The sequence below is a fragment of the Astatotilapia calliptera genome, chromosome 16 (assembly GCF_964374335.1).
Source record: "Astatotilapia calliptera chromosome 16, fAstCal68.1, whole genome shotgun sequence".
In the NCBI taxonomy this organism is placed as follows: domain Eukaryota; kingdom Metazoa; phylum Chordata; class Actinopteri; order Cichliformes; family Cichlidae; genus Astatotilapia; species Astatotilapia calliptera.
This window is the reverse complement of record NC_137437.1, coordinates 10,050,820-10,172,715: the sequence shown is the minus strand read 5'-3', so window position 1 is coordinate 10,172,715 and position 121,896 is coordinate 10,050,820. Positions and strand designations below refer to the sequence as shown.

General features: G+C 41.2%; 4 protein-coding genes across 8 annotated transcripts; 1 reads left to right on the top strand and 3 right to left on the bottom strand.

Annotated features, from left to right (window-relative positions):
• Positions 1–1,712: 1,712 nt before the first annotated feature.
• Positions 1,713–7,204, bottom strand: rgcc (regulator of cell cycle). The gene is made up of 5 exons (XM_026145655.2): positions 7,037–7,204; positions 6,670–6,843; positions 4,102–4,212; positions 3,903–3,965; positions 1,713–2,425 (listed from the first exon to the last, which is right to left on the bottom strand). Exons 1-5 carry the CDS (start codon positions 7,062–7,064, stop codon positions 2,418–2,420), a joined length of 384 nt encoding a protein of 127 aa, XP_026001440.2. The 5' UTR covers positions 7,065–7,204; the 3' UTR covers positions 1,713–2,417.
• A 2,644-nt stretch (positions 7,205–9,848) lies between these two features.
• On the bottom strand, positions 9,849–30,366 carry f5 (coagulation factor V). Its single transcript, XM_026144666.2, has 25 exons — positions 30,147–30,366; positions 29,828–29,910; positions 29,033–29,155; positions 27,426–27,638; positions 27,173–27,334; positions 23,507–23,728; positions 23,254–23,419; positions 22,960–23,140; positions 22,341–22,437; positions 22,019–22,224; positions 21,275–21,422; positions 20,967–21,179; positions 18,341–20,393; positions 18,065–18,233; positions 17,564–17,800; positions 17,204–17,420; positions 16,938–17,117; positions 16,676–16,792; positions 16,490–16,561; positions 15,763–15,848; positions 11,454–11,609; positions 11,197–11,341; positions 10,862–11,013; positions 10,508–10,690; positions 9,849–10,404 (listed from the first exon to the last, which is right to left on the bottom strand). The coding sequence occupies exons 1-25, from the start codon at positions 30,305–30,307 to the stop codon at positions 10,258–10,260; spliced, it is 5,889 nt and encodes a 1,962-aa protein (XP_026000451.2). The 5' UTR covers positions 30,308–30,366; the 3' UTR covers positions 9,849–10,257.
• Positions 30,367–32,665: 2,299 nt separating this feature from the next.
• On the top strand, positions 32,666–41,619 carry slc35a5 (solute carrier family 35 member A5). 5 transcript variants are annotated; one of them, XM_026144281.2, is made up of 10 exons: positions 32,666–32,795; positions 34,575–34,734; positions 34,869–34,967; positions 36,291–36,424; positions 36,645–36,712; positions 37,054–37,242; positions 37,941–38,135; positions 38,228–38,355; positions 39,400–39,668; positions 40,285–41,619. In XM_026144281.2, the coding sequence occupies exons 2-10, from the start codon at positions 34,608–34,610 to the stop codon at positions 40,351–40,353; spliced, it is 1,278 nt and encodes a 425-aa protein (XP_026000066.2). In that variant the 5' UTR covers positions 32,666–32,795; positions 34,575–34,607; the 3' UTR covers positions 40,354–41,619. The 5 variants fall into 5 exon arrangements, with proteins under 5 accessions (XP_026000066.2, XP_080147251.1, XP_080147252.1 ...); XM_080291125.1 differs by having other exon boundaries at positions 32,681–32,791; positions 34,578–34,734; XM_080291126.1 differs by having other exon boundaries at positions 32,691–32,795; positions 34,578–34,734.
• Positions 41,620–42,251: 632 nt separating this feature from the next.
• Positions 42,252–61,398, bottom strand: ccdc80 (coiled-coil domain containing 80). The gene is made up of 10 exons (XM_026144280.2): positions 59,830–61,398; positions 59,516–59,713; positions 57,916–58,382; positions 57,206–57,544; positions 55,860–56,016; positions 52,481–52,617; positions 46,966–47,117; positions 45,418–45,521; positions 43,334–43,417; positions 42,252–43,150 (listed from the first exon to the last, which is right to left on the bottom strand). Exons 1-10 carry the CDS (start codon positions 60,458–60,460, stop codon positions 42,828–42,830), a joined length of 2,592 nt encoding a protein of 863 aa, XP_026000065.2. The 5' UTR covers positions 60,461–61,398; the 3' UTR covers positions 42,252–42,827.
• Positions 61,399–121,896: the final 60,498 nt, after the last annotated feature.

Below are 121,896 nucleotides of genomic sequence, written 5' to 3'. Positions count from 1 at the left end.
TGGCATGGACTGACAGTAGTCTGGTCACATCCGCACACTTATTTGAAGGTGGGAGTGGGGGCATAGGCGTATCTCTTTACATTTAGCTACAGCCTGCGTGTGTGCGCGTGGACTTCTGTGCTGAACTTTTAGCTACTTAAGATGTTTAGATTCTTATCATGATAACATACCATGAGTGAAAGATAGTCCTAGTCAGACTGATAAGTGGATTTGATAACCAAGACTGATAACCCAGAGTTCAGAAGAACTCTGTTGTCTTACACTAAATGCTGACTTTCTGAGAATTTTTCTCTTTACTTCACTTTGTATTAGAAAAATAAATGAAATCTTTTAATGACTTTACTTTGAAAAGTCTTTTTAATTTAGACTTTGTAGCTGTGCAACATGTTCCAGATGGGTCATTAGAGGTAAAGTTAAGCCTCATATTGTTGTGTAATCCTGTTCTCAAGTCACAGAAAGGATCTTGATGTTGCAGTAATGCAAGCAGGATTTCCTTGGCTCAGGAGGTAACAATTTATAACAGAAACCTTGTATCAAAAACCCGCTAGCAATAAAGACTAGTTAGATTATAGGAAATGTGAGATCAGAATAGAAAAAAATAATATCATCTCAATGGCAAAGACAGAGAGGGGGAAAGGCTGGACTCGAGGAATCCTGAATAGACATCTTTTGGTGAATTCTGTTATCCTCCCCGTCCCCTTAAAGAGCCAATAACTGTGTAGTAGCAGCCATATTATAGAAAGAACATGAAGTGCTTTAGTCTTGGTTTTCTCTATTCATACCATGAATTAGCACAGCATTTGTTCAGTGCTCTGGTGGTCTGTTGATTATGGCGCTCTGAACGGACCCATAAATAACGCCATAATGTGTAACCTAATCATATAATCTGTGAACGTGTTTTTTATGCCTGTTTGACCACTGAAGTCATTTAGTTGGGGACTCCAATTTTAAACAAAAAACCTGCCCAGTTAACTGCCCAGAGATGCCTAGTAAGTGTAAAGACTTGCTTCTGTGTACACCTGCGGCACTATCAGTAAGGAGGCATATCTACTCGTAGTTATTGACCTTTGACCTCTACTGGTCAGCAGACATCAGATTCCTTTAGTCACAGCTGCCACTGAGCCAGAAAGGGGTCACGCCCTCCCATCTCCTTCCACCTCTGGAAATAGACACAGTGTTGCTTAAGAAGTTATCAACCACTCAGCTTTGCCGAGTGGTTGATTCATGCGCACAGAAGTCAAGAGACTTGTAACACATCTTTCACTGTGCCTGCAGTTTTGCATGTAGGTATTACATTCTTAGAAGGAAGTGAAGGCTCTTCCTGCCCTTCTTTATGTAGTCTATGTTTGTGATTCACTTTGATGGATCACATTAAGAGAACTATGTCGATGTTCCAAGAAACATTTGACACTCAGTGTAGATCTTGTTTGTTTTGCCTACAATGGCTTTCATTTCAGAGATAAACAGTGAGTGATCAGGTCACTGAAACACACAGGGCCATTTGTGCATGTGGTGTTGGTGGTCTTCCATTGACAGATCGACACTGCTTTACCAGTAGAGTTTGCAAGACAGCAGGTACACCTAGTGTGGTTGCCTACCTCTGGAAACACCTCCCTGCAGGGGAGTTTCCAGGATTTTTTAAATCCAAAAGCAGATTAATTTCAGATGTGAACTGAAGCTCAGAATAAAAAAAAAAAAGACAAGACACGTGCTAATAAAAGAACAATTTTTAATCGTTTTATGTTATCGCAGGCAGGTAGTAGCTGTATAAATACACACAGTATTTTCCAGTTTTTTTCAGAGTGGGTTACGGCTTTAGTTCACATTTGATCAACTTTATTCCAGTCAACTTGTCAAATCTTAATCTGACTGTCCTGTCAAAACAAAGGTAAATAGAATTTGAAGCAGTTATTATTTACATATGATACAAAAATAGATTTCACAATAAAAGAGAGATATATTTACAATAAGAAGCTCTATAAAATACAAATATCTTTCTGTTATAAAAAGCCATTTTTAAAATAACTCTTCCAGCTCAAGTTTTGCACGAGGGAGTGTAATCTGGTCTGTGGCAGGATGAATTGTAATTCAAACAACGAATGCACCTTTAATGGGAGTCCATTACTTCATGGCTGCGCAGTATTCTTGTCCTACAAAGCTAATCTTAACCCTGACTGCAGTCTTTACAGCCATGTGGTCTGAAGTTAGTGCTGGGTTAACTTTGGGAGCGCTGAGCGGCTGGAACTGATGCTGTGGTCGAGCTACTTGGCAGCTGCTCCGCCATCCAGCTGCATCCTGTTGGGTGGTTTTCTGTGAGGGGTGGGCAGGTGCATGTTAACTGTTCAAGGGGGGTCCTCCAGACTTACACTCCCTCCTTCCCTCATGGCCAGGCTCCAAGCTGACTGTGGGCCTCTGTGTCACATGCCTAGACCAGACAGAGACGGACACGGTTAGAGCAGGACTCCCTGGCTCCTGGTTCTATTCTCAGAATGGTGGACGCTCAACTTTACAGGCTGCTCATCGTAAACACTGGTGGCCCCAATAAACACACCACACTCCGTTGCTAACAGAGGAGCTGGCTGACTGCCTGAACGGCTAATTGAATGTCCAACTTTACAGACAGACGGGATGTCTGCGAAAGACGGATGTGCAGTGGCTAAAACAGAGTAGGGAGCCCAAGGAACAGACATGGAAATAAGAAAAGTTCCTCACTCCCACCCCTGTCTCTTTCCAATACTGACATTTAAAGTTGAAATTTCCGACAGGGTTTACCCGGCACACATTCCTTATTCTCTGATGCAAGTTCCAACTCTGACAAGGCCTGAGCAAAGAGGAGGCACAGCACAAACCAGCCGTCTATTAGCCTAACATAGTGTAAGCTACCAAATTGCCTTCTCAGGTTACAGATTTGTGCATTCCAAGTCAACTCAGGTCAAATATTATTATTAAAGCCCAGTAGGCTAGAGATGACAAATTTGCATACACCACGGAACATTCCCTACCTCTGGGTTGCCAAATATACAGCAGAGGTTCCAGATTCAGCCCACTGAATGGCTTTGCAGAGTGCAAAGACTGCAACAAGGAGGGCATAAATTTTGGAATTTTCACTGCTTTTTACATTTGGAAGAACTGCGCTGCTAGTTGATAAGAATGAATGGTGTGATGACAGCTGTTATTTAGGTCACTGCTGGGTTTGCAGTTTATCCTGACATCACTCAAGGCTACACGAGAGTAAGGTGGGGGTTTCTTTGCTTCACTACCACCACATATTGTTCAAACTGACTTGTTTTTCTAAAGACATCTCATCATTATCATTACAAATAGATGTTTTATTACCTGTAGATATTTTCACATTGGAGTTACACTTTACATGAAAAGAAAAGAAAGTAATAGGAATGATTTGGAGGGTTGAACTGGGCTGTATGTGACCCACAAACTAAAATAAGTTTGACACCCCTGCTCTACACTAAGAGGATCAATTTGGATAAAGAACAAAAGCCCAGAGGAAAATGCCTCCGTACAGGGTATATGTACCATGCACTGTATACACGGAAAGAGATAGGGGAAGAATAGACCAGGATGAAATTTATAAAGCAGCGTTCCACTGTGTATGATCTGCACTTCAAAGCTGAGTGACAGGTGAAAAGGGATACGCAGCCTTTCTCTCCAGTGTGGCCCTGGAGGCCTGGAGGTCCATATAGCAAGCCTCAGCCACTTCATAATCCTGACACATCATTGTTTCATAGAAACCTGCGGGGTGGCTCTCATGGCATTTTATGAGCAGTTGTTAACACAGCCGACACAGGGAACAAACGCTCCGGTTAATCCCGAGTAGCGGGTGGCGCCAGCATGCAGGCTAATTTATCATGGGGCTCTGACAGCCAGATTGCATTAGTGCTTACTCTCTAGTGTCTTGTCCAGGTCAGCGATGAAGTCCTCCAGCTCTTTAGTGTCGCCCAGTTTGGCTGCAATGGAGACACGCAGAAAGAATCACGATTTTGAAGCAGTTTAAATATAAGCTTCTTCAATCACTCATTACCACATATACAGTACAATACATAGCTTGTTTATGTCCATGAGTTTTCAAGGGCTTTTACTCACGTTTTGGTGACATTAGGGGAGGTGAGGTGGTGGTGATGGGGGAGAGCATGGTGGGCGAGTTCAGTCTCTCGTCGCTGAAGCTGAAGCTGTTTCTGTTGAGAGACTCGGCACCTGTCAGAAAGAGACAGAAGAGAAAATGCAGGCACATAAGATCAAGCGAGTACTCACTTTTCTCTACATCTGTGTCAGTGGAACAAGCTTCAGTGTGTAATCATCGCATTCTCCTCTAATGACACCCTTTCTCTATGGGCTGTCGCGTGCATGCCTCACAAACACGTGCGGGTACAGCACAAAAACTAAAGTGTTAAAATGAATCTCTACGGAAGTCTTTGTTTTTCTAGCAGCAAAAGTTTCTGGATGACTTTCAAAGCTAAAAAAGAAAAAGTCTCGATGACCATAAATCATGGATTAAAGCACCACTGAGGCTGTTAGTGACAGTAATATCAAAAGTTTTTCTGGGCAAAGAGGTCTCTAAAGGCAGCCAACTCTTCTCCTGCTCTTTAGTAAGATTTATCTTTGACATGTTCAAAACAGCAGAGCACGCTCTTATTTGGGATACTGTTTGTGTTTTTTATGCACCACCCAAATCTCTACACAGAGTCTTACATAAATGACCTAATAGTCACCTTTATTTTGCCGCACAGTACTTCAAACCACCACTCTTGCTTCACAGCAAGGAAGGTTCTGGGTTTGAATCCACCATCTGTGTGGCTGCTCCGGCTTCCTCGCACAGCCCAAAGACTTGCAGTTAGTGGGGTTAGATTAACTAGTGATTCTAAATTGTGTGAATGTGAGTGAGAATCTTTGCTTGTGGCAGACAAGTGACCTGTCGGGGTGTAGCTTGGATAGGGATAAATGTTTATCCGACAGCATGAGAGACTTTTTAAATCATTCTTTGTAGAAGTGCAAACCACACTGATAATAATGAATGTGTAGCTGTGAAGTGTGTGTGCTCAAACTAAGATTAGGCTACACTTAAAGATGCCGATGTGTATCTTGCACCATGTCTGAGATGTCAAGCACCCACTTGTTCCCGCCTCTCTGACCAATGCCTCTCCCGCCTCTCTCACTCACACTGACACTCCAGGGTGCAGCTCCAAGACTTTTTTGTCATCTATCTACGCCTTCAACAGTCAATACATCCATCAGACTTTGAGACAATAGATGACCCCTGTGGGAGACAGCTCGTTCGTCATTACTTCACTACCATGGAGAGGACAGGGTTCAAGCAGGAATCCGATCCACTGATCAAATCAGCAAGCTCATTAGTGCCATAGACATGTGTTCAAACACCTTCCCTGTGTTTGTATCACTGATGTTGCTCCCTGCGAGATCATTAGTGATAATGGCCCCTGTTATTGTGCAATTATCTGGTTTTAAACATCTGATTCTCTTTCTAGTATATATCATACATTCGACTGTTTGGCCATCAAACCTGTACACCCTCTTTCCTCCCTTAGACGGCCCAACCCACTGGCATGTGTTTGGAAAAGTATATTTGCGCATGGGGACATGAAGCATATTTTTCTCTGTGTGTCAGCATATCCCACTTGCCCGCCTGAAGTCGGCTCTACAGCTGGGGGAAGCTAGACTTTTAAGACACTGTATGGTAGAGTGATATGGTAACATATGACAGTAAACCCTTAGAGACGCAGCCACAAAATAGGGGCAGGTGTGCCAAAATATGCAGCTCAACGTGACGCCAACATCTCTGAAGCATGAGAAAGGGATTTTCTCTCACTGCTACTCTCCCTGCGTGCGAGCATACATGAAGGCGTATGCAACAGTTTGACGCTCGACTCGGGTGCCCTCTGGATGCGACACTGTAAATGCAAACAATACCCTAATCAATTCAAAATAGTCTGTATGCTTATCTGTACCTCATACACCTGTGAGAATGTTAATGTTTAACTTTCAGTAAGTTTAGCAGTGTGGTGATCCCGATTCCAGTTATGTCGTGTTTGCACTTCTTGTGGATGTGGAATGTGGTCTCTAGCATTTCCTCCTGTTGAGAATAATGATTCCTGCTCAGTTTTCTTGTTTAGTTGATGGTCAAATGTTTGCTAGCGTTTATGTAACTGGGCCACTGTGACATTAATCAGCAATACTAAATTAAAATTAAATAACACTCTCTTATGTTTATGTGTACTATATTACATTGATGTGACATATCCTCCTCAAGCCAAGTACACTCAAAATAAACAAGCTTGTGAACCTGGCTTTTTTTAAAAGGTTTCCTTACTTAGAGAGTTTGCATGTTTTTTACATAAAGCCTACTTTACAGTGTACCTGATAAGACACTACACACCCAAGGCATACAGTGCGCTATAGGAGGAGTGGTACTGTAGAGATAACAAACCCTGTGTCTTCAGTCTGCAGAGAAGTACAACGTGTCATTATTTTGTGACACTCTGTAACTCTTGCCTGACTGTCTGGGGTCCAATTTAATTGCTCCATGTTAAGGATGACAACAAAGTCGCGCCACTGAACCTTTCCACTGGTTAGATAACCATGGTAATACTGAGGAGCAGGTGAGCCGAGAGTAAATCACAATCCTTGCCCACTTACTTTCTGTGTCGCTGATGCCGCTGTCGCTGACGCTGGCGCTGCTCCTCCTCTTCATGGTCTTCAGGTGTTCGTCGTACCTGAAGTGTCGCCTCTCCACCGGCGATGTGAAGTCTTCGATCACCGCGTCGAACTCGCACAGCACATCGTTCAGATCCTCCTCATTGACGAACTTGGCTGCAAAGGGGGGGAATAATTCACAAAATTGAAATAAAATGTTACGCAAACTGTTGATGTTATGATTCAGGTCTGAAAATCATTCACGTAGCACATTATTCTATTCTTATATAAACACAACTGCAATTCAGTTATCGTACTCATATATAAGATAATATTTATATACATATATATTTAAAACAAACGACATTACCTTGAGGCTTCAGCTTTGGGGACTTCATGATTCCACTAGTTCGCTTAGAAATGATCCAGAAACGTCGTGAAAACTTCTAAATAAATAAATGTGGCCCTCAGCGTAAAGTCCCACTTCGTCGTAGGGTGCTTCAGGTCTTTATCTAACCTCCAGGTCCAGGACTGGCGCTTTTTAACGAGCCCTGAGGAGTGGGGGCGGAGACGCAGGGAAGGGAGGGGAAGCGTATGTGTGTGCGCGATCTCTTACGCGCTCGCCATTACCAATAAAGCTTCCCCCGGTTAAAGTTACGGTCCCCTGACGTCTCCTTCTTAAAAGTATGTTTGTAAACAACTTCTGTGTCACTTGCCAGGCAGAAGTGTAATGCAGGGATATTTATAATCACGAGTCAGGGCTTTTCATATTTTATCACCGGGCAGATCATCACAGTAGGGTGAGTAAGTATAAGTATACTTACTCACCCTACTGTGATGATCTATAGCCTCATCTTTGATGAATGACCAAGTTTCTATAATCAAACTGCGTTTCCTCTCTTTGCATTTAGAAGAAATGAAATGAGAGTATGATCAGTGTGGGGCATCTTTAGATCAATGATTAACTCGGTACATCTCAGCCTTACTGTGAGTGATTGATTTTCATTCACACAGTGGGAAACTGCGTGTTTGCTCCTAGAGTTATTCACAAAGAGACAAAACACTGACAGATCCCATAAAAAAATCAAGCTATTGAATAATTTCTCTAAAAAATGGGAATTTATTCTGGTTTTATAGATAGAACACTATTCAGGTTACATAATCTGCACTGTACTCAGATAGGAGTAGTGATGTATCGGTCGCGAACGAAACAGCTCTTAGAGCCGGGTCTTTGAGTGAACGACGCGCGCCGGCTCCTTATCGCAGGCCATGGTTTTTTCCCCTTTCTCTCACCCTCTCTCTCGCACTATTTTCCGCTTCACTCCGCATGCGAGCCTTGTGCTTTGCGTTGGGACTCGCAGTAGCACAGGAACAGAGCTGAGGGAGAGACAGAGAAAGAGAGCCAGGGACAACAACGTCACATTAGAAAGGTATAGTAATCATCCACAACTATTTTCAGTTGCAGATGATAAAGGATTCAGAAAGTTTATTCATGCAGGCCCATATGACAGAGAATATGCATGTTCTTTTTGTTTTTATATTTTAATTTATATTTAATTGTGTTGTGGTTTGCAGTGTTTTGTGTTGTTTCACTTTAAATTTGTTTAAAAGGAAAAAGCTGAAAATTTAAATAGTTAAAAGTTGAAATGTGAATAGTTGGTTTTTGTATTATATGATTTATTTATTACATTTTATGTGGAGTGAATAAATAAAAGTATATTTACAGTGGCCCCTAGAGACAAAGCACATACAAACTTCAAAACACGTACAAACCCTGAAGCACGTAAAAACTCCATAGCACGTACAAAAGACAACAGAAGTGCTCCAGGATGCTACGTGCAGTGTTGAGCTTTTGTTATTTAGTGGCTACACAAGCCAGCAAGTACCAACGACCGGATTTGGTGTGTGGTAGTAACAGGTAAATGAACTTTTTAAAAAAAAATTATTTGAATATATATGTGTGCTTGTGTTTTTCTGGGCAAAGAGGTCTCTAAAGGCAGCCAACTCTTCCCCTGCTCTTTAGTAAAATTTATCTTTGACATTTTCAAAACTTGTGTCCTTTTGTGCATAATTTTATATTATTGTTAATAATAAATTAATTAAAGCAACAAAACAGCCTGAAGAGCCAGTTCGGAGCCGACTCTTTTTAGTGAGCCGAGCTGAAAGAGCCGGTTCTCTAAAAAGAGACGGAAATCCCATCACTAGATAGGACCTCCATAATCCAACGAGACAGCTCGTTTTGCACTGTATGATCTCCGGGGCTCTTATTTTGTCTAGGTCTGATTTTCAGCCATCGTGAAACTGCAGTGACATCTGGTGGTGGAATCTCACAGTTGCGGCTGATCTTTGCTCAGCAATACAACAGTCCCAAAACAAAATCTCACCTCAGTTGTATTTTGAACTGAACTGTAATCTACATCAGCAAGTACAATTTAAGGAGGGCGCTCTCAATATATCGCCTTTGCTTTCATTTCCAGAGTACCCAGAGGGAACCCACGCAAAGACGGGGAGAACATACAAACTCCACACAAAAAGACCCCGGCCGGGTGGTGGAATTGAACTCAGGACCTTATTGCTGCATCATCATCATCATCATCATCATCATCATCATCATCATCAGTAGTAGTAGTATTAGTAGGTTCAAGGTTCTTTATTTGTCACATGCATAGTTATACAAGTATAACACACAGTGTAACCTGACACGCTCGACTTGTGCAAAAAGGGGGGGGGAATAGAGGAAGAACATTATATATATAATATATACATTAGTTGAATGTGCGGTAGTAGCATACATGCAGTATTATTATTTCCAAATCACACAGTTAAGCAGCTGCTCCCAGGCAGACCGCAGGTGTCCAATAAGGCTATCTGTGAGTTGATTTGCCTCCATAGATCAGTAGCAAAGTAATCCAAACATGCTGAGACGTTCACACCTCTGGTGCCCCGTTTAACATGATCAGCAAATGGATAAACATAACGTGTGTGCAGCTGCATGTGTCTGTTGACTCTTGTGCTGCTAACCAAGGCTTGGCCCCAGCAGAGGTGTTAAAAGTGAGACCTTCAGGACATGAGAAGATGTCAGCGTTCCCACACTCATGCTTGGGATACCAAGGCTCTCCATTTGTACAGCGTATTCAGTCATGCAAACCGTCCATCCATCACTGAACATGACACCGAATAAAAACAATGCATATTGTATTTATTAGAAATAAATTACATATTCGTTCTCTGCTTACATATTTACATGAATCAATATTTGTTCCTGATAAAATACTGCATATAAACTTGAAAATACAACTAGTATTTCATAAAACACACAAATCCGACTTACTCATTACATTTTTACTACTTTTTACTACTTTGATTGCAACTTCCAAAAAATAAAAAATCATAGTGACAAGTGACAATTCACTGAGTTACTCAAGCTACAAGATAAATCTGGCAAATAGTCTGAAACAAACATGTGTGAGTTTTTTTCATGTTAGCTGTGATTTGGTATTTCTATGTTATGTTACCTTTTTAGCTTCATGTCCATTTATTTGCATATTCATGAGCATGGTTGAGCTGACCTGTATGATCTATTATCTATTATCACTCAAAGTCACATCCAAGTAGCTCAATTCTCATGGTGATGGAGGTCATCCAGCTTTTGGGGATGACTCGGATAAAGCGGGAGAAAATGGGAGGGTAGATGTAGTTCCTGGCGTGGCCGTTGTTATTTGTATTTCCCACAAAAACCTGGATTTGATGTGAGCAGAGAGACAGGAATTGTTTACAATCACTTCTTTACTTCACTCAGTGAAAACACAAGTTTACTTGCTCAACATGTTGGACGGCTCACCTTGGCAGGCTCATCCTCACTATCCGTGTACTCTTTCCACTCTATCCCATTGTCACTGTACTGCAAAATGTAGGACATGACATACATCTCCTTCCCCAGAGACTTGGCTCCCTGGGTTATGACACCTGTGATCTTTTTAATCTGAGGCAGTTCTACCTGAAGCCACTGGTCCATGTTGTTATACTGAGAAGGAGAAGAAACAAGAGAGGCAATCAGGAAAAATCTGAATGCTAATGAACTGGCAAATTCTCAAGGGTTTTTAAGTGTTGTAGGTGTACTGGCTTTTACGCGATGCTCACATTAAATCTGAATGCACTTCTGTTTTATCTATCACGGCAATATTAGGACATTTACCATAGCCCGCCATGCGTTGACGGCACCTTGTCTGTTGAGGCGTGCGAGTGATGGTTTCCAGGGTCCATTGTACCAGCTAGTGGCTGTAGAGCTGGCTGTGATGTAAATGTCCCCTATAGCTTCACTTTCCATCCCAAGAGGCACTGAGCAGCCTGAGGCAGGAGATCAGAAATGTTCAGGACCTTTCACTTGATCATAACATACACTTTTAAAATTTTCACAGCATCCCTTAGTTTAAAGTCTTATGCATTTAGTCTGGGGTTTGAAATGCACAGTGTCCAAACCTTTTTTTAATTTTTTTTTTTACTAAAATCGTTGTTACTGTACCGGCTTACCATCAAGCTCACAGCCAAAGTACTCCATGCGGACTGTTGCCATGTTGTACCATTCAATGGGGTGAAGCCTAATGAATCGTCCAATCACGGGAGGGAAGAAAATATTTGTCTTTGTCCCATAGGCTTCCTGGTTACCAGTGAATACCTGGTAAGAGAGGATAAGACACAAAGTGAGAGAATTAGATAGCTGCTCCCAAGCTTGTCCAGTTTGTAGGTCTCTGCATTAAAGAAAGGAAGTGATCAAACTTCCCCCCCACCTTTCTAAAGCCTTCGCTGTCGCCTTTATAAAAGATCCACTTCCGGCGGTCGTTGCTGTAGGAGATCAAATATTTGACCACATACTGGGAATAGAACATTTGCTTGGCTCCCTGAGTTGCCACCTGGCTGATCACAACTGGCCGCTGGAAGTCTACCTGTGTAGGGGAAAGTAGATATTAAGGCACAGTGTCAAACATAAGGCCCGCTAAAGCCTCCAGTCCGTCCCACTGGATGTCTTCAGAGAAGAAATTTTGCACTTTTAATTGTATTTTCAGAAGTTTCACAGCTTTTCCTGCTGATAAAGATGTCCCCCATGGTCATCCCTACTTAAACAAAGTTATTCAGTTATAGATTTCTGTAATTTTACACATTTACTCTTTAAAATTTAAGACTTGTGATGACAGATTTCTTTCTGTTAAAATAGTTTGTATATGAGATATACAGTGGGGCAAAAAAGTATTTAGTCAGCCACCGATTGTGCAAGTTCCCCCACTTAAAATGATGACAGAGGTCAGTAATTTGCACCAGAGGTACACTTCAACTGTGAGAGACAGAATGTGAAAAAAAAAATCCATGAATCCACATGGTAGGATTTGTAAAGAATTTATTCGTAAATCAGGGTGGAAAATAAGTATTTGGTCACCTCAAACAAGGAAAATCTCTGGCTCTCACAGACCTGTAACGTCTTCTGTAAGAAGCTTTTCTGTCCCCCACTCGTTACCTGTATGAATGGCACCTGTTTGAACTCATCATCTGTATAAAAGACACCTGTCCACAGCCTCAAACAGTCAGACTCCAAACTCCGCCATGGCCAAGACCAAAGAGCTTTCGAAGGACACCAGGAAAAGTATTGTAGACCTGCACCAGACTGGGAAGAGTGAATCTACAATAGGCAAGCAGCTTGGTGTGAAAAAATCAACTGTGGGAGCAATCATCAGGAAATGGAAGACATACAAGACCACTGATAATCTCCCTCGATCTGGGGCTCCACGCAAGATCTCATCCCGTGGGGTCAAAATGATCATGAGAACGGTGAGCAAAGATCCCAGAACCACACGGGGGGACCTGGTGAATGACCTGCAGAGAGCTGGGACCAAAGTAACAAAGGTCACCATCAGTAACACACTACAACGGCAGGGAATCAAATCCCGCAGTGCCAGACGTGTTCCGCTGCTGAAGCCAGTGCATGTCCAGGCCCGTCTGAAGTTTGCCAGAGAGCACATGGATGATACAGCAGAGGATTGGGAGAATGTCATGTGGTCAGATGAAACCAAAGTAGAACTTTTTGGTATAAACTCAACTCGTCGTGTTTGGAGGAAGAAGAATACTGAGTTGCATCCCAAGAACACCATACCTACTGTGAAGCATGGGGGTGGAAACATCATGCTATGGGGCTGTTTTTCTGCCAAGGGGACAGGACGACTGATCCGTGTTAAGGACAGAATGAATGGGGCCATGTATCGTGAGATTTTGAGCCAAAACCTCCTTCCATCAGTGAGAACTTTGAAGATGAAACGAGGCTGGGTCTTCCAACATGACAATGATCCAAAACACACCGCCCGGGCAACAAAGGAGTGGCTCCGTAAGAAGCATTTGAAAGTCCTGGAGTGGCCTAGCCAGTCTCCAGACCTCAACCCCATAGAAAATCTGTGGCGGGAGTTGAAAGTCCGTGTTGCTCGGCGACAGCCCCAAAACATCACTGCTCTCGAGAAGATCTGCATGGAGGAATGGGCCAAAATACCAGCTACTGTGTGTGCAAACCTGGTAAAGACCTATAGTAAACGTTTGACCTCTGTTATTGCCAACAAAGGTATGTTACAAAGTATTGAGTTGTATTTTTGTTATTGACCAAATACTTATTTTCCACCCTGATTTACGAATAAATTCTTTACAAATCCTACCATGTGGATTCATGGATTTTTTTTTCACATTCTGTCTCTCACAGTTGAAGTGTACCTCTGGTGCAACTTACTGACCTCTGTCATCATTTTAAGTGGGGGAACTTGCACAATCGGTGGCTGACTAAATACTTTTTTGCCCCACTGTATAAGGAATTAAATGTGCAGTTAAACTTCTGTTCAATGGCAGAAAGGGCAGTTTTGCTGGTCTGCCCCACATAAGATCAAAGTGGATCAAAAAGGAGTTTTGATCCACGTATTTGGCCTTTGACACTTCTACACACTGGACAGGTAAAATTTGTGCAAATATTTTGTGCGGTAAAAATATTTTTAAGACCCACATTTTCTTAATGCAGTTGTTCACACCAACTGAGTCATTTCGCCTGATGAAACTTGCAGCATTTATTTTTCAGATAAAGATAGATTTTTAAATTTTTTCCATATGAACAATAAATGTGACAAATCAAACTGCTGCATTTGGTGACAGGTGCGCTCATAGCGCACCGAAATCGAGTATACAGTGATAATAGTTAAATAATAGCAGAGGTGCCAAAAGTACAGACTTTACTTAAGTAGAGGTATGGATAGCTGGGTTAAAAATACTCCAGTAGAAGTACTGAAGCAACTTCTTTACTCAAGTAAAAGTGAAAATATGCACTCAAAGTAAGAAAACAAACTGTAGGTCTTTGATTCTACTAACCATTTTTGTCCAAAGGTAACTGAGGCTTGTGCTATATTAATATAATAATAAAATAATGTTAGTACATGAGAATTTAATTTTAAATGCTAATTCTAATGAATATACTTAGCTTGAACATGTTATGTAGGACACATGAAGTGAAAGAGAATTAAAAACAAACAAACACACTATTTTCTGTTGCCTACATTGTCGAGGGTGCCTCCACAGATAAACAATAAAATGAGTGCAGTCAAGGGTTACAGTCGGATTCAGTGGGATACATCAAGGAAACTCTAAGATCTGTGCAGAGTCTAAGCGTTGGGAAAAGAATCACAACTTACATTAATTTCTAACGTGAGCTCCAGTAGGTTTTCTTTGTGTACATGCTGTAATCAGCTGACCAGCTGCTCTTTGTGGATTCACACAACTGAACATGATGTAAGCAGTTTCACAAGCTATCTTGGCTGATGTCTATCCCCTACACTGACACTACACTTTTTATACGGTGTTTATAATAGATAGTATAAAGCTGGAATTCAGTTAATTAATATAAGCATCATTGACTTAAATGCAAATTCATCTCTGCTGCACTTGTAACCTAACACTGACCATGAGCAGCACAGCCACTATGCACCAGATGCACACAGTGTTTTAATAAAGAATTCGCCGCAGTACTAAAACTAACCTGTTTACCCAGTATTTTCATGCAACATTTGAAGAACATAAAGTTTGTGTAGGTTTGTTTGTTTTGCAAGACATTTCACAATATGATAATACATAATTTATCAAAACACACCATATACAAATCAAATATGTGATTAGAATTATGACATTGAATACAAGCTTTAAAGTTGCAGTTTATCAAGCGTCACTGAGCAGTCTTTATCTTTAAATCTAACCTCTCTTTTTCTTACCCACTCCTGTTTGTGTTCCTACATCTTTCTCCATCTCTGAGTGAACTCATGTCACACAATTTTCTCTCCCTGTAAAATACAGCAGCTGGACCTTTAGCTAGCAGGAGCACTGTTGTGCCAAGGTAGTTATACTTGGCGTTGGGAGTGCACAACACCATTCCACTTTAACCCCAGATGATAAACGCTACAGATGACACAGCTGAACCTAATGTAACCTATCCCAAACCTAAGCTGTTTTGAAAATGGAAGTACAGCTAGTCATTTAAAGATCTAGGGAGTAAAAGTAAAAAGTTGTCAGAAAAAGAAATTCTCAAGTACAGATACCTGAAAATTGTAGTTAAGTACAGTAACAAAGTATTTGTACTTCATTACTTCCAACCTCTGACTATTTTACCTAAGACATAATTTCTCTGCCTCTTCAGATGTGGTCCCAACTTTGCCAACAAGAGCTCAAACTGCCCCGCTCACATCCTGAAACATGTACAAGCAGTCGTAAAACAGCTTCAATTCCTGGATTTCAAACCATGGAGTTCTCCCTGCTGCTGCCTTCTTGTGAGAAGTGGATGAACCCAGAATCTCTCTGTCTTCCCTTTCTGGTTTAGAAACATCAGGACCAGCTACTTTTTTCAGTCCAGTGTTGGAGGAAAATTATTTTTTGTGAGGACAAACGCTTTCAGTGTGTATATGTTAAACAACAAGTTTGCATCTGAAAAATGTGGAATTTCGTGTCTTTTTTTTGCATCGCATCTGGTATGTAAACAACTGTATTTGCATGGTAAGCATGGGAGTGTAGGTTATCACATCTACACCACATTACCTGAATAAAGCTGTTGTTCTTGTCTGTGCTCCATGCATTGTATTTACCCTGATTGTTCAATCTGGCAAGATGGGGCTCCCAGTATCCTTAAAAGACAGAAAAAATTACAGACCTTTACCATGCAATAATTTCCCAGGTCCTCTGACAAGATACCGAACTGCCGATTGCCTCCGATGTATCCATCAGAGTGTGATTGGTCAAAGTGCAGAAAATAACGCGGGACAGGGGTGAATGCAGCTTGTGGTATAAGAAGTGCATTGAGTCCACAGGATATGGTGGTGGATTTGGAGACACAACTGGTGAAAAGAAAGATTTCTGTGATAGTTGGTGCTAGAGCATCTGTTCAAGACTGTTCCACCTGTAGATATAATGTAGAAGTTGGACTTCTAGCTTGGCTTTAGTTTTTATTAATATTTTTAAATGCCCTGGGCTTGTTTTATTGTAAATAAATCATGTTATTTGCTACTCTTGAGTTTTGTACTCCTTGGCTATCACTGCCCTTTTAGTGTTTTAGTTGATCTCCACCCAATGGAAAAGGACCTCCCTCTTCCTTCTCCTTTTCCTGCATTACATAAAGGCAATGACCTTGATTACCCTTCTAGTTTTAGTCCAGGTAACAACAACATCAGTAGATCAGTAGTGATTCGTGATGTACTGTGAGTTAAGTAGTACCGAAGTGTATTTGTTGCTAAAATAAATTATTGCAGACAAGAGGTAGTATAGCTACCTCTAGTTTTGATTGCTGTGATCTCTCCATCCTTCACACTGCCCGATTCTAGACCCAGTGGACGATAGCAGTCTTGGGGACACACGAGAAATATTTCAGTATTAAAATGTAAGACATATAAAACATGTCAAAATGGGTAGAAAATCATGTTGTAAATGCAGCAGAGTGATAGTTTTATATTTGCACCATTATCCAGAACCAAAAAGAGTGTCTGCATGCCCTTCTGTTGGCTAAGGCCAACTTCTGTCTCCAGCTGCCAGAGGCCAGGTTTGGATGGATACATCTCCAGGGTAGCAAAACCCCCTGCGAACACAGTTCATCACACGGACTCACTTGAAACTTTTCTCTCTGCTGCTACAGCTGACAATCCAAATCCTGCAGACTGTGAATTCTAATGTTTAAAATGTGGTGAAGAAGGTGTTACTCTAAGTTTACATATCATTCTCACCAGGCAGCAGTGGGTAGACAGCCTGTCTGTAGCTGGTGCTCTTCTTGTGTATAAATGTCTGCCCATGAAAGTGGACACTATGAAAATCATTGGGAGAACCCAAGTTGATGAGATGCCAGGTCACAAGCTGGTTGGTGTACATCCTCAGGCCCTTCAGGCTGTGTATAATTCCATTGATTGCTAAAAAAACCAAGACATTTTTATATAATTCTGTTTTTGTCTCTAATAGGTGCATGGTATAGAAGGCACTAAAAGTAATGCATTACAATGGAACTTTAGGTTCTCCTTGAACGTGTGATCCATGATTCTCCTTCGCCTTTTTCTTTGCATTATCTCAGAGTTCTTCTCATAGTACCAGCTCCGTGACTCATCAAAAGTCATGAAAAGTAGTGTGAATTCTCTCCTATCTGTTAATTTCGTGTCCAAGGTTCCCTCTCGACACACCAGCAAAGGCCCAATCAAGCCTGAGTGGATATCCCTTTCCTAAGAGAAAGCGCACATGTGAGGTTCAATATTATTTTAAATAAATCATTACTTTGTTTTTGTTTTATTGAAGATATAACTTAAACCACAGAAAATTCTCTGCATCTCTCTTTTTTATAACAAGTATTAATTATTATACTCACAGGATTTACGCCTGAATAGTAGGCCCAGGTTCGGCAGACAGACTCTTCTGGTTTTGGCCCAACTGTATGCCCGACTTGCCACAAATAAGTAAAGGTGCTATTGGGTTTAACCTCATTGTCATATTGGAACCAGTAATGGGATTCATCCTCATAGGAGAGGCCTTCTGTCCGCTTGGTATAGGACACCCCATTGGGGTGTATTGAATATGGACGGTTGGCATTGTTCCTGAACACCACCTACGAGACAGTGACACACATTCTGCATTTTGGAAAGATGGAGTGTTAGGGTTGGGGTAATAAACTTTTTTTGGAAAACGCTCTTTTTGATTATCTTGCTGAGAGTTAGATTAGGAGCTCTGACCTTTAAACCAGGATAAAGGACGCATAGTGAGTCTATTAGCTTAGTGAAGGTAATTGGTTAGATGGATCTTGGTTGCTTTAGACAGAATATATAAATATTGAGAAAGTAAAGGCAGCTGGCTTATGTCGGGTTAGTCTTACCATGATGCTTTGTCCAACCTCCGCTTTGATGACCGGCCCCAGGATGCCGAGATGCTCGTCTATCTCCCCACGGATGTCGGGTGTGGTGAAGCTACTATCCAAGTAACCTCGAAAGACTACCTTGGTGAACTTAGTTTCTTGGCTGAGTAGTTCATGCTTTTCTTGCCTCCTGTTTAAATAACAGGATGATGCTTTAGCTGACATGTTCTTGATTTCCTGTAAATCAGCATTCAGGTGTTATATTAGTCTTTTAAATTTTCACAACTCTGAGCTTACCTGTGTCCATACCCTGCATAATCCCATTCGACCTCCTCTGCAGCAATGAAATAAGTCTTGACATTGGGGCCTGACATTTTTAAGTAATATTTTGTGGTCTCGTCAAGGTCAAGGTTCTTGATATCATCAGCGACGCTGTAAGGGTCTTTGTACATCACGTACTCGTATTCATCCTGTTCTTCTAGCGCTAGGTGATCTGGTTCTCCCCCAGGAATATAAAGCTCATAGTCGCTGAAATCAGGCCGAGGCACACCAATAACAACGGGCATGTCAATGACGTGGTCCTCAGTCAAGACGGGCTTTGGTGAGTGAGGCCGTGACCCACGAGGAGTCATTCCTGGATTAAATCCACGAGGAGAGAATGGTAAACCACTCCGGGCCTGAGGCTTGTATTCCTTTCTTTTCCTTGTTTTCATGCCATGTCCCTTCTCTGGTCTCTGTCGACGGTTCACAACCCTGACTTTCTTTTTTGGAGGCAGTGTTGTTTGAGGGGTTTCCTTCTCAAAGTGTTTCTTCAACTGGTCTGGAAGTTCCTCAGGTATCATTTGGTAAGTTCCTTCGTAGGTCCAGTTGTGACCTTGTATTTTGACCAAACTGGTTTTAATAGCCTCTGTATTGTTTTCCTTAAGGAAGATGATCACTTCTTCACTGCTCTCTGAGAAACCTAGCTCTTCAGAACTGAGGGACTGGTTACCTGAAACTGTAGTCTGATTAGAAAGACTTTCCAAAGATGTGTTGGTCAACTTGTCAAAGAGACTTGAGATATTCTCCTCACGCCCCATACTGCTCATCACTGATAGAGCTGATCTGGATGCATCCCCTGTGACATTTTGCTCATTCTCAAGCAAAATCTGGGTTACATTTTTATAGCTGGAATTAGTTGGAGTAGTCACAACTTCAAGGTTAATTTGAAGTCCATACTCTAGCTCTCCTGAGCTCAAAAAAGTGTTATTGTCACTGGTTTTATTTTCTGTCCTTTTAGTCAACTCCAAGATGGTTAAGTTGTTCCTTTTAATGTTGCTGCTGACTTCTTCAGCATCTACCTCTAGAACTGACAATGAATGGTTTGTTCTCTCTGCTGACGTGTTGCCATACTTTACTGCAGTGTTAGTCTCGTCTTCCCGTTTTGTATTTTCCAGCAGAGTGTCAGCTGATAAATTGCTGTTTAGGCTACTGTTGAAATTGTTAATGCTCGGCTTTGACAGAGGCACAGAGTAAGAGAACACATCCCCTCTAGTGTATTTCTCCTCAGAGTCCTGTACAACCTCTTCAATAGAAGTGTGGTTATCAGTGGTCAGTGTTACATTTATTCTTTCCCTTTCTAAACTGTTACTTGAATTTCCTGATAGTACTGCAGTGAGATTGGTCGGCTCTTGCAATGCTACGTTAGGTCTGGTAGTCTCTGATGACAAACTGCCATTTCTAGTTGTACTGGAATCCTTTTGTGACACATTGTGGCTATTCAAACCAGTTAGGTTCTCTGTTTGATACAGAGTGGAACTCTCTAAAACTGACTGTGTCAATGGTGTACTGCTGTTCAGTATATGTGTTGTATTCTCACTTGTGCTTTGTTTCTGCAAATTACCTATTGTAATATTCAGGACTTTCAAAATAAGAAACCACACTTCAGTTAATGCATCTGAGTTTATAGTGGAGGTCTCGGGTTTACTCTTTATCTCTGTGAAATTAAGGGTGCTGTTCATATCTTTTTCAAGGACATCAACAACATCGTAATCCAGGAAAGAGAGGTCCAAGTTCTCCATATCTGAGTCACCAGACTGGTTCTTGAGAGACCTGAGATTCAATTCTTCTGCAAACATTTGTGTGTAGATATCTGGCTCCAGTGATGGGTTTTTATCTGGATCTACCTTCTCTTTCTCTTCTTTTTCTTTGATTTCCTCCAAGCTAGGGGGCTTCCACACAGTAAACTCACTTTTTGTCAATGAATCTTCGTACTCATACTGGTAGTCACGGAAGCACTCAACATCCCGAAACTTAACACGCATTCCGTTAGTTGTCTCGTGGGAATTCAGGGAAGCAAGAAGCCAGACACCTGGTTTAAAAGAGACACAAAAAACATCAGTGATAAAACTATGGAGTGTGCATCTGTTTCGGATGGTGGCAGTGACTGGTTAATTACATGGACTATATAGGATGGATATGGGAAATGTTACGTTACACTTATGAAGTTTTGTGAAGTCATGAAACATTTTTGTTCTCACCATCAACCCACCAGCCTGGGGTGCCTCTAAACATGAAACCAAAGGACACTATCTTTGATAAATCGTGAGCATATCCTCACCTTTACAACTTTGTACAAAATGAACTTCTTGTATATTAACTATGATCTGTAATGTAACAATTAGGGCCATAAACTCATCAGAAAAGCATTTATTTAGGGCACAAAAAAGAGCGCTGAGGGTTCTGTTTCCATAGACTTCTGTGCAACTGCACTGGTTTTAATTTTAACACCAGAGCTATTGCATCTATGAATCTACACTTAATATCATGCAGTTCAATAAAGTGTTACTTTCAATGTCTTTCTGAAGGTAAAAAATATCCTGGCAAATAATTATCTGGATGTTAAGAATCTGACATAATATGAGCACTGTCAGTCCTTACTGACCAGTGTTGAGCATGTTCATAGTGATGGTCTCTCCAGTCATGGGGTAGAGGCTTAGGAAGTCCTCTGTTCTTTCATTCAGCTCAAATGTGTGGCCGTAGAAAGTAGCTGTCTGGATGTAGTCCTGTGCGCCAATGCTGGACACGTGCCATGTTGCAACCTCACCACTGCAGAAGCCCAAGGGTGGGTCGTCCTTAAAGATGTAACCGTTGACAGCTGTAAGGTAATTCATGACAGTTAGTTGACTGCAGCCAGGTAAATGCAAGGCCAATATGTTATATGAACCTTAATTAGCTCAAGGAAAAACTCACTGTGCTTGATATTGGACTTATAAAATTCTGGGTCTTCCCTGTTGACTTTAGATTGATTACAATATTGGCGAATGTTATCCTCTAGATACCAACTCTTGTTCTCATCAAAGACCGCAAACATCGCATGCTGCTCTTTGTCTGCTTTCAGCTGTAGACAAAAAGAAAGACATGTACTCCTCTTCACACCATCAGCTTCTATATCAACAGCAAATACATCTCAGTCTTATAGTTTTTGGGCTTGCAGGTATTTTGGTCATCATCAAATTATTCGACAAATTAAAACAACATTCATTAAAATCTTTTTCAATAGTTGTTAACTAAACATAAACTAAAAAATGATAACTAACTGAACAAGATTGTGTGCTCACAAACTAAGTTTAGTTTTACTCTTTGCCTGGTTCTGGCGGAGGTTTCTTCTTCCTCTGCACTGGCGCCAAAGTGCTTGCTCGGAGGACATCTGATTGTTGGGCCTTTCTCTGTAGGTTCTTACCTTACAATATAACTCGCCTTGAGACAACTGTTGTTGTGATTTGGTGCTATATGAATAAAACTGGACTGAATTCAACTTAAATAAGTGAACTTGAAAAACTATATGAAACCAAACTTAATTCAAAATACCACTTAAATATGAAGACTGAGGCCTTTCTGTGTGGAGTCTGGACGCAAACCAAATAACACTGAAAGCAGCATTTATTATTTATTTTTTATTTTTGCTGCCCAGTGTCTAGCAGCTGTTTTTCTTACCTGCACATTCCTGACATTGAGGGACTGACTCTTGCAGATGAGCATTGGTCCAATCAGTCCAGAGGCGATGTCCCGTGGTGTGTTCACCGCACTGTGATAAAGTCGTGTCAGACATCTGGAATCTCCCTCCAAAGGCTCATCCTCTTCGACCACTTTCCACACATAGGTGTGTGTCTCACCTGGCTGGACACCATGAGAATGGTTTCCTGGAAACCATAATACAAAAACTCCATCAAATATATGTCAACTTTTAAAATAAGCAAACTAAAGTGGGCTGTTCAGCCTTAAAACGTTTGCTTTAAATGGGATGAGAAATGAGTACCTCCTTTTGGGTAGTTGACTCCTTCTTGGGACTTCTCTATTGTCAGTCCATGCGGGTAGATACTGTAGGGTCTGGAGGCCATGTTCTTAAAAACAATCTGTAACAGCAGTAAGGGTACATGAGGACAAACAGTCTGTAATCACTGTGAAATAATTACACAATCCCTGCAGTCCACTTTAGTGAGACACACACAAGATACTTGTCTTAGCTCTGTGTTTATTGATTTGAAATACCACTGACTGTCTGGATAAAGTGTTGACTTTCAACTCAAAAGTACATCTATTTCCTGTCTTTGAGAGATAGGTTTTGAATTTTTGAACGTAGTTAAATAATATTCTGTTTTAAATCATTTAGTGAAGACTGTTGATGCCTAAATAATTGTCATTTTATTGCCTGTCAGTGCACGTTGGTGACCCTCCAAACCAGGTTCCCTCAGCCAGAACTAAGAGTGAGACTGCTTTGAAAGTAAAGCATTTGCAGCATGGTACTTTTAAGCTGTTTTTTCCTAAATATGTTTTGAGTTATGTGGCTCGTGTGATCATGTGGAGTGATATGAATAATAATTGAACTCATAATATGCTAAGTGACTATAATTTGGCTTCAATACATGTTCTCTCACCGTGATAATGTCTCTGATTTGCGCTCTGATCACTGGGCCCAAAATACCCAGCTCATTTTTCCTCTGCTTGTTCTCTGATTTTTCAGTGAACGTCTCATCTTTGTACTGAGTGTACACTGCCTTCTTGTACTTCCCACCTATGCGTGTTGGTGACTGACTCAGGTACTGGCGCTTGAAGTCCCTACACAAAAAAAATGAGAAATTTTCTATATCAGTTCATGTCGGCACATTTGCAGTTTTAATCTTTCATAAACAAAAAAATACCTAAAATGTTTTAAAATATAGTCTGCTTACTCATCAATATGGTCTTGCTTGGTAGGCGCATAGTCCCAGAAAATTTCCTCAGCAGCGATGTAGTATTTCCACTCCCTGCTTTGTCGTTGTTCTGCATAGCTCACCCACCGCTGTGGTTTTTCAAATCCTTTACAATTTATCACATCCACAAAAGCGTGCATGCTAGCTGCAATGATAGGAATGAATTTTTACTGTCAGTTTAACTACACAGGTGAATACTTTTCTACTCTGGTTAATGTAGAGAAACACTTACCTTCTATGTGCTTGACGGTGTGTGAGGAGAGCAGCCAGCGTCCTGTGTGGATAGCCACCATTCTGGCAGTGATGGAGGAACCAGTGATGAGCCCGACTGATGACACTTTATGCCCAGCATGTTCCAGTACTTGCCCATTCATATGCACTGAGAATACCTCTGGCTCTGAGCTCATACCCACCAGATGTACACTCACAGGGGCATAGGTGCACATGCTGACATCTGGAAGGAAAAGAGGAAACTCTGAGTCTCTTTATGGTTTTTACATTGTCAATATTGACAATATTGACATGACAGTCAATATTTTTCCTTTACACCGACATACACACCCTAGCATTTACCACTCAATTCCATCAGCAATGTCACTGTTCCTGAAAATACAGTTGTGGCCAAAAGTTCTGGCAATGGCACAAAGGTCTTTTGGTACACTTTGCAACTTGCAGCTTTTGAATGATTAAATCTTTGTGATTGTTCTTCAGTTTATCATAGAAACCTGTCAATAATAATTTCATTAAAAACAAAAGCAGCATGAAATGAATGAAAAACTTTGTGCCAATGTCAAAACTTTTTGTACAACTCACTGTATAAACCCCAGCTGTCAGAGAAATGGAGTGAACTGTAGCTAAAGATTAATGAATCTCATGGAAATGTGAATCAGAGATGCCAGTGTAAATAATTGTTTAGTATACATCAGAGGAGAACAGAAAAAACAACTGTGAAATTCTGGGCTGCTTCTGGGGTCTGTATTTAACGTAACAATTTAGTCCATAGCTTTTGTTAATACTAATATATGTATATATATATATATATATATATATATATATATATATATATATATATATATATATATATATATATATATATATATATATATATATATATATATATATAAAACACCCAGCACGCCCCTGCGGGCGGTTTATCCTTCAAGCTCGGGTCCTCTACCAGAGGCCTGGGAGCTTGAGGGTCCTGCGCAGTATCTTAGCTGTTCCCAGGACTGCGCTCTTCTGGACAGAGATCTCCGATGTTGTTCCCGGGATCTGCTGGAGCCACTCGCCTAGCTTGGGAGTCACCGCACCTAGTGCTCCGATTACCACGGGGACCACCGTTACCTTCACCCTCCACATCCTCTCGAGCTCTTCTCTGAGCCCTTGGTATTTCTCCAGCTTCTCGTGTTCCTTCTTCCTGATATTGCTGTCATTCGGAACCGCTACATCGATCACTACGGCCGTCTTCTTCTGTTTGTCTACCACCACTATGTCCGGTTGGTTAGCCACCACCATTTTGTCCGTCTGTATCTGGAAGTCCCACAGGATCTTAGCTCGGTCATTCTCCACCACCCTTGGGGGCATCTCCCATTTTGACCTCGGGACTTCCAGGTTATACTCGGCACAGATGTTCCTGTACACTATGCCGGCCACTTGGTTATGGCGTTCCATGTATGCCTTGCCTGCTAGCATCTTGCACCCTGCTGTTATGTGCTGGATTGTCTCTGGGGCATCTTTACACAGCCTGCACCTGGGGTCTTGCCTGGTGTGATAGACCCCAGCCTCTATGGATCTTGTACTCAGAGCTTGTTCTTGTGCTGCCATGATTAGTGCCTCTGTGCTGTCTTTCAGTCCAGCTTTGTCCAGCCACTGGTAGGATTTCTGGATATCAGCCACCTCCTCTATCTGCCGGTGGTACATACCGTGCAGGGGCCTGTCCTTCCATGATGGTTCCTCGTCTCCCTCCTCTTTCTTGGGTTTCTGCTGCCTGAGGTATTCACTGAGCACTCGGTCAGTTGGGGCCATCTTCCCAATGTATTCTTGGATGTTCCTTGTCTCATCCTGGACTGTGGTGCTGACACTCACCAGTCCCCGGCCCCCTTCCTTCCGCTTAGCGTACAGCCTCAGGGTGCTGGACTTGGGGTGAAACCCTCCATGCATGGTAAGGAGCTTTCTTGTCTTTATGTCAGTGGCTTCTATCTCCTGCTTTGGCCAGCCTATTACCCCAGCAGGGTACCTGATCACGGGCAGGGCGTACGTGTTGATGGCCCGGATCTTGTTCTTACCATTCAGCTGACTCCTCAGGACTTGCCTGACCCTCTGCAGGTACTTGGTGGTTGCAGCTTTTCTAGCGGCCTCTTCATGGTTCCCATTCGCCTGCGGGATCCCCAGGTACTTGTAACTGTCCTCTATGTCTGCAATGTTGCCTTCTGGTAGTTCAATCCCCTCAGTTCTGACTACCTTCCCTCTCTTTGTTACCATCCGACTACACTTCTCCAGTCCGAATGACATTCCAATGTCATTGCTGTATAGCCTGGTAGTGTGGATCAGGGAATCGATGTCTCGTTCACTCTTGGCATACAGGTTGATGTCATCCATGTACAGGAGGTGGCTGACAACTGCTCCGTTTCGTAGTCGGTATCCGTAGCCAGTCTTGTCAATTATCTCACTGAGGGGGTTCAGGCCTATGCAGAACAACAGTGGGGACAGAGCATCTCCTTGGTAGATCCCGCACTTGATGGTGACTTGTGCTATGGGCTTGGAGTTGGCCTCTAGTGTTGTACGCCACATCCCCATTGAGTTCCTGATGAAGGCTCTTAGGGTCCCATTGATCTTGTACAATTCTAAGCATTCCAGTATCCAGCTGTGGGGCATTGAGTCATAGGCCTTCTTGTAATCAATCCAGGCAGTGCACAGGTTGGTCAGCCTGGTCTTGCAGTCTCGGCTGACTGTTCTGTCTACCAGTAGCTGTGGTTTTGCGCCTCTGGTATTCTTGCAGTCAGCTTCTTTAGCCAGTAGGCGTGAACCATGTCGGGCCCTGGTGCTGTCCAACTCTTCATACTGGAGACCCTTTCTTGGATATCTGCCACTGTGATGGTTACTGGACCCTGTTCAGGGAGGTCGCTGTGGTCTGCCCTCTGATCCACTAGCCACTGAGCATTGCCGTTATGGGTTGCGTCCTTCTCCCATATGCTCTTCCAGTATTGCTCCGTCTCCAGCCTTGGTGGTGCTGTTCTTTTATTATTATTATTGTTCCCTTGCCACTGAGAGTACACCTTTGCTGGTTCTGTGGAGAACAGCTGGTTTATTCTCCTGCCTTCTATCTCTCTGGTGTACCTCCTCAAGCGGCTGGCCAAGGCTATGAGTCTTTGCTTGGCAGTTTCCAAGGCCTCAGGTATGGACAGCTTGCTGTATTTCTTATGCACCTTCTTTGTCGCACCTTTCTGCAACTCCGTTAGTTGGCTAACCTCCCTCTGTGCTACTTTGATCTTGCCCTCTAGCCTCCTTCTCCATGGAGGGTACTGCCCCTTGTGGCTGTTCAACTTGTAGCCAAGCATCTCACTGATCACTGCTGCTGTATTGTAGATCAGCTTGTTAGTGTCGGTAATCGTGGTTGTAGGTATCGTCCGTAGTGCTGCATTAACATCATCTAGCAGACCTTAACCCGTAGTCGGTTATATATATATATATATATATATATATATATATATATATATATATATATATATATATATATATATATATATATATATATATATATATATATATATATATAGTTTTCATTGTTTTGCTATTGAATACTTCATTATTGTATTGTATTATTGTAGAATCCATATATTAAAAAAGGCTAGCTTTTAGATCCCTTAGTGACAAATAACTGAGTGTTATACAGACTTACCTGGCAGAGATCCGTTTGTATATCCATTGATAGTATATTTCACATGGTTGTCTGAGGTATAGCCGCTAGGCTCGTATTTGCTCCTGCTCTCATCAAAAACCCCGAAAAGAAATACATACTCGTGGTGGATGCCAGCCTGCTGCCCTGATTCATCTAGACTGCCTGCCCAGAGAGAAAGAAAAAAAGAGAGCGTTCAAAATTCTAAAAGCAGTGTAAAAAAACACAAAAAGCACCAACACATTTTCATAGTTACCTTGCTTGCAGATGAGCAAAGTGCCAATGAGGCCAGAGTTGTAGTCTTTGACCACATTTTGATGGGAGATGTAGGTGTAGGTAAGACAGGTGGGGTCATTTTTCTGAGGAGCAACATCTGACGTCACCTCCCAGTAGTAAACGTGCTCACTGTTTGGAAGTACTTTGTCGTCCTCTTTCTCTTTTTGTGACGTGTTGTCAAAGTAGTAGGCTCCTGTGAAGAAAGGAGATAACTACTCCGAATTACAGATAAATAATATCATGATGGCAAAATTAACAAAATGCCACTGGTGTGCAGCAACTACAACTAAAAAATAAACTAAAACTAGATGTGAAAAAAACAACAACATTTTAGTTAACTAAAATAAAATAAAAACCAGCCTTTTGAAAAAGAAATTCAAAATAATTTAAATGATCTTGTAAACTTGGAAAACTAACTAAAATGAAATTAAAATATATAGAGAAAATCTCCTTAGTTGCACTGATGTCATGTTCACAAGACTTTCAAAAGTTTCTGTTTTGTTACTGTCATGGTCCTGGGTCAGTGAACCGGTGTTTTATATTTTGTGTTATCATGATTTACTACAGTTAGCGTTTTGGTTTCTGTTTTGTATTTCTAGCTCCTTAAGTTTTCTAGTAGTTCTTGGGTTTTGTTCCTGTGCCCCTCACGTTTAGTGTGGATTTTGTTCTGTCTTCATGTTTATTTTCTTGTTCCCCAGTCAGTCGTGTCTCATGTCGCTCCTGTCCCGGTGCTCCGTGTTCCCTCTGTTCAGTATCAAATCCATGCCTCTGTGCATCTCGTGTGTTTCCTGTTTTATTTTGATAGTCCCTGTCTTGTGTTCAGTGTTTTGAGTTTTTACATCTGATGAGTTCCAGCTGTGTTTCCACCTTTTCCCCCATCCTCTCGTTTCCTACGTGTGTATTTTAGTTCTCAGTCTTCCCCTGCTTGTTATTGCGTTGTACTCTCACAATACTGTGTTTTCTTCCGTGTTCCTAGCCGTTCCCGAGTTCCTGGTTCGTTTTCTTGTGTTCTAGTTGAAGTTTGTAGTTTCCAGTTTCTAGTTTAGTTTTGTGTTTAATGTTAGTTTTTACACCCTAAATAAAACTGCCTCCTTTAGTTCGCTCTTTCGTTGTCTGCAGTATGTGGAAGTCTGAGAAGATTTAGAGCTTTTTTTATAACCAGCTTTAAACAGTTTACAAAGATAATAGAGACTCTCCTGCATGGTTTTCTTACATTTTTGTGTTTCCTGTGTACTCTGACTTTTGTATTAAGAGCAAATTAAGGAACACTTTGCCTCAATTTCCTAAGTTCACTTTAATTCTCGTAAGTCTCAGAGAGTGATTTCCTAAGGCTTAGCAGTTCTTCCTGTTGGACTTCAGAACTGTCTGCTTTGATAATCTGCCTGCCTGGTTAATATTTTAGAAGAAGTCAAACAGATTTGTTTGTTGTATTGGCTAATGTTGTGTAATTATTACAATAAGGGACATCACAAGCACTCACAGTAACATTATGAGGCAGACTATGTTATGAAGTAGTGGTACTGTTGTTTTAAGGATAGCAGCATCTTTTGCATTCATCTGTTAGCAGCTGGGTTAATACGCACTCACCCTCAGACTGTTTCCCATAAGCCACACCGTGTGGGCTGATGCTATACGGGCTGGTGGCCATGTTTCTGAAAGTTACAACAATCGTCTCCCCTTCTTCTGCCCTCAGCGTGGGACCAAGGAGACCTGCAGAGAAGTTTATTTATGTGGAATCATGTCGTTTCAAAGGCTTTAGTTCATCACAGGGACACACTCGGATAAACACAGACTGACTCATCACTCTTTCTCTTTAACTGTTGACTTGCACAGCAACTTGACCGTAAACATTTGCAATAAAATGAAAGTAACCTTCTTCTTTGTAAATACAGCTTTATATTTTTTTCTTGCTTTCTGGGAAAGGAATTATTCTGTGACTGTTATTTCACTATCCTGCAAATGAATATATGCTTTGGCACCACATAAGAGGTGGAAGGGAGAAAGTCCAACCTTTTAATTCAGTTCCTTCAGAGAAAAATTAGCAAAAGTGGTAGCTGCTTATCCATTAATATGCACTCGGAGTGATACATTAAATGAATAATAATAACCTAATGTGTCCTAAAGTAAAAAGAGTGCATTTGATAGCGACTGTCTGTGTTTTTTTCCCACTGCGTGACACCAGGGCACCTTAAAAGCTCCTCAACACTGGTTCATTAAGTCTCTAATATACATGCATGTACATGGTAACTGCTTTCTGGGACCGTTATTGGTAAATACACCCCTCTATCTCACAGGTTAGTTAATGTGCAGACAGCGCAAGTGTTACTTAAAAATTTAAACCAGACATACGGTGTGTTCATGTAAACCGCATGAAGCATTTACCTAACCACGATGGAGGAGTCTTAGCCTGTCTGAAGCCTTTCTCATATTCCCGAAAGACCACTTTCTTATAGGTGGGTCCAGACCTAAGGAAGGGTGGAAAAACACAAAACATTACTCATTGTGCACACATAAGAAAATCCCCACAATACTTACACAATGGTGCATAGAGTCTAATTTACTGATTTAACATGGTGTGACTACTGATTTCATAATAAAACGGATTTTTAAAAATACAATAATAAAGTTACCAGATGCAAAAAAACAAAAGACAAAAAAGCATTCCAGTTACTCTTTATCAAAGTTTGAAGTGCTGTCCTACCCGTCTGTGTCGTTGCCAGAGTATTTCCAATCTATCTCCACAGCAGCAATGTAGTAATGTCTCTCCTTAGGCTGAGGCTGGTTTGCTTTGACCTGGTGGGCAGTCAGAAGAACCAGGACAGGTAGGAGCCAGCGAGCTCCAGTCCGGACACGGAGCCTCATACTTATGATCAGAGAGTGTGCTCTCTTCTACAACTCAAGAACGTGGGAGCTGACAGTCTGCTGTGTCCTTTATCTGCCACTGACACACGTACACATACCCACACTTGCTAGTTCAAACATTATGTCCCAGGGCAATGAACTGCGCCTCTGCATATTTTTCTTCCCTTTTGCAACCGGAAACATATGTGCGTTGCTGTGAGTCATGCCCGAAGGGTGTTGATGGTGGGAATGAGTGTTGAAATTCTGATCATAAATTTCTCTGGCCTAAGAATGTTCCAGAAAACCACTCTTAAAAACATGCCATAATTTCAGGGAAGCATTACTGTAAGTGTAATAGGTGTGGCCACACGTCATTCTGGTTTACCCCAATTTCACGCAGTTGAAATACTATTAAATGTAGCCTAAACTCATATCTGGACATTCACTTAGTGTTTACCATTTTATTATTATTTTTAAGTAAGATGTGACTTAAAGTATCACATTTACATAAAACAAAGACAAAAAAAATCTATTGAGGCTACGTCCACACATACACGGGTATTTTTGAAAACGGAGATTTTCCGTTTTCGTTTTAAAAAATAATCCCGTCCACACGTAAACGCAGAAATGAAGGAAAACGCTGCTATGAACATGCCAAAGCAACAGGTGGCGATATATTCCTAACCGTGCAGAAATGTTGGCCAATCAGAAGTCTAGAAGCCTCGGTGGGAAAAAGTAAACAAAGCTGGGGCATTGAAGCATAACTGAGTCGTATGTGTGGAGGGACAGTAACTGTGTGTGTATATGTAAGCATTCAAACACTGCAGAGAGTAAAATTAACAGTAACAGTATTGTAGAAATTCATTTCACCGAAACAATAACGTGGCGCACAGTGTGACGTCAAAAAATGCGCACACCTTTGACGCTGGATTTTCTCAGTTTTTCTCATCCATGTGTAAATGCAAAAACGGAGTTTTCGAAAATATCCACCCTGGCAGGCGTTTTTAAAAATCTCGAAAATGCCGTTTGCGTGTGGATGAAAGGTGCAAACGCATAGAAAAATCTGCGTTTTCAAAAATACCTGGGTACGTGGACGTAGCCTCATACTCACGCTTTTATTCGTGTATCGTTTTTCTCTTGTCTCTTATTTCCCCTTGTCTCGATTGTACTTTATTTTCTTGTCCCGTGAACATACTTTTCTATGCTGTGGTGTGCTGGGGGAGCAGCACAGCAAAGAAGGACTCATCCAGGCTGGAGAAACTGATCAGGAGGGCTAGCTCTGTGGTCGGCATGAAGCTGGACACTCTGGTGACAGTGGCAGAGAAAAGGACATTAAAGAAACTGATGGACATTATGGACAATGCTAGGCATCCTCTGCACACGGCCATTAACAACCAGAAGAGTCTGTTCAGTGACAGGTTGCTTCTCCCAAAGACAAGAACTAACAGACTTAAAAACTCCTTTGTCCCACACACCATCAGACTGTTTAACTCCTCTCTGGAGGGGAGAGGGAGGGGAAACAGGAGGACAAAGGAGGGGGGAACAACTAAGTTGTAGTGCCTCTTCACCTCACTGTGCAATACCTTTTGTGCAATACTTTTGTAAATAGTCAACAGTGCAATAGACCTCAATACTTGAAATGTGCAATTCACTTGTATTTTTATTTTTTATTCCTATTTATTCTATTTATCCCCTTCGTATATTTTATTTATATTGTCTCTGTATTTATATATATATGTGTGTGTGTGTGTGTATATATATATATATAATATTCTCTAACTCTGTAACTTCTGTCGGTGCTGTGCTTTTCTGGAAATCGAATTTCCCAGAGGAACCCACCCGAGGGATTAATAAAGTTCTATCTAATCTAATCTAATAGAGTTTCCGCTCCACTGCCTTATTTCATACGGGTCCACATTACCGATGCACACTATTTTTTCCAAGTACGGCCGGTCTTGGCGTCTGGGCGCAATCGGTCGCGATACAGCCCTTTGTCTTTTGCGCTGATTTTAATTTCTCTTTGATATTTGGGCATATTGGGGCCCGATGAATGTAAAAACAAAGAATTACCAGATTTTTTTTAACTTACTTTTGTTTTTAAGAAAAACAAGAGCCACAAATGAGGATATTCATTTAAGATTATGATAGAACGGTAGCAGTATAATGTTCTCGTAAGTGGATATCAGGCCCATGTAGAGCAAAATTGAGTATTTTTGTCTAAATAACCCAAATGTGATGTCCACATATGTGGACGGCAGGTCCTAGGAGGTTAAGCATGGTTCTGATAGTCCTGCTTCCAACACAGTAGTGTGTTTGTTTTGATTTGTGGCCTTCTGTCATGGCGCCGCGATCCCACAATGCAATGCGGCGTGACGTCAACTCCAAAGCCCAAAACGGGATGACGTCGTAACCTGTGTTTTAACGCATGCGCAGATCAACCAGGAAGCGGTAGTGTTGGCGAAATGCAATCCCTCGGTTATGTTTCGTACTAAAGAAGACTAACAGGCAGGTATTTATAACACTGCCCTGTTTTCTCATGTTATGGACAGTAGCCTCAAAAAATAATTTCCGAATATTTAAAAGAACAAGCGTGTTTTATCGGCGTTTATTGGCACAAAGGTGACGATTTAAAGGCTAGTGATGCAAGGCCACCTCTGTGCTAATAGAGCTGTGTGTTGAATTTTGTGTGTTTGAACAGTCTAACTTACCGTCCTGCCAATTTTCGGGTGATTTTTATAAGTTTTATGAGTATTATTGGACATGGCAATGGAGTTTAAATTATCTCAAAAGCTGGAAGTTGATTTAAAAACTGTCGACTAATTTGCCGTAAGTTTGTTTTGTTAGTTCTTAAGTCACTAAGTCTTTGTAAAAGTGAAATATAACTACGTATTTTAGCAAAGTGTCGGTGTTTAAATTCTGTGTATTTAGGTCTGTGTAGGTTCTCAGACGCCAAGATCATGGTAATGTAAGTCGCGTTTTCCCCCAAACGCCTTAGATTGCAAGAGTACAAAACACGTATTTTCTCTTGTGAGTAGGTAAAGGAGAGGAAGCACTGTATCAAATAAGCTTAAATTAAAGCAAGAGTACTTTTAAAACATCATTCAGTAGTTATTATAGCTATCTAGTGTAATCATTATTATTATTTTTTGTTAAATTAGTGAACAGAAACCCCCCCAGCACCAATACTTGTTGTTAAGCAGGGAGTGTTTTTTTGTCTTGGTGAAATTGTGGATATACAGTACTGTGCTAAAATATTGAAGCTAGCCTCATTTGTGGCTATTGGCGGCTTTTTTTTTTTTTTTTTTTTTTAAAAAGAAAAACAAATTTTCAGTCCAGTCATTGTACCTGATTATTTTCAGAGGAACTTTTATTTATTTATTTTTGTTTGTTTGATAAGCCACTTAACACTGACCTGTGAATTATTCAAGAATAGGAGAGCCCAACTCAGTGTTGTGTCTGCACATAACAAACAACTGAGCAAAGAGCCAATTTTAAAATATATTTCTAGCCACTTTATTACTTGCTGCCTCTCACAAAAACACAGAATTTGTGCCCATTTACTTATTTGAATATACAACAAATGCCCAGGATAATGCTGTTTGACAGGGACAAAATTGCATTTTTTGCACCAAAGAAGTGTTAGCTGAAAACTTGGCATATGGTGGTGCCATATGCCACCACGCTGCACACCACATCAGCGTGGTGTGCAGCGTGTCTTTAAAAGCAAAAGGAAGGTAGACAAGTGGAGGACAAAAGAAGAAGTGGCAGGCTTAAAAACCTGCCCACAGCTGATTAACAGTATCTCAAAGTCACGTTCTTTAGAATAAGGGGGGGAAAAAATGCAGCAAAGACCTGACACAGGACCTGAGAGATGCATCTGAGCTTGCAGTTGATCCATATACTGCTTACTGAAGCCGCATCAGAAATGGTGTCAGTGTGAGGGTGGCTGTCAAAAAATTACTCTTAAGGAAGGGAAATTGGAAGAAAATGTTATGGTATGCCAAATGACACAATAACCAGACTGAAAATCCCTGTGAGCCCTGTTGCAACAGTGCTTATTGAGTCATAGTTTGACAGAGAATAAACAAAAACAGCCAACATCCACATAAATCTCTTGGATTACTTAAAGAATTGACCTGAAAGCTGGCCTGATACATAGATTTCTTGGAATATAAAGGTCATCTTACTGAATATTGAAGTTTTAAAAAATTCTTTGGCAGTATAATAATCATAATGTAAAGGGGAAGTCTGATAAACATGTGTGCGTGCATCGTTGTATGTATTCCAGCAGGTTTGGCTGGATCCATTTCCAGTCGCAGCCATGGCATGCTGCCCCTTGTGCCCCAGGCTGTGCTCCCGCTCATCAGCCTACACTCTTGCTCTCGGGCTAGGCTTTGTAACACTGGGGACCAGCCGCATCCTACTTCTGAAAATGTCTGCCAATGCCGGTGATTACCTGACAGTAAACACATGCACACAACTTTTTTTTTTTTTCCACAGCTGGATAAAAAGATTTAAAAAACAGTGTTAATGTGTTGGCAGCTTGCTCAGCACGTGTCTTCACATTTTGTTCTTTTTGCAGAAAACAAGTATGACTTCCTCCCAGCATCTGTAAATCTGCTTGCCGAGGCTCTTAAACTGCTCTTCTGTCTGGTCATGTCAGTCAGGGTCATAGTCCGAGGTAAACTTTGATGCCTGCGTGTGTGTCCTAGTTGGGATCAGCTTATGTTCTGGTTTCATATCACATCTCAAAGTGTTTTCTCACCTGCGGTGTTTTGTCTGTTTAAATCAAACTCTAGTTCGTTTTCCCTCCTTGGTGTAGTTCGTTCGTGCAGGTGTGACTGCACTCAGGAGCGGATGAAAAGAACAGCACCGAGACCCTTTGGAGGAAGTGGTCTCAGTACAGTTCCAAATTGACTCCAGAGCGGTTCGTTTATGGTGTGAAGGTGTAGTTTGAGCTATAAAAAAAACCCCATCCCATAGCAATGTATGCTTTGTAATCTCAGCATCGAAAGGTACTATAGATGTGCAAAGGTCTGTACGAGCTAGCAGCTAACCATGAAATAAATGTAAATTCTCTGTGTTCAGCACCTTCTTCCTGCGTTTACTTTTGTTGCTCCCAGCCCGACAAATCTGGCTGCTGAGCAAACTGAACATTGTCACATTGTTTGTAGTGACGCAGTTTGGTTTGTGTGGAGTTCACTTGATTTCTTCTCTGTGTGGAAACAAACCCAATCACAGCGAAAAGCTAAAAGTTTACAAACTCATCAAGTGGCTAGGACCAGAGTAAATGAACTATAGATGTGAAAACACCCTCAATTTCAGATATCTGGGCAAACTGCTTGAATGTGGAAGAAGTTAAAAAGAAACTAAGATAATGTTGGAAGTGTGATTACAAGTTTGCCTATGAAAATAAAGAAAACATAGCAGTTAAATATGACTGATCTGTTTTTAAGGTTAAAAGCCCCATTTTTGTGGTTTCATTTGTGTAAATTTTCATCTCAAACTTACAAAGAGAGAATCTTTCTGTCAGACTGGCCCAATTTCCTGTAGAGGACCATTATTAATGAATTATTAATTATGTGTTATTTATTATAAAGTCCTGTGTCTCCAGAATTTTGGGATTGTACCTATTAGTTTATCATACATAGGTGTGACTGCCTGTTGAAATTATTTTTAGATTTCAATACATCTGCTAGCTTGGATCGTAGAAGGCACTAAAAATCTAAACTAATGAAGTCTATAGGAGACAGGTTAGTGAATGATGGCCAGTCAAAATAAGGTCAACCCTCCAATTAAAGGTCAGTGGCAACAGGAATGTTGAATTAACCATTACAAAATAGAAGGGATCAATAATCTGGGTATTGGTATTTATCATGTCTCGAATATGACAAAAACCACGACAAGTCTTACAACTAATATTTGTGTTCATAAGTTCATCTGACCTCATTCTGTGTTCCATGAGTGAAGGATGTTCGTTGACTCTTTCTTTCTGTTACTACAGAGGGCCGATCATGCAGAGATTTGGGTTGTGCCTCCAGCTCTTCCTTCCTCAGCTCCCTGAAGTGGGCCGTCCCTGCTTTCCTTTACTTTCTTGACAACCTCATCATCTTCTATGTTATGAGCTACCTGCAGCCCGTCAGTACAGATAAGATATTTAAGATGTTTGCTAAATGATAGCTGCTAGAGGGAAATGTGGTTGCCTGGACTGCAAATTTTTTTAACCCTTTGTTAACATCCAAATCTCATTTTCCAGTTTGTAGATTTGAGCTTTTCATATCAGACTGGCATTAACAAAATGTCCTGCACATTTGATGCTTTAAATGTGCTGAGCTGCTGCTGTTCTTTTTGTTCCCAGGCTATGGCAGTGTTGTTCTCCAACTTTGTCATCCTGACCACAGCTGTGCTCTTTAGAATAGTTTTGAAGTAAGTTTCACTTTTAACTCAACTGTTCTTCAGAAACATGTTGTGTGTGTTTGATTGTGGAATGAGAGGTGATATTTTAAGATTTTATTTGGTTGGTCTCTTGAGGAAAAAAGACATTTTTTTCATGTTTTCCAATTGTAAGCGGACCAAAGTGTGCATGTGAGTGAGAATGGTCTCCTATACCATGGAACACTGTTACTGAATGTGTTTTGCTTGTCCCAGTGCACTAAAGCACTCACAGGTAATTTGATCTTCAGGCTGTTATTTTTATTACTGTATATCATAAGCTAATAGATTAAGCGTCATTTGTTTTTTGTTTTTTACTTGGCCTTTTCCTACAGGAGGCGCCTGTCTTGGGTTCAGTGGGCAGCGTTGGTTATTCTCTTCCTGTCCATCGTTTCCTTGACAACAGGATCAGGAGGCAAGCAAAACTCAATAGCTGTTCCCAGTCTTCACTCAAACCCACTTTCTAGCCCCTCCAACTCTTGCCTACTCTACACCCAGCTTCTGGAGGAGATGAAGAACAGCAGGTAAAAGTGAAGCATGCAGGATTATTTAACCTTTACTTAACTAGGAAGTAGATCTTCGGAGCTTTAAAATATTTTTGCAGCAGAACAATTTTCCAGAACAAGATGAGCAGCAGCACGAAATAGAACAATACACACCCAGTGAGCATATTTATACACATGAGATAAAGAATAAAGTGTAGAAACTTAAGTAAAACATTTCAAAACTATGAAAACATCATGGCAGGTCAAATGTAGTGAGGCTGCAAAACATTTATCACTGTATTCAAATAATTTCTAATCACCTTGAATTCATTTAGTGAGATCAGTCCCCTCAAATGTAGTTGATTTTGCAGCTCATGCTGGGAAGCTGAATATTAAACTGCCCACAGCTGTAGGGAGAGATGGAAAGATTATATGTATCAGTTCCAACTATTTTAGCAGGTCTTTTATGCAAAGGGAGAAGAAAAGGTTTGGTAATCTAATAAATGACACATATCTGTCATATTTGTAATATTAGATTTAAATGATGGTGTTTTTGACTGCTGCATCGAGAAAGTATTCTGTAAGTAAAATGGCGCAGAGAGCTTTGGGAAATTCTGAGCACTTCTTTTGCAACTTGATAACATTTTTGTATTATTTATTAATCTACAGTGAAATACTGTAATGTACACGTTACATTAAATACGCTTTTTCACATCTTTGTTCCTTTACACTGCCAGTATATCATGGGCATCAACCCTGCCCGGCCAGGCCTGGAGGGACAAAGTAGTATCGAAGCTTCAATCTCTGGGTGTGGGTCACATCCTGCTCATCCTCCAGTGCTTCATCTCTGCCATGGCCAACATATACAATGAGAAGATTCTCAAAGAAGGAGAGCAGCTCACTGAAAGCATCTTCATACAGAACAGTAAACTGTGAGAAGCTGCTTGTGAAGAAAATGGGAAAGCAGAGGACACGTGGATGACTTTGGTGCTAACATCAGTCGTTTTTACTGCGTGTTTTTTAGGTATGCCTTTGGTGTGGTGTTTAATGGTCTGACTCTTGGGCTCAACAGCGAGGCACGAGGTCTCACCATGCACTGTGGCCTCCTACATGGACATAACATTTATTCCCTGGGCTTGGTGCTGGTCACTGGTGAGTAATGGTGGATTAATGACTCGCACTGTCATCACAAATTTGTATTTTTTCTTTCCCCATTAGTCAGATTTGTCAGTTTCTTCCAAAATGTCAGTGTTAAACAAAAGTGGACCAAAACAGCTTCAACATTTATTCTACTTTTGGACATCATGCAGTCATTGGGACCACAAAATTACATTTAACATTTTTAACTTTTGGTGTTTCTGCCTATCACAAGATTGATAACTTCAGTCAGCACTGTAGTGCATCATTCTCACATCAGAGGGACATTTGAATACTGTTTTATACAGCATATGACTGGAAGATGAATATCAAGCAGGCATAAGTGTGATGTTTATTGAACTGAGATCTCCTACTGTCATTTCTGTTGCTGGAGATGTCCACTCTAATTTAATTAAATTAGTTTGCTGCTTTGAATTATATGCAAACATGTCCATGTGGATTATAGAAGTTGCTTGAGGAAGAGAAAATATGTTCATCAAAAGAAGACAGTTGAGGTACTCGGGGCATCTAACCAGGATTCCTCCTGGACTCCTAGGTAGGTGAGGTGTTTTTGGCCATGTCCTACTGGGAGGAGGTCTCAGCGGGCTTGGGGAATACTGTGTCCTCCAGGATGAGCTGGAAGGGATGGCTGGGTTGAAGGAAGTCTGTCAAATTGATAAGCAGAGGAAGTGGTGCAGCGCCTGGTTCTGTTTGTAGAAGCTCAGATGTAGGGGCAGCCAATCAGATGAAAGCTGGCGTAAATAGAGGAGGGGTCGGAGTGGGAGCTCCAAAAGACTGTAGCATGCAAAACCACTACTTTGTACAATTTCTGTCGTCTACAGACAAAATCATCTTAACTTGTGATCTTGTAAGCTGCTGGTACTTGAGTTGTTTTATGCCTCTGAACAGAACCTGGTGGGTATTTGGTCCTGCTTCTGGCATCAGTGCTAAGCTACACTAATCCAGCTGCTGGATGTAATTTGTTATTAACTGGACTAGTTCATTTATCTATCTCTAGTATGCATTTGAAGAACTCATAATCTTCTGTGTTCTCCCTAGCTGCCCTGGGCTTATCCGTGGCCTTCATCTTAAAATTCAGAGACAACATGTTCCATGTGCTGACTGGCCAGATCACTACTGTTCTGGTCACAGGCCTCTCCCTCTTCCTCTTTGACTTCCACCCTTCGCTGGACTTCTTCTTCCAGGCACCCACTGTCCTGCTGGCCATCTTTATCTACAATGCCAGCTGGCACAAGGACCTGGAATATAGCCTGCAGCGAGAGAAACTACGGGTCATCAACGGGGAGGTGTTTGAGAGGTCAAGAGGGGTAGGAGACAAACCACATATCCTCAGTAGTCACGCACACAAGCCCACACACTCCTTTTCCTCACACAACTTCGCTCACCTAACCCCGATGTATATCCACTTCCTCTACTCCCGCCCACATACCAAGTGCTCTGCAGGAAACTTGGCTCTTGTTTCTCTGTAATGTCATTTCTTGAGTGCAGGAGGAAACCTGATTCCCAGCTATGAAAATAGCATTCAGGCTCATGCTGGAGCCTTGCTTCATATAATTCCTTTAGTAGTCAAGTGTTTTTTGATGGAAGAAGCTATTTAACAATACAGTAGTCTGTGGGGATACTATCCTGGAATTCTTTTCATCCCCAGCGTCCCCAGGAAGAAACCCTGTAATTCATGTGAAATGCCAGGTTTCAGGTGTTTGTTTCTTTGCTAGAGCACTAACAAAAATACCCTCTCCATTGGCAGCCGTGGCTTTAAAATGCACGGTACTTCCCTGGTGTTTTTCGGGGAGCAAATACTGCCCTCCACTTTCTGAAGACAGAAAAAAGATGTGCACAGTGCCTCATTGTCTGCAGATTTGTCCACTGGATTTGACCACTTGTGCATTCATTCTGATGCCTTGTCTCTTTTTTGTGTTGCAGGACGGTGAGGAGCTCGAGCTCCTGACAAAGGCAAATGCAGACAGTGAATCTGATGAAGAGTCCTTGTAGTAATGATAGCGCTAGTAGTATCCAGAGGATACTCTGCATCTTTCCTGCTGCTGGTGTCGAACTGCACAATTGACTGGATGGAACATGGTCACAGATTGTCTGTGAAAGCATTTATTTGAACAGTGATAAGCAGGTAAACGGTGAAAGATACTGTTGCTAGATTATATGATAGACTCCTAGAATTAAAAACAAACAAGGTGTTTAATAACAGAATTAGCAAAATCTGTATATTTTGGAAACGTGCCTGTCTGTGGATGACTGCTGTCATTCATATGGGGGAAAGTACCAGCAACGCTGTTTGTTGGAAAATAAGTGATAAGTGATACTTTTGGATTCATTATGGATTTCTTTTATGGACAGTGTATTTCTTTACATGATTCCTGTTGTACATGCTGCTATCTGACTGCTTGCTGGTGCTGGACGTCTAAGGACCAGAAACTGCAGTTTCAAGATTGTTTTGATAATAGATGTCCAACGCAAACCCCCCCCCCCCCCCCCCCCCCTTAATCTCAGCCTTCATGAAACTCCACTCTTGTCCATCAGCCTTGTTTCCACTCCGTTCTGCAGTCATGAATGGATGTAGGAGCTCCTTTAACTGTCTGGACATTTGCAGCTCAAATAATTTCACATGGTGATGAATAGAACCACAAAGAAGACGCAGAGTTTTCATCAAGGTGGATAAAAGAAATTGTCTTTTATTTGGTGATCTCAATTCTGGAATCACAAAAGAAGAAACTCAACCAAAAGGAAAAAAGGAACAGAGGCAACTATTAAGTCCAAAGTAAAAGGGGAAAGAAAGAAAATACCACTCACATTACTACGAGAGGCAAAAAAAGGTTGTTTTTCATTGTTGAAAAAAGGAAAGCAGAGCTGCAGCTTTTTATAGGACCTCAAATTTCCCCCAAAACAATAGGAGGCTTGCTAAAATTTAGTACACCCGACATTAGGTGGAAACAAAAAATATAAATGAATGTTTTATACATCTGGCACCTGGACTATTATTTTCATTGGACTATTGGTGTTTATTTTCTGAGCCAGAATAAGTGGTATTGATATAATTGCCACTAATGCCTGACTTTCTGTCAGCACCACAAACTCCCTGCTTCTCTTACTTGGGGCTTGAATATTTTCTTGTTAAACTGTAAAATAACATTGTCTAAAGATTGTTGTTTGTGCCATTAAAATCCTCACGTGTGAATGCATTTTCTTGTAAAATAAATGGCAAGTTGTTTTACTTCTGTGCAAGTAATGCAATTTAATACAATCGCTGATGTCTTGTCATAAATTTATGTGCATTTATTTAAATACTGAGGTTTTCTGGAGGAAGACCTAAAGGGTACTAGCTGCTCTAACTCCATGTTTTTATTCTATTACTTTGCACATACTTGATAGCTGTTTTAGCTCAATATCAGTTCCTCTTAGATATTTTACCCACCTGCTGAATAACAGTGTTCCACACCCACTAACATTATACAGATCCAAGAGAAAAGAGACTGTAACGCAGTCTGATGTCTAAGCTTTAAATGAACAAGACTTACTTGTACATACACTTTGGCCATGTTTAATACAAACTCTGTCTCTTGCTCTATGGCAGCTGAGAGATGCTCCAGCCTCCCCATGCCTTTAATTGGATAAGTGGAAGAAAATGGGTAGGTGGATTCCAGCCCTTCTTACTCACAAAGTGTGTTTGCAAATGTGATTGCATTGAGGGGACAGTAAGTTGAGAAGGTCTGAAACTACTGTAGATATTTCAAGTACGGCAGGTTGTTTCAGTCATTACATGACCACTAAAATATACTTGGAAATATCTTTCCAGTTTTGCCACTAGGGGGAGGTGTTGCTCAAAAGATTATTGCAGTGCATTGGCACTGAAAGTGAGACAAATAATTTAAAGGACCTGGTAGTAAACAAAAGTTTATTTTCATATAGCCATATAGAAACAGAGTATAAATAGAAACAATGTATAGCAACAGAAACTTTACAAAAGAGAAATAATGTGATGCTTTTAATAATATTATTGGTAACTGCACTTCAAATGCAACAGATGTCCAATAAATATGTTCTATTATCCACAAAATCAACGTGTGTGCTGAAACTATGTAAGTCTGACCTAAAAAAGCCAGCTAGAGATGACAGACGATGCAATAATGTTTTAAGTTGAAAGAAACAAAAAAACCCCGGCAAAAACTAAAGTACGCAATCCATCTTTGAACCTTCAGGTTCATCCATAAATTTACTGACTAACCAGATCTGACGCTGCTAAGTATAAAGCAGCGTACTATGCTATATAGGGAATGTTAAAGAACTGGATATGTGAAAGCATTTTTCTTCCCTTCACTAAGTGCTACAAAATACTCGTCTGTGCCAACTGCCCGGTGGGAGATGGGAAAGACACAAAAAGGTTTTGGGCCAAAGGAAGGTAGCACCAAGGACCAGCTGCAGGCCAGTGTGCATCATTGGAAAGCACACACCTGTTAGTAACCATACCCCTGGTGATAGCCATCCTGATAACTGTGTTCGTATCCATGTTGATGGTAACCATAGCCACCATATTCATCTTCAGGGCAGCGCATGCCAAGTGACTGCTGGATGGCCATCTCCTGTCTGCGGAGCTGCATAGAGTCTACCAGGTCATAGATAATGGCCATGGACCACATGGGTGAGGGGTACCAGGACTTGACATTGCCATCCTTCCCCACCAGCAGCATGGAGAAGTATTCTGGGCTGATTTGGAAGTAGTTTCTCATGTCCTTCACGAGGGTAGCTGAGAGCCCTTCACGCTCCACGGTAGCACTCCCTGGATGGACCAGAGGATCAGGTTAGGAACAACGTATTAAAGAGTGAATTTCACAATAGATGTAGCACATCGACATTTTCCTCTTCCTCTAAACTTATCACACAGAACTCAGATACCAAAAAAGTAGAGACCTTAGCTTTCAGAAAATATATCTGTTCACTATTTTGTATTAAATATTCTTACCATTGATAGGATAGAGCTCCAAGACTCCGCCCATATCTGGCGACTCTGTGCCAACCAGCTTCAGAATGGCGATGTGCCTCAGGCCTGTGTAACCATGGCAACCATTTTTTGAAAAGACATCAGAATGAGGCAAACAATTTTTAGACAACAGCATGACTTCAAATGAGAACAGCAGTATGCTGACCAACTGTTCCTTATCAGTCTGCTTATTTAGGCTGATTGTTACTTATTTGTTATTGGAACTGTCCTAAGCACTGGTCTCTAGGTAAAGGGAGGAGAATGTGATGGTGGTCCAGAAAGCCCTGCCAAAAAAGCTGTTTCCTCTGAAGCGAGAAAGCCCACATTAAACACAGGAGAACGCTGGCTTCACTTGGTGAGCGCCAAGTGCTGAATACCAGGATCAAACCTCTCAGGCCTTCAGCCCAGTCAGCAGGACAGGCCTTTGTGTGGGATGAGGGAGCGAGGGGGCAGCCCTGGGTGCTAAACCAGCCAAGAGCAACACACGAAGGGAAAAAAGTCCCAGTAGAACCTAAACTGGATCTAGTGATAAAGCAAGAAAAGCTGATTTTTTCAATCATCTGACTTGACTTAAATAAAAACAGTGTACACTCAAACAGATAAATGGTAGCACTTTCTAGGAAGTTATATTTCATGAGAGCTTTATAAGCTAGGACAAATGATAAATAATCTGTTAATGCTTCACAGATCAACAGTAAGCTAAAAATATTTTTTATCATTGCAAGGTTGTAAAAATTTGCTTTGGCTTAAATATAAACCCCTATTTAATGCCCCTGTGTACACACAGTGTATGTGTGTTTGAAGGTGAAACAGGCATGAAACATTCAAAAAGAGAGGGCAGTGAAAGATTACTTGTCATCTTGTTCACTAGCCCTTAAGGTCAGAAACTGATATAATGTAATTGTAGATTTAATGGCTGATTGTTACAAATAAAACATCTGACTCAAGGTCAAGCTCATACACGTGAAAGACCATTTAGTGTTTTTTACAGCCTATGTTAACCTGTATGAATATGCAGAAGCAACAAAAGTCTGAAGGGAGCCAGGAAGAAATGTCCAAAATCTTCAGCTTGTGCAAACAAAACAAGAGCGTGAGGTTCATCTTGGGCAGAAAGTCCTGCTGACAGCAGTTATTTGGTTTCACAGAGAAGGAAAGTTCACCGTGGGCTATTTAAAGTTTACACGTGTCTTCCACAAACCTGTCAAACGTATCAGGTTGTTGAGATTTGCAAAGTTGAGACAAATGCCTCTTTTTGAGATGTGCCGTAATAACTTTCAAGTTGCTGTGGAAAAATTGACTAACCGGCCGGCTGAAAAGTCTCCTGCCAGGGGAGGAAAAGAAAAACAGTTCAGTTTTTTGCCAGTTCCGTCATCTGGGATCCTTCTCCACATCCACTGGTGAACATGCATTAACACACACATAGTGCTCATGTGCATAAACACAGGCTGATAACGTCTGGAAAGTTGCAGTAAACAAAAAAACATAACTTGTTCATTTGATTTCATTGCTTCTTCATTTGATTAACATATTCATGAATATTCTGACTAACATTTTGGCAAGCAGGGACATGACACAGGCCCGTGTGAAGAGAAGGTCACCTTGGAATAAACATGTCATCAGAGGCAAGTTTCATAAAGAGTTCTGCTCTTTTAGGTATTTCTTCCCTGGAAATGAATCTTTGTACTTTCGGACTTGCAGGAACAGAAGATTGTTATGGGCGGCTGTGCATCTTCCACTAATAGGAAGGTCAGTTGTTCAATCTCTTACAACATTTCTTATAGGGTACAGAGTACAGTGAACAGGCACATCGTGACCGTTTACGATGAATTAGACTAAGGAGTGTTAATCACACTAACAATTGGTTCATTGAGCCTGCAACTGTGTTTCTTATAGATTTGCTTTTTGGTTGCAGCAGGCAGCAGATTTTGGAGAAAAAAACCTACACCACCTAAACAGCACCAAGCAGCAGAGAGACTCAATTAGAGCTTGGGTGGCGAGCATATTTGAGCTTTTAGCAACTGAAGTGACCTCTGAAAAGTTAAACTGGTTGACTTCTGGTGACTCACCCAGATTGCAGGCTTGGCTGTTGAGGGCGTAGAGCTGCTGCTGATAGGCCCACTCCTCGTCGTTGGGAGCGGAGATAATGAACAGGCGACGTCTCCATCGGAACCTGCAATCACAGAAAATTTGAGTCCGGATTTAAGTGGCACTTTGGTCCCGCAGTGAGAGCTCTGTACCAAGACAAGGAGTTTGTGCTTGTGTGCTACATATTCCCCTTATTACTGCCAGAGGGTGACAACCCGGAATTATGGTCAAAAACCTGCCAGATCTCTACACTGTGTTCGGGGGGATTCAGGTCTCTATGGCAACAAAAGACAGCCTGTCTTTAGACATCTCCAGGAGAAAATGTGACTGAAATGATTCAGCTTTGAGGAATGGCAGGGTTTTTGTTACTTTTGATTTTCATGGAACACACACACATGCAGGCTGCTGCAGTCTGCCAAGTGCTGCTCAGAATTATTTAATTGTGGTCCAGCTGACTGCAACAGATATTTGACTGATGTGGACACACCATGATGAGACCACCCAGTAATTCCAACTACACAGACTATATTGATCCTTGGGGGAACAACCTATATATGGCATCAATCTCAATAAAATGTTGTAATAGAAACTGTACTGAATACCTCAATTTGTCATGGAAATCTTGCACCCATGGAATGGTTTGTGCATGTTATTTTTAAGCTACAAGTTAATGCTACATCAGCATGGGTGCTCTTATCCAGTGTTATTTTCACTGACCAATTATTTTTGTCATAATTTTTGTCAGTTACCTTTGTTTTCATGATGAAAGGGAGACAATAACTAACTAAAAACTAGTGCACGAGACAAAAAAGTGCGATGGAATATATTGATACTTTGGTCTAAAAAAAATAAAAAATGTGAGATCCAATCAGAAATATTTAAGCTGTGTACAAAGGCGGGACGAGTTTGGAAGTGACCCAATCAGAGGTAATTGCCCTGTGCATAAAATGTGACCAAATATCGAAACCTGGGAGGAAGAGGAGAGTGAGCATATGCACACATTTCACATTTGATATCAAGGAAAATAAGATGGAAACAAACCTTTACACTTTCAATGATATTTAACAGACTAAAAATAGAAATAGACTGAAACTACAATATTTCAGATGCCTAAATTATGACTAAAACTAAATATTCAAAAGACTATGACTAAAATAATCAAAATTAAAAATGTAAAACAATCACAGCAGTATTCCTGTACACAAATCCATTCTTGTGTGATCCCCGAACAGTTTATGATTGCAGCTTATTAACCAAGCTTGCTAGTGTTAGCTAATAACTTTCTCAACCTCAACCTGAATTGTGTCTCCAAAAACACCACACCATAATGCTAAAATGTAAGGTTTTCAAAGCAAGTGGATCAGTGAATCAGTGGGTCTACAGGCTTTATTTACTGATCTCACTCATGGGCGAATATCAGCAAATCCCTGCTGATAGTTCTTATGATGTTTTTGTCAGAAAAAAAGGTTTTAATGTTTGTACATCCACAGTGTTTTGGTCATGCCCTATATTTCCATAGAAATCCTCACCTGGAGAGAAAGTTTTCCAAAGATCTGGGCTTGTCTTCCTTCTTACAGACCACTCCATCTCTCTTCTGCTGCTCCATCTCTCGCATTCGGGAGGAGAAGGTGTCGATGTAGTTAAATACAGCCTTCATGGCAATGGGAACCTCAAAGGATTGCTGACAAACAAGATTGACAAGAACCAGTCATACTCTCCCAAAGGTCGAGTCCGAGGTGAAACCACAGAATAAATAAATCAAAATCCCTGTCGACAAAAAATAAAACAATAAGTAGCACTACAGTACAGCGGGCATTAAAATAGAAATCCACTGCATGAAAATGGTGAAACTCCTTCCAGTAATGTGATTATATGAAGTTATGCATGTTAGTAAATGTGGTGTGGGCTTTATCACATCCCAGCAAATCTTTGTAACAACTTCTGGGAAGCAGCAAAACCAAGTATCTCATTTCATCCTAACTGGTCATAACACGAACATCTGAAACGCGCACAAAAATGTAACACACTTGCACATCTTCCTCAGGACATGCTGAAGTTGCCATTCTGATTCTTTCACACCTTTCCTTGCACTGCGCTCTCTGTCCTTTTTCTGTCTAATAAACACACCCACATCCGTGTACATTCACAGACTCCTCTGTCTCTGCTGCTGACAGCAGAGGATGTGAACACTGGCCTCTTTGATGAATCTGTCCGAAAAACAGGCTGGTGATTTATCCTGGCACATGCACACACACCCTTATACACAGATGTTGAGCAAATGTCATGTTGTGTAAATTTAAACAGTGTTTTAGTAAAAGCACCATGTTGGCAGTATTAGGGCAGAGAAAAAGAGAAAGATTTAATGGAAGTGTAAGCAGATAAGTTGTGAATCAGTGAACACTGGAAGAGGACCAACTGACCAACAGCAGTGCTGTTAATCAAGGCTGTTTAAAAGTATTAGTCAAGACTATGTGAAAGGGCAAGTAAAAAAGTACGATTAAAATCCTCCCTGCTAAAATATCATAGTATATTTAGAGGTCTTTCACAATTCAGTGACTGAATCCCTTAAGGCTATGTTCCAGGAAGGCAGGACTTTTGACACAGCTGATCATGCAGTCTTGGTGAATATGCTACATGGCAACAGTCTTGTCCAATAACACTGTAACTTAGTTTTGAAATAACCATGACGTGTCTGCTTTCCTGGGTCTTCTTCTGTGTTTTTTCCTGTTTCCAAAGAAATGCCTTTGGATGTGTGTGTGCATCCAAAGGCACTTTGCATTGGTTACATTGTTGCTCTGCTTGGTTCCTTCTTATTTTTTGTATGTACATGTGTAACAGCCATACCCAGCACTGCCTTCACTTTCACAATATTTTACAAATATTTGTTTCCCAGAGTCAGAACAGACATTAAAAAGAAGCATTTACCGATGCTGGCTATGTTACGTGGCCTAATCTACAGGGGGATATCTTTTATGAGTGTTTTCCATTTCCCTGCATTGCTTCTCTTCTCTTCGTGTCATGTCAGCTATTTACAGTGCAGCTGACTGAGAAGAGCTTACACTGCAAATGCTTGTTAAAGGCTCTTTGAGACTGATGGTGGCCTAAAGGTTAGTGTGAGCCTGCTATTATAGTTACTCACAATGGCAACACATCACTATCATGCTAACCGTCTTGTTAGCATGTACTAATTAGTCCTAAACATAACATGGAGCTGAGGCTGTTTGGAATGTCACAGGGTTTTGACATCATATGTTTAGACTGTTTAGCTTACACGTATGTACCTCACTGCATGTTTATTGGGCACCGATGCATTACAAATATATATTTACTCATTTATTTTTTTTAACACCTTGTTTTGTGTTTTCTTAACACTTTACTAAAACAAGACCATTTAATTTTGGTATCTCACCATAGCACTTGCAACAGTTAAAACAAAGTTAATTTGGAGTAGAAACCAAGTGTAGACATATCAAGTGAACACTAGATATATCTGTATGCCCATCCACATTATCTTTGCCTATATTGACAGCTGTTTATCTCTCTGCTTCAAGCTTTACAGGTACATTAATGACAGTTCTCATATTTAGGCTAAAGATTATTCTCTCTCATTATTATTTCCTCTAGATTAGGGTTGTAGTGGAGATATCAAGGATAGGCATGGTTGTGGCACTGATTCAGTCTTTGAGCACTACTGTCACCCCGGTGTGTCAGCCAGAACACAACTTAAGGGCAAATTGTCGCAGAGTAGGGAAAAAGGAGCTTGAGGTTCGGTCTGAGGCACTTTATTGTCACGACTCAATTTCTGGGGCTGTAAAACCGTTGCATGTGTATGTGTGTGGTTTTACATAACATCCCGCAGGAATCAGTGCACCCCACTGGACCAACACTGCTCATCGGACCTTAAACTGCCCACCTTACTAACCGGATGATGTCACCATACGGTGGGCTGGCCCAAACTGACAGAAGATTGAATATTAAATGAACAGTAGATAAACTTATATAAACTTATGAACACCAATAGAATTATCCTATGAACTTTGGGGCCTTTTATACAAGGGTCAGTCAACTCCAGGCCTCAGGGGCTGGTGTCCTGCAGGTTTTTGATCTCACCCTGGGTCAGCACACCTGAATCAAACGATTGGTTCATTACCAGGCCTCTGGAGAACTTCAAGACATGCTGAGGAGGTTATTTAGCCATTTAAATCAGCTGTGCTAGATCAAGGACAAGGGTACACACATGTATATTTATATGGCCCTTTGAGAGGCTATTGATTGACAGCAATGCATTCCCAAGTCCCTCCAACAGGACTTGAAATTGGTGTGAAATAGAAGAGCTGCCCAAAAACATGTAACTTTTAAGAATTTCATCACAGCGTGAAACTACAGTTCTCAAAAAAGCTCACCACACCACCTTCTTCCTCGACACCGTCACATTCAGTGAGTATATGTTTATAACTCTCTTCTTTTCAAAACAAAAAATGTGAGTGTGTGTGAATCTCCAATCAACTCCTGGATGATTGAGAATGCATCAAGACGTGAGTGTGTGTGGTTCATTTAGGGGACATCTTTATATTTTAGAGTGAAAAAACTGCTTGACTTACATGCAGTGCTTTAAGTGGGCCGGTACGCGCCGGTACTCAGTACCGCCACTTCTAAATATAGCTCTTGAGAGTACCGCCACTTCTAAATATAGCTCTTGAGAGTACCGCCACCTCTCCATGCGCCCAGAACGTGCTTTTAGCGTACCGGTACTCTCATTTGCACATCTGTTATAATCGTTTGGCTGCGCTGCCGCTTTTCAGAGCGCCCTTCACAAGCACGCTTCCTAATTCGTCCCACCGAGAGCAGAGACTACATTACCCATACACCAATGTGTTTTACAAGTGAAAAGCGCATGCGTCGCTTTTGCCGTTGTCATGTCAACTCAACGTGGTCCGGAGAGGGTGTGTAAAACGCGCAAACAGCTGCTCGGTTAAAATACAAAAACAATGAACACTTAATATGCTCTCCTGGCTTCAGACTCTGAGTAGTAAAAGAACAAGGTCAGAATCAGAGGACTCGCTGGCTGACACCCCACCAAGCCAGAATGATATCGCTGCAGGTCAGACGCAAGCTAATGAAAGCTGCACTAGTGCCGCAGCCGCGGACGACGGCACTTTTTGCGACGACGAGGACGAGAATGACACCATTTCTACCGATGACAACAGCCGCGTTAGCGAGCATGAGTGGCCAGAATGTTGGTCCCAAGCACAAGTCCGGTATTTCTCCACAAATTACAAGTGGCTGATCAGCAGAAATCAAAAGTTGGGTCGTAGTGTGTGTAGTCAAGTTTGTGCTCGCGTGGACATGCAGCAAGGGCAGAGAGTGTCGCAGGAGTGGAGTGGGTGCTTAATCTCGTCTTTTGGAAGGGACAAGGCTGCACAACAAAACTCACTACGAAAGAAAATAAAAGGGCACAGAGACTCAATTTATCACAAGAAAGCAGTTGAAATAAAAGAGAAGGCAACACAAAATACAATGCAAAAACACAATGAAGATATGAGAAAGGCTGACTACGCTTCAACTTGCAATGTGTTTAGAACAGCTTATAAGATTGGCAAGCATGGGCGTCCCTTTACAGACATGCCAATAGATGTCCAGTTGCAAGTCTTAAATGGTGTCAAGATGGGCAGAGTTTTGCACTCTAATAACTCATGTGCAAATATACTGGATCACATTGCAGCTGAAATGAAAAAGAAGGTAGTCAATGACATAGTGATGAATGAAAGAAAATTGTGTGTGTGCTCATTGATGAATCCACTACAATAAGTGGAAAGTCTGTGCTTGTCGTGTGCCTGCGGTCAGCTATTTCCAGTGAAAATCCAGACACAATATTTTTTGAACTGATTGAGCTGCAGGGGACCACAGCAAAGGACATCACTGAAGCACTGTTAGGATGTCTTCATAATAATGGCTTTGACCCTCACTACCTACAGGAACATTTGTTGGCATTTGCTTGTGATGGCGCCTCAGTGATGCTTGGGAGGAAAGCAGGAGTTGCTGCGCAGCTTTGTTCCAAATTCCCTTACCTGTTTGCCTGGCATTGTTCCAATCACAGACTGGAACTGGCAGTTTGTGATGTTTTGAAGGAGGTAGGAGGAATCAACCACTTTAAAATATTCTTAGATCAGCTTTACTCCCTCTGCCATGCATCACCAAAAAACCAAAGGGAGTTAACCGAGAGTGCTCACAATGTTGGACAACGTCTCCTTGTGATAGGCCGTGTTTATCAGTGCATTGGGTTGCTTCAAGTGAGAGAACAGTGAAAGCAGTATGGGAGAACTACCAAGCTCTGCAGGTACACTTTACAAGTGCTGCTGCTGATACCAGCAGTGACTCAAGAGAGAGAGCAAAATACAAATTATTTTATAATTTATTTTATATACATTTTGTTAAAAATAAATTTCAATACCTTTTTGCACATTTTATTTATGTTCAGTAGCTCTTTCTAGCTCAAGCAAATCCGCAAACTAATAAAATGATTTATTTTGTATAAGGTTGTCTGTTGACTGTTGTATATAAAACCCATTCAATAGATGTTGTTACCTCAGGGGAGGCGGAAAAAAAATAGAGTACCGGCACCTCTTTTGGGCCACTTAAAGCACTGCTTACATGCTTTCCAAATTCACACCGCATTAATTTAAGTATTCAACAAGCTAATTGATCTACACAGCACGGCCATTCTGTTATGGGGCTGCCCATCGCATTCTAGCCCCTTTATTATCAATATAACATGCCTTGATGAGACTGTGGTCTGGCACTATTTACCTAAATCTGAATTAAATTATTCACAAGTCACTACAAAAGGTATACTTGTGTTTAATTTGGCGTATTTGATGCTCTTCCCGACACAGCTGTCAAGGGATTTTTTTTTTTTTTTTTTTCCCTCCTCCTGGTACTTAAATAGGGATCTTTCACTGTTAGGCAAATGTGCAAACCACTACACTATAGAGCCACAGCCTTCACATAATCATCCTATACTGCTTAGAAAGAGTAAGTCTCTACCTTGACTCTCATGTCAGTGTCTGTGAGGACCATGTAGAACTCCTCGTAGGTCATGCCAAACTCTTTCCTCAGCTCTGTGATCAGATCCTGGTTCACCAGGTCTTCCTGACGAAGGCCCTTCATAGGCTTGTCATTCTCTGGAGAAATAAAGGCACATTAGACAGATTCAACATCTACTTTCCTACTTTAAAGAGGGTACTAATTTCCCCTTTAAAGAAAATCAATTAACTGTTAAAATCAAAGGAACATAACATTTATTATATTTGGAATCTTAGTGAAATGGTCCAAAAGTCAAATGTAAATCTAATATATTGCCTGGAATATCAGATTGGAAAAATTGGGGAAAGAAGGAAAACTGCACACTATTGGTTAATCTGTCTTCTGTCATGTCTCCCTCCCCTCACTGCCAGTCGGTTGCAGCAGATGGCTGCCTCTCACTGAACCTGAGGTTTCTTCCTGTTCAAAAGGAGATTTTTTTTTTTTCTTCTTCTCACTGTCACCAAGTGATAGCTCATCTTCTGAATGTTGGTTTTTTTTTTCCCCCTGACAATTATTCAAATGGTTATGGCTTCAAAAGGCTAGAAAAGTACAGGGAAGATACAAAAACAGCTTAAGACATGTTACAGTCGTATTTCTTAACGTAAAATGAAGAGCAATTGTTTCCCAGTTAACATGCTTACTCCTCTTGTAGTTTAGTCATCTATGCTGATTTCAAAAAAACTGCTCCTTTAACAAATTTGTCTGAGAAGTTTAAGAATTAGACTCTTGAGTGAAGAGCAGAACTGAAGCATGCAGAATGAATCGGGGACAAACTGGACAAACAGCAGCTGAGATCTAAAAGGGTTGGATGTCTCAGAAGTCTAATGGAGCTGGTGTTTATGCAGACCAAAGCCTTTAATCATAGCTCCTTCCGTGTGTGTGTATGACATACAGACCACGGAACAGTGTGTTCTTGGTGGCTGGTTTGCCCACTCTCTGCTGTGTAATGTGTATGAGCAATCACGTCAGGAAACCCCCAGTACATGTAGGTGGCAGAGGACAGACTGTACACACAGATATGTACAGCAAACACTCTTTAATATGGTCTATATGCAAAACATACACATGGCCAACCAGGCTACAACCCAAAGATGAAGTCACTGTAAGCAGAGGAGGGGCAATGCTGAAAGGACCAGCTGTTTGTCTGTGCACTGTGATCACACACAGTGAGTTTCGCTCACTTCCAAGGACTCTTATGTTGACTTCCATTTACTTTCTTGAGATTCATTTACATACTGTTGCTTAGCTTAACCTAAACTTAAATCAAGCCTTCATAATTAAAATGAATGAAGACTTACCAACAGAGGTGGGCCACAACAATGTGACTACATAAAAACATTATGTCTGGATAAAACCTCATCTGCACATTGAGTGACACACTTAAAAAGCTTAACAAAGAGCAGTTAACACACATCAACCGCAGCCTCTGGTTTGAGACGGCTATAAAATGTCTCAAAATAGAAGCCAAGCACAAATGACGCAGTGCGTCTCACAAAAACAGCAGCAGTTTTGTTGCATTTGAACAAGTAGGTTTTCAAGCACTGTTATAACTGCTCTCTGTGTGCATGTGGGTGTGATGAATTAAATGTCTCCAGCTTACACATCAACTCCACAGGAGATGATGCACAGGAAAGGTATGCACTCTGGTTTGCTCTCCCGGTACATGTTATACAGACTCCTGTACTTCATAGCTGCTGAACTCATCACATTTTGGATTGGAAGCTGAAGGCATTCCTACCTCTAGCTACAGATAAAGTGTAATTACTAAAATAAGCAACGGTATTATGGTAAATGAGCCGAATCTAACATCACTGAATTCAGAGGTCAACACTGTTTAGTATCACCTGCACAGAGAAGCACAAAACACTGTGGCTTTGGCAGAGTCGGTGCACATTCTGGATGTCACTGTGGGAGCAGAGATCTCTGCTGAACACATTTAGTTTGACATAATGTGAGGAAGGTAAAACAAGGACAGGACAGCAGATGTGGCAGGAGACACTTTTCCTTGCCACAGTCTCAGTATGGACAGCACTCACACAACATTTCCCTGAAAAATGGTATTTTAAGGCAAATCACATCTACTGTATTCCTAAAAACATGCAAACTTACTTACATTTATGACAGAATGCCCGAGTCTGTTTATTTCAGTGCTAAGTAGAGAGAAAATGCTTTCCTTTTTGGTGATAACCACAATTGTTATCAACAACCCTCCGGTGTAAGAGAGTTTCACTGTGAAGGAGATTAGTGGTGAGGTCAGTGAGAACATGTGGCTGGAACTTCATCTAAGATGACATTACCTTTGCCTCTCAAAGCCTTCTACTGATCTGAAATACAGGACTAGAAAGACAGATCCTATTTCTTACATTCTTTCATATTGCTTCCAGTCAGGGCTAGATCGGGAAACCCTGAATCATCCCTCAGTCATGCTGCTGTGGGCTCAGGCTGATGGGGGACTTTGCAAAACACTCTGAGCATCGCACTGAACAACTCTCTGAGCTTCTCTGCTCACTTATTTGTCTTCTCTTTCCAGCAGGTTGCGCCTTGTTCTCCTCTCTTTCTCCTCACTTGCCCAACTGTCTCACCCTGAAGTGGTTCTGTCAGAAATCTCTTCTTGTTAAAAAGTTCTTCCTCCCCACTTTCACCAAATGTTTACTTGCAGTTTACTTGGTATCTGATCATTGGGGTTCTCTCTTGTATTGCAGGGTCTTTAGTATATAAAACAACTTGGGATGGCTGTTGTTGTAGATCGGGGCAATAAAAATAAACCTGGACTAACTGCTTTGTTGTTCTGTATTTCTAGTTAACATGTTTGTTTGTTTGTTTTTGTGTGGTGCACAGAAGTTCCCACTGTTGTGTTACTGGTTTAATATTGTTTTCCTCATACTACACGTGAGTATTCTGTGTCTTCGCAAAGTAGAACAGAAAAGCGGCAGCTCTTAAAATGACAGGAAAAGCATTTAGCTGGATCTATGATGACTCTGTCATCCTAAGGAAGATTTACTGACAGCGGAAACATGACTTTGATTTAGAATTACAGCCTTCTGCTGGTTAACTGCAGTGTTTTGCTGCATGGAAGGGCTGTTTGGGAAATCCATCTTCAGTGCTGGAAACTTCAAAAATGTTTCATTGTTTCAAAATGTTGCAGTTGAGAAATGCTGCACGTCCGGAAAACATCTGCTCCAAATTGAGAGCCACATGAGCTATTCAAAAAAGGTGCCTGGCTGAGCAACTGAAAGACTTGCTACAGTTAATAGCGATTGTGGCATATACCATGTCAAAACAAGGAGCAAAAAAACAAAAACGTATTGAACCCTCTCATACTGCATATGGAACTACTTACCTATCTGATAGTGGTCGATTTTCATGGTGGAGTTGGTCAAAGAGCCAAAAATAGTTATGATAGAAACTTTCCTGATGGCCATCTCACACACAGACTCCAGGTACTCATCCCTCTGCTGAACATACATACTGAGCTCCTCACTGGGGGATGTAATCAGCTGGAGGAAGGGAGGGAGTGGAAACAGGGAGGTTAGAGTATCCTGTGTATGCTGTGACACGCGCGCGTGCAAATACAGTGTGCTGCAGAGGTGATGTTTACATTAACCTGTAGGCGGACGATGGGGCATATTTTCCCAGCCTGTTCACAGCACCACTGTGATAAGAATCTATGCTGGCTGCAAAACAGAGCCGCACAGTCTGTTAGCTCACAGCTGTGCAGTCTTTCAAATACCTGGATGATGGTTGTGTGACCTACCCTACCACTTCACTATACAGAAGTGACACTGTACAATAAATGGTACAGAGGTGCTTACCTGTTTGTTGACTAGTGAAAAATTAATCAACAATAAATGATTTGTCCTGATGTGAGTCTTTAGAACATTTCAGTACTCTGTCTTGGAAAACAAAGTCTTTCCTTATTGGAGCCGCACCAACTGTAGGTCACTTCCTTCTGCTCCACACTGCCAGCTGCTCAGTGACTCAGAATGGTGTAATGCTCAACTTCCCAACTCAAAACCTATCAAGCCAATCAAAATTTGAAGTCCAGAATAAAAGCACTAATTTCATGTTTGACTAATGAGTTTGGCTGATGGCTGTGTCTTTTAATTTCTCTTATAGCTGCATTCATTACTGTAGTGCTGATGTGTTTCTTTAAAGAAACTGTTTGAGATTTTAGGGAATTTTGCTTATTTGCTTCCTTGCTGCAAGTTGGATGAAGAGATTGATCCCATTCTCGAGGTTGTTTGGGAAATATATATATATAGCTAGCTATTGGCCAGTTAGCTTAGCATAAAGCTGGCTGATAGTTGTATTTGACAGAAAACTCAGTTAATTACTGAGGAGATATTTAGATTATTACAGAAAGGAGGCAACATCAATTAATTACTGAGGTAATGCTAAATCAGAAATTAAATCACATATCATGCTTCATCTGTTGGAGCCATTTTTGGCTGGGTGCAGAGAAGTCCATGCCATCTGCTTATCAGAGGCCCATGGTCTGATATTTGTATTCATCTGTATTTTGGCAAGAAATCAAATAAGCACTTTGGCCAAAATGTTAAACCTGTCCTCACACTTAGCGATGGTGCTCTGAGTACTGACATTTCCCTCTGGCCAAAGCTCGAAACCTGGAGTTTTGCCAGGTGAAAGAGCCTCTTGTGAACTGTCAGTATTATGTCATGCTCTCACCAGCAGCCGCCTCCTGTTTTCAAAGTAATCCAGAAAGGAGGCAAGGGCACTCTTTGGTGGTGGCGTTGGCTTTTTAGTGGGCTTTGGATAGTCCACTTTCTCCGGGTACTTTGACGCCTTCTTTCCATTTTTCTTTCCCCCGATCTTTCCCTCCTTCCCTGGCTTTCCTCTTCTGTCGGCTTTCTTGGCACCCTTGTCATTCTTTTTCTTCTTCTTGTCATGCTTATCGTGCTTTCCCTTCCTGGTAGGAGTGATAACAGTGATGACTTCTGGCTCCTCTGGATTGTTTGCTGTTGGCTTGCTAGGCTCATACTTGTCTTCATACTCGTTAGTCAACACCTGCGCACAAAAGCAGATATTATTTTTCATTTTGTTCACTGATTCAAACACTGTGAGAATGATTTGGTCTTGAGCTGGTGTCGTGGTAAACTTTTCTTTGTACACACAAAAAATGATGGTGAAATGAGTTATGTTGGCTGCTAAACAGCTATTTCATTTGAAAAGCTCCAATGAAAATCAATTAAAGTAATCAGCAAGAAGTGTGCTGCATATGTACTCATGGATATTATTTATAAATTTATGTAATGTATGGTTTTAGCACTAATATATACCCAGGTGTTTTGTATTCTATAAATAGCATGAATCTGAAACCCATTAAAATACAAAGTCAATCTATTAAATCTATCTTTAAAATGAATGTTACAGATTACCTTGTCTCCACCGTTCTTCTTCTTGGTGGGTTTGGTCTTTGGGAGTCTATGTGTGATGGGTAGCTTGCGGCTGTGTGGATCTCTGTTGAGTTTGTCAGTGCGGTTATCTCCAGCTGGGGTGGTTTTCGGTGGGTACCGTTCCCTTTCTCTGCGGTTGTAGTAGTATGGATCAGCGGTAGTTCTTGGCAGTGGGAGCCACAGGGCTGTGGTAGGAGCTCTGGTCGTTTTCTGAGTGGTGGTAGTAGTGGGCCTTTTTGTGGTGGTTGGTTTTCTGGTTGTTGTTGTAGTTGTTGTTGCTCTGGTTGTTGTAGTAGTCGTAGTGGTGGTCGTGGGCTGGGTTGTTGTTGTTGTTGTTGTTGTAGTGGTAGTAGTTGTGGTTGGTTGTGTAGTTGTTGTTCTGGTGGTGGTTGTAGTAGGTCGAGTTGTTTTGCTATTTGAGTTTAGTTTTATTGTAGGTGTGTCAGGAACTGGCAAGATGGAGACAGAGATCACAGGTAAACATTTCATTTTGCATACACTCAAAAAAAAAGATTATTCACCCTAATAAACATGAAGCAACAATTTTGAATAAAACACAACTGAAATAAATACAATTTAAGATTAACTTAAATTCAAATTCAAACTTTTAATTGAAATAGTAAATTCCTAAGGAAAATGTGCTTTGTATAAACTGAATGTATACTATTTAAGCAAATTTAATTTGAGCAGATTCCATTAAATGTAACATTACATTGTACTTATGTAACAATTTAATGTTATGCGTCATCAGTGTATACTGTTAAAAAAAACAACCTTTGTAAAACTACAGGAATTTTAGTACAGTAATATACTGTACTCAATTTTGTTTCTGAGTACAGCTGCACACTGTAAACGATATTATAAAAAATATGAACAGCAAGATACAACATAATTTTACAAAGAGGAATTTTTTTTTTCTTTTTTGGTTTAAATCCTGGATTTAACAGTGTTGTGAGAGTTTTTCAGTTATTTGGTGTTTAGAATTTGTTTGTTTCTGTATGAGGTGTTTTTAAGAGACTGCGTGACTAAGAGTAGGGTTAAGGTTCAGCTGGCAATGCATTATAATGGCACAGAATCTTTTAGGCAGTAATCTGAGATAGTAATAAACTATAATGAACTACTGACAGTGTTACTTAGTAAAAGCTATATTCTACATTACCAGTACCATAAAGGTTTTTACAGTGAGGAAGTTGTTGTAGTTTATAGGAGGGCACTGAACACTGTAACAGCTGACAAATCTAGCTGCCAGCCCCCTGAAAACCCTGAGTGCCATTATTCACATTATTCAAACTGGTCTAGAACCTGAGGAAAGGTTGAGTGCCAACTTGATCTCATGGCTGCCCTTCCTGGTGTAACCATCCAGTTTATCCAGGCTGCAGACTGACACTAAGATCGTACAAGTCTGTTTGCAGCTCTCAAACCAAAGATCTTTTGTTTATAGGGCACATGTGGTAATCACTGCACCATGGATATATTCTAGAAAGGTTCAATGTTAATTAAGAAGTTTTAAAACTAAAAAGTGTGGATTTCCCTGCTGTGAAAACAAACATGTTGAAAAAATGTTTATCATGGTCATTCTCACCTGCAAGTGTGCCTTCTTCCACTTGTCCCTCCACACCTGCTCCTTTACACTTCTGGATGAAGCCTTTCTGGCGGAGCTTCTCGAGCTTCCTCATGGGTGACTGGTCAATGACCTCATACATGGCCTCCAGCCTCACAGGGTAGGGATATCTCTCTTCCACCTGCAGGGTTTTCTTCAGAAGCACCATTCCAAACTTGCCTGCAGTTCAACACATTAATAGATTAAGGATATGATATGGTTAATATCAGCACCTGCAATGACGTTTTGACCCATGCACAAGTTGAGACAGAGGCTTATGCTGTCTACCTTCTTACCTTTCTCTAGTTTTAGGAAGTTCATTAGTCTGGGGATGAGTGCAGTATCTAGTGGCTCCTCCATCACTTTCCCCTCTGTTGTGATTCTCCGGACCTTGCCTCCCATCTCTCCTTCTTGGTGAAACATGACTATCTGGTTGACGTGTCTTTCTGCCAGCTCGCAGTAGACATCTGGCTTCAGTAGTGACATCATCAGTCGGTAGTAGCCGTCTGAGTCATGGGGCGCCGAGATAACGAGGACTCGGTTTTTTCCTGCAAAGCTGGCCAGCAGATTTGGTGACCCGGCGCTGCTGGGCATGCGGGTAACTCTGGCTCTGGCTCCTGGAGTACCTTCATCTGTCAGTTGACGGGACAAGCCAATCTGTCCATTCGTCCCTATCCTTCGCAACCGGCCTCCTGCTTTCTTGACTCCCTCCAGGTTCCCCGACCTGGCGGTAAGCGGAATCGCCTCGTCTGCCTGCACATTTTGTGCGTTCTTGTTGCTGTGCACCGAGATTGCCGAAGCATATCCAGGGCGCAAACGTCCCTGAAAGCGTCGGCGCAGTTGCACCCGCTTGAGGTGAGTCTGTTTGTCGGCTTGGGTCCAGGTAAGCAGATATATCAAAGCTAAACTGAGAACAAAACCCCTCATTGTTGTGTGAAATTAAAGTAGGCTAAACACTCACTGCCGTAAATGCAAAGATCCAGTGGTGGATCCTTGAACCTGTGCGTCTTTAGCGCATCTGAGGGTGACAATCAATTAATTCCAGATGAAGAGTGCAGCGCGCGCGGGATCGGCACATAATCTGCCAATGACCACTTTCAGAGCATGACTTCTACTGAGGAAATCCACGTTGCTGTCTGCCTTTAATCTGGCAAACAATACGAACACGAGAAGAGCTCAGAGCACAGATCTACAACTTCATCTCAGCAGCACTTTCGTTTCCAACTCACAGAACAGAAGATCAGAAGCGTCGATCATTGCAGTTATAATCTGCAAACATCCTCAAGTGGCTCAGAAAAAAAAAATCTATCACCGCGGGATACACTCAATAAAATCCTACAGTCCTAGAGTGAAAGGTTAAGGACCACGTCACATCTCCAAAATGCAAAATTTGTTTACGCCCTAATTACGTCTCAACTAGTCAAAGTTCTTTTGGGCTCTGTTTATTTCCCACAACAATAAGTCTTCTGGCTGCAGAAATAGTGAAGATCCCTCAAAATGCAAGACAGTTAGTCTGAGCTGGAAACCTGCGCTTAGACTGTGCAGAGGAAAAGCGAATCTGCCTCTTCTCAGGTCTCCCCTTTGGCAAATCGGAGCTCTAGAGGTTTTCCCAGAAACGTCCACACTAACCTCAGCCTCCGGACTCTTGGCGACGCAATGTCAGGACCTGCCCCGGGACATTCGGTTGCCAGTTCACTCTGCAACACTCCTTTCACTGGAAGGTTCTTTATGGGAAACTGGTCAGAATGAGGTGGGTTGCACTCAAAAACACATTAAGTAGCTGAGGAAGATTTAAGAAAGAAAAAAGTAAAGGAAAAAGTTTACTCCCCTGCTGGCCAGATCTCCGGGAAGAGAAATCCCCATAATCTTACACAGTGTCAAGTTCCCCCTTTTAAGGCGAAAGAGGAACGCCCCCAAATTCGATTTCTTTCTACCAGCATATTCCACCTCCTCATTTTCATTCGATTTAAATTCACAGCATGACCGCCTCTTTCATCTTATTCTAAATGTCACTGCGAAAAAAGGAGAAGAAAACGCCAAAAGATTAATATTTCCAAAATAACGCAACTGCAATGATCGCCCTTGCTCTTTTATGATGTTTCTTGAACCCAAATCAGTGTTTCTCAATTTCCTCTATGAAAGTTTCCTAGGTTGGCTTGTAATTAAGGCCTAAGTAAAGAAAAGAAAGCCACCAAGTCTAAACCACATCCACTCTCACCCCAAAGACAAAATACTACCTCAGCATAAACAAAAAGGAATAGCTGCCACATTTCTATACACACAGAAAATATATCATGCCATGCAACAACCATCTTCATCTTTCTTCGAGTGATGTTAGTGTTTAGATGCAGCTTTAGATTAGATTTCACTTTTGGTCCTTTCCGTCCACAATTACAGCAACGTGGCATTATTGATGTTTCGTAGATGACATTGCCACTTGTAATGACACTTTTCTTGATCCTGCAAATGCTGAAAATCTGATTACAAATACACACAATCAAATCAGCAAAAGACTTTGTGAGCTTATTCCACTTTACTATTCCTCTCACACGTATAAAAATTGAAACAACTTGTGAAGGGAAAGAAATGCAAGCTTTCTGCAGCTTACTGCAAGTAAACTCTAAAACAACAGTTGTTATTAACACTGTATGGCATTTCATAACTTGCAAAAACTCTCTTTATGATCTTTATACAATTCTGTGTATGTGCTACTGCGAATGTATTGGATTGGTGTTATTTTTATTAAAGGATTCCTAGGGCAATTTTAGGATGTTTAGTGAGTTAGGTTGGTAGAATAATGTTTTTAGGGAATTATATCTTATATACCTGTTATTTGGCCCCCTACCCATAAACCTTATGAATAAAGATACATTCTAAGCACAGCACAACTGAAAAGATCATCATAACACTGGTAGTTTCAGGATTTGTGGTTCAGTATGGATGTATCCTATGAGTATTTGTGCTTACCATTACAGAAGTCTTATGTCTTATAAACAAGTAAAAACATTATGTAGGGACATTGTTTGCATTCACAGTGGACAGAATCAAACAGAGCACTGATTACTGCATTCAGTGCACAAACTCCACAGACTTCTCCACGATTTGCTCTGTAATTACACTCAGTATCCGAAATCACCAACGTCCTCTGGCCGCTCCTCTCTGAGTGAGCCAAGGTGAAACTCATTCCCAGGACTGCCGGCCTCAAACCATGTATTTTGCTTCCATCCAGATGGTTCTGTGCAACAGATCTTTAATACATTCAGAGAACCAGAATAGGCAGCAGTGGATGGCCGTATGGAAGGATGCCAACATTGAGGAGGGATTCAGATGCATAAGTCACAGTGGAGGAATCACATTTGGACCTGATACTGAACCAAACATTTATCATCCAGACTATCTGATAAATTATCTGATATTTACAACATGGTTTAGTTAACAAGTCAGAGGGCATGTTGATTGTTGTACACCAGAGCTGTGTTTCTTATACCAGACACCCTTTTTAAAAGTTCTTTAATGCTGTAACAAAGAAAAATATCCAAAATTGTTGGTGTTTGGCTTAACAGAAACTGAAAATATAACATTTCATTTTATGGAAAAGATATGGAGAAAGCCCGTTCTTGGTGACAGCTTGATGTCATTTTTTTGTTTTTGTTTCAATGGTGTGTGCACCAGTGTCCTTTCCTCAATTTTGAACTGTGTTTAAAATATTGTAATTGTGATTGTAATTATATGGCAGTGCTTTAATAAAAGGCATTCTCCATTATTGCAATTGATTAAACCACAAAGGTCAATTCATTTCAGGGTTATGAAGAGACATTCTGATGTTGTGATATGTTGAGAAACAAATTGTACATCCTTGATGAAATACTGCCTTCTATTGTATCTTTTCAAATTTGTTAAATAAATAAAATAAATCTGGACAAGGACACTGCTGAGAGTTACGTAGAAACAGGAAATATCCTGTTTCTACGTAACTCTTGTGCTGCCCATTTAAAAATAAAAGATGTCCAAAATGTAATGTTGCGTTTTCCATTTCTTCCATTTCTGAATGTTTGGTTTCATGAAAGAGTGGAATGTTTTACAGCTGGAAACCAGGCTGGTTATAGCTCTGAACTGACTGAGCTCATGCAAACATAGTATCCTGCCTACCCAGTCAAAAGATAAGAAAAATGATTTTGGATTTTGTTTAGCTAGTAGAAAGAGCAGCACAGAAAACACAAATGCCAGGTCTGATTTCTGATTAAGTGAATAGCCGAGAGTAGACCGCCAAAGCCTTCCACTGGCAAATAATCTTGACATAATCAGAGATTTGATTCAATTCAATTTATATACTGCTAATTCAAATATTGTATGGTAAAGACCCCAACAGGCAGACAACCCCTATAAGCAAGCACTTGGCGACAGCAGGAAGGAAAAAAATCCCTTTTAACAGGAAGGAAGACAGGAAGGAATGACAAGGGAGGGCAGCCATCTGCCATGACTGGTTGGTGGTGAGGGCAAAGAGAAACACCAAGGTCAGAAGAAGCGCACCACTGCCATCTCTCTGAGCTCTGAATATTCTTGATTAGTTTGTTAATTGATTAGCAATTAGTTTAGTAGTTTATTGTTTTTGTTTTTTTTAGAGATCATCTGCAGAGTCATTTCAGATATGCCAGCAGCTGAACAGTGATTCAATAAATCGTAGGTTATTAGCAGTTTTTTTTCTTTTTCTTTTTTTCATCCAAATTACCCACATCTCATTTTCAACTGCCCACACATAAGAGGCTAGATCTGGCCCTGGCTGAAAAAGAAATTACAATTATAATAAGTGTGGGAGACAGGATCAAAAAGAGCAACAAAATAGTAAGTCCACAGAGAGGTACTTCATGTTCCATGTTTATACAGTATAGTATTGAATTTTCTAAGGAAGTATCTATTTGAATGACAATCAAACAATCAGGAAACTGTGTTTAAGAAAGAACATTTTGGCTCCCCTGCACCGCCTTCTGCTAAAATTAACCTCTTCCCACAGTCTGCCATTCCACCCAAAGATTACAGCCATCTGTGTCTCACATGTTCTGTTCAAAGGCTTGCTTGAGGAGTATAACATGTCTGAAACGTCACGGGCATCCTTAGCTCTTCCTGAGATTTAGCTTTAAGGGGTCCTGATAGTTCTCACGTGTCCTATAAAGCGGCCTGTGGTGCGCGGGTGAACGGTGGCCTGCTGCATCTGTAATTTTAAGATGTTCGGGGAAAGGTGGATTTGGTCACTTCATGGTGTTCAGTTCCTCTCTATTCTAAACAGGGGAGGCGGAAACAATTAGACAGACATATTTTAAAATAGGAACAAGATGCCAGCCATCTGTTTACCAGAAACCTGCACATATCTTGAACATCATCTCTGCAGACCAAGCATGGAAATAAACAGTACTGTTTATTTCATCCAGCTGAGCTACACCCATAAACAATAATGACCTTTGACCTTGCTCACTGGCATTTGGTATACTTTTCTTTTTTTGACCTTGCTGGTGGGTTAGTGAGAAGGAAACCTGTTGCACACATCTATATGACACATGATTGGAGACAGAAAAATCAAGCAGCATCTTCACAGGAGGAATTATTTATTGAAGCAAAGTAAAAACAGAAAAAAGTTAAGAAAATAAAATGTTTTTTATTTTCTCTCCCAGCATGCTTTAGAGGCAAATCCTTGACCGACTCCACCCACAAAGTTTCCAGCTCAGGGGAAGAGAGGAACTGTAAAAGAAATGAGAAGCTAGTGTTTACATGTGACTAAAATAACCTAATGTTTCTCATATATTATCATTTAGTGAAGCAGAGCACAAGGGAAGGAAAAACTATGTGAAATAGGACAGTGAATGTAAGAGTGAATGGTTCCTTATCTCATTGTGTTAGCCCTGTGACAGTCACGTGGCTTGTCCAAAGTGTACCCTGCTTCTCACCTGAAGGCAGCTGGGATAGGCTTCCCCTGTGACCCAGATAAGGATAAATGGATAGATGGATGTAGCTGATGCTGATTATCTGACCTGTAGTCCAGTGCACAAAGTTAAAATTGGGACAAAAAGAAGACTTCAACTATTTTATTATATTATATATTAGAGTGATCCTTAAATCCATCTCAGACTCTGCATCACAGCACAGGCATCCTCACCATTCTGAAAAGCCCTTATATTACCACATATCCACTGACTCATGTGAATAGATTCTTCTATCAAGTTTGCTCAGCTACGCTGCTTCTAAGTGTTTTAACCTTCTAAGGCACATGGGTGTATTTCTAAATATACATATGGATGGTTATGTTCAAAAAGCAAGCTCGGGCTGATGACCTCCTGGCCATGACTCAGTTTCCCTCAGTGCCCCAGTATGAGGCTAAGACCATTCATCATGTCAATAGGGAGCCTTTCATAGGGGTGAAAAATCAGAGGCCCTGCGGTGGAGGAGGACAGACTATGAGTCAATTCCCGCTTGGTGCTGCCCAGGCCAGGGCTTTCCAAGTAATGACCCTAACATGTGGGCTTTTCAAAACAAACTTGTTTTAAGTTCTCTTTACGGCATAGCAGACATATTGTAAAATTTTATTTAAAGCTAAATCTGAGACTTAAATGTCAGTGGGGGTGGGGTGGGGGGGGATTTATCTTCATGGATAAGAGCTGTAAACTTGAAACCCAGTTAAGATACAAAAATAAGGACTTGAGACAAGAAAGAAATAAACCTTGAAATGTCAGATTTTGATTTCCACAGAGCCACAGATTTTGAATATTTTGTTGATTTTTGCTTCTTTTCTTGGATGAGTGGACAGATGCACACCAGGACTTAATGCTATAACGGTGTGGTTACTAACAAGTGTCAGTATACATATAAAATAAACCCAAAGGGGCTTCACAAATAATGAAAACTACACTGGAACTTGAGGCATTGAGTTGCTGTTGCTGTATTTTATTGTTGTTCTATTAAAAATTCTTTAGATTGTACAGTCTGAGAAACATCACCAAAAGAAATACAAATCATAAATTGAAATAAACAAATGCACTCATAATCAGGGGCTCTGGCTCAGGAGATGGAGCAGGTCATCTGCCCTGTTGTCTTCACTGCAGTGTAGCTGTTGGAGAAAAATACTTATTTATCATATTTGGCAATAAATGCTGTTAAATTGCAAGCAGCAGGAAACTGGCGCTGATGCCGCTTGCAATGCAGATAAATTAAAGAGCCAGTTGCAATGAGCCCCAAACCCAAACTCAGCGGGTCAAAGCACATTCCTGCACCGCATTCGTTTTATATGAAGACGAGGGAAAGAATGTTGCCTGACTCGTCCTGGGTGCGGGAGCAATACGCTGAGACCACACTGTATCCCAAATTATTTCCATGTGAAGTTTCTGTTATTGCTATGCTAATGGCTTCAGCGCAGTGATACACTGGGAATGTGTGAAGAGAGCTTGGGCTCACTGACAAGGGGATCCCAGAAGAAAGAGGAAGGCATTTGCATCATATTCAGTTGCTTTTGTTCGATCTGCCATTTGTGTTACAAACTGAAATTTCCCTTTGTCATTCACTGCTGAAGTAGTTTTTTATTCCCATGTTGAAATATGTTGGAATTTTAAGCATTTCTGTGTGGAAATTAAATCATCGTGGCCGTGGATAGAACCAGGAAGGAGCAAAGAAAGAAGAATATAAACATGGAACAAACAAACAAAAAATAGAGGTTCATTTACACAAAACAAGCTAAACTGCATCTGTAGGTGATGATGATATTAACTATACTATTGTACTGTATGAATATGTGGAAATGAGCTATTTGAGTTATATCTGCACTCAGGAGTCTTGTTAGTTATATTGCCACACAAACTGGATAATGACTTACAGACCTCACTCTTGGAGGAGTAATGGGGCTGCTAACCTTGAATACAAGCCACTAAGCCATACACATGCATACACACAACATGTCTAAATCCAAACACATATCAAAATAGATGTCCCATGCCTTGTGGAAGGAAATAGCAGCTATAATAGACCACAGATGAGGTTGATTATGAAAATCTGTCTATGTTGCACAGTAAAGCGATCCAGGCTGGACACCGGATGTTTTTCTTGGATTGTAAGGTCAATCACGGTTTATAGGCATCTTTAATAAGACTGCAAATGTGTTAAGCCTCAAAGATTGTTCAGACTTGGATCATTCTTACTCAGGAGGAAATGTCTTTCTCCCCAAGTTTCATCTAATAATTCCACATTGTTTGGATAAATTACAGTATGAGCCTCTTTATTTATTTATTTATTTATTTATTTTGCCTGTCCCGTTTGGCTCTTTTGCCATCAGAATTGTTGTCTAAAGGCAAAGAAAGATGCCCAACGGATTTACTTTACCAAATTGACCATCCCAGCCTTGCCGTAATGGTCCATTTGATTCACCTTTTATTGTTTATTTTATTTTCACTTACTGAATACGGGACAGACTTGACTGGGGGAAAGAAGGGGAGAAAGAAAGAGGGAAAGAGAAACAGCTGAGAAGAGGGACGGGGGAGAAGGGCAAAAAACAAAAACCAACAGAACGGGCAGAGAAAAAAAAATGCATATATCAATCACCTGGATCACCTGCTGAGAAAGAAAAAAGAAAACAAGCAGAAGAGAACAAGAGTAATAGAATAAACAACATCACAATGATATATGGGAATATGACAGTAAATACTAAATATTAAACATTATTGTTCAGCACATAAGATCAACAGAACACAGTGTGCTTTGAGGTAGGAGCCAAAAAGGGTGTAGTTTGTGGGTGTGATCACCCATGTGTACACCTGTGAGCATGGACGCGCTTGTTTTTTTTTAAAAAAAGGTTCCTTCATGTAATGATCTGCTAGAGGGTGTGGGGGGGCCACAGCCCCGTCCTCCAGGGCGTGAAGCAGGTATGGAGGAGATCAAAACTCCAGACATCCAGAGGCCCCCAGAACACAAGAGACCAAGGAAGACCAACAGAGGGGCAGCCGCGCCACTGTCCCAGTTAGAGCTGAGGAGAGTCCCAGTATGAGCCTCTTTAAAACATAAAGAACTTTTTATTGGTTTCCTCATTTAATTGTGTTTACTTTATTCAGTATGGCCAACAATTTTCATTTTCAACATCACTCTTTGTTCCCACTAACTAATATCAGTAAAGGTAACCTGGAATCAGTCACGTGCCTGACTTGTGAGTGCAGAGATTATCATGTTGCTATTTCAAGGTCTAGAAAACGTACGTTAAAACTGTAAGCATTTAAATCTTTACATTTAAATTTTTATTGTTCCATAACAAGGTTACTGCAAGCAGCCTATTACGCTCCATAGTTGTGTGCAACCTTCAGTGGCAACAGAAAGCACACTCAATGGAAAGGATGGAGGATGTCTGGTTATATTGTTATGGACCCATAAAAATCAGTATATAGAGAGGTTGGGGTTCTTGGTTGATGAAATGTTAGAATAATTTCTCCTCATTTTAGACAAATAGTGTCTTTCTGTTTTAGTCATGAACAATATAAAAACCTTAACTTCATGTTTATTATTGTAAATATGACTACAGGGTCACATGTTGTAACACAAAAGACAATCTTTGCAATCGTCAAAGTCACCAAATTAATTCAATTTTACATAGTTGCAAATCACAGCAATAGCTGCATTAAGGCAAACAAAAGACCCTACAGTAATACAGAGACTGGCAACAGTGGGGAGGAAAAACTCTGCTTTAACAGGAAGAAACTTCCATACACTCCTTTCTGACTGTTCACATGTTACACAGCTCCTAATTATGAGAACCAGGGTAAGGGTGGAGCAACCATCTGCTGCTACCAGATGGGGGGTGAGCAGTGGGAGAATCAGAATTAAATCATTGATGTCCACGACAACAACTAGCTAAAAAAAGGAGCATACTTTGTCAGAGAATACAACAGTAGATCACAGATTTACTGTACAATTTATAAGGAGGAAGCTCTCAGCCTCTCTCTCCCTGTCCAAACCAGGACCGAAACCAAGAATGCGTCAATTTGTATATCAGATTTTTTTTCTCTTAGTCAGAGCATTAAAACTACAGGTCATGGTCAGCCTGGCAGGGGAAAAGCCTCTCTGAGCTGACGTGGCTGAGGGCACAGCTATCGGCCTGAGAAACGCCAAGCTAACAGTTTAAGCCGCATGTCAAACGCACTATAAGCTTCTTGTGAGATGAAGAAAAAAATGGAGTAAGCCATGTGTTGGAAGCAGTAACTGGCTTTTACTCTGATAACTTTTTAGCAAGCTCCATGTTGTGGCTGTAAAAGCAGAAAAGAAACCCACGTACTTTAAAAGTCCAATAATACCTCCTTTTTCCTCAACAATGCCCACTATCAGTAAGCATACTTTAATTTCCTCTAACTCCTCCACATACCTCTAAACTCATTGTGGCCTGAGGCTGAAGGATTTTGGATTATATACACTTTTTTTCGTACAATACAATAACACTTCTTTGACATATGCTGTTTGACTGCTCCACTTGTCCTACTCCCTGGACAGAGTAGTTGTACACTACAAATCACAAGTTTATTAGCTCCAGAGCTGAGCAATGCTCGAATTCACAAACAAAAACTTAGCAGAAGCAGCCCTATTCTTCCCTAACAGCAGGGAAAATCCAAACAGATTCTGAATTAAAAACTTGCTACCTACACAGATTTCTAAAGACAATACACAGAGTTAAGCTCAGTCCCACCGGAAGCCAAAGAGGTGATGAGATGGAACATTTCAAAGAATTTTACAACAAATCTCAGCAGCTCCCTTATGTTGAGGTGGATAACTGGTAGACATGTCTTTGGCAGTAATATTACAGTGCACAAAAACGTATGGTCATGCACATTTGTGTTATATAGATAAAATTATTGGGCTACACTTCTTAATCTCTGAATTCAGGGTTTTTTTTTTCAGTCCCTTTGCCACAGATGTATAAAATCAAGCACCTAGTCATGCAGTCTCCCTTTACAAATCTTTGCAAGTGATTTAGAGAAGTTGCTGAATTTCAGTGTGGGGATGTAATGCCACCATTGCAACAAACTGGTTGGTGAGATTTCTTCCCTCCTAGATATTACAAAATGAACTGTAATTAACATGTTAGGGAATCACAGCAACTCAGCCACAAAGTGTCAGACCATGTAAAGTTAGACCAGAATAACCCAGTGCATACAAGTCAACAACACTCTGCTAACTCAATAAGTACAGATTTCCAAACCTCTGCTGGCTTGATCATCAGTAAAAAAACTGTTCACTGAGAGCTTCATGACATGGTTTTACATGGCTGTGAGGCTCCTGTAGTAAACTAGTACTTTTCTCTATAGTGTGCCTGTAGATAAACCCGATCTGGCACTCTTTCTGCTTTAAAATACTGTACAGGGTAGAGCAAGCAATATATTTGAACATGAATAGAGAATATTATGTTTACTACTGAGGTGGCACCTCAATGATTTTAATCTGCATGCGAAGGGAACATAGTCCTCTGTGTGGTTAAGTCTATAATGTTTGAATAGTGCATTCCACAGTCAGGCTTTAGAATAACATTGCCTTCATGCACAGTTACTGCTACAAATATTTCCAAATGCCTCATCAGCTACAGATCCAGAACATTTAAGCTTTCATGCACAAACTGTACCTGTACAATCACATATAGGACATGCAAGAGTTCACAATCATGTACAATCATATTTGCAGCTTATATGGAATACACACACACACACACACACACACACACACACACACACACACACACACACACACACACACACACACACACACACACACACACACTTTATTCATGTTTAAGTAATTTGTATTTTCTCAGATGATCTCTAGATTATTGGTAATAAAGCATATATGGTCATGTTTTAATGATGACAGGACAGGATAGAATGCTAGAGAGTTTATTTCCATAATTCACAGTTTTACAGTAGTCCCTATTTATTTTATTGTGGGCCTTTGTGCAAAACATCAGTTTATCTATTGTCTGAAACAAGCCACTTTCACTCCTCTGCTTTAAGGCCAGGGTTCGTCTGATTGGCTGCCCCTCATAAACAAAACACCTGGACAGCAGATGGGGCTGTGGTGCTCACAACCAGAACTTTGTATCTGAGATGACCATATAAGTATATATTTCTTTTCATATCTTATACCTTGTAATATAAAGTAATATATAATCAAACCCAAAAGCATAAAAAACAGTCTGAAATTAAGCCTTTGTGCTCACAGAGATTATTTGTACATTTTTGCATACTTGTACATCTAATGTAAAAAAAGAGAGAGAAAGAAAACTATGTCTCATTTTCCATTTCTGATCTTCTCTGACAGCTTGGTACAAGACTCACTAACATGAAAAGTCAAATCTCTTCTCTTTATCTCCATCTGCGTTATGTGGAGAACTTGATCCCTGGTTATAGCAATGGTTATAGACCATTCTGCACATCAGAGATCCAGATTGTAAAAACCTGAGCTGAAACAAACTATTGCTATTGTAGGTGAATCTGTTTTCCATCACAAGTACCCCAAGTACCCCACATATCCCTTCAAAGACTGTATAAAACAGTTAGAATGGAAATACCTGCATTCAATACAGGGGGAATTAAGAGCCATCAACTTCTTCTGCTAAAATAAGTTCTAAATTTATTTTGAAAAACATATCCAGTTAGAACTCATTGTCTGAGGAACTAGAGAGAGGTATTAACATCATGTCTGGATGACAGTGTCCTGGGGCCTTGGCAAATCTGGTGGTCAAGTTTACTTTGGGGAGGATTAAGGACGAAAATGTTTGCTCAAGCCAAAATTTCTTTAGCGTCTTCGCCCGCCCCAGTCGGTGTCTCCTTGTGCCAGTTCCCCCTGAGGCTAGCAGCTTAGATGACCACTGGGCACCAAAACATCGCTCATGTCTGGAGTTGGATGAATAGAACCCTAATACTAGGTTGAGGATCCCATAAAAGATCAGATCACAGGCAGACCTAAACTAGCCGGGGCCCTATCATTAGAAATGCAGACCCACCTGTACAAACATGCACACTTTTGAACACACACCCACATCATGGCCTTAAAGAGGTCAACACCCAAAACTAAATGTTTAGCAAGTAGCACAATGTAGCTCCACTGTGGATCCTGGTATTTTTTCTTAACTTTGACACTGGCAGCAATGAGCAAAAGGAACATGGTGTGTATCAGTATGGTTCTATTTTATTTAGTGTGCTCATAATCATTTCAACTATTTTAATGCTGAAGAAAAAAAATGCTATAATAACCTTGCTGGGTAGTAATGTTATACAGCCAGGGCAGGTAAAATAGATTATAAAGGGGACAAATGGCAGATATTTTGTTGGCTTCTTTTTTCTGGGTGTGTTTGATGCTGCTGTACTGAATGTGTGTATGAATGAAACTTGTTATAAAAGTGCCTTGAGTGCTCAGATTGATTAAAAAGCAAGTACGGTTTACTATTTACTTGGAAAGGTGATGAAACCTTCTGAGTAGTGGCCAGCCTATCAAAATTTCTCCAAGACCACATCAAGGACTCATCCAGGAGGTCACCAAAGGTCCCAGAACAACATCTTAAGAACTGCAGGCCTCACTTTCCTCATTTAAGGTCAGTGTTCATGATTCAAGAACACAAAGGCTCATCTCACATTTACCAAAAACATTTTGATGATCCCCAATACTTTTGGGAAAACACTCTGTGGAATGACAAAATAAAAATGTGAACTTTTGAGATGATTTGAGTACTGTTACATTTGGTAAAAACATAACAGAGCTTTTCATAAACATAACAACAACAGTCAAACATGGTGGTGGTAGTGTGATGGTCTGGACATGGAGGATTTGGCGTGATTAATGGAACCATGAATTCTTTTCTCTACCAGAAGATCCTGAAGGAGAATGTCTGACCATCATTTTGCTGCGGATGCAGCGGGTACCCATCGCACCTGGTGCATCCGCAAAGCCACTAGCATTGTCGAGCAGCCCTCACACAGGCTCTTCATCCTGCTGCCTTCTGGCAAGAGGTGCCGAAACATTCGGGCCCTCACTGCCAGACCATAAAACAGTTTTTTTACCCAAGCCGTCAGACTCCTGAACACTCAGTGACTGGACACACACACACACACACACACACACACACACACACACACACACACACACACGTCACTACATCAAGCACTTTTCGCACAGTGTTCAGTCTCTGCACATTTCTCTTGCACTGTTGCGTCTGCACTGTCTCGTGTCTGTATTGTTCTGTTCTGTCTGGTGTTGCACTGTCTTCGTTTTTGTTTGTCTTTTTGCAATTTCTGCACTTTATGTAGTCCTGTGTTGATTATCTGTTATGTTATATGTAGCACCATGGTCTTGGGGGAACGTTGTCTCGCCTCACTGTGTAATTCACCACTGCACATGGTTGGAATGACAATAAAGCCACTTAACTTGATTTGACTTGAAGCACACTTAGTTTATGCAGTTGGACAATGATCTGAAACACACCAGCCAGTCCTCCTATGAATGGCTAAAATAAATAAATAAATGAAAGTTTTGTGGTGGCCTGGTAAAAGTCTGGACTGTCATCTAGTTGAGTTGCTTTGATGAGATCCTAAACAGGCAAGTTTATGCTTGAAAACCCTCCAACATATATCACTCTCCAATTATATCAATTCTGCCAAGAAGAGTGGACCAAATTCCTTCACAACAATGTGAGAGGCTGATAAAGACATATCTATTACTTGGTGCTAAAGCTGGTTCTACCGGCTACTGAATCATGGAGTGTACTTAGTTTTTCACAGGACTTCATAGGATAAATAAAGGATGGATTCTGCCAACAACTCTAACTGGTTGCATGGAAAAAATAAAAAACTAATCTGAAAACATTTTTATCTTGGCCTTTGATCATTTCATTCAAGTCTGTTAAGTGTTAGAGACCACACTAGATGCTTCTGCATGGGTCCATTAACAAGCTTTCAAAGGATAATATTAGATCCTTATGCAAGATCTGAGTATGAGAAAACAAAAAGAGGAGGGACAGATGAAAAGTGTGTATAATAGAATAATCATTGTCAGTTGCATATTTCCAAGCTAAGGGCTTAAAACATTATTTCACACTGGTCTCATGTGTCTCTCTTTGCAAGCACATTTTGAACATGATCACAGACAAACTGGGTGTAATTATAACATGATAAATAAATATGCAGTCTGGTTTATATTAGATGCTGCATTAAGAGTTCAGAACAAAGCTTCAAATAGTCTGCAAAAAACACAAAAATTCCAAAACAGAGCCGAGCTAAGCTTTCCCAAGTGTCCCATACTTTGAACGCTTTGTCATGTATCCAACAGCCCCATTGTGGAGTAGAGAGGCAGACAGTCTGTGCTGTAATAATGTTGACATTTCACAGAGACAACAGGGGTGCAAGTGCTACAGTCACTGTTCCATTGAGCACCAAGTCTCTTCAACACAGACTGCATAACTTTCTCAAACAATTACACAAATGACTGCATGAAGCAGTTTCATTTTCACATCATCTGGGATTGAAACTGAGCAAGACCTGATATAGATGTGCAAGCACTCAAGTATTATGTACCAATCTATGCAATACATTTAATAGTAGGCATAGCCAGCTCTTGTACACCCTTGGGACTGACAATACACGCGATGGGAAAGTAATTTTGTTCCACATTTATCTAAACAGCTCATCATGAAAGCTGAAGTTGCTAAAGAACGATTCTAATTGATGTGTGGTGGATCCAGTTTAGCTGTTCCCACAGGACCTTTGTTTGTGATCAAGCTTAAATGGCAGGATTTTTGAACAATGCTTGGTAGAACACATCACAAAGTAGTGCACTGCTTACTACATCCTGTAATGCAATTCCTCCATTTTCAAGAATTTAGTAAGTTAGTTATTCTTAACAGAATCTGAAGCTAGCGATGCTAGTTCAAAGCAGCAAAACTCAAGATATAATTGCTGATGATAATTACTTCCTTTCATGGAAAGGGACTCAAATCCCATTGAAACACCAGTCACAGGTCACTTCCATGTTCTTCCCCAACTCTCTCCACCTTCCTCTTCCTTTTTATTTCCTTGCATATCTCAGGCGAGCCAATGCTGTCACGGTCTGCGGAGGCAGACCGTGCGGAAATGTGTGTGGTGGACCCAGGAGCGAACACAAGCGAGGATGCAGGAGTGGAGTTAAACAAAAGCGAGCCTTTTATTCTGGCTGATGAAAGGAACAAAACAGAGTGAGGGCAGCATAAGAGTAATAGTTCAAACAGAAACCTAAACTGGACATAAACTAAGAAAAAGCTATGGCTGGAGATACGGAACACAGGGGGTGGTAACACAGACGACGCGACACAGACTACATGAAACACAGAGACTAAATACACAAGAGGGATGATCAGGGGAAGTGGCCACACATGGGAACACAGCTGACACAGATAAACATAACAAGACATGGCAGGAGTAAACAACACTGACGGGAGACTGTCAAAGTAAAACAGGAAGTACACAGGTGCAAACAGGAGGAGAGAGAGAGCGCGCGCCGGCATAGTGGGCTGGGGAAACATGGAATGAAACAAGGAGGGGAGATGAGGGCTCACAGATACATAGAGGGGCACACAGGGGATAAAAGTCACAAGGGGAAGTCAAATAAGGAACAACACAACAGGACAACTTAGGAAATATGGCCTAAATAAGGAACGAAATACAAAAATATAAGAAACTAAGAATACTGGGCCCACATGGCCCAGGACCATGACAAATGCATCTCTTATGGGCTATGTTTTTTTCTTTTTTTTTTTTTTAATGAACTTTATTGGCCAAACAATGAGTATACAACATACAGACAGATGAAGTATACAAAAGAACAGAACATGAACACACAAAACCAGGGGTGAAAAAAATGATTAAATTAATACATGCAAAAATTCACACACACACACACACATATTTATATATATATATATATATATATATATATATATATATATATATATATATATATAAAAACACCCAGCACGCCCCTGCGGGCGGTTTATCCTTCAAGCTCGGGTCCTCTACCAGAGGCCTGGGAGCTTGCCGGTGGTACATACCGTGCAGGGGCCTGTCCTTCCATGATGGTTCCTCGTCTCCCTCCTCTTTCTTGGGTTTCTGCTGCCTGAGGTATTCACTGAGCACTCGGTCAGTTGGGGCCATCTTCCCAATGTATTCTTGGATGTTCCTTGTCTCATCCTGGACTGTGGTGCTGACACTCACCAGTCCCCGGCCCCCTTCCTTCCGCTTAGCGTACAGCCTCAGGGTGCTGGATTTGGGGTGAAACCCTCCATGCATGGTAAGGAGCTTTCTTGTCTTTATGTCAGTGGCTTCTATCTCCTCCTTTGGCCAGCCTATTACCCCAGCAGGGTACCTGATCACGGGCAGGGCGTATGTGTTGATGGCCCGGATCTTGTTCTTACCATTCAGCTGACTCCTCAGGACTTGCCTGACCCTCTGCAGGTACTTGGTGGTTGCAGCTTTTCTAGCGGCCTCTTCATGGTTCCCATTCGCCTGTGGGATCCCCAAGTACTTGTAACTGTCCTCTATGTCTGCAATGTTGCCTTCTGGTAGTTCAATCCCCTCAGTTCTGACTACCTTCCCTCTCTTTGTTACCATCCGACTACACTTCTCCAGTCCGAACGACATTCCAATGTCATTGCTGTATAGCCTGGTAGTGTGGATCAGTGAATCGATGTCTCGTTCACTCTTGGCATACAGCTTGATGTCATCCATGTACAGGAGGTGGCTGACAACTGCTCCGTTCCGTAGTCGGTATCCGTAGCCAGTCTTGTCAATTATCTCACTGAGGGGGTTCAGGCCTATGCAGAACAGCAGTGGGGACAGAGCATCTCCTTGGTAGATCCCGCACTTGATGGTGACTTGTGCTATGGGCTTGGAGTTGGCCTCTAGTGTTGTACGCCACATCCCCATTGAGTTCCTGATGAAGGCTCTTAGGGTCCCATTGATCTTGTACAATTCTAGGCATTCCAGTATCCAGCTGTGGGGCATTGAGTCATAGGCCTTCTTGTAATCAATCCAGGCAGTGCACAGGTTGGTCAGTCTGGTCTTCAGAATCAGAATCAGAATCAGAATACTTTATTGATCCCTGGGGGAAATTATTTTTTGTTACAGTGCTCCATTTTAAACCAACATTAAGACAAGACAGACAATACGCTAACTAAGAATAGTACAATATATACATATATATACATACATACATACATAAGTCACTTATAAATAAATATTTGGAAAAGAAACATGTGTAGTTGTAGCAGCAAACAGTGTGTTAAGTGGATGCGTTGTACAGGGAGATGGCCACAGGCAGGAAAGATTTCCTGTGTCGTTCAGTGGTGCTTTTCGGTAATCTCAGTCTCTCACTGAACGAGCTCCTGTGACTGACCAACATGTCATGGAGTGGGTGGGAGGTGTTATCCAACATTGTCTTTATCTTGGACAGCATCCGCCTCTCCGACACCACCTTGAGGGAGTCCAGCTCCATCCCCACAACATTGCTGGCCTTACGGATCAGTTTATTAAGTCTGTTGGCATCTGCGACCCTCAGCCTGCTCCCCCAGCATGCAACAGCATAGAGGATCGCACTGGCCACCACAGACTCATAGAAAATCCTCAGCATTTTCTGGCAGATGTTGAAGGACCTCAGTCGCCTCAAAAAATAGAGACGACTCTGGCCCTTCCTGTAAAGTGCTGTGGTGTTTTTAGCCCAGTCCAGTTTATTGTCAATGTGTACTCCAAGGTATTTATAGTCCTCCACAATGTCAACACTGACCCCCTGGATTGAAACAGGGGTCAAGTGTTTCCTGGTCTTCCTGAAGTCCACGATCAGTTCCTTGGTCTTTGCCACGTTGAGCTGCAGATGATTCTGCTCACACCACGTGACAAAGGAGTCGACCACAGCCCGGTACTCTGTCTCATCATCCCTGCTGATGCATCCAACCACCGCAGAGTCATCAGAAAACTTCTGAAGATGGCAGGTCTCTGTGCAGTGGCTGAAGTCTGTGGTGTAGAGGGTGAAGAGGAAGGGGGAGAGGACAGTCCCCTGTGGTGCCCCTGTGTTGCTAATCACCTTGTCAGACACACACTGTGGGAGACGTACATATTGTGGTCTTCCTGTCAGGTAATCAACAATCCAGGACACCAGAGAAGCATCCACCTGCATCGCTGCTAACTTATCACCCAGGAGGGTCGGCCTGATGGTGTTGAAAGCACTGGAAAAGTCAAAAAACATGACCCTCACAGTGCTCGCCGGCTGGTCCAGATGGGTGTAGACACGATTGAGCAGGTAGATGATGGCGTCCTCTGTTCCGAGACGAGGCTGATAAGCGAACTGAAGGGGATCCAGATGTGGTCTTACTATGGGTCGCAGCTGGTCCAGGATGAGCCTTTCCAGGGTCTTCATGATGTGGGAGGTCAGTGCCACGGGCCTGTAATCCTGGGGGCCACTGGGACGAGGCGTCTTTGGTACAGGGACGAGGCATGATGTCTTCCACATCACCGGGACCCTCTGCAGACTCAGACTCAGCATAAACAGTTTATGAAAGACTCCACACAGCTGGGGGGCACAGGCCTTGAGGACAAGGGGACTCACTCCGTCTGGTCCAGCAGACTTGCCTGAGTGAAGTCTCCTCATTTGCATCTCAACCTGGTATTGAGTGAAGGTGATGGGTGGGGGAGGGGTGTCAGGAATCTCACAGGAGGCAACATGTGAAGAGAGAGGCTGGCACAGTGGTGTGGCTCTGGATTCCAGGCTGACTGCAGGTGAGGTTGTGGGGGTGGGAGCAGACACTGTGGTGTCGAATCTATTGAAAAACAGATTCAACTCGTCGGCTCTATTCTCACCTCCCTCAGTTCCCCTGCTGTTGGTTGGCCTGAATCCAGTGATGGTCTTCATGCCCCTCCACACCTCTCTCATGCTGTTCTGCTGGAGTTTCCACTCCAGCTTCCTCCTGTAATTGTCCTTAGCCTCTCTGATCTTGTCCTTTAGTAACACCTGGACCTTCCTCACCTCCTCTTTGTTGCCCCCTCTGAAAGCCCTCTTCTTGTTGTTGAGGAGGGCTTTGATGTCCTTAGTCACCCACGGCTTGTTATTTGGGTAACAATGAACAGTCTGAGCTGGAACAATGGAGTCGGTGCAGAAAGTTATGTAGTCTGTGATACACTCAGTAAGCCCATTGATGTCCTCGGCGTGAGGCTCACAGAGTGTTTCCCAGTCGGTCACCTCGAAACAGCCCTGTAGTTCCGCTATTGCCTCCTCTGACCACCTCCTAACAGTCCTGGTGGTCACAGGTTCCCTCCTCACAATTGGCACATAGCGGGGGGTGAGGTGAATCAGGTTATGATCTGACCTACCAAGTGGGGGGAGGGAGGAGGAGCTGTATGCATCCTTGACGTTAGCATACAGTAAGTCTAAAGTTTTCTCTCCCCTGGTGGGACAGTCCACATATTGTTTGAATGTTGGTAGTGTATTGTCCAGTGATACATGGTTGAAGTCACCCGAGATCACAATAAAGGCACTCGGGTGCTGAGTCTGTAGCCGAGCTATGGCAGAGTGGATAGTGTCACATGCAGCTGTGGGGTTAGCAGAGGGGGGAACATAAACAGCCACCAAGATGACGTGAGAGAATTCCCTGGGTAAATAATACGGCCTGAGTCCAACAGCACACAGTTCAGTGTCCGGGCAACAAATCCTTTCTTTGATTGTTATGTTGGCAGGGTTACACCACCGGTTGTTAACTAAAACAGCAAGCCCACCTCCTTTACGCTTACCGCTAGCGATGCTGTCCCTGTCCGCCCGAACAGTGTGGAAGCCTTCCACGGAAGCATTCTCATCGGGAATGACCTGGTGCAGCCATGATTCGGTGAAACACATCAGGCTACACTCTCGGTATTCCCTCTGACTCCGTACCAGTGCTGAGAGCTCGTCGATTTTACTTGCCAACGATCGCACATTTCCCATCACGATAGACGGCAGACACGGTTTAAACCTCCTCCTCGCTTCGAGCCTCCGCTGTCTCACCGTCACCTTTTTTCTTCTCTTCTGTCCTTGACCTCTGCATCCCCGATGTGTTTTCCTCCAAATTTCAGCTGGTACTTCTGCGGGCACTTCTGCGGGCCTGGCCAGCGAGCCGGCCGGCATCAGGGCGATCAGCTGATCTCTGGAGTAAACAGTCCGTGCGTGTAGGAGATGTGCCGCGGTCCCGTTCCATGATAAAAGTAACAGTTCCACGGCCACCAGAAGAACAAAAACTCTCTCAATCCACATGATTGAGTAAGAGATAGACAACGGAGGAAAATACAAGTCAGAAAAAAAAAGAATACGTAAGAAAAAAGAGCTAAACTAAGAGAAAAGCAGGAGCGACTGTAACAGGCTGCACGCTGGTTGGCGCATGCGCACTGAAATGCGCACTTGCAGTCTCGGCTGATTGTTCTGTCTACCAGTAGCTGGTGTTTTGCACCTCTGGTATTCTTGCCAATTCCTTTCTGTGTCCCGCTCATGTATTTACCCATGTGCCTGTTCATCTTAGCCGATATGATGCCTTACAGGAGCTTCCATGTAGTACTGAGGCAGGTTATTGGTCGGTAGTTGGAGGGGACCGGTCCCTTCTTGGGGTCCTTGGGGATCAGGACCGTCCGGCCTTCAGTTAGCCATTCCGGGTGTCTCTCGTTAACTAGCAGCTGGTTCATTTGTGCTGCCAGACGCTCGTGGAGTGCAGTCAGCTTCTTCAGCCAGTAGGCGTGAACCATGTCGGGCCCTGGTGCTGTCCAACTCTTCATACTGGAGACCCTTTCTTGGATATCTGCCACTGTGATGGTTACTGGACCCTGTTCAGGGAGGTCGCTGTGGTCTGCCCTCAGATCCTCTAGCCACTGAGCATTGCCGTTATGGGTTGCGTCCTTCTCCCATATGCTCTTCCAGTATTGCTCCGTCTCCAGCCTTGGTGGTGCTGTTCTCTTATTGTTCCCTTGCCACTGAGAGTACACCTTTGCTGGTTCTGTGGAGAACAGCTGGTTTATTCTCCTGCCTTCTATCTCTCTGGTGTACCTCCTCAAGCGGCTGGCCAAGGCTGTGAGTCTTTGCTTGGCAGTTTCCAAGGCCTCAGGTATGGACAGCTTGCTGTATTTCTTAGGCACCTTATTTGTCGCACCTTTCTGCAACTCCGTTAGTTGGCTAACCTCCCTCCGTGCTACTTTGATCTTGCCCTCTAGCCTCCTTCTCCATGGAGGGTACTGCCCCTTGTCGCTGTTCAACTTGTAGCCAAGCATCTCACTGATCACTGTTGCCGTATTGTAGATGAGCTTGTTAGTGTCGGTAATCGTGGCTGTAGGTATTGCCCGTAGTGCTGCATTAACATCATCTAGCAGACCTTCTGAGGGTACTTCACGTAATCTTGGTAACCGGCTACGGGGGATCCAGGTTTCAAGCTTGGCCATGATCCTATTTTTCAGGTCAGTTCCTCTCGCACTCAACGATCCTTCTCCTATCGCACTTGTTTGCGAGCCTTTTTGTTGGTGGAGTCTGATATTGATTGTATGTACAATTCCACATCCTTAAAAAAATGACAGAAATATGGCGTTTTATTAGTAAATTTACATTTATGGATAAAAAATGTAGCTAAAAGTATTAACAAATTTATTATAAAAACATTTATCATTCTTTTTTGAGAACTTAAAGAAACAAAATAAAACATTTTCCCATTGTAAAGAAAACTACCTTAAAATATGGACAATAACAAAACTGCTAAATTCCTTCCAGAATCTCTGTGTAGAAGAACAGTACCAAAAAAGATGTGTCACAGTTTCTGGATGATCCCCACAGAGAGTGCAATTAGTATTTATGTCTCTTTTAAATTTTACTATGTAGTGACTGGCTGGGTAACATTTATGAAGAATTTTAAATGAAACTTCCTTCACCTTATTTACAATCAGATGTTTATGGGAGACGATCCAGACTGTCTTCCAGTTGATATCTGGAACATAATGGTTCCAGTAAGATGTTATATATGGGAGAGAGATTATATCTTCTTGGAATAAATTACGTATTCTCTTATTGCTGTTACCAAGTTCCTGTGAAAAGCAGATTTTTCCCACTGCTGACTCAGCTGGATCAGAGAGTGACTGAGGTATATATTGAGCTGTCAGTGTTTTTATATAACATTAAAGTACCTGAGGGTATGGCACCAAGCACCATTGAGAATTCCCGAACACTGACAGGAAAATTATATAGTGCAAGAAATTCATTGTAAGTTAGTAGTTGTCCCTCTTTATTAACCAGCTGAGCCACCAATAGGATCCCATTTTGGACCAAGTTTCCAGGAAAAGTGATTTATTTTTAAATAAAATGTCTCTATTGTTCCAGATGAGGCTTATGAGCCATGTTAACGCCTGTAGTTTTCAAATAGGTTTGGATAGCTTTTTGCAGGATAACATGGCTGACATGGTTCTGGTCCCAGGAAACCCAGAACGGGCTGCACAGAGTTTCTGTTCTCTAAGGGCTGCAGAGGAGATTGAGCAAGTTTTTCAGAGGTGCAACCCACATTTTCAACTCTGTTCTTCACCCCATAAATGCATTTTCATTACAAATGTGGTACAATTTAAGGGGAAATGAGCATGCTTTCCAAACGTATGAGATTTATTGCCAAGAAACATTGTTACAACACAGAAATTATTGGCCAAACGAAAATTTCTGTACTTTATACCGGACACACCTTCCCAATTTTGTACTCTATTTGAGCTCCAAAATTTCTCAGTCATATGCCAGTGCTGCCCTGGATCACTGTCATGTTTACAATTGTACTAGAACACAGGAAAGCACAAGGCAAAGGCAGTGAAGGAACCACCGAATACCACATTAAGAGGAAAGAAGTCAGTCTACCCTGGATCAGACAATTACAGCATGCTATAGCCATTCCTCCACCATCCAGGAGATAACAGAAGAACCTTTGTAACGCAAGTAACAACATATTTGTAACTGTAATGTAATTACTGAATATATTATTGAAAATGTAACCGCAATGACAGGAACACGTTACTTTGGAATGTGCTTCACTCAGCAGTGTCGGAGAGTAATCAGGGCAGAGCCTAGACACCAAACCTTAGTTGTACCTGCTGCTGTAAAAACAACAACATTTTTTTAATGTAGTGTGCAGATTTTGATTTTCAGTGTTTCTGCTGCCCTACATATAGTCAAATGCATCCAATTCTACTGTCGACATTGAGCATGCAAGGTCAGCAAGGAAGATGTCAGAGGTGAAGGCTTTTGGATTGGGTAAGTAATTGCATTTTAAAAAATATATTTTCAAAGAAGAATGTGCAAGTCTGATGCCATGGAGTTGGTGAAGCAAGAGAATACTAAGCAGGAGAATGATGCCAGTGCTGCAACAAATAGCTTTGTCCTAAAACTGTGAGAGAAATGAGCCATTGTGTTGTTTCTCCAAAGATTCTAACATTGTAGCTCACTGTGCAGTGAGGTAAAGTCAGCATAGTTAAATGTAAATATACAGTACGCTGCAAATCTGCCTGCAACTCCTAGCTTTTAGCTAAAGCCAAGAAAAATTAACCAGCTTAGTACTGTTTATGTAAGGGAGGATCTGTAATACACTGAAGCATTTTAAAAGTAGTGCATTCAGAGGTAAATGAACAGTATAATGAATAATTGCTGCTCAGTTACAATGGATGTTTATTGTTGGTAATGGAAAAATGCTGCAACAAATCATTTCTTGGTCAGTGATGTTATAACATTAACGAATAATATAATGTTCCCATAAATGTGACTTTTAAAAGAATGTTTCTTTTAAAAAAAAGAAACTCAACAGAGTTCCTGAGGCTGGATTCATGGAGTAACACCAGTGAGTGGGTTATTTCCATTCACTGGCATGTCCACTTTTCAACCCCCTCTCACAGGTATTGTTCACTGAAAGAATGCGGACAGGAATTGTCTCAGTCTTCGTATAAAGCTGGGCATACACTGTGCGATTTTTTCAGTCGCGTTAAGCTGGGCGTACAATGAGAGGCAATCAAGAGCTTTAATATTCTAGACGATCATTGCATCAAGAACATAAGGGCTACGTTCACACTGCAGGCGAAAGCGCATCAAATCCGATTTTTTTTTACCCACATCCGATCATGGTGTGACAGTGTGAACGGCACAAATCCGATATTTTCAAATTCGATCTGTGTCACTTTCGTATGTGGTACTGAATCCGATACATATCCAATGTTTTAGAAAGCAACTGCTGTCATGTAGCATTAAATCCGTCTTTTACGTCACTGACACAAGACAGACGCCAATTATCAGCACCGGAGAAGCGCCCGATAAGACATCGCGAACGCTTCCTGGCCATCCAGCGTAGACAGGCTCTGGCTGAATTTGCTGCTTTTTGCTCCATAAATGGCACAGATGGGCTGGACTACATGCTGAAACTGAAGCAACAAGCGACAAAGATAATCTCAAAATAGCTCTGCAGGAATTTAAGTAATAATGCCTTAATACACATCTGTTTTCCTTTCATCAACCTTTACAAGTGTGATGACATAACTTTTGGACTGTAAAAGCTATTATAGGAAGTTGGGTTTTTTTTTTGTTTGTTTGTTTGTTTTGCCTTGCTAGCCATGCAGTTTGGGGAAATGCCAAAAGTCTCTGTGTCAGCTGGCCCACCACTTTGATACAGATGGAAAAGACTGGAAGGGTCTCCATCAAATTTAGTACAAACACTCATGGTAATTGTTGTATCCAGTGAATAATTAATGTACCCATCACATCGCAAAGGATGAATTTAAAGCAAAACCATGTTCTTTTCCAGTCTTAACCATGTAGTTTCAGTGGTTTACTCTAACCAAACATAAATGTGGCCCCAGAAAATACCTGAAATGCAGTCCATTGCTCAACAGTTACCCACCAATCTGCTTATAGAATAGAACAGAATAATGCTTTAATTGTCCCACAAGGGGACATTTGGTTGTAACAGCAGCAAAAAAACCACATATATAAACAGAACAGGACACAGGACATAGAACAGAAACACACACAATTTTTACATATTTACATCATGGACAATAATTACCAAGACAGAGTACTGTACAGTTATTAAAATTAAAGGACAGATAAGTGGCAAACCCAGTGTGACACGTGTAGACATGTATGTAGACACGTAACTTCCAATAAGTTAGAATATATATAAGCTGAGAAAAGTAATACGCAAGTTATAACATTAGAAGTTGCTCTGTTGATTAGTGTACTTTACACTAGTTTAAAGTCAAAACACTCATAGGTTGCAACAAACAAACACACAACATAATCGTTTAGTTAGAGGAAACCATGAGGTTTCACATTGGTGGTTTTAGTGAAATTTCTCAACTCAACTGACCTCAGCGTTTCATTGTGATGAAATGTGGACAAGTGATAAATGACTTTTTGCCTTCAATCGAACACATTCTTATTCTGGGGATGTTTTGCCAGATGTTCTGCAAAGTGCAGTCTGCTGTAGGAGGTCAGAGTCAAGATCATGATGATGCCGTTCATTGTTTCCGCTGGGGGATGAAAAAAAGGCAAGAATATGAGGAAATGAATTGCTTCGTGAACAGTCTTACCCACTACTTGCAATGCTCGCACTCCTTCTGCTCTACTCGTCAGGTGAGGAAGCAGCGAGGCTCTGGTTGATCACAGAGAGCATTGGTTCACGTCTTGAGAAAGCAAACAGTGTGAGAATTCGTAGCTTCTTCGTTTCAAAGTGATCGCTTTACTTGTAAATATAGTCGAAACTGCATCACAGCCATTATGTTTAACTTCTGTGCACGGTGATAATGTCAGATGACGAATATGGCAAATACTCGAAAAATTGTGAGTCAGCTTCAAGCTGTTCTTTGTGTTGAGAGCTAATTACCAAGCGAAAACACAGTAGCGGGCAAAACTAATAAGGTGAACATCTTAAACATCATGCCTGCAAGACATCCAAATGTTTGCATTGTTCCTGTGAATGTTTAACATTTAAAGCAGTCACTGGCATGGCTGACTGAAAACAGAAGGTTGCACTCTTTACACCATGCAGTTTGTAACAGCTTGTGTTGCTTTTCTATTTGAGTGCAGGTTTTGCAACAGCCAGGTCTATAGAGAGCATGGGCTAAATGTGTCTGTCCAGAATAAACAGAAGCTGGATTCATGTGTCAAACCTGCAAAAACAAACCTATATATTCACACACATACTTTATGTGTTTAAAACAAACTCACAGCTAAATAAAGTGCAAAGCTTTCTCTCCCTATTGTGAGTTCAAGCAGGCCTGTGTCCAAAGACCTCTCAGTAATTTTCCGAAACATCCTCCTCGTTTGTAACGGGGCTGAGTAATACGGGTGTTTTTGTTTATTTACCCTAAACGCAGTTCTGCAGAGTATTCAAATATTTTTACTCTGGAGAAAAATTCGGTGTTAATGAACAAAAAAAGCAAACATGCACAAAAAAAATACACCTAATCATAACCATTCTTCTAAAACATTTCAAGCAAACCGAGCATTCATAGTTTTTCATAGTATTTCTTGCCAAGTGATGTCATTGGGAAGGTTTATGGTTAATATGAGCAACAGGTTTCCTGCTTCCTATGTTAGAGCAGACATCCTGGAACCTGAGGAATCCCAGCCTCAGTCCCATGAGACGAGCCTTTGACCCCTAGCAGAGGTTGAGTCAGTTGGCAGCCACTTCCCACCAAAACTTTCCACTGATGTCATAAACAACCTCTACCCAGATTCGGGGGAGTGAGGTTGACAATCCTAGAGTTGGCTGCCTGCTTATGACAGCAGCCATTTTTTTCTTGAATCCTAACCATCAGGAGTTACAGACCTCATGCTGCTGAAATACTCTTTACTCGAATTGACCTGGCCAGCAGTGTTTAGTTTATAACTCAGAGATTACTGACAATCTCAAAACTCACACAAAATACTTTTTGTGTGAAATCTGACAAAATTGTGCACACATTTACAAATCATTTTAAACATTTAAAAATAAGACACCTTAAAAAAAACATGAAAAAAACATCTTCATCTGTTTCAACAACAACAACAATGAAAAAACATTCTCACGCCCTCAGGCAGTGGAAAAGGCCCCCATACCTGTCCTGCTAGATGTCAGCACAGCATTTGACACGTCTGATAACAATGTGGTTACATTACTGAGATTGGAACATATTATTGTACTAGGGTGGTTAAAGTTATAATCTTACTTGTTCAACCCCCTGAGCCACGGTCGCCCGTGGCTCAGGGGGTTGGAAATCACATCTGTAACTGGAAGGTCGCCGGTTCCATCCCTGGACTCTCTGTCCTGGTCGTTGTGTCCTTGGGCAAGACACTTTACCCTACCGCCTACTGGTGTTGGCCAGAGGGGCCGATGGCGCGATATGGCAGCCTCGCTTCTGTCAGTCTGCCCCAGGGCAGCTGTGGCTACAACTGTAGCTTGCCTCCACCAGTGTGTGAATGTGAGAGTGAATGAATAGTGGTATTGTAAAGTGCTTTGGGTGCCTTGAAAAGCGCTATATAAATCCAATCCATTATTATTATCATCATGTTACTAGTGATTTACCATGTACCAAAAATATCGTCATGGAGTTCCACAGGGTGCTGTGCTTGGACCACTACTCGTACTTTTGTACATTTTTAATACCTTATGATCACTTCTCTTAGGCATTATAAAACATGTTGGTCAGAACCACTATAGTCCAAAGAAGACTGATTTACCCGTCTGTAGTAAATTATATTTGGCTTCCTGCTTTCGTTTTGGGTTCACCATAACCTTCAATGGCCAACAGTGATAACAGTTATGACATCACAAGTCAGATATCCCATGAGATTCGCCAGCTGGATGTTTAGAAAGCATCAGCTCAGCCATCAACTGTCATTTGGGCTGAAATCAGGTGATCTGCTGGAAATATGGCTGAGCCTGATTTTTGTGGCCTTCCTCAACTAATGGCATGATCAGTTTATTTTATAACCATAAAAAATAAAAATGTGCATTTCATGTTAGGGATTGCTTTTTCAATAAGCAGGTAGAAGTTGGTCAGGTTAAAGCACTCTTATTTGTGTCCATTAGGGGAAACTGGTATTGCTAGAGTGGTTCGCTCACACATAAAAAGCATGGAATATGCATAATAAAGGTTATCAATGTTAAAGTAACATGGATGTTAGTTCAACAGTGATTTGAGGTTGCATGAAGGTTGCCTGGATTTCCTTGTTAGATTTTGTAGGAAGAGAAATTTGTGTTGATTGATTGATTAGAAGACGACAAAATAAAACATTATCAATAGAAAGAAAGAAGAAATAAATCAAACACAGTCTTTTTGAATGAATTTTAAACCCACATGTTTTCCAGCTGATTTAACCAATGCAGTATCCAGGTAGCTGCAACCCTGGGTTTATGATGCTAACACTGGAGATAGAGAAAAAATGGCTGTATCAGTCTGAGGCACTACGTTTACCATGCAACAGATGAGACCGATTTTAGATGTAGATAAATTTAACTGTCTTAAAAGGGTCATTGACCAGGCAAACAATGTCAGAGTGTTTTGGAATTTTTACGTGCTTTTTGGAGTTTGTACATGTTTTGTCTCTACGGGCCACCACATATATTTCTATCTAAACATATATAAATAAAACCACTTTTATTTTACATTAGTAATTCCTTTTGTGCAAATTTTTTATATTATTGTTAATAATAAATAAATTAAAGCAACAAAACAACCTGAAGAGCCGGTTCGGAGCCGAAAGAGACGTCTCTTTTTAGTGAGCCGAGCATCACTATTTCCCTGATTACCTTACGTCAACTTAAACCCTTAGTTTTCTTTTGTTCTTTGTCGTGCTGGACTATTTGTTTGCTTGGACAATTTCTCTGTGTATGACCTGCCTTTGCTTAGTTTTGAACCCTGCTTTTTCTTTTTTTCCCCCCTTTTTTTGCTACCTTACCTGAATAAAGGTTCATTTCTATTTATTCAAACCTGTCTTCGAGTCTGCATTTTGGGTTCAAGTTCCCCATAAGCCACAACAGTATCTTAAGTTAATATCCCCATATTTGGGTATATGTCAATGTTCTGGGGGATCTAAGTAACAAACCTGACTTGGATGAAACAAAGAACTGATTTGGAATTTGATGGTTAAAGGTCTCAGTCTATACAGAATGCGTAAGTCTGGATAGACATGTATGTAGACTCTAATCTGACAAGCCACAAAAGGCATAAATCCACATAGTGGCATTCTATGTTTACTGTGGGTTAGACTGGAAACACACTCATGCTAGTTGTTGTGATGTAAACCACTTACACATTGTTTTGTCCATTGTTTCAGGGTCCAAGTCTGCATAATGGATGTGGAGTGCAAAGTTAGCCACAACTTGTGGCTAACTTTGCACTCCACATCACATCACTACACTCAACATCAACATGAGAACCATTCCAGCCTGAACCTTAAATTATCCTTTAAATGTGTCCAAAAACATAAACAGTTGCAGATTGCAAACAGTGTTTGTTTTTCCACTTTTTTGTTGTTGTTGCACTTTTAAAAGTCAAAAATTTTCATTTTGTTTTTTTTGGTAGGATAATTTTATGTATGCGAACTCATCAGTACTGTTGGCTACATTAAGAAAAACACACTGTGAAAATGTGGTACTTTCAAAGCTTAAGTAAATTTTTAAAATCCCTTCATTAACTTCAGGAAACCAGACTGTGCAGTTCAGGGGTTCCATCTCTAAAGAGTACTTGCATACTGGCTTTTTTTCTGGCTAAGTGTTACATTTGTTACAAAGATCAATAGCAGTTTAATTTCTGTACGTTTCAATGTTTGTCCAAAGTGCTTCTGTGTATTATGGACAAACATCTCCACTTTTGTCTCGTCTGTCCAACAGATGTTGTTCCAGAAGTCATGTGGTTTGTTCAGATGCAAACCTAAACCTTACTGCCATTTTCTTTTTAGAGAGAAGACACTTTCTCCTGGCAAACCTCCTAAGCACGCCATACTTGTTCAGTCTTTTTTAATTATTTAATATACTAACTGAGGCCTGAACATTGCACAGTCTAACCTTGGGGTGAATTTGATGGGATGACCACTCCAGGGAAGAGTTTGGCATCAACAGACACCTGAATGCTCCAGTCCATCAAACTACCAAGACTTGTGGTCACACTCTCTGATGATCAGGAGCAACCTGGCTGCCCTTAAACCTCTTTATACATGTGGTGAGGGTCCTTATTTTTTCACACAATGTGTCTACATTTTTACTTTTTTTTTGTTAAATAAATAAAGGCACTGTTTTTTTTGTTTTAGTTCATATGAGATTGCAATTTTGACACCTCTGCTAAGGACCAGGTGTTTTTTATTACATCTTTAATCTTAGAACTGACAGATGATGTGCTTTCTTTTTGCCATGACTGTAAGAGAGAGAAAAAAAGCTTCTCATCAAACTCTTCAGCAGGCACTCCTTCAGCCAGTTTTACATTGCCCTATAACACAGTGCATAATAGAACCCTTTCATGTTTGCCTATCTGCCCAGTTGTTTGTTTTCTCGAAATAGTTAAGCAAGCATAACACCCACACACCTGAACTTCTGCTGAAATGTCAGAGTTTCAGCTCTGGCAAAGACAGGGAGCACCAGGTTTTTGAAGATTGTTTTCTTTTCACAGACACAATCACCACAGGAATGCACTGCTGAGACGCATAGGTCAGAATGTGTTGGAAAAAAAGCTGTGAAGAGCCGCAGAGAAAAGGACTTGCTTCAGTAGTGTGTATGTGTGTGTGTGTATACACAGAAATGCACACATATAAACACATATATATAAAAAAAAACACATATACATGCACGTATACACATGTATATCATATACCTGCTTCTCTTTAAATATTCACTTCAAGGTTACTGTGAATGGGCACAGCACTGCACTTATACTTGTTTGATTTATAAACTGTTTATTTTTTCCAGTCTTAAAAAGAGGCTGGACTCTATGCCGCAGTTTAAAAGCTGTTTCAGTTTGCACAGCTGGTTTAATTAGAACTCACCTGTTTGTAGTTATACAGTGTTTGGAGGCAGAGGTGTGTATTATTGTAAATGATGCAACACTTCCATCTGTGGGTCAAAATTTGCAAGCACATTGTCCAGTGGGGCTCTTAACTTGGCATTACATCGTTATTCTGATTAAAACTTCAGTTTGTTCCAGGCCAGACAAACTCCTCGTGTGCATTTGTAAATGTCCTGTGAGCAGCCTGCCGCCTTTTGGTGATTTCAAAAACAAGTCCTGGGGAAACCTTCAATAACGTGCACACAAGAGGGAGCTATTAGTCCAGTATTTCTCCTTGACCTGGAGTGACCCATTAAGAAGCTGCAAGGTAGGAAGACCTCCCCAAACCCTCACCTGGGTCATTTCTAACACAAACCGTATCTTGTGAAGATTATTTACAGGTTCTCTTTCAGCTTGAAACTCACTCCAATTTGCTTAACTGATGCCGTCTTCTAACTGTTTTTTGACTGATCGCTTTCCACAGATCACCTTTCCTTGTTACGGTGTTCATTGTTGAATGTCTGCTTTAAAAAGAAGTAGGCAGGTTTTAGTGTGCAATCACCTCCCTTTTTTATAAGGTACAGGTCTGTGGGACTATGTGCAGAGGAAAAAAAATTGAACATGCTTCAAAGATCTGTTATTAAGTTGTTCCACAATTCAGCCATGTCTGGTTCAAAATTTTTCATTTCCTTGAAAGAGCAAAAAATAAATATACCTGCAGTAAGAAAATGGATGAGACTTGTTGTAGTCAGGGGCATTTCCAGGAATTTTTTTTCCACAGTGCACGAGTAAAAGTTTGTTCTTAATCCTGCTTATTATACAAATGTTTTTATCATCCAAACATACATATGTAAATGTGGTAATTATGCAGTGGTAATTATTATTGATTCATTAATGTGTGTATCACTGTGATGGTGTACGCTTATATTTTAAAATCTGCAAAATAACGTGTAGCTAAAGCTTCTTTTTTTAAAAAAAAAAAAAAAAATGTATGGAGTGTAAGTACACTGTTCGCATCCATATTGCAGTTGAGTAGAAAGAGAATGCAAAAATGGGGGTCTGATCTATTATATAATTCTGCCCTGCAGTATCATACATAAATAATACAGTATGCATTTAGGGTCTCTGGGTGGTCCCAGTCTATTGATTGAGACCTACTGCCCTCTGACAACCTGTGGCACAGTTCAGGAGTGTTTGGCTTCATCTATAATTACAGATAAAAACACATTCTATTTTATAGAAACGCAATTTCTGGTGTGTTTTGGTTAAAAGACTTGTTTGTGGCGCTTTAAAGAAAATGAAAATCAGTTTTAACTTTAACAAATAAAAGCATACACAGACACAGTGAGTCGGTCGGGTATTTAAATGATGAGTGGCAGTGAAGTCAACACTTTTGTGTCTGTTTAGGATTTCTTTGATTCGGTCAGTGTCTTTGTTCCCCCAGTACCACCGCGTTCCCCCGCTCTCCATTTTCCTGAGGGGCCTGCAGTCAACTTTGACCTCCACGAAGAGTTTGTTAAATGCCTGCGTAATCCCCACGTCTGTGTTTGCGAGTGTTTTTATTCACTGTTTTTGCGCAAACGCCATGTCCATGTGTGCGTGTGCGTAATCCTTTGGTCAGCCACTCAGGAGACATCTTGTCTCTGTCCATCAGATCAACCTGACTGATGACACGGCATAATCCTTTAAATCATTTGCCAACAAGCTTTTCCTAAAGCCCTGGGGCAGCTTCTCCCAGCAAGATCAATACTCCCAACAAATCAACCACTGAGCCAATGTTTTGTTTCTTCTTTTTTTCCTGGTTGAAATACAGCCCCCTGGAGGGTTTACAGGAAGAAGAAAAATTTGGGAAAAACCTGAATCTATTCCAAGCTTCTAGCAGTGCCAACTCTGGCGGCCCCCCTTGAATAAAGACAGATGATCAGAATGGTCTGACAGTGAGTCACCGACATCCACAGACATGCCTGTCTCTTCCTCTCAACCCTGGTTTTCACCTCAGCATGGAATGTGAAGGAATGCTCTTCAATTCTTATGGCGAACAAACCAGGATAGGAATCAACTCGCCTTCCTTATATTTGCACTTACGAGGATGTGTGCAGTCTGGTGAACAGATATGAGAAAATTCTTGGGGTGAGAGTCATGGTTTGAATAAGGACAGTGTTTATAGTATAGCAGAAATATGTGGTGGAACAGTTAAAATAAGCTTGTTTGTGCAGGCAGTGCATGCATACTGTGCACATTAGGCAAATACAACTAGAAGAGGGTTTGAAACTGAGATGCAGCTGCACATCTTGAGAATCAAGAGGATGATGGAGGTGGTGTCACTGATTGCAATTGTAATTCAATTACTGCACCTTGTGTGTGTGTGTGTGTTTTCAAAAATCTCCTGCCAGCCTCATAGTGTTCAACTTGGAAAGTGTCACGAGCAATAATTCAGAATTTTCTGTTTCATTTAATGAGTTCAAAAAATTACGTTTAACACCATCTTAACAACTCTGCCTGGATTTTGACAGAAAACACATTTAAAAGAAGTTTTGGAAACAACAGCATTAAAAAACCCAAAATGAAACAAAAACTGAACAACGTCAGGCGACTCATTCTTTAATTTTATTTTTAATCTTTCGTCAACAAACATTGCAAAAGTGAAGTTGAACCATGGACTCCCCTTGGACAGAATGCTTTGTGACCCACCCAGAGCTGTGTTGATGGGAGTGGGTGGTCCATTTTGATAAGATTCTCATGGTTCCCATAGGATTTAATGGCCTGACAGACAGAAACTGACAACCTCTAGTTAGTTTACAACAAGATCTCTGTGTGTTTTGCACTTACCCTAAGGCCACATACCAAGGTGTGTTGTGTGTATGTGTCTGTGTATATGTGTGTGCCTGTATGCCTGTGAGCTGTGGGGGTTTCTATTAGACTAATGTTATCTAAACTACCCCAAAAGGCATTTTATTTTGAACAGGCAGCTGTTAGATAAGATCGCCTCGGTGAATACATTAGCACCCATCGGCAACCATTCCATCCTTGTAGTCAGTGAATAAGGCAGGAATGCAGGGCGGTGGTGTGGGTCAGCTGTCTCAGAAGCTTCTTCGAGCCAAAGGGGATAATCAGTCATTTCTCTGACACCAGGCTACAGATCTACGTATCTCCTCAGGCAGTTTCCACAGGTTACTGTGGGAGCTTTTATTTTGACAGATACCTGTTATGTGCAGATTGTTTTTTAGGTAGAGTGGGCTGCTTAGCATTAAATCAAAATGGGGCTCAGACATGCACATCTGCATGTATATGCCCTGGCACACATGTAGGGGTGTAAGATGAAGCCTTCATGAACTGTGACCAAGCACCCTGAGTCAAAGGTCAAGCTACTGATTTGCCCCACCCAGCCCCCTCCTCTTGCCATGCTTCAGAGGGAGGGTGCTGAACATATCATGACCTGACAAGGTGCTCGAGACATGACCCCCCCAAATCCTCCCACTCAATATTTCCTACTGCTTCTTTAATGCCCTCATTTCTTTGAACAAGTTTGGCATAAATCTTCCTCACCCTTTGTTCCTTCATTCCCACCCTCATGTTGCTTCTCTTCGCTCCTTCTTCTCCCTTCTCTTTACTCTCTTTTTTGTCCTTCTCGCTCTCTTCCCTCTATAACTGGTGGAATCCCAGCCCATCCACCTAAGTGCCATCGTTTAAACAGGGTAGAATGCTCTGCTAATATATAACCAATTACACTGGTCACATTTCCTGTGTCTCCTTTGAGCTCTCTGCAGGCTCAAAGTGCCAATCAGGCCTGGAATGCCAGAACATGGCTCTTATTTGCCAGGGGTCAGCGCACCAGTAACCTCACATTCTAAAGAGCCATTGTTCCCATGGCTAGAAAACTCGGGAGACACACACACACACACACACACACACACACACACACACACACGCACACACACACGCACAAACCCTGGCCCCTAGAGGCCCCACATCAAGGGCCTGCTCTGTTTAAACAGCATCCGCCTGCATAGCCACCCGCCATGAAAAGGATTAAACAAGGTGTGTGAGTATGTGTGTGTGTGTGTGCATATAGGTTTATACACTGCAAAAACATGTCTGTGATAATGACTGATTTAATACAGTATTTGGTCAAAGTATTCGATCCATGTGTATAAATGTTTATTTTTGTTTTTATTTAATAATAAATTGCACTTTGTATGCATTTGGGCATCTGTGCAAGAGTAGGAGAACATAGCAGATACTCGGCATGTCTTGCTGATCTAAAGTGCCCAAACTGTCCTTGCACAAGGCATGGTGACAGAGCAAGGATGCTTTATAACGCACAGTGCAGAGCTTCGACATTCTGTCGACAGGATATGAAAACACAAACAAGATATGACTCAGTGTGGATGAACACTTGTCACTAAAGTGAGTGTGTTAAAATTGAAAAAGAAAAAGAAAAAACTCTTTGGCTCATTCTTGTCTGCAGTAGAGATATTACTGTTGCTGGTTGTTCAACCATGCCCATATGGACACTGAAGTATTATATCGACAATAATATTCTTCTCTATTCCTTTTGTTACATTATTTTCATACTCATGTAGAAGATGAGGCCTGATTTGCAGTTCGAATACCAGTTCATCGTAAACATGGGGAGGTGATGGGGCTAGGATCAGGGCTCAGTCAAGTTCTTCTTCAAGAAATAACTATTTCTTTGTGAACTTCATTTTGTGCATAATCAGGTTTTTGCACCACAATGAAAGTTTAATACTGTCTTAATTAAATCCATCCTTCTATCGGTCTATATTTCTATTCATTTACTTGCGCTTATTCAATCAAGGGTCTAGTATAGTTAGAGAAACTCTAGTAGACTGCCCTGATAGAGCTCCTTGAATTCTATTAGACTTCAGTGAACAAACCCCTCCATGAATTAACACCTTATGATTGAGATGTAGTTGGGCTTGCCTCAACACACAGATTGGACTCTGGAACCAGTTCCTTGAAAAGGGTTGCCATGGGTGAGAGGCAGCAGGCAGGGGTAAGTACATTTTTACCCCACTGGTCACTTGCACAGTGAGCACTTCAAACCTTATTCAGGCAATGATAGTGTGACCTGGAGGGATGTGACTGGGAGCAATGGCCTACCCAGTCCGAATCCCAGTGACTTATGAGTTAACCACACAACATTAAGGGTGTTTATACACCCTTAATGTTGGGCGACCGTGGCTCAGGGGGCTGGGAATTGCATCTGTAACCGGAAGGTCGCCGGTTTGATCCCTGGGCTCTCTGTCCTGGTCGTTGTGTCCTTGGGCAAGACACTTTGCCCTACTTGCCTACTGGTGTTGGCCAGAGGGGCCGATGGCGCGATATGGCAGCCTCGCTTCTGTCAGTCTGCCCCAGGGCAGCTGTGGCTACAACTGTAGCTTGCCTCCACCAGTGTGTGAATGTGAGAGTGAATGAATAGTGGTATTGTAAAGCGCTTTGGGTGCCTTGAAAAGCGCTATATAAATCCAATCCATTATTATTATTATTATTATAACTGAATGCAGCACCAGAACGTAGCAGGTTGATAATAGATTTTGTAATTATATTATCAGATCTGCGGCCTTAAGTCTTGGACAAGTCTTGGGTGAAGATAAGGGCAGAGTGGTAAACGATCATCACCTAGTGGTGAGCTGGATCAGGTAGTGGTGGGAGATGCTGGACAGGCAAACGACTCGGGAGTGGCGCTTTACTATGTTCAAAGTGTAAATCGTTAATAAATCCGGTGTTAATAAATCTATTAACTCTGGCTGGGTAATGGATGTTTACTGTAGAAACAAAGAAACACAAAACGAAGAATCACAAGTGTCTCAATGTGAACATAGGCAGCATTAACCTAGCATATCTTTGTGTGGCAAACATGCCTGAAGAAAAGTCACACTGCCCTTTTCCACATAGTTTACTTTTGTTTTCTTAATCTAGCTCTTTAATTAGGTTTAGGCACCAAAACCTATTGCTTTAGGACAAGATCATGGTTTTGATTGAAATACAATAGGATAGAGACCGCTCTCGCTCATGCCGTGACAAGTGAGAGTGGGAGTGAGAATGAGCTCCAGCCTAAGACACGATAAGTAACAAAAATGCACAAAAGTATGAGCACTAGTATGTTTGTTACCTCGTTTTTCTGCAACGACAAAGAACTTAGGTTAATTCGTGGTCTGCCAGACACCTGTGGCATCCTATGTGGTTTTAACTCATGTCACTGGAGCAAATCCAGAAATCTGATTGGCTATAATGTTTGCTGTCTTTGGATTTCAAACAATTATTGGATTCCAGACCTTTTTATGTGTTTCAGCAGAAACATGCAAATACATGCACGCACATGCATACGCACACAAACACACAGTTTCACACCGGTATGCAGTTATGTTAAGAGAAACCTGACATACCTGATGGATCGAAACTACTCCTACGCTACTCTGTTAACCCCTCAGTGTTCAGCGTGGGAAACAATGCTTTAGCTATGCCAGCTAATTCCTGCTCAAATACTTAAGATGGATGGATGGATAACGGAAACACTGATAAATGCTGACACGGCCTCGGGATAGAGGCTCCATAATGGGAAGAAAAGGTAGGTGTGGAAAAAAAGGAGAGAGAAGGTTGTCAATGTGCTGTTTCTCATTTGTTCTCTCCTTTTCCCCTTCCCCTGCTTGCCTATAAGAGATATCTGAGGCCAAAGGGCAGACAGCCCTTTCAGAGAAACATGATTGCAGCCTTGTTGCGAAAGGCCTTTCATTTAGAAATATATGACTTCTGTTAAAGGAGAAAGCTGAAGCATTCCCTCTTCCATCACTGCTTTTCTCTACCACACAAAACCCTGGCAGAGAGAGACCTTGTGCCTCTGAAAAAGGCCTTTCAAGACACTTGTGTTTTCAAGGTCCTGCTTTGAAAGGCTGTGGGTTTACAGACATAAAAATCACCACCCAGATCAAGCTGAAGTGACATTTTTTCCTCTCTCTGTAACATACTGTAATTCCTCTTTTCACTGTCTTTATTACACACACATATATCTAAATATCTGATTAATGAATGCAGATGTATACATGGAAGTAAGCTCAAAAAATCATTTCCCTTCTTTAGTTTCACACCAAAATGCCGCGTCATGCAAGCTACTCTGTTATTTTGGCCTGAAGCGCTTGGAGGTTATGTAGCTTAGGTCAATACCATCTGCGTGTTACCGGCATGCCACAGGGTGATGTCACATGTCCTCACTGATGTCAGCAATTAGATGGTTGAACTTTTAGATAGCCTCAAATCCTCAGCCTACTGTTCCCGGCTCATACATTTGATATCTTGATCCTTATCAGTGATAGGGGCGCCATACAGCGAATAGACGCTGCTTGCGTTTATGTCACTTAAAAGTGCCTTGTAACATGATATTCTTCATAAATGCAGAGGCTAGATGTGAGGGATGTGAAAGGTTTTAGATGTGGATGGTATGATGAGTTATATTGAGTGTAAGTGCAGCAGGAGCCACATATTTTATTTTTCAGACCAAAGACTGAGTAGTTCTATTTTTTATAGAGTGATTTTACCAACACATAAACATCAAGTTCAAGGACATTCTACAAAGCTGAGGGCTTTCAAATGGTGTCCTGGGCTTATTCACTCTCTCCCTACAGTAGGCAGATTTTTAAAGCACCCCCCACACGTGGGCTTGTCCACTCAGCACATGAGCTGAATGTTGCGTGATGTAGGCCACACTGATAAGGGGAAGACAAGAAGGAACATTACAGTGCACTTGCTTTATCAGCGGCATGTCCTTTGATATAGTTTCACTACTGGCAGATTAAAGGCGCCTGCCGACTTGCAGGGACTGCACTGCGGCGGCAGTAGGCTGATTGTGGACTTGAGCCGGCAGCTCGCACTTCTGCCCTTTCACAAATTTGGAATGACTTGTTAACGGTTGTGTAATGATGACTGTACAGGGCAAAAACTGGAGGTGGAGAGAGTGGTGTGAATGCTCGGGTAAAATTTTATTATTCACCTTAGCTTCTGAATTTCTTTCTCGCACAGGTGTCCATTTATCATATTTGGGATTTCCCTCACTTTCACCTTGGTTTAAAAAACCAGGTCACAGTCTGTCCTCTGACAGATGAACTCCTCTAAACATTATAGTTGTTGGTTGGGACTAAAGTTCGAAACTGAATCGTTTTCTGTTCTCGTTCAGTGTCCCGTATTTTGGATTTCACTGGAAACCCCCTGCAAACAGAACATAAGCTGTTTTCTTGCAAATTAGTGGATTAGTTTATCCTGTCACAGGTTTAACATTCCTCCTTTTATAAAGGTCCACTTCCCATGCCTGCAAGGCTGGTTTCTATGACAGTTTAAGTTATAGAGATAGAAATAGGTTCCGGTAGGGGATAATCACGGTTTTCTTTCCTTCGACAGCCAGGAAAATCTATCCTACACCTCAGGGTCATTGTTCTTTGTCTGGCAGTAATATCTGCATGCTTTGCACAGCAGGCTCTTAGCAAAATTACGCACACTTGAGTGTCTGCACTCATATATGTATGATTTACAACAGCATATACTATTTGCTTCGTGAGACACAGTTATGAAAACCACAAATTAGGGCTAAAAAAACTAACTTTAATGTTCCTAAACATCAGTACAGTCTATAGGTTTATGTTAAAGAATAAACAATGTTACATTTTAAACAATGAAATTGTTGCTTTTCATCCCTCTGGTGCACATTTCCGACAAGCAAATCCTCAGTATGGCATCAGCTGTGGTGCCATTTGTTTGAACATTTGTTTAGAAAGAATGAAAAAGTTAGAAGTTTTCTGAGCAAAGACAGATAGATGGATGGATGGATGGATGGATAGATCTGCTCAGCCATAATAGAAATAATAATAGAGGAAGACATAGAAAAGCCTGCAATAAGATTCTTTTTTCTTCAGCAATCAGACTTTTTATTTCCAGAATATGACTATAAGTTCACACAGTCGCCAGATCTTTTGTGGTAAATTTAGTTGTTTCTGACATACACGGCAGTGTCTTACTTAGTAGCAGCCAAGTGGCTCCTTCTCTTCTCTGGCGCCAAGGCTGATAAGGAAAGCAAAAGCAGGATGAAGTCACAAGGATTTTCTTTTCCAAATACCTTATTTGAGAGTTATTGTCAAGTTTATAAATGTTGCTGCTAGTTTAGTAAGTATTCAAATGTTGCCTGACCTTGTGTTTCCAAGTGAGAATCAGTAATACAGTTAAGATGATCGTGGTTCTTTAAAATCACAGATATACACAACATGTTCAGAACATGCAGGAAGTTTTGAGCGTGGGCAGAAAATCTTGCTAAAACACATCTGTTTTATTGAAGTCAGCAGGTGGATGATTAAAAATAAACTGATTTATTATTCCTAAAAATAATATATCAGTCAGAAAATGGTACAGTACTGCCTCTGGGTTTGGGGGGGTGGGGTGTTGTCAAGCAAGAGAATTTTAATATTTTTTGGGATCTTTTTTATGAGCGATGGGAAGGTGAGCGTGAGGTGGATCATCAGACTGGTGCAGAGCTAGCAGTGAGTCAAAACGTTCGATTAAGTCTATCTATGTTCAAACAACCACCTGACTGAAAGGCTAAGGCCATGTGAATACAAGTAGGCAAAATAAGTTGCTGCCGTAGGGTGGTTGGGCTCAGCCTTAGAGACAGCTTGAGGAGCACGTAAACCTGGAGGAGGGGTGTTGAAAGGACACATGGGTGGCTCCCCTTGGAGGTTTTCTAGGCACGCCCAACTGGGACCACACCCTGGAGTAGACCCAAAACTGCTGGAGAGATATTTATGTCATCTGACCTGGAAACGCCTCTTCCCCCGGGAAGAATTAAAAAGGATGTCTTGAATATCCTGCTCAGCCTGCTGCCACTGCAACTCGTTTTTAGGCAGAGGATATTGGATAGATCAATGGACTGATAGTTTATTACTGATCGCACATACATCCGGGGTAAGTTCCCAAACAAAATACAGAAAACTAGCGTGATATCTGACCAAATCTTTTAGTCTTTGATATTATATACCAGTAACTGTTGTTATTTAAAGACATTTTAAGCATTTGACACAGAAATTGGTGCATTAAGAGTAATCTAAACAGAAAAATGAATTATCAACGTTTCATGGGTGAAGACTCCCCTGACCATATTGCTTAACAAAACTTAGAGTTACAACAACACATTTTTATTTCATGGCACATCTTTTTGGTAATTTTATTTGTAAAATAAAGCAATCAAGATGTGATTCAAGTGCAGACTTTCAGCTTTAGTTCAAGGGTTTTCCACAAAACTGTTGTACTGTCATACGTTTAGGAAGTGCTGCTGTTTTTATACATAGTCTTATTGGTCTTACTTCACTGGATAAACAGACAGAATTTTAAATATATGGACTCTTGCTCTGCTAGACCTTTATTGCATCCACCTTTGGTTGATGCTTGTTTGTGGATCTCTCTTCCTCCAGGTTGCTCTTCAGTAACTGAAAAGCATGCTCTGCTGGTTAGAGCCCTGGTGACTGAGTTGGCCATTAAACAATATCTCATTTCATTACCTTGAGTAACTCTTGGCATGCCTTTGCAATATGGTTTGGATCAATGTTCCCTCTAATTTTTCATGTGTCTGAGCGAGCACACAAACTCCCTGAGAGATCCCTTGGACCACTGTGAGCCACAGCAGACGTGTGCACCGTGGTCACGCCAGCATCGAATCCATCCAAGTTACATGGTTTATTAAAATAATAAAATTACAGCATTTATGTTAGACTACTTTTAATTAACTGCTTTAGCCCACTTACAATGAAAATTAAAAAGAAAAATCTTGTTAATGACCTGTGTAGTATGTTCACACTATTGGAAGTAAAAATAACTTGAACTCCAATTTTGAAAAAACAACTTTCTTTCTTTTCTTTTTTTCTTATATAAAGCTCTGACTCTTATTATGAGTATGAATCTGTGGTCTGGGAGAGAGTCCTGTAACTCTCTGTCTGCAAAATACAGTATATAATGACCAATGATGGGCAATTAATTATATAGTTACTTCTTCAAAAAAGTAACTAATGCAAACAACAAAGTTTTTTGCAGCTGTTTACCTAAAAATGCAGCCAAGGCAGTTTTAAATAAACATTTCAAACTATTTACAGAACAATCAGCTGTTCTGCTTCAAATTTGATGCCACACAAATTATTTGTGCCACTCCAAAAAATAATTTCTGTCCACTATGAGATAAAGGAGAACAACAGCCTGATACCTGCAGGCCTGACAACAGGAGATGTGTCACTCCTGTAACACCTGTAACATTCAGCAGTCGCCTCATTGTTCTGACACACACAACCTATTGACTACACTACACACTAACTACACAAGATTTGCGCTAAACGTCACAAATCTCTCACATGCCAAAACACCGCGTCACTCCTAAAACTTCCCCCTTTCCTAAACACCTAAATGCCATGTTGCCATATCATCTTTTGATTGGTCGACATGGTACATTTTTCGAAAATAGGAAAGGGTGGCTTTTTTTGGTTTTGGTTTTGCTCACTCATGGCGGAGAGTGCTTTCGAGCGTTTTCCTTATAAAACACAATTTTTACCGTTTCTTCCCACAGTAAATATAAACAACGATAGTATTCAGGAAGAAAACCAAACATTGCAGATATTTTTATCATAACTCTGGTTTTACGTGGCCGATCAACTCAATTTACAAACTGGTATAAAGTCCACACTTTTTCCATCAATTGTTCCGTCTGTCCTGCTCACATCTCCAATGGTTGTACACGTTGTCATTAATGTGGCTTCACTCCACATCAGCCACGCCGCTTTGCTAGCTAAAACACCGGTGTCGGCACATAAGGACGCTGTCATAGCCTGTCAACGACGTTGATTAGCTACCTATATACGAATGTGAATCGCATTATTGGCTGGACTATGGGACAAGGTGGCATCGTTCTAATCCCATACGGGAGCAGCCAGTCACTTACTGACTCACACTGCAAAACAGAATTGTTAAAGTTTTAATTTCAATTCAGGTTAGATTTTTTTTGTGCGCAATGCAGATTTTCTGTGCGCAGAGACCGTGCCAGCAGTGCGCAATTGCACACGTGCACAGATGGAATATTGGTTTGGATTGTTGTCCATTGGCACTCTTCAGTGCTCTCCAAGCAGCTCTAGAACATTTGAGTGAATCTGAGCAGAATATAGCCAACACACTTCATAATCCATCCTGCTGCTTCAATCAAAAGTCCCATTTTCAATAAACACTATTGGTCCAGTTCCTCTGGTGGCCATAGCTGCCTCCACCAAACTTGAAAGATAATGTAGTATGCTTCAGGTATTTCCTTCTCCATACCTTTGTTCTTGAGTGTAGCCATTGGTTTTCACCTTGATTTTAGACTTTGACAATGATATGCCCGCTTTGTCAGGAGTGTTCTTGACTTTGCCACATGTTGCAGACGGGTTTTTCTAAAATTCTCTTAACAGTAGTCTTTAAGGCCTTTTGCATTCATTTGTTTTAAAAATGTAACAGGTTGTCGATATGGCTGCTCCTAAAGTTTTGCTCTTAAAGCATGTGCACTAGTTTTGCTCTCTTTGATAGAATTATTTTGTTTTTTTTAACCTAATGATGGCCTTCTTCACTTTGACCAATATTTGTTTGGACCGTATATTAAGAGTCCCACTAAAAACTTACCAAATTAAATGGTTGTAATCAACTCTAAATATTTTATTAGCTTATTTTGTCATGGAATAACTAGGAAACAGGCCACACCTGGCATTGAGATGCCCACTGTTAAGGCAATTGTTAGGCCAGTGCTAGTCATAAAAACTCTGCTACTAGACTTCCCCACTGACGCAGGACACCCTCTTCTCTGATGGATGACCATGACATACTGTGGTGACTCACAACATGCGTCTCTGTTTTTGTTCTTTTAAGATGAAGGAAAAAAAGAAGCACAAAAGTCCTCCTAACCATTTTTTTTCTTGGAAAACACCAGCTGTCAAGTAGAAGTGCTGCATTTGTGAACATGTGCAGGTTTGTGCATGTGTGTGTGCGTGTGTGTAGCCAGGACACTGTCTTCATCCAGACCACAGTAAATGAAAAAGTAGCTTCTGGTCAGAGATGAGGCAGGACTCGAGGCTGGTTATGGTAAATACAATATGACTCATGTACAGTTGGCCATGTGGACTGAACAGATTTGACGTGTTGTGCCAAATGTTGGTTTTCAGATCTTTGGTGCTTGAGTTCTACCATCAGTTCTACCATCAGTATGGAGCACCAAAAAAAATAATAGATAACATCTCACAGTTAATAATATAGAGCACATACTGTACTTACAGCAAGTGATGAAAATGATTTTCTTGTAACCTCAAGGGAAATAACAGAATACAGTGTTATAAATTAGAGGGTAAGGATTTTTGCTGCAGGCAGATACTGTTTGCACCTGCTCAGCTGACATAGTTTCATAGTCTCATCTCACATATATATCTCACCTCATGTCCTCCTGAGACCCAGCCTATTCATTTATGTCCTTGTAATGGACATTTGTTTTTGGTCTATATTTTTTGCTTATGCTCAATAGAAGACATCCTGGACCTACCAACGATATCTCATGTGCTTGGGTGGGAAATCACATATATATACTGTACAAAGAATATATATATATATATATATATATATATATATATATATATATATATATATATATATATATATATATATATATATATATATATATATATATATATATGTACTGCTTCTTTGTACAGTATACATATATAATTGATTCTTAAAAATGTGGAAAATGGTGGGCTGTGATGATAGTTTGATCCCCCAATCATCGTCCTGGATTTTATGGTTTCAAATGATCTTAGGAGGGGTGAGGCTAACTAGACTCCAATCAGCTCCAGCTGCCTGCTACAGGACACCTGTCACCAGTTAAAGCGGCAACTCCAGTATCCATGACTTAATAAAAAAGGTATCAAGGAATGAAGATGATGTGGCCTCTCACAACATCTTTTATAAACATCTTTTTAATGCTTGAAAGTCCGGCATTTTAACATACCAGTCTATGGAGATCGACGCATGTTTGGAGCAAACCTCAAGTGGCCACTACTGTAACTGCAGATTTTGGCATTTCCATGCTGACTTGATGGACTGTCATGTGTGATACATGACATTTTTTTTTTGAGCAACAGCGCAACACTGCTTGGCACACCTCTGAAATCTCTTTATGAAGGTGGTTTACATGCTGTATACTGATTCTTGGGGATGGCTGCTAAAGCTAATAAACTTGAATATTGAAATTCAAAATGAAATTTGGGTAGGTGTGTTTTTCCAATGATTTCATGACTTAATAATGAGAGAAACACATCGTTTAGTCCATATTTCAAAAATTCTGTTGGACAGATATATAAACTTGATAAAACAGTCCATATCAAACAAAAGATGTTGTTATGGAAAGACATTTGAAAAGTCCACAAAGAGGAAAATCTTTTAGGCATTTATCAGCTGAAAAAGAAAAAAACAGACATATAAAAGTCCCCAAAATGTCTATTTTTAATGGGGTTTTCCATCTTTTTGTAGTTGCTTTTTGTTATGTCCTGGTGTATTCACTTATCAGTTATATGCGTCATCCTGTTTTGCATCAGTTTTGTGGTGGTTTTTGCCAGTTTTTGTAGTCATTTTGCCTTCTTATGATCATTGCACATCTCTGTATGGTTCATTTAGTGTCTTTAGTCACTATGTAGCTGTTGTAATAATGCTGTGCAGGAGACCCTAGGCCAGTGTCTACTAGTATGGGTCAGGAATTCTGACCCTGGAGTACAACTGTTTATGTTACCACATCAGCCGTTTCCAGCCACCAGGACAGCAGTTTACTGCTGCTGAGCTGTTATCTATTTTTGGAATGTGTGTGAAATGAGTGAAAACATTACACAATCGCTTTCTGATTAAACATGCATTACAGTTTTCACGCTGACTTTCATGAAAATCATAAATCTAGGTTACAAGTTGTTACTTTACATGAGCCTCTTTTAAAGAAAAATCACTAAACAACTTATTTAATTAATTATCTGATGATCAGAAGATTTTAGGATGCTGAAAGTCAAATCCTCACCTGATTACAATTTGGCCAACCTCCCATTCAAGATCAATTCCTCATACTAATGGCCAAGGTTGTTAAACCAAAGTTATTTAAATAACACAAAACCAAGTAAAACATTTAGGTATTCTAAAGTATCTTAGCTAACTGAAATAAAAATAATAACTATATTTCTGAAAAAATGAAAATCAAAAAGATCTTTTTGAACTTAGAAAGCTTAACGTCTCTCTGCAGATAGTTTGCTCACATCTATATAGGGAACAAGTGCACAATCAGTATTACCCTCTCTGATTTCTCAAGTGCTTATTTCATGAACCAGCCACTGCTATTGAGAGAGAAGCTGCAGGAAACGTCAGTCAACATGTGCAGTCTCTCATGGATTACTGACTACCTAACAGGCAGACTGCAGTATATGAGATTAGACAGTGCTCTGATTTGGCAAACAAGGAACTGTCCTGTCTCCATTCCCGTTCAGCTGGTTCACCTCTGACTTACAAGTACATATAAGTACTGGTCACTGAATGTACAAAAATTAAAAACCAAAATAAGATGTTGCCTTATTGACACAAAATTTGGAATTTTTCGGACTTGAACTTGTAATGTAAAGTACAGACCTGCCAAAAGCGTTTCGTCATCAAAGGATACAATGTGAAAAAACTTGAGTCAATATCAAGCGATAATAAGCTGATGCTGAAATTTCTAAACAATAAAAGGAAGAAATGGGTTTGATCCAGAAGTTGAAGCTGTATCTGTATTTTCGTACATACTTCATGATGTCAGTGAGGTAGTTTGAACTCTTGTTGGCAGAGCTGGGGCCACATCTTAGGAAGCCGAGTGGTAAAAAAAAAAGTCTGTAAAATAGTAGTATTATTTTACTATTTCCATATCATTGTACTGAACGCAACAGTAAGCATTTTGAGCGACAGGCGTAGTTGTTTCCAACTTCTGTAGTTTGACTGGTCAGATCTGTTGTTCACAATCGAAAAATTAGTTTTGAAAAAAGGAATGCCGTAAATGTAAATGGCTGTTTTAACAATAGGTGAGTCTGAAAAATATTTTCAATTCACAAAAGACAGATTTTAGGTGTCCAGTGTGTAAAGGTTTTAAAACTCATTAGTGAAGCTGGTTCTGTGATTGGCTGCAAACTGGACACTGTGATGTAGAAATCACTGAACCAATCACATGGATAATCCTGACCACAATCTGCATCACTTACTGGACAGGCAGCATAGTTTAATCTCTATCACGCTGATTCAACTCAGCTACAGTAAATCTTTTATATCACGTCCAATTACTGTACAGGGAATGTGTGTAATAGAAAATCTTTTCTTTTAATAATTCAATTCGGTTTTGCTTTGTTAATTTAAAAATATCCTATAGGATATTTTTAAATTAACAATAATAATAATAACAGTAATAACTAGTATACTAGTTATTACTGTTATTATGATTACTATATTAGTAATCAAAAAGTAATATAGCAATTATATTACTATATTAACTGCTGTAAGAAGTATTTCTTAGTTTGAATTGAACCTAAACAATATCTAAATTACTAAATAATACAAAATAAAATAAAGACTAATTAAAGACAAATTCAAAAATGCAGAACTGTATTAACTCCTCCAGAATGTTTTTTATATTGCTGCTAATTTTAGATCGCCTCATGTATGTTCATTCCACAGACACTGTGATGCATGACAGATCTTATCTATCGTGTCAAACAGCAATCCTTACATTTCAATTTGAATGACAATTTTGGTAAGCGGATGGAACATCTATCTGAAAGCAAAGATTTTAATTATGTAGCCAAGAAGCACATGTACTATGTGCTGCCACTACCACAGTGGAAAGTACAGAGCCACGTCTCACAGTGAAAAAAGGGAAAGCAAATTTTTTTCCATGTTTATTTAACTTACAATTGAAAAATTGTAATTTCTTTTTTTTAAACATACTCTAAACGTTTTGAATGCCTTTTGATTTTGTGTATGTGGACACAAATCAGTACTTATGAGAGTGAAAGTTGTGCTCATTTTTACAAAATAGTGTAGGGAAATTTGTGCTGAGGAACAGCAGCACACGTAATTAGACTAAAGGTCATGTCTATTTCACGAACTGCCGTGAGACTGAGTTGAATCACCACACTTTGAGTTATTTCCAATAAATGTGTTCCTTTGTACCAACCAGGTCACAATGGTACCAACAGGCAGCTGTGCTGGAGGCAGTCCAGAGGTGGACTGAGAGGAGGCTCTTTAAGGGAAGTCTTCATTTAAATGAGATAAGGATTTTCATTTGATCACATCTTCTATTTTAGGAGTGTTGTGCCATGTTTAGTGAACATTTATTGCACCTTGTTTCTTTTTACTACGATACAATGGGTGGAAACCATGCTAATCCTACCACTGCTTGTAGGATTAAGTGTGGGATTTGTTAAGGCCTGACTGAAGACCCTCTGACATATCATGTTTCAAGTTAGGAATGAGAGGAAACAAAAATGACAAAATAGGAATTACAAAAATAGGAATATCTAGAATCCCTTTCTGTTTTTATTTGTTTGTGATGGGACTGTGTTTTAAACCTGTCTACAGAAAGGGAAGAAAAGTATTTATCACCCTGCAAATCGCATATGTAGCGTGTCATTTTTTTTTACCTGCTATGTCTGTTAACTCCTTTCACTAATTGTCTTAAGATGGACAGAACCCAGGCAGGTATTGCCACATGAAGTTCATCCACAGACTTAACTGAACCCACCCACTGTGCCGTGATTAAAGGCGGTCATTTCTGTGATGGGTCACATCAACATCTGCCTGCTTTTCCTTGCTTGCCTCTACCCCTCCTGCTCTCTTTATCCTTCACCATGTATGGCTTAAATTACAAAGATTTCAGCCAGTAGTGACTCATGTCAAGAAAATGCACTTCTGTCTCTCATTTTTTTTCTTTTGTTTGTTTTGGGTTTTTTGTTTTTTTGTTTTTTCAAATGTATTAATGCCTTTCAATCACACTCACTCTCCATTTGTCTCAGTGTACTCTTTTTCATTTCAGGACATTTCCACTTCTTTCTTAAAACACCCTTTTGTCATGGATTTGGAGTGCCACATCATATGCTACAGCAAGTACTACAGTGCATCTTGACAGAGTGTGGCAGCACACATCCTCTTCCCATTTGCTAGACCCTCACCCCCCAAAGACCACTGCAAGCCTCAGATCCAAGCCCAGAAAGAGAGAGTTGGGAAACACTTGGGGTTGTAGAGAGGCAAGGATCGGAAGAAAATGGAGCTGAGGGAGATGGATGGACATGAGTTGCGTGGATGAGGAGGGAGAGAAAAACGGGAGCACAATTAGTCATCGATTTCAAAGACAGCGTATAATAAAACATTTCCCCCTTAGGTAAACCGCCCACGCTTTGCTCAGTGAATAAGGCGAAAAGAATGCACGAAAGCCCACTCACCGCCGAGCGGCTCGCCCCCCCTCACTTATGCTGGCGCTCTCTCGCTCTCTCTCTCTCCGCCGACACATCTTATAATGGGTTTCACCTCCACCACTCAAATGCGGGCTTTGGCAAATAATAAAATAAAATAAATAAATAATTTGAAAGTAAAACTGAAACATTGTTTAAAAGAGATCCACGCTCGAGAAGTGACTGTCAGTTTTTAAGTTTTTTGGGGTTTTTTTTTTGCAGCCGTGGGATTTGTCAACAGATAGCAGCACAATGACGAGGGCGTGCCAACCTGGTGAAAAGGACTGTCGGTTTTGAATCCAATGAAAAGCATCATATTTAATGGAGGATGCACTAACGGTTGGGTGACTGGGGGGGGGGATACACACTCCAAAGAAAGCCCCCTGAATACAGCGAACATGTGCCAATAAAGGCTAATAAAGGCCACTGATGTCACACCGCCTTTGATGAATTATGGTGAAAATAAAAGTTGAGCAGGGGCGACGTACATTAGCAAGGGCAAACCTCTGTTAAATTAATGAAAGGAGCGAGCCTACTCAGGTGGTGAAAGGAGCAGCAGAATGGTGTGCAGAAACAAATGTAAGCGAGCAGCGCGGTGATTTAACTGACAGCGCTGATGATTGAGACCTGTTTTGTCCGGCTGTTAAAGCGAAATTCACTGTGCTCGAAGAGAAACACAAAAGACAAACGCATGCACAGTTTGCGTGTGCTTTTTCCTTTTTTTATACTCACCTGAATGTATCCTTGCTGTTACCCGAGCAACAGGCAAAATTTCAAGGGCTCTTGTACTGCACTGGTAGCCCAGACCACTCTCTCTCCCCGTCTCTCTCTCTCTCTCTAAAACACAGGCTCTTTAATACACAATCAAAGTCACTGATAAAGTCATTGTAGTCCTTGCACAAGCTGACAATCAGCAAATAGTCACTGTTGTTTGGGGGTGGTTGTGGTGGAGAGACAGAACAAAAGAGCAAGAAGTTGAAAAGCAGAATTTCCCAAAACCAGATGGGCGTTTCACAGTGTGTCAAAAACATCAAATCTCTGACAGAGGTTAAATGAATGAGAGCTTTTGTACAATGTGTTATTTAATGTGTGTGTGTGTGTGTGTGTGTGTGGGCACAAAAAAAGAAGAAAAAAAACACCCTAAAAAAATTCTAAGAAGTACAATGAAAGATACAGAGCGGTGATCTCTGTGGTGTCAGGGTTGACCTGGTGTCCTAACATTTACCCTGACGTTCACGACTGCGGCAGTCAACTGCAACATATGTGAGTCACATCTTTCAGCATTTTTCAACGTTGTTCATGCTCACACAAACACACACACACACACACACACACACACACACATGTGCACACTGCGATCAAGATAAAGGAAACCACGATGAGTCAGGGACAAGCTACAAATCAGCTTTCAACCCTTTAACTAAAGGGAAAACACGGTGACATCAGACGTGACCTTAAACATGCTGATGAGCGAGCTCTGCATGCAAGCACAAGCACACACACACACACACACACACACACACACACACACACACACACACACACACACACACACACACACACACACACACACACACACACACACACACACACACACACACATGCATGACAGTATTATTATTATTGTACATGCAAATACGCAGCCAGGCATCTGTGAAAACCCCAGTTTAATTTACTGCATCTTAGCCTTCACCTTTTCAAATAAGTGCAATAGCGGTCAAAGATCTACTGGAAATGTTTCACCATGTGAAACTGCCCACTCTTTGTTTGACTACAATATTACTCGAAAATATTTCCCTTTTCCTCCAGAGTGAAATACTTAATTGGAGAGTTTTCAGTGTACTCAAACTATGAACTCACTTTCCATTTCTCTCTAAACTCTCAGACTGTTTTCAAGTAAGCTAATCAGCATCTCCTGCATTAGTCACCTCTTTACCCTCTCCATCCCTCTTTCTCCATCCCCACTGTCTGCCTTCTGTTAGTGCTGGCAGTGTTTGGCTGTGTAAGTGTCCTTTTGACTGTCATCTTGTCTGGGGCCGCAATACATTTCTCCCTCCTCCACATTTTCTTCCTTAATGTGTATGAGTCAGGGTCTTAAGCACAGGTTGTACAGTGGTAAGTGTTGAGGAGGGCTTTGTGTGTGATGCGTACGTGTGCATATTTGTGTGTCTTTATTTGCATGTAGCCGTGTGTGTATGTGCATGCCTGCTAATGCCAGTAGGCACCATTATCTTTCCCGGTTCTTCATTAGAATTAAATGTCAGAGCAATTACCTGCATTTGTGACTCACCCCTCAGCCAGGTGCTCTTTCTCTGCTCCCACATGCAACCTGCAAACCTGGAATTCAAGGATGCAGATATATGCAAGACACACACAACACAACGCTCCATACACACTTAAACTTCCAATACACGGTGAGAAAAATGTGGGACCCTATGGCCAAACTGCTCGCCCACAGATATACCTAACATACCACAAATGAATATCATCACTTGGCATTCTGAACGACAACAAGCACACCAAAGCTTTGCTGCGTCAAGCCCAGACTCATTCCCGTTGCTCTGGCTTCCTTTTTTTGTGATACTTTCTGCTTGATCTGTCCTGTAAAATTTTCCCAGGTTTTTTTTTTTTCCAATTAGTCCACCTCTGAAATATTTCATTGGCTACTTTGTGTCACTAATTGTTGGAGGGGATGGAAAGGATGCCACGACTCCAGGGATGCTGATGTTTTAGAAGCCTTAACTTGTGTTTAGTCTTTAAAGCCATTAAGTCTACATTTCTTAACTGATTGTCCTCAATAACACTAAGAGAGCTACAGAGAGGGAAAATAACGTAAAATGAAAACAACATTAACATTAAAATGCACCTTTACTTACCAGCATTATTCGAGGTGTTTGCAAGTATACATTTTTAAACACTTTTTCACTATCAGTTAACTCAGCTTCACAGGACATTGAAATGAAACAAATCTAATCTGACAAAACCTTGTTCCCATTCCAACTAGGGGCCTAAATATTAAATCATAAAGGCCCTATATTGCAAAGTACCATTAAAGCCAGGATAGCAATTCCACTTCCATATACTTTGGTTTAAAATATGTTGCAATTCAGCCAGAGGCACAGGAGGGGTGCTTACAATCCAATCCGCAATGAGTAGTAGTGAATGGAGCTAAACAGCTAAAATAAACATTTATACATGCTTCTGGGAAGAAAAAACCCATATAATTTATTTTGCAGATAATGTAACCGAACTGAAGGAAAATGGCTCAAGTCTTTTAGTTTTTCTTACTGGGAGGCCACTTCTGGAGTACTGCCCTTCTGTTATTCCATGCCGATTGGTTTATTACGGATTTACGACAAGAGGATGGATTGTCTGTTGATGGCACAGCTTTACAAATGATAACTGAAGTTAGAAGCACAACCCACAACAGAGACAACTGTGTGTATAAGAAGCAGCTGGTTATGATGGCTGAAGGTGACTGTTATCAAGAGGCTGCTTTGAAGAAACAAAACTAATTTAAGTGTCTCATAAAACCGCTCCAATCTCTGGTTGATTGAGTGGTGCCCTGTAAGCCTGCCACTGCACCGCCCCTCGTCTGCAGCAGAACCCATCACATACCTCCCCCTCCCAACTGAGGCAGAGGAGCCGTCCGGCCAAGCCGACTCCCCCCCACGTGAGCAGCCAAAGTCAGCCATAACCATGTGCATCCCCTATTGGACCACCATGAACTTAAATGGCTGTAAGACCAGATATCACCAGGTTGGCATCTTTCATGCGGTGCAGCCATTGCAGCAGGCCGTGGTCTAAGTAGAGGATGAATGAGTGTCGCAGGAGGTAATAGAAGAAAAGGCAACCACCCACTGGATTGCCAGACACTCCCATGCTGTACCTGGGCTCCCTCTCCGACAGGTTCTGCCCCCAGCCCTCTGTTTGAGGCATCCAACTGCAGAGCAAAAGGGAGGGGGAAGTTAGGCATGTGGAACAGGGGATCCCCACAGAAAGAACTGCCTCACTTCTTTCTTGGTCTTGGGACATGGGCCAATGTTTTGTCCATCTGAGGGCACCCATGCCCCAGTACTCCAAATACTGTACCTCCTTCCATCCAAATGCACACTTCTTCGGATTGTCTGTGAGCCCTGTATGTCTCAGGGACTCCAGGACCGGGCCACCCACTGCACATGCTTTGTCCAGGTGTCACTATGGATGATGACTTTACCCAATTAGGCAGCCGCATATACAGGGTCACCAGAGAAGCAGTTTCAGGCTCTCGCCATGCTTTGAGGAGGTTGAGGTGATATATCTTTTGGCTCCTCCGCTGTCAAAATTGTGGAAACACTCCAGAATAAGCATAAAAACATTGAAGACATTGAAAAACCTTTTCATCTACAATACTTATACTTAGAGACTTAGAGCTTTTTATTGTCATTGTGCAGTTTCTTGCACAGCGAAATTGGGTAGCTGAACCACAAAGGTGCTAAAGTAAGAAGAAGAGAAACCAATATACAATGAAGGCGGAAAAAATTAATAAATAATTAAATAAATAGAATAAAATTTAAAAAACAGTGTATATGTATACATATGTGAGTGGAACTATATACATGGTGTATGTGTAGGAAACTTGAAGCAGACTGGGAACATGCACAGAACATGGAAAGACTGAGATATTGCACATAGATGATCAACAGCAGTGTCAGGGTGGATGTGTTGGGGAAGTCTTTACACACTCTTAGTTTGCATTAAGAGTTCTGACAGTCCACGGGAAGAAGCTGTTCTTTTGTCTGTTGGTTTGGCACCGGATGGATCTGAGCCTTTTTCCAGAGGGCAATACATAATATCATCAAAAGATTCCAGAAACAGTGCAGCAGTCCATTCACAAAAGCTCATTTAAAATAGACTGAGACAAAGTGGAAAACTATTCTGTGAAAGACAAATCTAAATTTGAAATTCTTTTAAGTTGATTTATATATCACTAGTTGAGATAACTCATCCCTTTAGTGCTCTGTATGCAAGCGTGAAAATTTTAAAACAAATTCAACCGGGAGCCAATTTAGAGAGAATAAAATAGGGGTAGTGCATGCTTTTTGGAAAACATGGACACGTCACACTTCAGACTACAGAGAAGAGGGAACATCTGGCTCGTTATTAGCTCTCATTTCAAAAGCCTACATCTCTGGTCGTATGGAGGTGTATTAGTGCTTATGGAACTGGCAGCTTGAACATGTACAGTTTTTAGACTAACATATGCTTCCAACCAGAAGACAGCTTTTTCAAGGAAAGCCTTGCACATTTCAACAAGTCAGTGTAAAAGTGAATGCTGCATCTATTACAACAACATGGTTTCATAGTGAAAACCAAACTGTCAAACCAAGTTTCAAAATGGTCAACAAGAATTTCTAAATTCTGTTTAGCTTTGGGAGGAAAGAATTCCCAAACTTCCTGTTTCATGGTGCTGATATTATAACAACAATAAAAAAAATGTAGACCTGTTTAACGATATCCCCAAAATGTAACATTTATGGGCTAAACTAAATTACATTTATTATGACATATATATTATTTTATTAGGTGTACAGACTCTCTGTACACTCGTTCTGACTTTAGACCAGCATGTGTGGCACAACAATGTCCACCTTTTATATACAGTCTATGGTCTTGATGTCACATTTGAAAAACTTTGCTTTGGAGGCAATCACAATGTTACAGTGTGAGGTTGCAACACATGAGAAGTGAGCAACTGTGTGAATAAGAAAAGAGAGCTCGACAGGTGACATGACAGCTGACCAGTTGGACCATTCACTGCATTTCTATCTGTTTCCCCATATTTCCTGTCTGTCTCTACTTCTCCTGTCTAATAAAGGCAAAATGCCAAAAGAAGCCTGAGAGAAAAACTCCTACTTTCACACTTCCACTGATCAGCTTACCTTGTCGTGTCGCATCTTCAAGTGGGCATGCTTCGCAGAGTTTCACTTACATAATCTGTCAGAGACAAAGTGGTTCTAGGGTGCTACTAGACAATTTTGCCAATATTTTGCCTGGAATATACTAACGCCCTTATCATGGTCGGTGTTGTTCTAGCCCATGGATGACCAGAAGGCAAAGGGACCTGTCAAGTCTGTAAAATTATTATATAGATGGACATTCGGCAAAAGGCTCTGTGGGGCCAGCTGAATAACCTGCTGGGAACAGGGGTTATTTAGACACACAATTTGAACATGCTTTTCCTTACCTCACTTTGTCCAAGCTACTGTTGGAATACCTGAAACGGCTGCAGTCAGTATCACAGATAAGCTTCTTTTCATCTCATCTTGTTATCATTTGACTCTGTGTGCATCTCTCTGACGAATCCTAGGAGAGCACTTCAATCATTGAGTCAAATGCTCTTGGTGCAACCTAGGTCCCGGCTGAAAACCAGAGGTGATCGTGCTTTTGCCATTGCTGCACCTAATCTCTGGAACAGTCTTCCAGCTGATATTCGCGCGTCGGAATCCATTCAATCTTTTAAAACACGATTGAAAATGTATTTATTTGATCTTGCATATTAGATTAGTTAGTGATTCAGATCAGATGTGCACTTTGTACTTTTATTGCATTTGTATGTAATTTTAACCTATTGTGTTACTGGGTTTTTCCAGTTGATATTTCTGTGTTGATTTTATCTAACTTTTACACCAGGAGTGAAATATTTCTTTTAACATAGTACTCACAGGTTAATTAGTGTTTTGCTTTGTTTGGAAATGTATTTGTACTTTACTATCATACCCATATGTAATTAATTTTATTTCATATTTTATTATTGAGAAGCACTTTGGTGTAGCTCTGGTCTTGCTATATAAATAAAGTATTGATTGATTGAATCACCCTGTGTGGTCATTACTCAGCTCGCCCTGCTCGGAGACAAAGGCAGGTGACAGTGTGATGCTCCGAATAAGCATCTCTCTTTGCTTGTGTGGCGCACCCAATATATGATGCCCTCCCCCCATCTCCCCATCTTCTGACCCATGGAGAAAATTATTATGGGGATGTGTGGGGGAGGAGAGCTAGGTGACAGAGCTAGGTGAAATTAACTCAGTGGACCTCTGACTAAGCACCGCAGAAAGAACTGTCACTGCAAAAATCCTGGTAATTGATGACTTACAGCTCTCCCACTGTTAATATATCTCTCCCCGGCCTACCAATGCAGTGCTGCTGCTCTGCCCAGCCACCTACGCAGTCAGAAGGCCTCTCTGTATTGAAGGCCTTGAGCTCACTGCTCGCTGCACTGTTCTCTGGCTTTAAAAGAGCATGTTTCCACAGTATCTCCGAGGCGTCAGTTTTCTTTTCCCTGAACATCCTTTGTCAAGGGCTGCATATTTCTCTGACCTCCTCAGCGTTCTTCTCCATCCTCAGCGTCATCAGCGATACATAGAACAGGCCTTATAGGCAAAAGCAGGACTAGATACACACACACACGCACACATACACACATGTGCCTATATGTGATTGTCTTGGTGTTAGGTAGCGTGAGTGTTTTACAGTGCGGTGCAGATCACATGTATTCGGCACGGATCCTTAGGAGTTTTGGCAGCACAAATGAGGCAGAAATACGCTTCCATTATTGCACGACACATCATTGACTTCTCATCTCTCTTCATGAGGCAATGCATGTGTCTCTCCTTGTCTCTCTGATCTTGCTGGCATTCATAAACCGCTCTCAGTAGCATTCGCTGTCGCACACGCAGGCACACATTTGTATGATTAATTATGTGTTCATGTAATGTATTTCTCCCCGCAACCACTGCAAAAACAGAGACATCAAGGTGCTGCAGTGTAAACATGCAGACGGCTAAATGTACACCCTTTTTTATGAGCATGACATGGGACTTCACCTAGGCGCACCTTATAGCAACTTAATTCTTTTAAATGTAAATAATTTTATGATGCTGCTTTTTCAGCTGAATGCGTGAATCCAGCTGAGAGGATGCAAGGCTGACTCTGGAAGATTTGACCGGATCTTACTTCTAAATCCACAAACCTTAATGCAAGAAAATCTACATTTGTGTTACAGAATGTATTTCTTTTATGTGAATTTGGTTTCACAGATGCCAGTCTTCTATCAGATGCTTCATGCTGTTCCTGCTCTAAATTTCCTGCCAGTTATCAAGGGATTTGTCAACGCACACAGACGAACATGATGATGATAGACCTGCCTTTTACGCACTATTAAAGGAAGACACGCTGTTGCTGGCAGATTACAATGTAAAAAAAAAAAAAAGGAAAAAAGAATAGTAATGTGGGTACCCATCACATACTGCAGCTGTCCTTGTGTCCTTTTTTTCATAGAAATGGATAATGGCAGGCCACCACATTTATTCAGAATAAAGGAAATGTGAACTTGGTATTGATGATAAACATTGGGTAGTAATATTAAGTTTAAACTATATTTATCCTGAGAAGCATTGCAGGCTTTTGGATGATTTATAAAAATGTGCAGGTACAGTGGGGCAAAAAAGTATTTAGTCAGCCACCGATTGTGCAAGTTCCCCCACCTAAAATGATGACAGAGGTCAGTAATTTGCACCAGAGGTACACTTCAACTGTGAGAGACAGAATGTGAAAAAAAAATCCATGAATCCACATGGTAGGATTTGTAAAGAATTTATTCGTAAATCAGGGTGGAAAATAAGTATTTGGTCAATAACAAAAATACAACTCAATACTTTGTAACATAACCTTTGTTGGCAATAACAGAGGTCAAACGTTTACTATAGGTCTTTACCAGGTTTGCACACACAGTAGCTGGTATTTTGGCCCATTCCTCCATGCAGATCTTCTCGAGAGCAGTGATGTTTTGGGGCTGTCGCCGAGCAACACGGACTTTCAACTCCGCCACAGATTTTCTATGGGGTTGAGGTCTGGAGACTGGCTAGGCCACTCCAGGACTTTCAAATGCTTCTTACGGAGCCACTCCTTTGTTGCCCGGGCGGTGTGTTTTGGATCATTGTCGTGTTGGAAGACCCAGCCTCGTTTCATCTTCAAAGTTCTCACTGATGGAAGGAGGTTTTGGCTCAAAATCTCACGATACATGGCCCCATTCATTCTGTCCTTAACACGGATCAGTCGTCCTGTCCCCTTGGCAGAAAAACAGCCCCATAGTATGATGTTTCCACCCCCATGCTTCACAGTAGGTATGGTGTTCTTGGGATGCAACTCAGTATTCTTCTTCCTCCAAACACGACGAGTTGAGTTTATACCAAAAAGTTCTACTTTGGTTTCATCTGACCACATGACATTCTCCCAATCCTCTGCTGTATCATCCATGTGCTCTCTGGCAAACTTCAGACGGGCCTGGACATGCACTGGCTTCAGCAGCGGAACACGTCTGGCACTGCGGGATTTGATTCCCTGCCGTTGTAGTGTGTTACTGATGGTGACCTTTGTTACTTTGGTCCCAGCTCTCTGCAGGTCATTCACCAGGTCCCCCCGTGTGGTTCTGGGATCTTTGCTCACCGTTCTCATGATCATTTTGACCCCACGGGATGAGATCTTGCGTGGAGCCCCAGATCGAGGGAGATTATCAGTGGTCTTGTATGTCTTCCATTTTCTGATGATTGCTCCCACAGTTGATTTTTTCACACCAAGCTGCTTGCCTATTGTAGATTCACTCTTCCCAGTCTGGTGCAGGTCTACAATACTTTTCCTGGTGTCCTTCCACAGCTCTTTGGTCTTGGCCATGGCGGAGTTTGGAGTCTGACTGTTTGAGGCTGTGGACAGGTGTCTTTTATACAGATGATGAGTTCAAACAGGTGCCATTCATACAGGTAACGAGTGGGGGACAGAAAAGCTTCTTACAGAAGACGTTACAGGTCTGTGAGAGCCAGAGATTTTCCTTGTTTGAGGTGACCAAATACTTATTTTCCACCCTAATTTACAAATAAATTCTTTACAAATCCTACCATGTGAATTCATGGATTTTTTTTTTCACATTCTGTCTCTCACAGTTGAAGTGTACCTCTGGTGCAAATTACTGACCTCTGTCATCATTTTAAGTGGGGGAACTTGCACAATCGGTGGCTGACTAAATACTTTTTTGCCCCACTGTAATCTGTGAATCACAAAAAAGACAGGCATTTGAGAACATGGGGCCATCCAACAAACAGTTGTAATTTTTACTTGAGAAGTCTCTGTTGCTCATCTAAACAGGATTGCCAATTAAACTTGTTAATTCGCAGTGCATGTCATAATGTCAGATCCTATTCAGGCTAATATTTCAGGAGTAGGAGCCAATTTTTAGCCTCTGAATTTTATGCTCAAGACCAGACTACTATTCACTTTCACTATCTTTTTTATTATTGACAAGTTTATGAATCGGGTGGAAGAGTGGTGCAGCAGTTAGCACCATTACCTCACAGCAAGATGGTCCTGGGTTTTAATCCACCAGGCAGCTGGAACTTTTTTTTGTGTGGAGTTTGCAATTTCTCTTTAGTATGCATGGGGTTAGCTTAAGTGTGATTCTGAATTGACCGTAGGTATGAATGCGAGTATGAATGGCTGCTTGTCTTTCTGTGCTAGCTCTGCAACAGACTGGCAACCTGTCCAGAATGTACCATGCACACTGCAGCTGGGACAGGCTCCAAGTCCACCAAGACCCTGAATTGGATAAGATGCAGGGAAAAGATGGATGTGTGGATGGAAGTCTGACACTGTAGTTCTCAGCCAGAAAAGGGCTGGAGTGCCCACTCCACGGGGAGGAGTCAATGCCCCGAGCGGAGGAGTTTCAGTATCGGGGGTCTTATTCAGTGAGGGAATTAAGGAGTGGGATATTGACAGATGGATTGATTTGGCACTGGCAGTGATGCAGATGCTACGATGAAGAGAGAGCCAAGTGTGAAAGTGAAGCTGTTGATTTAGCAGTCGATCTTCGTTCTTATATCCATTAGTTATGGTAGTGACCGAAGCATGAAAACATTGGAAATGAGCTTCCTTTGAAGTGTGGCTTTGAAGCGTGGCGATCGTGGCTCAAGAGTTGGGAGTTCACCTTGTAATCGGAAGGTTGCCAGTTCGAGCCCCAGCTTGGACAGTCTCGTTCATTGTGTCCTTGGGCGAAGACACTTTACCCGTTGTCTACTGGTGGTGGTCAGAGGGCCCGGTGGCACCAGTGTCCAGCAGCCTCGCCTCTGTCAGTGCGCCCCAGGGCAGCTGTGGCTACAATGTAGCTTGCCCTCACCAGTGTGTGAATGCAGGACTCTGCAGTCTATTTACACCTACAGGCCAGTGGACACTCTTTCAATGACAATCGCGCACACATCCTGGACAAGGAGGAATACTGTTTTGATTTACATGAAAAAGTATAGACCATTTCTAAATCAATCAATGATCAGTGATCTTTGATCAGTGGTTGTTGATCAATGGTGATGACAATTTGCATATTAATAATCAAGAAACTGACCTCCCAGCCCATTGTTCATTCAGTGGGCTGGTTTCAGTCATTGTGCAATGTACTGTTTATAAGGTTGGGGAAACCTGCAGTCAGCTGAGACAGAAGAAGACACTTAGATGAGTGACGTAATGTCTCTCCCACTGAAAACGCTTTGTCCAGATGAACAGAATCAACTCTTTGGGATAGAACATGTAGCCTACCTTTGGAGGAGATAAGTAATGTAATCACTGTCAAATTAAACTTGGCTATTTGATGTCTGACCAGAACAACTTCACCAGGTTGCAGCTTAGGGTAAATCATAGAGTTAGTGTCTTGTTCAGACTTACCTGTTTATGTGGA

What these genes read in the sequence shown, in the direction of transcription:
- rgcc (XM_026145655.2), bottom strand. Translation starts at nt 7,064, where the DNA reads ATGAAGTCCCCAAAGCTGAAGCCTCAAG. An exon ending in CCCAAAGCTGAAGCCTCAAG is followed by an intron (nt 6,844 to 7,036) that starts GTAATGTCGTTT and finishes CCCCCTTTGCAG; the next exon opens with CCAAGTTCGTCAATGAGGAG. An exon ending in TCCCCTAATGTCACCAAAAC is followed by an intron (nt 3,966 to 4,101) that starts GTGAGTAAAAGC and finishes TCTCCATTGCAG; the next exon opens with CCAAACTGGGCGACACTAAA.
- ccdc80 (XM_026144280.2), bottom strand. Translation starts at nt 60,460, where the DNA reads ATGAGGGGTTTTGTTCTCAGTTTAGCTTTGATATATCTGCTTACCTGG. An exon ending in CAGCCAAGCCTGCAATCTGG is followed by an intron (nt 43,418 to 45,417) that starts GTGAGTCACCAG and finishes ATGGTTACACAG; the next exon opens with GCCTGAGGCACATCGCCATT. An exon ending in GGAGCTCTATCCTATCAATG is followed by an intron (nt 43,151 to 43,333) that starts GTAAGAATATTT and finishes TGGTCCATCCAG; the next exon opens with GGAGTGCTACCGTGGAGCGT.
- f5 (XM_026144666.2), bottom strand. Translation starts at nt 30,307, where the DNA reads ATGAGGCTCCGTGTCCGGACTGGAGCTCGCTGGCTCCTACCTGTCCTG. An exon ending in TATGAACATGCTCAACACTG is followed by an intron (nt 20,394 to 20,966) that starts GTCAGTAAGGAC and finishes CTTTTAAACCAG; the next exon opens with GTGTCTGGCTTCTTGCTTCC. An exon ending in TATGCAGGGTATGGACACAG is followed by an intron (nt 18,234 to 18,340) that starts GTAAGCTCAGAG and finishes TTATTTAAACAG; the next exon opens with GAGGCAAGAAAAGCATGAAC.
- slc35a5 (XM_026144281.2), top strand. Translation starts at nt 34,608, where the DNA reads ATGGCATGCTGCCCCTTGTGCCCCAGGCTGTGCTCCCGCTCATCAGCC. An exon ending in GAAAATGTCTGCCAATGCCG is followed by an intron (nt 34,735 to 34,868) that starts GTGATTACCTGA and finishes TTCTTTTTGCAG; the next exon opens with AAAACAAGTATGACTTCCTC. An exon ending in GGGCTTGGTGCTGGTCACTG is followed by an intron (nt 38,356 to 39,399) that starts GTGAGTAATGGT and finishes TGTTCTCCCTAG; the next exon opens with CTGCCCTGGGCTTATCCGTG.